The sequence below is a fragment of the Camellia sinensis genome, chromosome 8, assembly GCF_055761805.1.
Source record: "Camellia sinensis isolate YWXY chromosome 8, ASM5576180v1, whole genome shotgun sequence".
NCBI lineage: Eukaryota > Viridiplantae > Streptophyta > Magnoliopsida > Ericales > Theaceae > Camellia > Camellia sinensis.
In genome coordinates, this window is record NC_138968.1 from 148,797,263 (window position 1) to 148,941,441 (window position 144,179).

Sequence of the window (144,179 nt, forward strand, 5' to 3'; positions counted from 1 at the left end):
CGCAAACCGAGGCAATGATATGTGTCTCGAAGTACGTGCACGCGGGCACGCAAACCGAGGCAATGCTAGAATATGATGAAATGATATGGGAATGACAAATGGGCTTATACCAACATGAGAGAGCCTTAGCCACACTCACATCGGATGCCGGTGGCAGAAAATGAAGTGCCTCGAAATGCGTGCACACGGGCACGCAAACCGAGGCGATGCTAAAATGTGATGAAATGACATGGAAATGACAAATGGGCTTATACCAACATGAGAGAGCCTCAGCCACACTCACATCGGATGCCGGTGGCAGAAAATGAAGTGCCTCGAAATGCGTGCACACGGGCACGCAAACCGAGGCGATGCTAAAATGTGATGAAATGACATGGAAATGACAAATGGGCTTATACCAACATGAGAGAGCTTCAGCCACACTCACATCGGATGCCGGTGGCAGAAAATGAAGTGCCTCGAAATGCGTGCACACGGGCACGCAAACCGAGACAATGCTAAAATGTGATGAAATGGCATGGAAATGACAAATGGGCTTATACCAACATGAGAGAGTCTCAGCCACACTCACATCGGATGCCGGTGGCAGAAAATGAAGTGCCTCGAAATGCGTGCACACGGGCACGCAAACCGAGACAATGTTAAAATGTGATGAAATGACATGGAAATGACAAATGGCCTTATACCAACATGAGAGAGCCTCAGCCACACTCACATTGGATGCCGGTGGCAGAAAATGAAATGCCTCGAAATGCGTGCACACGGGCACGCAAACCGAGGCGATGCTAAAATGTGATGAAATAACATGGAAATGACAAATGGGCTTATACCAACATGAGAGAGCCTCAGCCACACTCACATCGGATGCCGGTGGCAGAAAATGAAGTGCCTCGAAATGCGTGCACACGGGCACGCAAACCGAGGCGATGCTAAAATGTGATGAAATGACATGGAAATGACAAATGGGCTTATACCAACATGAGAGAGCCTCAGCCACACTCACATCGGATGCCGGTGGCAGAAAATGAAGTGCCTCGAAATGCGTGCACACGGGCACGCAAACCGAGGCGATGCTAAAATGTGATGAAATGACATGGAAATGACAAATGGGCTTATACCAACATGAGAGAGCCTCAGCCACACTCACATCGGATGCCGGTGGCAGAAAATGAAGTGCCTCGAAATGCGTGCACACGGGCACGCAAACCGAGACAATGCTAAAATGTGATGAAATGACATGGAAATGACAAATGGGCTTATACCAACATGAGAGAGCCTCAGCCACACTCACATCGGATGCCGGTGGCAGAAAATGAAGTGCCTCGAAATGCGTGCACACGGGCACGCAAACCGAGGCGATGCTAAAATGTGATGAAATATGGCAAAAGTGATATGCAAGCATACTAATGGAATTTCAGCACTAAAATATGGGGGAAAATAGTCCCGAAATGAAGCGAAATGACATGAAATGCAAGGAAATGTCCCGAAATGCGACATTAGGCACCCGAAATGGCCTATAGCTATGCCAAACATGTACAATATGGACATGCAATGCAAAGACAGAAGCTATACAGTCCCAAAATATGTACTTTCACAGTTATAAACATGGCCAAACAGCAAGTATAAGTAAGGGAAAAATAGCATGCAAGAATAGGGGCCAAAAGAGGGGTAATGAGGCAAGTGGTATAAGCAAAACTCAAACTGAAAAATTTCCTTCTACAACACTGAAGATGGACCAAAAATATGAACATTTACAGTATATGAAAGACCTCAAATCAGTATACAAACATGCTAAAAATGTGATGCAAAACAAGGCTCAAAAGGTGCTATAACATGAAGTATATAAAATATTCACCAAACAGAAAAAAAGTGTGAATGAAACATGAAGTATAGGCCAAAATAAGGCCACTTTTAGTTCGGACCAAGAGCCAAAAACAGAAGCAAAGAGGGCTATCAATTTATGCAAAAATGGGGCCAAATAGGGGATATAACTACAAGTGACACATGGAAACACCAAACAATGTTGAGCCCTTTTCCAATGTTGAAGAGGGGCTCAAAATAAGCCTTATATCAGTTTATAACATGCTCAAAAACAGATTTCTCATGGGCCAAAGATAGCATGCAAAATCATGACATACAAGATGATCAATGAAGCAAGTATATTATGGAGGGCTCAAACAAGGTTGAGCCCTTAATGAGAAGTGAAGATGAGCTCAAAATATGGCCCTTTTCAGTTAGGGCCGGAGCTTGAAACCAAAAAGAAGTGGGGCTTAGAAATAGATCAAGGAAAAGGGTCAAAAGGTTAAAAGTGTAACTTACCCTTGAAGATTCAAGCTTTTGTTGCTTCTTGGATGGATTTGCAGCTTCTTTTGCCTTCTAGAAACCTTCCTTGCTGCTGGAGGTGAGGTGATGGTGGTAGAGCTTGGTGGTGTAGAAGGAATGAAGGTTAGGGACTTAGGGTTTTTTGAAGAATTGAGAAGGAAGAAGATGGAGTTGGCTATGGAGCTTTGAAGAATAATTTTTCTAACCCTTACAAAGAAGGCCACCAGCTGGTTATAAGGGTTCAAAATGGGGTGTAAAGGTGGGGGAGAAGGAGGGCAAAACTCCCCCACAAAATATCCCCCGGATACAGAAAATATCTGGGGGATATTGCCCCACAGCTGGAAAGGGCACAGTGCAAGGAAGCAGGCCGGCCTCACACTTTTGCTGGAGGTGGCCGGCCGGCCACACCCCCTAGCCGGCCGGCTAGGGGTCAAAAGGGTCAAGGTGATTTTCTGGCCGGCCAGCTACTGGGGAGGTACCTCTATGTGTGTACAACACAACCATGTAGTTGAAATTCCAAGAAAGTGGGCCCAAGGGGTTCAACAATGGCTCGGAAAGAGGGGGTCAAAAGGGTCAATTTGACTTACTGGCCGGCCATGAACTTTTAGGGGCCTCTCATGTGTGTACATCACAGATATGTGGTTCAAAGTTCAAGAAAAAAGGTCCAAGGGGTTCAACATTAGCCCGGAAGAAAGGGGTCAAAAGGGTCAGGTGACCTTAATGGCCGGCCATGAACTTTTACTGGCCTCTCAGATGTGTAGATCACAGATATGTGGTTGAAAGTTGGCAACACTAGCTCCAAGGTATTCAACATTAGCCCGGAAGTGCGAAAAACGGGCGCCGGGAGGCTCCGGAAGAGAGATAACTGGTTGTTGCAACAATTGCTGGCCTCCCACCCGTCAGTGACCTTCCCTGTGATAAAACAGAGGTACCTGCCAAAAATTAACGAAAATCGTTGCAAAACGAATGTTCCGGGGCCAAAACACGCAGTTTGGGGTCCCGAAAATGGGCTGTTAAGCACCGAAAATGGTATTCGACCTCGAAGTGGGTTTCTCAACCCCCAGTGTCCCTCAAAAGGGATGAAATAAGATGTATGCCAAAAATTAGAGCAAACGGAGATGGTTAGACGGTCCCGAACCGAGGCACACGGCCTGACGGCTCCGAAAACCGGGAACCGGACTCCGAAATGGGCAAAATGGCCTACGGCCACCAAATGTAGCCTATGGACATTGAGAGATGGTCTACGGGACCTCTCCCTTCCCTCGGAAAAAGAAACAGAGAAAACCGAGTCTGGTTCGCAAACCGAGACAAGGCACAGAAAAGGGTTCGGAAGTCTGGTGGCGGGGCTCGCAGCCGCGACTCTGAAACTTCTGAACGAGCAAATTATGCAACATCACCTAGCGCTCAATCGGTGACGTCTGAGTCTTAAGGTCGGTCAAAAATGGGGTGTCTACACCAGGCCTCGCTCGAGCGCAAGAAACCTCGCTCGAGCGAAGAAGCCAAATCCTGGGCAGCAACCATTTGTTCTAACTCTCAACCAACCTATTCCAAACTCACTCACCACATCCCAAAACTCAAATACAAAGAATCAAATGATGGAAATGAGACACAGACAACAACATACAACCACAGAACTCAAGTCCGGAATATAGTAAATGACAAGGGAAAACCAGGATCGCTATACTAACTCCATTATCCTATAAAATTTTGAAATTATAACATTGTGTTTGAAAATGTAGGAATAAGTTATTTATAATAAATTATATAGTTTTGCACCTTTGATCTCATATTCTTCAAATATGATGATTGACATCGCAAGATAAAATCTGCCCGTTTATCTTGAAAAATTAGATTTATTGAACCAGTATTGTCTTTGACCACAATGTTAATATTGTATCTAATAAAAAAAAATTAAAAATAAAAACTTGTTAAAAGAAAATATTGTATTTAATAAAAAATTAAAACACTTGTTAAGTATGAATTATTATTGTACATAGCAATTATTTATTTAAAGAAAATTACCTCGTTATAATATCAATATCATTGTGCATGCAGTGACGACAAACAATGTGACCATAATGATATTCAACTTTTTGTTATCAACTTTTGCACAAATAAATCCAAAGGTTTTCAACATCAATTTGTTTGATGTACCCAAATATTCGAAAATATGAAATCTACAAAATATTTGAAAAAACATAAATTAATATCTCGCTATAAACGAATATATATACATATCATTTAACTTTCACTACTTGAGATGATAACAATTCTTATCTTTGGCATAGGTGTAAAATCACGTATGCGAATTCTTTTGGCATTTGATGTTACCAATGATTGTAAAATTGAAAATCTATTTTTTCGATTCCAATATACCAACTTTTGTGGTATAAGATTCATAGCAAGCCTAAATAGACATCAACGTATATAATTGTGAGAATTATGTTGTCATATGTAATTGGTTAATATTATACAATCATAACATACCACACTTGAATATGATTTGTATAACGGAATGAATGATTAGTATATAACTTGTTGTATTTGCATGTAGCGAGACATGGACCTAGAAGTTGATAAAAGATAATTTATCAATATCAATATTTGTATATACATCTATATACTATAAAAGTCAATGAAAAAAAATCTTACCGTAATAATCTTAAATTGTTAATCCAGTGGCAAATAAAATATTATCATTTTCTAGAGTATGATATAGTTGCATGCTATCAGTTGTTGCAAACACGTCCAATAGAGTTAGTCTTACTAATGTGAAACTGCTTTTACAATTAAAAAAAAAGGTTAAATCATTCGTAGAGTATTTCAAATTTGGTAAAAACACAGAATTATGTTATTATATCATACCTTGTATCAAGTAGTAAAATCTCTCTTTTGTAATTATCACGATTTGCAATATCTTGACATTTAGTTACACTAACAACCAAGCCAATCACATCTGCATAATTTAGCATTGACATATTTATTATTTTGATAATTTAAATTTTTTTTATTAGTAATAAACTATGTAAGTATGTAATCTAAATAAGTATTATTTAGTAAAAATAACGTACCTATTAATTGAACATCTTGATGATGAAGTTCACCAATGTTTGATAATTTTTTGATGAAATAACACTGAAATGGTATATTATCATCATGATCAAGTATGTGCACAATTTTTGTATCATCAGTAAAAGATATCTTATAATCATGTGGTACCAACTTGAATTTTTCATCAACCAATGTAATATGAACTTCTCTAAAACAACATATTTTTCCTTCAATGTATAATGTAATCATCATCATCAATAGTGCGTAGTTTATGTGAGTCTACCGAATACAAAAAACATTGATTAAAAATACAATCACCCTATTGAAAAATAAATTAAGTCCAATCACAATCACAAAATATAATCCAATCATCATCAATCAAACAGATTGTAAAAATACAATCACCGTATTGAAAAACAATGAAGTCAATTGGTAATTAAAAAATAAATTTTTTTTTAAAAAAAAAAAAAGAAACATACAAATTAAGTTAATAGATAGTTAAAAGCACAACCTTTTAAAAAAAAAAATACAGTGACTACTTTATGTGGATCTAATAAATATAATTTTTTTGTTTAAAAAAACATAGACTAAAAATACAATCACCGTGTGATTATATTAAAACAACATGAATACAATCTATTTTTTTTTTTCAAAAAACACATATTAAGTGGAATGTAAAAAAAACATAATCATTTGAAAAAATAAAATCATCGTGTGATCACAATGGAGTGTAAAAAAACACAATCACATTTTTCCTCATAAAAAAATAAATGAAGTCACTTGATAATTAAAAAATATAATTATTTTTTTTTAATCAAAAAGCATAGTGTGTTAAAAACCCAATTACAAAGCACAACCTTTTTTTTTTTTTTTTGAAAAATATAGTGAGTTAAAAAACCCAATTACAAAAAATAATCTAATCATTATCCTCAATAGTTCGTACTTTATGTGAACGTAATGAATACAATTTAATTTTTTTTTCCAAAAAACATAGATTGAAGATAAAATATTGAAAAATAAACAAAGTTTTAATCACAATCACAAAATATAATCCAATCATCATCAATAATTAATATTTTATATGAACCTAATGAATATAATCATTCTTAATCAATTTAAAAATATAATAATTGATTTACTCACAGACTTTGAAATGTTTTTCTTCCAAAATTTTGTCCCAAAGCAGTTGTCGCTATACAGACTTTGAAATGTTTGCTACCGCTGAACTCTCTCTCTCTCTCTCTCTCTCCCAACTTTTTTCTAGGTTGTTGCTGTGATAGTAATGGGTAATAATGGGCAATAGGGTTTAGGGTAATACGGAAAGGTCTCTCTCTCGCCCAAATTTTTTTACAGCGAAAAGGCCTCTCTGTCGGTCAAATTTTTTTACGGAAAGGGTTTAGGGTAATACGGGAATTTTTTTTAATTAGAAAATTAAGAAATTAAGATTAGAATAATGGAGGCCCCACAAGGTTTGTAAGTTAAAAAGACCATTTTCCTTATATAATAGATTTAATTTCTCTATTTGCTCTTCTTTTTTTTTTAAGAAGAATTTTATAATACACACCCCGTATCACATTCACATTTAGTCTTTTTATTAGAACTGTTATTATCTCTATTAAAATATGATTTTATTGGTTGTTTGAGTACATATATTATATGCTTGGAAGTAGTAAAGGTATGCATGTTACGTGTTTGATTTATTACTTCAAAGAACTAATTTTTCATGTAGACAAAAAATAAATAAATAAATAAATTTTTATTCATACAAAAAATTTAACAAATATGATGTGACAACATCATTATTGTAAATAAAATTAATGGTGTTTTGTTTTGAAGTAAAAAGTTCATAGTGAGTCATATTATTATGTATAAAAATTGTGTATGAATTTTTTGTTTGTATAATATTATTCAAAAAAATATTGTGATAGTCCATTTTTAAGTGCAAAGAAAAGATAAAAATTGTGACAATTGGTAGGAATGAGGAGACGGAGAAATTGGTGGGTGGTTGCTATGTGTTCAAAAGAGATAATGATGAGTAATAGAAGAGAAATACAGTGAAAGTTTATTGGTATTTAAAAAAATTAAACTGCTGACATCAATAAAATCTGTTAGTTGACTTAACAGTTAACTAATTAAAAGGACAATCTATAATACACCTTTAAACCTCAAGGAGGAATATGTAATTTTCAAAAGATTAAAAGTATTAATATCATCAAAGCAAATCCAGAGGTGAGTGTAATTTATCCATTCCAATAATACCTTTTATCCCGCGTATGCAAAATCATTTTGTATTATTAGCAGAGAAATAAATCAACTTATCCAAAAATAATATTTTTATCATAAAATTTTAAAAATACATTCTCAAAATAAGTTAAATATTAATTCATTCATGATGTTACCTAGCTATAACGTCGTCATTTATGATGTTAGTTTCCTATACTAATGTCGTCCAACGAATTCGGTCGAACACCCAAAAACAAATAAAAACTAACGATTGGTTTGTTTGGGTTAAAAAAATATTTTTCATAATTTTTGATATTTTGTATAATAAAATATGAAAGTGAACATAAAATATTTTTCATGATCAATGAAAAATAAATTTATTTTGACATAGAATATTTTCACTTTTAAAAAGCAAAAAACATTTTTCGAACTAAAATTTTACTAATGTTATCACATCATCCACAACCACTGCCACCATCACCACCGCTATCGTCCTACCACCATACTTCCACCTCCACGTCCATCTCCACCTTCATTTCACCACCACCACTACTAAACATAGAAAAAAAGATTCTAAAAAATATTTTTTGAAAAAAGTTTTATGTTGAAAATGTTTTCCGTCTAAACAAATGGAGTGCTTGGCCTCATTTAGGAACATATTATTTTACTAATTTTTTGATTTTTTAATTAAAATACGATATAAAAAAAATTAGTATATTTGAAATGACTTTTTAATTTTTATAAAAATATGTGCAAAAAGTAAACAGAAAAAGAAATCTTTGATTTTTTTGTATAGATTGTTGACTTTTTAGTTTTTTTTAGTGACTTTTTAATTTTTACGCTAAAACAATGAATTACCAAGCTTGACCTAAGTATGATGTTCGGTTTAATTTTTTAAAATCATTTTTTATTTTTTTATACTATTTTAATTTTTTCATATTTTAGCCCAAAAAAATATATTTTTTTTACATTTCAAATATTTCTAATTCAAATACATTTTAAAGTAAAAATTTTCAAAAATTATTTTTTTATTAAATTAAACCTAAAAAATGTAGGAGTAGTATTTTAAAAATATTTGTACCTATTTACTAGTTGTTTGGGATGAACTAAATAAAGTGCACTTTTTGGTTTTTTATGAAATATATGTTGGGTTTGAAGTGATGTAATAGAGATGTGACGTGAGTTAAATAAGATGATGTAACTTAAATAGGATAGTGACTTTTTAACTTTTTGACTTTTTTAAGTTATGACAAACAAGATCATAGTATGATTTTTTTAAAAGATTTTTATAAGTATTTTTACATTTTAAATGAATCTAACAAAAAAATAAATAAATGAAAAATAGATTTTAAATTTCAAAATCAAGTCCCGATCAATCAGCGATTGTCTTGTCTCCCATTCATAATCTCGCGTAGAGCATCTTCAGTGGGTTTACTAATTCACTAGTGTCATACAACTAGGGCTGTGCACAATACCGTCAAAACCGCACCGAATCGCTCTGACCCACACTGAACTGTGCATTTTTTCAACTCTGACGGGTGGATTGGGCGAGTGGGAGTTGCAGAAGTGGCGGGTCGGCGCGGGTGGCGGTTTGAAAATCCCAACCCACTGAACAAACCGACCCGACCCGCCAAACAATTCTGCAATGCAATCAAACTTCACCCTTCTGCTATGCTATATACACATCCAGCAACCATTAGATTACATCTACCATACTAAATGTAGATATACTCACACACACAGAATAATTTCTCAATTAAACCTAATTGACCCCCAAACATCTCATTTCATTCATCATCGTCTTGCCGCTACTCTCCGTTGTTGTTCCTCTTCCTTACCTTCAGATCGGCGCCTGCCATAGCATTTCTATCACTGCTGTTTTCCTTTCCACCGCTGCCCTCTACTCACCGTCGCTGCTTTCTCCTCACCGCCGCTGCTCTTTGCTCGTCGTTGATACGTGGCTCTTTGCTCTCTCTCTCTCTCTCTCTCTCTATATATATATATATAACTACTCATAGTTCGGTTTATATGTATGCCGTATAAGTCTCTGTTTTTCTTTATATATATATATAACTACACACAGTTTGCTTTGTATGTCTGGGTGTTGATTTCCGACCACACAACCAAACGGGGAACTCAGCTGGTGAGCACCGGCAGAATAGATTAAGCCCAAACACCTGCCAACAAGAATATAAGAATATCGCGGTGGTTCGTCCACCCGGGGGCACTCCGACGATCAAGTCAGTAATCTTATCTCTCACAGATATCAATACAAGTACTTAAACTTCAACAATGAAAGTATAAAAGCATCTCAAATAAAGCATACCTTAGACCCACGAGGGTGCCTTACTTTTATAATGATCAGTGTCCAACTCCCCCTAGAAGTCTTACTTCATTGGACTCTATCCTTTACAAGGATAACATTTATCACAACTCACACTATTCAGATTAAGATGAACTCCCTCAAGAGTCCCATCTCTATCCAAATAGGTAGCTTGATGTCATCTAGGACTCTAGTCATCTATCTAAATATCTTGAATTCTGGTATTATTGCACCATATCTTGGCACCATGGTCTGCCCACGTGGCACCTCGGCTAACAACCTCAGCCATGTGGACTACCTAAAAATATGTCCCCACAACTGCCCCTAGGTTCTATTACCTTGGCAAACTGAGGTGATGGAACCTATACATGTACTTCCCCGACTGAGATCGTGACTCGTTGGCACCAAGAAACAAGGACTCAAATATCCACTCGCCAAGAATCAAGAATCAAGAACCAAGAACCATGAACCATCATGTTCCATTTCATCTAGGTCCAACATCTCGACAGAGATCTCACTGCTAGCAGAGATCATGACTTGCTAGTTCAAGAACATCAAGATCCTAGTATCAACTCATCAGAAATCAAGAATAAACAAGTTCTGCCCCCATTCAAATTCAACATCTCAACCAAGATCAACACCTCAACTGAAATCATCATGTTAACCAAGATCACCATCTTAACCGAGATCGTCATTTCAATCAAGATCATCATCTCTACCGAGATCAATATCTCAACTAAGATCGCACTTCTCAATCAGGATCATCATGAGATTGGAGCGTACCAATTACGTCCTCATCATGTCGCATCAGTTCTGCCCCCACCGTTTGACGTCAGCACGGACACGTCAGGACTCGAAATCGTAACTTTTTGCCATATTTTTGTAATTCCAGCAAAACCATTTCATCTCCCTATTTCGTCTCTCTATGTGTCCCTAGACTCTCTTTCTCTTGGCCTCTACAAACCATCATTGTTGTTCTTGAAGCATTCATTACTATGAAGACTCCCTTTGTGCCCAACATTCAAACTCTACCAGCTAAACCAGACTAACAGCCAAGCAATTCATTAGCTGCTCCACACATCAACCCACCATCTCAATGGCAATGAAAACACCGACATAACAACAATCTTGCAGCTAGAACCAAAAACAAGAAACACCGAGGTCCTAAGCTCCCAGCCTTAGACCATGATAATTTTTCAATCGCCTTATCTATGAGTAACCATCGCCGTAACCAATGATGACATGTCTCGCCGAACTCTTGTCGTAGAAGACCTTCTTGTTGACATCCTTGATGTCATAACTGTGCAATCCACTCCATCTCCTTATAGTCAATCCAACATGCTCATGCCTCTAACAACTTAATATCTCAAAAGAGAAACACATGAATCAAGTGGACCAAGTTACTGCTGCCAAAGCCGAGGCCATTACTAAGGCCGAAAAAACAAGTCAAGATGGCCTACAACAAAGGCTACTATCTTGACTGGATGACAGCCCTCAAAAAGATGTCTGTCCCCGAGGACTCACCCCTCTGCGATATGGGTCAGCTCAATGTCTCTTTCCCTCCATTTCCCAATCAATCTAAAGATGAGGCCGAGGAAGTAGAAGAGGCCGATGACGAGGAGGCCGGAGACAAGGAAGAGGCTGAGGCTGAGGTTGCTGAGAAAGAATCTGAAGCTGCTGCTGGGGCCAAGTCCCCAACTCTAAATGAGCAAGTTCTTGACTTGACTCAAGATGAGGAAAATGAGGTTCAAAAGACCACTTCTGAGGCTGAGATCGAGACTGCCAACAACAACCTAGATGACACACTGCGCGAGATCGGCGCCGAGGTCCAAGATGAAAAATCCACCCAGCTGTCTGCCGAGGCTGACATAATGCCAATTGCCAAGGCAGGGCAAACTGTGGAAAATGCATGAACTTTGGTTTTTCCTCCTTTTTGTACTTATTCTTCTTACTTTTGGACAGTTGTAATCTTTTGTTTGAAAAATGTTAGCTTTATATTTGGCCGATGTACGCCTTTTGTCTTTGTAGATGAACAAGTAATCTCTTATGCCAGACCGAAGTGCCTTTTTGTATCTGAACAAGTTTCTTTTCTGAATGCAAGTCTTATATTTTCTTTCAAGTGTTAAATGTATGCCTTCTTTTCTTCTATGCATGTTTGCTGCTTTCTTTCATGCTTTTCATGCTTCCAAACTTAGAATATTTTTGCATTTTTTCAAAGTGTACCTTAACTGTATAATAACTCTGGGATACAATGCCTCGGATAAATCTTGACTGTTTACCTCGGCTAACCATTTTCATACCTTGGCTAGCACTTTAAAAATAAAAATATTTTTACAAGTGGTATTGTTTTTTTACCTCTATACGCTATCTTCTATTAAGACTTCACCCTTTCCAAATTTTGACAACTTGGTTGGTCACCTTGGGTAACATGTAACTCGGACACTTTATTTATCATTGCATCAGTTGACTCCAACTTGTAAATTTCTCCGAAATTTCAACAAGTGTTAAGCCCATTTCTAAAAATTTCAACAAGTGTCAAACTCTTAAGTTTGTTCATCACTCTAGCTCGCTCCTTGCCCCCTAATGTGAACCTAAGTTCCACGTAAGTTCACATTAAGCATGTGACTATGGTCTTTTGCCGAAGTTAGATTCAAACAAAGGCTTCCCGAGGTGTTTCAACCTTGGTTTCTCTGTTAATGAACTTAGTTCCATTCTGAGTTTGACTCTGCTGATATGGCAAGTCCAGGTTAATTCAACTTAGTTCAACTCCATTATATGCAAGTATAATTCAACTATGCCATATAATGAGTCTAAGTTATTCGTCATGTTTCATTCAAAAATATCGTCAACTTAGTTCAACTCTATTATATGCAAGTATAATTCGACTCTGCCATATAATAAGTCTAAGTTATTCGTCATGTTTCATTCAGAAACATTGCTAGTTCAATTATGTTATATGCAAGTATAATTCGACTCTGTCATATAATAAGTCTAAGTTATTCGTCATGTTAAATTTAGAAACATCACCAACTTAGTTCAACTCTATTATATGCAAGTATAATTCGACTCTGCCATATAATAAGTCTAAGTTATTCGTCATGTTAAATTTAGAAACATCGCCAACTTAGTTCAACTCTATTATATGCAAGTATAATTCGACTCTGCCATATAATAAGTCTAATTTATTCGTCATGTTTTATTCAGAAATATCGCCAACTTAGTTTAACTCTATCATATGCAAGTATAATTCAACTCTGCCATATAATAAGTCTAAGTTATTCGTTATGTTTCATTCAGAAACATCGCCAACTTAGTTCAACTCTATCATATGTAAGTATAATTCAACTCTGTCATATAATAAGTCTAAGTTATTCGTTAAGTTTCATTTAGAAACATCGCTAACTTAGTTCAACTCTATCAACTTAGTTCAACTCTATCATATGTAAGTATAATTCTACTCTACATATAATAAGTTTAAGTTATTCGTCATGTTTCATTCAAAAACATCGGTAACTTAGTTTAACTCTATCATATGCAATTATAATTCGACTCTGTCATATAAAAAGTCTAAGTTATTCGTCATGTTTCATTCCAAAACATCACCAACTTAGTTCAACTCTATCATATGTAAGTATAATTCGACTCTACCATATAATAAGTTTAAGTTATTCGTCATGTTCTATTCAAAAACATGGTCAACTTAGTTCAACTCTATCATATGCAAGTATAATTTAACTCTACCATATGATAAGTCTAAGTTACTCGTCATGTTCACCATGGAAACATTACCATAAGACATTTCGGTCTTATCGCACAATCATGGATTCTAACAATATTTTCACGCTTTTTTACATAGGCTTCAATATCTTTTTGCATGTAGGGTCACCAGAATCCTTATGACATAGCTCTGTGGGCAAAGAGTCTGCCACATGTATAGATCTCGTGTAAAAAGTCTTCAACCTGGGAAGGATGTACACATCACAATAAAGGTCCAGTAAAAGTCCTTCTGTACAGATGGCCTTCTACCGACAGACAGAACCTGGCCGACTTCAGTCTGATCTTGTGTGCTTCTTTTTTGTCTTCTGGGATTTGGGATCTGCTCATTTAGGTTGAGCTCTTGTCTTCTCAGACCTACTCATCTAGGCTGAGATCTTGTCTTCTGGGATCTGGGATCCGGGATCTGGAATTTTGGGATCTGCTCACTTAGGCTGAGCTCTTGTCTTCTCGAACCTAATCATCTACGCCGAGATCTTGTCTTCTAGGATCTAGGATCCGGGATTCGGGATTTGGAATCTGGGATCTGCTCACTTAGGCTAAGCTCTTGTCTTCTTAGAACTAATCATCTAGGCCGAGATCTTGTCTTCTAGGATCTGGAATTCGGGATCTGCTCACTTAGTCTGGGCTCTTGTCTTTTCAGACCTACTTATCTAGGCCGAGATCTTATCTTCTGGGATCTGGAATTCGGGATCTACTCACTTAGGCTGAGCTCTTTTCTTCTCGGACCTAATCATCTAGGCCGAGATCTTGTCTTCTAGGATTTGGGATCTGGGATTCGGGATCTGGGATCAGGGATTCGGGTTTTGGAATTCGAGATCTGCTCACTTAGGTTAAGCTCTTGCCTTCTCGAACTTAATTATCTAGCCCGAGTTCTTGTCTTATAGGATCTGGGATCTAGGATCTGGAATCCGGGATCTACTCATTTCGACTGAGCTCTTGTCTTCTCGGACCTACTCATCTAGGCCGAGATCTTTTTTTCTAGGATCTGGAATCTGGGATCTATTCACTTAGGTTGAGCTCTTGCCTTCTCAGACCTACTCATCTAGGCCGAGATCTTGTCTTCTAGGATTTGGCATCCGGGATCTGAAATTCGAGATCTGCTTACTTAGACTGAACTCTTGTCTTCTCGGATATACTCATCTAGGTCGAGATCTTGTCTCCTAGGATCTGGGATCCGGGATCTGCTTACTTAGGCTGAGGTCTTGTCTTCTCGGACCTATTTATCTAGGCCGAGATCTTGTCTTCTAGGATCTGGGATCCGAGATCTAGAATCTGGGATCTGCTCACTTAGGCTGAGCTATTGTCTTCTTGGATCTAATCATCTAGGCCGAGATCTTGTCTTTTAGGATCTGAAATCCGGGATTCGGGATCTAGAATCTAGGATCTGCTCACTTAGGCTGAGCTCTTATCTTCTCAGATTTAATCATCTAGGCCGAGATCTTGTCTTCTAGGATCTGGGATCCAGGATCTGGAATCCGGGATTTGCTCTCTTCGGCTGAGCTCTTGTCTTCTCGGACCTACTCATCTAGGCCGAGATCTTGTCTTCTAGAATTTAGGATCTGGGATCTGGAATCTGGGATCCGCTCACTTAGGCTGAGCTCTTGCCTTCTTGAACCTACTCATCTAGGCCGAAATCTTGTCTTCTAGGATCTGGGATCCGAGATCTGGGATCCGAGATCTGGAATCCGGGATCTGCTCACTTAGGCTGAGCTCTTGTCTTCTTGGACCTAATCATTTAGGCCCAAATCTTGTCTTCTAGGATCTAGGATCCGGGATCTGCTCATTTAGGCTGAGCTTTTGTCTTCTCAGACCTAATCATTTAGGTCGAGATCTTGTCTTCTAGGATCCGGGATCCGAAATCCGGGATCTGCTCACTTAGGCTGATCCTTCTATACTTGAAAGGCCTCTCTTTGGGAGCGCTCATGCCCCTGTCTTTGCATCCCTTCTGAAAAGAGTCTTCATTCCGTTAATGTCGACACATTCTCCATCTTCGCTAAACAAGACGTTGCCGACATGTTGATCTTGCGCGATGATGGCCATCTATTCTAACTAAGTTCTCATAGATGCTGCCAAATTGTGGGTGTTAATTTCCGACCACACAACCAAATGGTGAACTCAACTGAAGAGCACCGACAGAATATATTAAGCCCAAACACCTGCCAACAAGAATATGAGAATACCACGGTAGTTCGTTCACCCGGGGGCACTCCGACGATCAAGTCAGTAATCTTATCTCTCACAAATATCAATACAAGTACTTAAACTTCAACAATAAAAGTATAAAAGTATCTCAAATAAAGAATGCCTTAAACCCACGAGGGTACCTTACTTTTATAATGATCAGTGTCCAACTTCCCCTAGAAGTCTTACTTTATGGGACTATCCTTTACAAGGATAACATTTATCACAACTCACACTATTCAGATTAAGATGAACTCCCTCAAGAGTCCCATCTATATCCAAATAGGTAGCTTGATGTTATCTAGGACTCTTGTTCTCTATCCAAATATCTTGAATTCCGGTATTATCACACCATATCTTGGCACCATGGTCCGCCCACGCGGCACCTCGGCCACGTGGACTACCTAAAAATATGTCCCCACAGTATGCATGCCATATAATTGCTCCCTGCTCATGTTTTTCATTCATTCTTTTTTTTATTTTTATTTAAAACCCATATTGATAATTTTTATTTATTTATTTTTATTTGTTTGGGATTCACAACTCTTCTCATAATAACATTCTAATAAATTTCCCATACATTCAATAAATCGAGTAATGTTGAGTTTGATTATTAGATTAACTTTTGAATTTTTGATTATTTGTGGACTTTGATGATTAGATTTAACTTTTGAGGACGTTTTTCAGAATTATGTTGGATATTGGATGATGTTATTTTTTTTAGTATTTATTGCCTTGTTAAATTGTTATTGTATAATTTGTTTAGGCTGTTAGATTTTTAGTTTACTACTTTGTTAATGTTTAATGTTATATTAGATGAATATTTTAATTTTGACTATTTTAGTTAATTTATAAATTAGATTTTTTACTCTTTGATTCAAGTTTTGTAATTTCAATTATATTTTTTATAAACCGCCAATCCGCCCGAACCGCCAAGGCAAATCCGCCATTATTTACCAACCGAACCGTCGATTTTTTATAAGAAAAATGACAATTTCTAATAACACTTTTATCAATCCATCACCTACCATACAATTTCTATTATTTTTTTAAACCGTACCGACTCGCACAACACACACCCTTACATACAACAACTGAGCATGTTAATCAATTAATAAATTATTTTGATAAAATAGGCCTCCAATGGATTAGTTAAGCCTTAATTAACTGACATGTTAGTTAGCTTTTAGCTTGAATTATTGCTAACTAGCGAGAGCCATTTAGCAAAGTGGAAAGAGAGAGAATTGAAAAAGAAAAATACAGAAAAGGAAGAGAGAAAGACGCTTCTATGCAATAGCTATAGTAAGGGCTAAAAAAAGGAAGAGAGAGAGAGGTGATCAATCTCCTTCTTGTTCAACCCTAACCCTACCCAAAACCAGCCGCTGTGATCAATCACAGATCCCATATTTGCTTCGCCGCAAAACCCTAACCTAACCCCTCTACCGTTCTCACCGCCCACCTTTTTCTTCATCTTCTACTTCTTTTCTACCGTCACAAAACCTTAATCCAACCGCCACCATTGTCCCGACTCTTTTCTCCCGCTATCCACCTTCCCGTCATGAACCCCCTCCCCCATCACGAACCACCATTCTAGCATTTCTCTGCAAACCCCCTTCTTAACAATTGCTGCTGCATCGCAACCCTAGATCTAGGGTTTGGAAGCAAGAAGAAGAACGATCGTGGGTTGCAGATGTAGAGGTCATCAAAGGGAGCTATGATGGTGGTGGTCGCGAGGCTTTGTGGCGTTAGGGTTTGAACAGGGAGGTAACGAGGAAGGGAGGTAGCGACGGGGAGAGGAGACGGCGACTGTCGCGACAGAAGTGGTGGTAATGGGTGGTTGTTGAGGGTTTAGGGTTAGGGGGAAAAAATGTTGAAGATATGGGCTTTTTAGGAAATTTGGTGGTTGTTGAGGGTTTAGGGTTGGGGGGAAAAAAATGTTGAAGATATGGGCTTTTTAGGAAATTTGTAGTGTGAATTGAGAAAAATACAAAAAAAAATAAAAAATTAAATTGTGTGTAATGTGATGTGAGAAATAGTGCTTGATGAGAGGATTAATGATGTGCAAGTATAATTTGCCAAATTATAAATGTTGTCAAACTATTTCTTAGATTTTGCTATTTAGAACTTTAAGGTGCTGTTTGGTAACACTTACGTTTTCAGTTTTCTGTTTATACTTATAAAAATTTTAAAAACTCAAATAAAAACTTGTTTGGTAAAATTTTTGATTTATAAATCAGTGGTCTCAGTTTATAAATTTGGCCAAAAAATGAAAACACAAAAAATGTGTTTTTGTTTTGAGTTTTTTTTTTTTAACCACCCAACACTAGCCACCGCCCGCCACCATTTTCCACCACCGTCTTCCGCCACCACCACCCACCCCCTACCATCACTTGCCGCCACCACTCACCACCCACCTGCCACCACCACCCGCCACCACCACCACCCACCCCTCGCTACCACCACCACCACCACCACCACCCACCACCCACCTGCCATCTACCCGCCACCACTCGCCACTGCCGCCACCACCACCCGCCACCTACTTGCTACCACCACTCACCACCCACCTACTACCACCAGCCACCTACCACCACCAGCCACCTGCCACCCATCCGCCACCACCACCATCACCCACCACCCACCTGCCACCACCACCCCACCACTACCACCACCACCACTACCACTACCACTACCACTACCACCACCACTCACTCGCTACTGCCTACCACCCGCCATCTACCACCCACCTGCTACCCAACTGCCACCACCACCCACCACCCACCACCACCACCACCACCACTCACTCGTTACCACCCGCCACCATCACCCACCCACCACCACCACCACCACCCATCACCACCCGCCACCCACCTGCCACCACCACCACCACCACCACCACCCACCACCCGCCACCCGCCACCGTCACCCACCCACCATCACCAACCACCACCCACCCGCCACCACCCTGCCATCCGCCACCCACCTGCCACCACCACTCGCCGCCACCACCACCACCACCACCACCACCACCACCACCACCCACCATCGTCACCCACCCACCCACCATCACCGCCCACCATCCACCTGCCACCACCCACCACCACCCGCCATCCGCTACCCATCTGCCACCACTACCCGCCACCACTACCACCACCACCCACCACCCGCCATCCGTTACCCACCTGCCACCACTACTCACCACTCGCCACCGCCACCACCACCCACTCGCTACCACCTACCACCCGCCACCGTCACCTACCCACCCACCCACCCACCGCCACCACCACCACCACCACCACCACCACCCACCGCCACCAGCTACCCACCACCCACCGTCACCACTTTCCACCACCACTTGCCACCACTTGTCATTTCTCACTCTTTTTATATTTTTTATTTTTTTTAAACATTTTGTCAATTACCAAACGCGTTTATAGTTTATGTTTTTTTAAAAATAAACAAAGAATAAACAAAAATTAGTTTATAAAATTTTTGTAAATATAAACTGAAAACGTAAGCGTTACCAAACACACCCTTAGAGTTTTTTTTTTTTAAATTTCCTAGAGTAGTGTATTATATGGTTGAAATTTAATGACAAGTCACATTAATTTTTTAACATTAAATCTCAACCATACAATACGCTCCTTTAAGAAACTTTAGAAAAAAAAATTTTTAGAAGATACTTGGTGATTACTTAGCGATTGGCTTGTCTCCCATTAATCTCGCGTAGAGCTCCTCGAGTGGGTTTACTCACTAATTAGTGTCATACAACAACTGACCCGGTTGATCAAAAAAATACAACAGCTGACCCTGTTAATCAATTAATAAATTGTTTTGATAAAATAGGCCTTCAATGGATTAGTTAAGCCTTAAGTGGCATGTCAGTTAGCTTTTAGCTTGAATTATTGCTAAGAAAAATAATTGAAAGTATTAAAAGTTGTGCTTTAATAGCATCATTAATGATGTGATAATGAGTTATGTCTTGTTTTTTTTTTAACATTTTCAATACATTAATGTTATTAGTGATTTTTTTTAATAATATAAATCAATGTTATTATTGCTAACTAGCCATGGCCAATTAGCAAAGTGGAAAGAGAGAGAAAATTGAAAAAGAAAAACATAAAAAAGGGAGAGAGAAAGAAACTTCTATGCAATAGTTATATTTGGGTGTTTTGAAAAGATGGTAAAAAGTTAATTTTTGACTTTTTATTAAATTTTTTGACTTTTTTTAAAACGTGATTTGAGAAGTTAGTAAAAAATTATTATTATTTTTTATATAATATTTATTTATGATGTCATATCACATTAAAATGACAAAAATAACCGATTAAACTTAAAAAATTTACTTTTTAAGCCGTGTGATTGTTTGAACAATTATGTTATTTCATAGAAAACAATTACATAAATTTACCACTTGTGTTTTTGTCCCTTCCCAAATTAACCTGCTTTTTTATGCCGCCACCTGCGTTTTTGAAATGCCGCAAATCGTTGCTCACTTCCCAAATTGACACATTGTAAGGGCTAAAAAAAAGAAGAGAAAGCGAGAGGTGAAAAGAAAAGTGGGTTCCACATGCATTTTTTTTATTTTTTATTCATATATATATATATATTTAATACACATCTTAACTATCATTAAAGTACACATTCGCTCTCTAATTAATCAGCACTTAACATATATATATATATAAGTCTCACTTTCTTACATTTTTTTATCATATAACTCGTTTTAATTAATAATTTTAACATCATCATTAGAAATGCTTTTAAAAGCTATTGACTGAGCTCATAGAGTTTACTATATATTTCATTTCGATGATTCGAATAAGTTATTTTATAGAATTATTTGTATATAGTCAATAAAAATAATAATTTGATTCGAAAATTGTAACATTTCTATTTTATTACATTTATTTAGAAAAAATTATTTTTAAAATAAACTTATCATTTATGTTTTTAACACCAATACATTAATTATAATTATTAATTTATTTTATTTTTGTTTATAAATAATTATAAAACAAACAATTGTGATTATCAAACCACATTTGTGCGACTTTACAAGTTCAATTCAATACTTTCAAAGGCTTATTTTAAGAAATAAGTTAAAAGTTAATTTTTAATTTTTTATATTTTTCTTAAAAAATTATATAAAGAATGAAAACATGATATAATTTAAAAAATATTAAAAAAAAAAAAATTAATTTTTAGCCATGTTGTGAAAATATCAATCAACCGTGGCCTAACTTGTGATCAATTGTCCCTTTGACGCGTCACTTTAATTGTGATATTTCTTAGCCTTTCCTTCCTGCGTACGTTAGCGCAATTACCTAATAGGCGCGAATAGAGCCCCCCTCCCACACGAGTCAAGAGTCTCTCGTTGCAGTTCCGTCCTTGCGTCCGTTCTTGCAGATTTTCGGATTTATTTTTAAGTTCAATTTTGATAATCTGAACCGTTCATATTTTATAATTTATTCAATATATCAAATCTGTAAAAAATCAAATTGATCAAATATCAGAAAGTATGTGTTCGAAAAACTGTTTATTAAATTATTTAAAAAATAGTTTTTAGTTCAATTTTTTGAACACATACTTTCTGATATCCGATCAATTTGATTTTTTACAGGTATGATATACTGAATAAATCATAAAATATGAACAGTTCAGATTATCAAAATTGAATCTAAAAATAAACCTGAAAACTTGCAAGGACAGGCACAAGGACGGAAGAGGATCCTGATTCCTCCAAAACGCACTACTATTTTCTCTCTTTCTCTCTCTAAATTATTGTTTGGTAAGGTCTCTTTAATATCTCTTTCTTTCTCTTTTCTCGACACTTTCGAGTCTCTAATATAGACTCTTCTCCACATTTCAGCTGTGGAGATTTTCTCGATCACTCTTCTTAGCTGCAATGGATATGGAAATCGACGAGTTTGCTTCACACTACTCTCAAGCTGATAACAAGCTTAAACCCAAAGAGGTGATATTTTGCAACATAAAAATAAAAATTAAAAAGCCCTCTTTTTTTTTTTTTTCCTTAACCTTTTATTCATTGATGAATCGGTGTGTTCACTCCAATGACATGTGATTGATCGACTGACACATTGAAATTTGATTTGATTTGTTGATTGTTTGACTGTGATTGATCGTCTTATCCTTGACTGTTCGAGTTTGTTCGTTTGATTTTACTGCTTGGGCTTTATTGATTAGGTTTTGTTTGGATCATCTGTCTATATATATATATATATATGTATGTATGTATGTGTATCCAATGATTATTTTATAGGTATGTATAGCGTGGAGACACATGATAAATTGCTCAGAATTATTGGGTAAATAATAATTTATTTACACGCAACAGATAGAAGGTGATTACAATTCCCTTGCTTGGAACTTAACAAGAAGCCGACATTTTGTCACAAATGGTATACATAGATTTCTTAGGATGTTAATTGGAGTGAGTTAAAAACAGGTTTAAGTTGAAGGGTTATTCGTATAATTAGTTATGCGGTTTCCAATTCTAAGTTTTGATGATGGCAAACTAATCTCTTTTGCTTTACTATAATTAGTTAAAACTCATGTTTTCATTTTCTCCCCCTTTTCAATGACTGTGGCATAGAATCAGAGCTAACTTTAGGGTTGTAACCATGGTTTTAAATAAAGGTATCAGATCCGTATCGATAATAAAGAGTATTGCTTGATATCAAACAGTATCAGCTGATATATGAGTGAATCAATAGTGTTGGAAGTTCACAATTCTGTTATGTAATGGACGATAGTTAAAGAAACCTGGTTGTAACATTGCATGCTTTGTGAATATACATTTGACCCGTCTCTCTTCAGGATGCTGTGGCCAAGGATTTTGAGAAGTCTACTATTGTAGTGGGATCAACGTCTGGATCTCTAAATTCAGACAATCTCAATGGTTCAAATTCAGATCTGTCATTTCATAATGATAATGATGCCAATGTTGCAGTTGATGAAGGCGACGATCTTTCTTGTTATGATGATAATGACGATTATATGTATGACGACGCCTACTGTGATTACATGATGAGTATGCAAGCCCAATTTGATAATGTGGATTTGCCTCCTGGGGTAGAGGCATCAGTTTCTTGGTTGAAAAATTCTGCTCCAAGTGCAAATGCCCCTGCTTCTACTAGCGCTTCACCCCCCAGTGATGCCGTGGGTCAGCCTTCAGGGGAAGGAATTTCTTCCTTAAAAATTTACGATCCAGCCAATGGCAAAAATGAGGCTGATACCACAAGCAGTTCAACAGTGATTGCAGAATCAAGTTCCGTTGGGAAAGAGCAAGAAGAAAAAGATGATGAATTTCTCAGAAAGTTTCAACTTTTTAAACGGTTTGATACTGTTGATGATTTTTCGGATCATCACTTTAGCCGTCTAGGCATGTCAGGCCAGCAGGTAAGTTTAGTTACGTTAGCCTGCACATGTGTTACATGTTTGCCTTTGTTTGCGTTCATGTATGTGCCTTTTTAATCTTCTATCTGCTGTTTTCCTTGATAGCCACCCAAGAGTTGGACAAAGAAAATTCAGGAAGAATGGAAAATCCTGGAGAAGGACTTACCTGGTGAGTTCTGACTTCTGTTCATTCAGTTATCTGGTGGATGGATTTGAAAATTACATATATACATGTGTACTGGGGTGAACCTTACCCACCAAGTTTGTTTATTTGGAGTGGACTGCAATATGTAGTGCACATATTACAACAGTGTTTCGTCCTTTTCATGATACTGGAGCGAACAATTTAGTTTATATGTTAAATTTTGTTTGCAAGACCAAGTTTTCTTGGCATTCTCTAGGAATTTTATATTTTACCCATCTCTCTCTCTCTCTCACTTATCATTTTTCTTTCACATAGATATGATATATGTAAGAGTTTATGAAGCAAGGATGGATCTTTTGAGGGCCATCATTGTAGGACCAGCAGGCACTCCTTACCATGATGGTCTGTTTGTCTTTGACGTGTTATTCCCTCCTACCTATCCTGATATACCACCGGTATGTACTTGGTAGTTATATTATTGTTTGATTATTATCGTATTTTCCATTGTGAATAATAGAGGTTGCTTCTTTCTCTCAGATGGTTTACTACTATTCTGGTGGCCTTCGACTAAACCCAAACTTGTATGATTGTGGGAAAGTCTGTCTCAGCCTCCTGAACACATGGAGTGGTGACAAGAATGAGATGTGGATGCCAAAGAAATCAACCATGTATCAAGTTCTTGTCTCTATACAAGGTTTGATATTGAATGCAAAGCCCTTTTTTAATGAGCCTGGGTATGCCAATATGTATGGTGGGCCAGAGGGAGAAAAGAGATCAAAGGCTTACAATGAGGATGTGTTTATTCTATCTCTGAAGACAATGATGTATACACTGAGGAGACCCCCAAAGGTATGATTTTTCACATCCTCCTTATCAGCATCCTTCTGTGTTTACAATGTATTTTCCTTGCCTAGATGTTGGATTCATAATTTTTCAAGGTAACGTGGAATTTTTTGCTACATATTTGGCTCTAGAAGATAATAGAAGATAATGATGCACTGTTGAATGAATCTGTGATCATGACTGCAAATGGGCACAACTAACTTGGCTTCTCAGTAGCTGAACCCAAATAGGATGATTACTTATTCTTGCCTAGGCCTGACTTGTGGTGCGTGTTTTGTAAGTTGTATAGTAAGCTGAGAGAAATTAATGGGTTTAAAAAATAAAAAGACACTATTATGGCTCAGCTCTGTTTAAGCTTCATTAATTGTAAAACTGAGATGATGATCATGCACCTGGTGTTATTTATGAGAAGGGGAAAAAAAGCACTACCTCATATTCCAGTAAACTAAGCTCATTTACATTGTCTGAGATTCTGAGGTTTATCAATTACCCCCTTTGGCAAAGGTCTGTGGTTTGGCTGTTAATCAACTTAACTCCATATGCTTCAACCACAACTGATCGGGGCTTCTTTTTAATCTTTCAATTCACTGTTACAATTGTGAGTCACTAAGCAACAAGAATATGTCATGTCATGTTGTGTCCGACACTGATTTGGACACCAACACATCATGAAATTTTTCACACACTTGCTAACACTTGTCGGTTATGAGCACCAACACTTCAAAATAAGTGTTGTAGTAGCGTAAGCAGTATGGACACGGGACACAAGGATTTTGAAAAAATTAGGATACTGTTGTGGTGGGTATATGGCAAATATATATATATATATATATATTTATTTGCTATGTATATGAAAATAAATTTAGGGTGCATAGATATAAGAGACATCAATATATATGAGTCTATTTCTATTTTTTTTTGGGTCTGCTTTCAGCAGTCATATTTGGAGGTCTATTATAATTTGGAAACATGAGAGTTGAATTTAAAAATATATATATAAAACTCATCAATACATAGTGCTAATTTGATTTTAGTGGCTAGATGGGAGTATTTTGCACTCAGTTCATGGCTCACTCTATAGGTTGGAAAGCATGCAACCCTTTGTGGCCAAAATTAGATGGTTGTGGTATCACCATATCCAAGTGAGCATTTCTGTATTCAAAAATATATTCAAACTGGGGAAGTTAGTAATAGAATCGGGGGCTTTCTGATCCACCAGTTTTTCAATTCCAACCATGGGTATACAGCCTTTATATAACCAAGGCCCTTATCCATTCGCTGAGGCAATTCCACATATGAATGCTTATACACGTGGACGAACACACCAAAGCATTTGAATGCGGAAAAATCTAGAAATTTTGCCAATATTCAATATTATAATATATATTTTGCCAATATTCAATATTATATTTTTTTGGAGTCATTATGGGAGAAGGCGTGTCACTCAGCTTCTTTTTGGGCTCATGTGTCTCCCCCATTCAATGGGATACTCCTCTTTCTACTTTCCATTGATTGGGGAGCTGTTTGTCAATAATAGTTTAGGGTGGATTTCTTGTTTGATCTTTTAGTTAGCATTTGTTTTCGTCTTTGTTTGAGGACTTCTTGTCCTCTGTCATTGTTCTTTCTATTCAATAAAATTTCTTTTGTTGCTTCTCAAAAAAATAATATTTATTTGATATTATAATATATCGTTTCTGGTTATCAGATCAATTTGTGTTTTCTTGCAGCATTTTGAGGACTTCGTTACTGGTCATTTTCGTCTTCGCGCACATGACATTCTGTCGGCATGTAAAGCTTACATGGCAGGTGCTGAAGTAGGGTCTGCTGATGAAGAAGTCCAGGATACTGATAAGGCAGAAAAGAACCAAACTAGTGAATTCAAGGCAGCAATAGCTAGAATGATGAATAGTCTAGTTACAAACTTCAGCAAAAATGGATCGAAGGACTGTGAGCAGTTCCGTCTTCAAGGTTGATATCTGGTGAGGCTGATGTTGGGGCTAATGCGTGGCAGGTTGGGCCTTTTAAGTGCCTTTTGGTAGTCAAGTTTTTGATGATACTGCACAGATACCACTATAGAGGAATATCTTTGGGATTCAATATAGGTGTAAATAAGGTAGGGTATTTTAGGGATGAAAACAAATGTTCTAGTCGTATAGTTTATTGCATCTCATCTCTAAATGAAATGAATCTGGCTTTCTTGTTTCTGCTCTCTAATGCCATCCTTCCCATTTAGTAAATGCTTCATTATATCATTGTTGTGTTTTTGAAGCTTAAGTGGGGTTTTGGCAAATTTTATGCTCTTATTATGGGCTAATTTGTATGAATGACACTGATAATATTATGCAACTATTAATGTGTATACCATTAAGTGGCAATCGTCCAACTGAGTGTATGGTGCGGATATCTTTGATCTTTATCTAATTTCACTTTTATATTTATATGTTTATTGCTTTGGTGGAATGCGATGATGATTGTATAATTATGAATATTTCTGGTATTTCCTTTAATGGCTTGTGGAGCTAACATCGTGTGCCGACACGTGTTGTTGAAAATATCATACACCAACTGATTTTTTATTAGATTTTCTTACTGTTAAACACAAAGGCAATGCCTCTCACACGTATTTATTAATGTGGGCTAACTATTATTGACTGGGATAAGAAAATTTGATAAAAAGATACGTTTATATATAGCATTACCCTTGATAGTATTTTGTGTGAGGTTTGCCAGCATATGCTTTGGTGCCACCCCGACACTCTTTTGAGTACCCTGTTTGGTTCCAGCAAAACCTTGGCATGTAGTCCAGGTGCACCCATCCAAGGGTCAACACCTTGATGCCATACACATTTGTGCCATTTAGAGAGCCGAAGACATGCCTAAGAAGTTGTTGGTGCAAGTGGTGCAAGTAAAGGCCCAGGGCATAGTGCAAGATAATCCAAAACATGCCATGAAGCAATCAAGCCACCAAGTAGCAACTTTAGGCCACTTTTTAGAGGGTCAAATGTAATTTTTTTGTCTTGTAAATTTTTATGTAAATACCTTAGTATTAAAGGTATTTTGGGATCAAGAGTTGTAATTTTTCTCTTTTTGTAGAATTTTTAAAAATCTATTATGACTCCTCAAACATAGTGAATGTTTCCTCCTGTCAGTTAGGAAATGGCTTAACAAGCTATATTAAGGAGGGGTACTCAAGTGTTGAATCAGACCACTTGTGCCTTTAATGTACCCCAACCTAGTTTATGGTAAGGCAACTTTTATAGCACTTTTAGTACATTATTCAACTATTGTAATGCATTCTTTTGAGTAATGAAAAGTTTATTTCGCCTTTCAATTGTTGCTTACTTTAATTCTAACTTGTTGATTGCTATTTTGTGCCTTGTCTCCAATTTTGTGGCTCATCAACTTAATTAATATTGTGTTTGCTTGTCTTTGCAAACCTTTTGAGCATTATTGGCGGGTTAGTGAAGAGAGTTAACTAGCACTACACACACATGCATAGCTTGACAAGGCTTTTGTATTGCCGGTGTGTGACACAAGTTTATGAACTGAGCAGACCAAGTACAGTTTTATGACAACATTCCTGCTTTGAACATTGAATTCTTCTTCGGATCTTCTCAAGGATTTTGGAGAATCAGGGTTTATTCACTAGTTTTATCTCGGGTGTCTGGTTTCCCTATCATTTTCTCCTATACAAAAACATTTGTTTGTTTCTCATAGAAAGTTTTGAGGAATTGTTTTTTGCAAAATCTTTGTAGTTTTGGTACGTGCTACGAGGTAGAAATAATTTCGGAAAATCCCATTTCTAAAACTCTCCCTCTCTCTTTCTCTCAGAGGGACTTATTCGTTTGCTGCTTTTTGGCCATCCCTCCTGAGTTTTGATTTTCTTTAAACTGCCGAGGGTCTAAAACTTGAACTGGAATATTATTTTTATTGAAAAAGTACCAGAAGTCCCACAGACGCAGAACATATTGAGGCAGATGGCCTTGACCAAGCCATCGGCAATAGCCATATTGCTATCTGCATATAAACACACATTGGAATATGGCTTTAAGCATAGATGGGTATATTAGGGCTCGGCTTTTAGTTTAGACCTGAGAGGACTGACCAGCTTAAAACCAACTAACTAGTAACTAAGCTGGAACTTCTCAAATGACTTTGAGGAATCCAAGGGCGGCGTCCCTAACCTTATGTGGCGGAGTGGCAGGTGTAAGCTGCTCAAACTCTGCTTTCCATTCGGCTATACACTTCTCCCTTTCTTTTCCTTCCACCGGAATGAATGAGAGAGTCACCCTGTCTGGATCATACATTTTCCTCAGGCCAACTCCAATGACACTGTATGTTACAGATCGCCCTATCTCCACTCTCTGTATCTTCTCTGTTGATTCTGTGACGTAGCCACTCACAGCTGCATAAGGTCATCATCATGTCAGAAATGTGCATCAAATTAGAGTTTATCGCTATGACTAAACACCTGCAGACCAATTGGGCTGTTGTATTTGTATGTGAGAGAGAGAGAGAGAGAGAGAGAGAGAGAGAGAGATTGACCAGAGCCAAGCTTGAAAAGCCTGAGACTACCTGGGTTGCCATCTCCATTGACGTATTCGGCAGCAGCCAGCATTTCGGGGTTGATTTTGCTGATGATCTCATTGTCCCTGCACATTTTCTCTGCCGGGACGTTCAGCACAACCTCTCCTTTCATGCTCTTCATCTTTCTCTTTCCCTCGCCAATTTTTGTTATGGCAATGGTGAGGCAGTTTGTTTTCTGAACAGGGCAGACTTTAAATGGAGGGTTAAGAGATTCTCTCTAGGTGTGATTTTACTTTAAAACTATGGATATGCAACAAAGCTCATACGAAGCTCTCACCTGATTAACCAACCCCACAAACAAACAAAACAGAAAACAGAAAGTGAAACTAAATAAAGCAAAGTGGCTTGTAGGTGAGGATGCTCATAATAACCTTTTTGTGGCCTTGGCTCAAACATATCCATCTCGCTTTTCAATAGACGCAGATCTCTTCAAAAACAAAGACAACAATGGGCTTCATTGATATCAAAGGTTCCTCTGAAAATGTAACACACAAGAAGAGGCTTCATGGTTCATTTACTAATTAACTACTTTTGACCTTGGATTTGTCCAGGATTTGTTGATGGAAAAAAAAAAATGAAAAATGAATGATATTTGTAAATGAAATAAAAACATATTATTTTAGAAGTTTGTGGACTCAAGGTGACAGAAATACCAAATTTTTTCATTTGTCTACAATAATTAAAAGGAGGAGATTGAAAATTGATATGCTCAAATCTGACAATGGTGAGTGGGTGGATCAGACTCATGATCTAAAAGTTTTAATTCAAATTGTTTTCCACTAATTTGTTTAAACCCACTCCCACTATTAGACTTGATCACTGGAATGGGTTTTTTTTTTTGGGTGAATAAGTCATAAATAAAAAACAAGGATACACAACTACTGGAATGGGTTAATTGCTTGTAAACTCACGGCTGCGGATAATGAGGAGATCTGCAGAAGGGTTACTAATAAGGAGATTTGGATGGCTGTCAAGAATTTTAAAGCGTTCAAAACTCTTGGCAATGATGGATTTCAAACAATTTTTTACCATACTTATTGGAACGTTGTTGGTCCTTCGGTATGTGAGTTTATTGAGAATTGCTTTCGTACCAATTATGTCCCTAGAGAGATGAACAAGACATTGATTGCTCTTATCCCTAAGGTTGATAACCTTGAGAATATTAAATAGTTCCGGCCTATTAGTCTTTGTAATGTGACTTGCAAAGTTATTACTAAAATTATTGTGAGCCACATTAGACCTTTTTTAACCAGCATTGTCTGACCCAACCAAAGTAGCTTTGTCCTTGCGCACACTACTAGCAATTACGTCATTATCACCCAAAAAATTATTCACACTTTGGTGGATAAGAAGAAGAAAAAAAGGGAATTGATTTAAAAAATCGACCTTGAGAAGGCTTATGACAATATCTCGTGGAATTTTTTTGCAACAAACTCTTCAGGAATTTAATTTTTATCCTAATCTTATTATACTTGTTATGAGTTGTGTTACCATTGTTCAATCTGCTATCTTGTGGAATGGTGAGGTTCTGGAGGATTTCACTCCAAGGAAGGGTTTGAGGCAAGGAGACCCTTTGTCTCCTTATCTATTTGTACTCTGTATGGAACGGTTATCTAACATGATTTGCCACAAGGCTGCCATTGAAAATTGGAAAGGCATTTCCATGGGAAAAGGGAGCTCGTGTATCACTCATTTGTTTTTTGCCAATAATTTGCTTTTTTTTGCATCGGCGAACCTCACAAGTTGTGAGAATATCATGGAAACTCTTAATGAGTTTAGTGATATCTCTGGCCTCAAAATTAATACTCACAAGTCCAAAATGTTCATCTATCCGAATGTGCACCGAAACTAGGCCCGAAACCTTAGCTCCATGTGTGGTGTTCCTTTAACTATGGATCGAGGAAGTACCCAGGGGTACCTCTTCTTCAAGGTAGAGTTAGTCCCAATCTTCTTAACTCTATCTTGGAGAGAGAATGCAAAAACTACTCACAGGCTAGAAAATTGATACTTTATCATTGGCTGGGAGTGCCACTCTCATCCAATTAGTCATTTTGGCCATTCCAGCTTACACAATGCAAACCATGAATATTCCCATAAGGGTGTGTGATGATATTGATCGTTTGAACAGGAACTTCATTTGGGGTGATACCTTGGAAAAGAGGAAAATAAACCTCATCAAGTGGAATAAGGTTTGTAGGAAAAAGGAGAATGGTGGGCTTGATATCCAAAGAGCTAGAGATCATAACCTAACTTTCTTACCAAACTTGGTTGGAAAATTTTATGTGATGAAGGAGGTTTGTAGATTGATGTCTTGAAAGCCAAGTATTTGAAGCACAATACTATCAACAATTGGCCTAGGAAAAGGAAAGCCTTTCACATTTGGAGACAAATCCTGAATGCTAGAAATGTATTGAGTAATGGGGTGAAATGGACCATCGGAGGTGGCACCAAAGTGAGGATTTAGAAAGATTGGTGGTGTGGGGATAAGTCCTTGGAAGAGACTTTTCCCCACCATGTATTATCCAATTCTGCCATTGTTAATTCACTTTTGAATGAGAATAAAGAGTGGGATGTGAATCTAACTAATGACCAAATTCCGGTGGAAGTAATTCCTGACATTTTGTGCATTCATCCCTTGCGGTCATTGACAAACCTTGTTGGAAGGGATCCCAAGATGGGAGTTTCTCTTCCGCTGCAACTTATGATATTGTTGTGGAAAAAGATCAACACGAGTGTGACTGGAAGTGGATGTGAAAATTGAGAATTCCACAAAAAAGGCTTCTTTTGGGTGGTGCTTAATGGAAAACTTCTTACCAATTGTATGCGTATGAAGAGGAGCCTCACGAATGATTCGAGTTGCATTAGTTGCAACAATATGTAAGACATAAACCATGTGTTGAGAACTTGTCCTAAAGCAGGGGAGTTGTGGTCCTCCATTTTTAGTACACAGTGGTATTTGAGAATGCTAAATATGCCCTTGATGGATTGGATTAGAGTTAATGTTAAGAACAAAACTCACTTTAACCGATTTACTTCGAAAGGGACTATTTTTCTTGTCACTCTTTGGCGAATTTGGATCAACAGAAACAAAGACAAAAATTCCAAAACAAGAACTGCAATATGTTTGAAAGTCCAAAATTTATTTGAGTTTTCTTTAGAAATACATCAAGCTTTTAGTAGATCTATTGTTATACCTAAACAGTCCTTTGTACTAATTCGGTGGATACCTCCTATTGCAGGTTCAATTAAACTGAATTCGGATGGATGCTTGCGAAAGAGATCAGGAGTTGCAGCTTCAAAGGACTTTTTCAAGATGACAAAGGTGCATGGATTAGTGGCCTATTACGACAGACTAAAAACCTGCACCAGTCTCGAAGCATAATTGTGGGCTGTTAACAAGGTACTTACCATGCTACTTCAAAGAGGATTCACCAAAAAGGTGAGACGGATGCGGAGCAAGTAGTCCAATTGCTAAAGGATGCCCAGGTGACAAATTCCCATTCCGGGAATTAGTGGAGGATGCAAGAATCATTCTGGGAGGATGCGAGTGTGAAGATAAACATGTCATGCGAGAAGGAAATAAGTGTGCTGATGCGTTGGCGAAGCATGGAGCAGTACAATCTGAAAATTTACTAGTAGTTAATGAGCCTCCGGCTGAGATTCACAGCCTCTTGGTTGCAGATATGCTAGGTGTTGGAAAGGAGCGGGTTTAGCCCTGCCATCACCCTTTTTTTATTTCTGTTGTATTGAAGAAAAAAAAAAAGGCATATGAGAACTCTGATACCAAGGAGAAAAATGGCCGAGCACAAGCAGCAACTTTGGAAGTTCTATCTAGATGAGGGGACCATAACCAATAATTTTAAGGCAAGATTTCCAACTGAACTCAAAATGTAGATGCCCCAAAAAAAGACGAGAATCCCATTGGGTCATGACTTTTCCTTTAAAAGTACAATGTTCATGCAACTGCTGAAATTTTTTAAAAATTAAAACATTTTAACAACCAAAACAAATGTAATTCAAGCACTGAGCTTCGAATTGAATGCACTAGAAAGAATATACAGTGGTTCTTATGGTTTTGTCATAACAAGGAGTGTTTTATAGCTGTTGACTTTAGAGGAGAGAAAAGAAGAAAACAATACAAAAGGGAATGCTGTTTTCAGGAATCAGATATTGTGAAATGGTAGAGCACCATTTCTTTTGTCTACTCTCCTGTATGCAAAAAGGCTGCATGGATGACGATTCATTGGCTCTCCCATGTGCTAAACACCAACATGAATGATGATTCGTGCTTCACACACAACTGAGCTTCCTGGAAGAGTAATCCGAACTGTGTTTAATTTGAGAACACAAAAAGCGAGGGAAATATATCTCTCATGCTTTCTCTGGTCCTTCAAAGCCTGTTTCACAATGCCGAATTGTAAAAATAGTAATCAGTGATCAAGAAATTAGATGGATTTGGTAAGCATCTGAGCCAAAAGATAGGAGTCTAAGAGTTTACCATACTTTAAAAACCACATTGCTATGCTTTGAAGGTTTTAACGCACTACAAATTGCAAAAACCAAAAGTGCAAAATTGTTTAAAAGGAAATAAGTTGATGGGCATGCATAATTTTTATAATCTTATTACTTGGGAAAAAAAAAGAACATTCATACTATTCACAAACTATTTCTTATTAAGCAATTGACATGGGTGCAGGGTGCCCCATCACAATGCAGAGAACAACACTGTTATTTAACCAGCAAAGAAAGTGAGCATTTAAGCCATTGAATGCTTCCACTGTAATTTCAGTGTATGAGTGACAATCACCAACCACAGCATTTTATAGAGGAAAACGCTTAATTAACCAGCAAACAGAGCAACCATTTTGGCAAAGCATCTCTTCTGTATTTGTCTGTTTTGAGGCACTTTGGCAGCAATTGAACTAAGCATGTGAAAACTTCTACATTTTTAATTGCTACAATTAAGATAAATTTGGGGAGATCTTGTTTGTAGATTACAGTTCGTATTCAAATGGATAACAAAGTAGTGTAATATAAAATTGTTGGAAGGTAACTAATCATCTGAATGAATTCAGTAGAATCGTGCTGTCTTGAAGAACAGTAAGATAATCTTGATAGATTTCCAAAGTAAACGTGAAATGTATAAATGTAACTGTGCTGGTGGAGTAATGCTGGCATTCATCTGGTTTGCTGGTCAAGCATGAGCTAGTTCATCAATCTTCGGGCTTCGATTACAAAAAAAGAAAAGAAAAAAAAGACTAGATTAAAAGAAGCCTGGAATTGGTACTCTTATATGTATTTGTGGTTGATGAATCAGCACCAGGCAGATTGTTATCTAGAGTTTGTATCGTACAAGAACACAGTATGGCGTCGATCAGAATAGGTATGCACAAGAATTTGCCAGAGGGAGAAATTGAATCCCGGAATCCAGTCTACTTTCTGGATTTGGAAAATTTCAGATTTCCCAGGACTAAGTTTCTCTTATTATTTCATCCATGCTAGACATGTTGACCAAACACTCCCCAACAGGGCATGCACTTGAGAAGAAATTTTTTATTAAATGAAAAACAAATTCTGAGATATGAACCAGTTACCAGGATGGAAACAAAGCAAATTCATGGACTGGAGCACTGCGTTTGGTCCAGCTCTGTGCTTAACATATGATGGAGGAGGATATCAATTCTCTGACTCCGCGTTTTTGATCTGCGCCACACAAACAATTTTATCAACCCAAATCATCTAAAGAGAGATTCTAAAAAAATATTATAAGATTGACAACTTCACTGCAGCACGCACCCAATGGAATGGCGCCTGTCCTTTCCTGCTTCCTGCATTGAGAAGGCAAGTGATATTACTTAGCATTGATTATCTAGGTAGAATAACAAATGTGTCTATATGTGATAGGTAATATATATAATATATGTCACAGGGTACATGCAAAGAAAAGATTTGGTTTAAGAACCAAAATGCATGGTCTCATCCCAACAAATGGAATTCAGCAACATAAATAGTTTTTATTGATGAATTCAAGCTTCCTTCTTCGTGAAAAAACTGAAGTATGATGCATCGACTATGCTTGGGTCAGCTGGCATGTTCTATCACATATGTGATAATCCAGAAAAACATAATAGGAAATACAAGACCACTTGGTGCAACTTCCATTTTGTGCATTAGAAACCTAAATTACCTAATATAAAAGGGCAACCTAGAGCATGAGGCTCTCGCTACTGTGGGGTTTGGAAAGGATCAGATGACAGTTGTACACTTCTTGCGGACACTATTTGGAAAAAATAACTTATGAACTTTAAAGTCTGGAAAGTAGTCCTATGCTCTTTGAAATATGTGTGGACAACTAACTCCTAATTATCAAAACACTAATCATAGGGCACCACAGGTTCGTAAGTATGGCAACAGAAGTTTGCAGAATCTTTAGATGGAGTCCTCTCTTTGACACATGACAGGATTGTTTATGGAATTACTCATTTCAAGAGTAAAACAGCTTTCTTTTCAAAGGTAATTGCCTTGAACTTAATCTGAATTGGAATTGGAATCAATTTAGGAATACAAAAATGGCATGGCCCAACCCTACCCAAGCCCAATTAAGTTCCCGTCAAAATCAGGTCAGGCTGACTCATTTCCAAAGGACCGAGGCCCAACCCAAAGCCCTAGGCCCCAGGACTTGGGTCTTCAGGAAAAAATTTCATGAGTTATTAGTGTTTATTTGTGTCACTTAATTCACTTATATTAAGTTCATTAACTGATTCAACTTCATATTTAGTTAATAATTATTTTATAATTTTTTAACATGTTTAAGTTATGATAACTATACATACTTGTATAGTTTAAATTAATTCAGGCAAATTTGTGTGTGATGGTGTGCATGAATCTAAATTCTCAAAATCAAAAATATTTATTTACATGGGGTACTTTTTGTTTTACTATTTCATAATGAATGTATGCAAATATGAACAAATATGACAATTAATAAAACAATCAATAGACACAAGTAAATCAGCATAAAATTAGAAACAAAAAATTAATATTTCCAAATGTGGAAAAAAAAAATCACTTCTTAAGAAATTATTCAAATAGCACTTTTGAAGGAAATCTTCAAAATGCACTTATGAGAGAGGGAGAGAGAGTTCAAAGAGCTGAGAGATATAATTTATTTTGCGGGGGGTTGGGTTTTTACAGCCAAAAAGAGGAATTAAAAAATAACAATTGACTGTTAGTTGGGGGGCCAATACTCGGCCAATTTTTTAATTCCACCTTTATTTTTGAATTTCCAGGGTAGGTTGGGTCTGGAAGGCCCTAGGACCCATCATACAACACTGGGCTTAGGGCCGAGCCATCAGGACAGGTTTCATATGCCTCGGCTCAATCCCCACATGGAAGGTTCGGGCCTGCCCTATGGTGGGCCTGGGCCAAGCTTATGCCTGACAGGTAGAGGGCCATATTTACATCCTCAGAATATAAAATAAAATAAAATAAAAAACATGCAATACCATTGTAGACAGGTAGAGGGATATTTTCATCCTCAGAATCAATAATACATGCAAATATCATTGTAATTTTTCAAGGAAGGTTAAGTAAAAGCAAAGTGTGGATGAAATTACAATTTTATAATTTCTTTCCATAAAGGGATTGTAGCTTTGATTTCCATTTCTAACCTTATGCTATTCTTTCCTTCATTTTTTTTTGGTTTCCTTTTTTAAATAATTGGATGTTATAGGTACCAACCTTCCCCACGGCTTCACAATTCTCTGAAGTTTCAAGTTCCATTTCAGCAAAGAATGCCTCTAAGACAAATGCCATGACCTGAAATTATATCAAAGCAATGATTTGACATCATTATTTTTAAGAGATTGACCAATGAGGAACTTGCAAAAATTGCATCAAACAAAGCAAAACAATTGAAATAGTAATGAGATGCCATTCAAGATCACTCATATACAAATCAATCTTCCCTAAATTCAAATGCTACTATGCTATGTCCATCATCAAAAGTCACTCATCCAAACTGAAATTCCTTAAAAAAATTAAAATTAAAATCATTTTGTGGTAGCAATGCGACGTGCAAAATCTTAGGCTCTGTTTGGTACAGCTTTGGAACGTTAGTTCTAGGGTTTATTCTGCACATGATGTTTGTTTACGAGTTTCAAAAATTAATTCCACACTCACTTTTGAAAACTCGGTCGAAGGTGGGAAAATTTGGGCTAACTGGTTGTCCGGCTGGTTGACCGGAACAGTGCAAAATTATTATTATTTTTTTTTAAAAAAAAAATTTATCTTTTTTTTTTTTATATTTTTTTGCAATTGACACTTTTTAATTTTTACATATTCAACAAAAAATATTTTCCAAATTTTTTAAAATTTTTTATGAGTTTTAATAGAATTTTGAGTTGTGTGTTTGGTTATGAATTTTAAGTTTTTGTATCAAATATCATATGTCACATCAAAAATTCCCCACTCAATTCAAAACTCTTTTCAAAACTCATTCACTAAACAAATTTTCCACACTCAAATCATAATTCCAAAACTCACAAACTCAAAATACAACTTTTATTCTCAAATCATATTTAGAAAACTCTACCAAACACTACCTTAAATTTTTTAGCTAGTACTAAAGTTTGTGTATGATTCAAAAAAATGAACAAAAAAGCCAACACAATAATTTTAACTTCTTCACATTCCTTTACTGCAGTATTATTGATAACTCATCATGAACCACTTTTTAACATGCAAAATATATTTTTTAGTAAATTTCAAAGCTAGCATAAATATAAATTATTGCAACTCTTAAATCAATCAAAATAAACATAGTTTTGATGCCTATCAAATATGTTCCTGAGATCCTTCTAAATAATAACCAGTCAAAACGCCAGATTCAACAATAGCATTGTTGGAAAATTTGCTAAACATATGTTCCAAATGATTCAGATAAAAGATACAGAATCCCAAATTGAACAACAATTCATATACATGTATATAGGTAAGCATGCTTCCTTGAATATGCATGTGATTGCATGAAGTACATGCATGCATAGTGTTCCATTAACCTTGTTCTCAAACTTTTGTGATATTTGCAAATGGATTGATCTATCCTAAGATGGGATTCATCAGAAAAGCCCTAAATAAATTATAAATAAATAAAAGAAGAAAAGAAAAGAAGAAGTCGTCATCCCAGTTACTCCTTAATAAAGATACGAAGCAGGAGATCCAAAGGTTGGACTTCTTGAAGAACCCTGTGAAAAATAATTTGTTTATATTCTTTATGCGCTACAGAAGTCTTCGGGACTTAAAATGTTTATTCGCAAATTGGCAATGCCTCTCAAATCCCTATAACTTATGCAGCAAACCTATATTATCAACTGGCTTAGTGATTCCAAAATCATGCTGTCGGTTGTCGTATTGGACATCTCCAATTTTTTTAAAGACACCCCAATTGCTAAACATTGAGGGTGAATTAGTGATTATAATTTCCGACTTTGTCCTCCAATTACTTAAATATAAAACACGAACACATATTAAGAGATGAAGTTTTTGGTGTTGCCAATGACATGAGGAACAAAATAAAATTCTTGCAAACTATTAGAAACAATGATTTATAAGTTTTCTAGGGTTGACACATGCCATTCTGCTATACAGGGGACGCTTTGCTCCCAGGAGGAAAAAGATGTCCAATTTGGCATAGATATCGTATATCCATGTCCTACCATATAATGTCAATTACAGATGCATCCCATCTCACCCCCAATGGTGTCCATGACCAGTGTAAAATCTTGCTCCAAGTTGAGGGAAAGTGAATTTTCCATTCATAATTATTCATGTACATGTGTGTATTTATGTGCACACCATTGGAGATTTATGGCCATCCTGGTTAATTTTTATAGATAACTAAGGGTTTGTGCATTTTCAATTTGTTAGACTGATTTTTCTCCACTGTTTCCTCGTTTATATGCTTCTTAATTCTTATCATTCCCTTTGTTTCTATCATTTATTCAATTCCAAAGCTTGTGCCAGTATTTTACCATGTTATTAATAATTTGACCCCGAAAGACAAATTCAGAATAAATTCTGGTTTTCAAAGTATTATATCTCTTCAACACCTATAGCTCAAGAAAAGAATCGACTATTTAAGCACCACTGACAAAGACTTACCAAATTCAAAAGCAACAAAATCGTTATTAGATAGAAGCTGACAAAATAGGCATATGTCCAAGAAGTTCCTGTCAATTCCTTGTAACTCTGAAAAGTAAAACTATAAGTTTCAGTGATTCCAAACACAACAGAAATAGATAGATATGCCTTCATTCATTAAACTATTATTAATATAGAACAGTAATGAGGACAAAAAAAGACCTACAAAAAGAAAAAGGGCAACAAGTTATGGCAATGGCAACGGCTTCACATTGTCGTTTCATGTTTTGACAAAATCTTGAGGAACTGCCAACAGGATTTCAGTCTGTGGTTGAACTTCTATATAGCACATACTGTTGTAATATATAACTATATTTCAAAATACAAAACTATATTCGAATTGGGAAACATTTGGTTTTAAATTCTGTGGCCAAATGGTCATCAAGCCTTTTGACTGAACACATACAAGTGACCAACGGTCACTGATCATTGGAAACTCTCGAAAGGGCCAACAGTTTCTTTATCTTCGGACCTTTTGGTTTATTAAAATAAGTGACCATAATAACCATTTACCCATTAGTCATTGTTCTAACATTAACAAATTTAAAATGAAAAAGTTGCATCTTTTCACTAAAAGTCACATCATCCACGATAAGAGGGTAGCGTCTTGTATTGTTCTGTAGATAAAGTATACTTCCTTCAACCGTATACGACACAGAGAAACCAACCATTTTCCAGACAATACACTATCATCTCTTATTTTTCATCAGTCACCTTGCAATTTACATTTCCAGAATTTTTATACCAGTGGTCCAAAATGGTTTCCAATAGAAAGAATTTTTCTATCTCTCATTCACAAAGCAAGATTATTTTTTATTTTTACACTGTTTCCGTGAATCCTCTGAAGTTCAATTTCTAGTGTATTTTCATATGACTTGGGGACAATCAAAGAGTGGTCCAAGATTCATCCACATTTGTGAGTGTGTGCTTGTAGGAAGCTATATAACCTGTTCTACTGGGTCCTGCACTCAGATGGGGGGAAATTTACTTTTAAGGACAGTGGCCACAAGCCTCTGTCGATAAGTCTTTCTGTCGTTCTCATTTAATTTTGTGTCACAGCAGTATCTTGCATATTAAGTACACAACACACACAAACCTAATCCAAGGACAACCTATGTTTTTTATGCAACAGCTATAATATACCCACTGCAATGTCCTTATTATCTAGTGTATGTGACAGACATCCTGTTGCACAGCTCAACTCTACCATGAGCCCAGTCTTTAATAAAATCAAACAGTTTTCTACCACTTCTACTGTTTTTTACATGCAGTACACCATGTCTCACAATTGAGTGTTATGTTTCAACAATCTTAGCTCCTGTTATAAATGAAAGGTTCCATCCTTCAAGAAAGCAAGCACATCCCATCACTGACACAAAATTCACTTTACCTCTAACCAAACTGTGTTGTTAAAAACTTTAAAACACAGAGTTCAATTCAACTCAAACCCATTATTGTTACTTTTCATTCATCTCAATCTGAGGCTATTTTATCACATTCATAAAATGTTACCATAAGTTTTGATGCTGGTTGTCAACTTACAGTCTGAGAAGCACGGATACGGATACGGATACGGATACAGGATACGGGTACAATACGATACGGATACGACGATATAACAAAATTTGAAAAAGTAGGATACGGATATGGCGAGAATACGTCCATAAAAAATATTATTTTTACAATTTTTAGTAATGTAGAATACATAAAAATAAAACTTCAACAGTAATATGTAGCATACATAAAAATAAAACTTCAACAAATTTTAGTAATGTAGCACACATAAAAAATTTACCAGGTTCATTTATTCATCAATAAGTTTATTTATTTATTTATCCAGACCAGACAGAGTTTATAAGTTTACAAAGTTCATTAGTAAGTTTATTTATTTATTTATTAATAAGTTTATTTATTAGTAAATTTTTCACCTTATTTTATTTATTTTATTTTATCATACAGGTAACACCGTAATACATACAAAGTTCATTTTTTTATATTTTTTTTAATTTTATCTTATTTGATTTATTTTATTTTACAGAGTATACATACAAAAAAAAATGTGACTGGAAAGAGAGAGCGAGAGATGATAGATAAAGGGAGAGGGAGAGGGAGAGGGAGAGGGAGAGATCGACCGAGAGGGGAGGAGATGAGATCGAGCGATCTGTCCATCCCCAGACCAGACAGATTGAGCGAGAGAGAGAGAGAGAGAGAGAGAGTGAGATCGAGCGAAAGGGAGAGGGAGATAGAGAGGGAGCAAAAGGAAGAGAGAGAGAGACGAACCTGATCGACGAGCGTCGAGCTGCTGTTCGCGAACCTGATCGACGAACCTGAGCGAGAGACGACGACGAACTCTTCTCCTCCTTTGCTACTGTTGTTCGACATAGGTAGGTTTGGTTGATTGATTGATTGATTTCTTTTTGTTTTATTTTACCTTATTTTGATATTTTATACTTTGACCCCATTTTAAAATTTTGAAATTATTTTTTTGCCTCGCCGTATCCCGAAAAGTATCCCGACCGGATCCCGACCGGATCTTCGCGTATCCCAAATGTATCCGAAATTCAAAAATTAAAAAAAAAAAAAAAGGATGCTTTTTTGCCGTATCTGATATGTATCCCGCCGTATCGGGCGCATATCCGTATCCGGTACGCGTACGGGGGCCATTTCGAAGTATCCATGCTTCGTAGCTTACAGTTAACACATCGTATATGGGCACAATCTCTCTAAAAAGGTAATGTTATTAAAGGTTTCCCACAATTTAACTATTCTACCTCCAAGGTCTACCTAGTGCATGCCTGAGAAATTTCCAAAGCCACTAGGCATGGTCCTCGTATAAAATTTCATAACTCCCTGGTGGTTTGTATGGAATTCCATGTCCTTGAAAACAAACAATAACCCGAAGAAGGCAATATCCGCTGATTATCTGAAATAAATAAGTTTTGAGTAGGTGTTCTGCATAATTAACCGGATTCACATAAACTGAACCTAATTTAACAGCCGACTGGTCAGATACTTGCAAAACCTGATTACTAGTCAGCTCTACCCTAAACAAGGCACCAACATCATTGGTTGTTAATAAGTGTATGGGACATACAAAAAGGCAATGAAAGGCATATTTGTCACTAGCTAACCAAGTAAAGATGATCATAAATGAAAAACCATGACAGTTGATATATTCTTCAGTCATGCACAGAGCAGCGTGAATGCAGAGAAGATATAGGTGATCATGACAGATTAGTGATACCTGCATCCATATATGCCAGTTTCCCATCACTAGTAAATTGAAAAGTGTCACCATCCCATTTGGGTAGTCATTAAAATTGAACAGTACGTAGCTGATCTTGTCAAGAAAATTGAGTCACAAAACTGAGAGTTACCCAGAGATAATGTCTTAGCAAGTGCGATGAACAGGTAAAGTAACAGTGCCAGTTATGGAGATGGAGGTGTTTTCTATATGCAGACTTCTTGTTAACATTCTATAAAATAACAGTCATGCTACGTCCCAACAAAAGCACCCCTTCATAGACTCTAACCGGTAAGAGTCTATTCACTTACTCTGCAGCGCTAAGCTCTTACCAGTCAGAGTCTTTGAAGGGGTGCTTTTGTGGGAGATTTTTGAGGGGATGAATCATTTTCCATAAAATAAATGGCCTGCAGGAATATTACATGTATCCACTATTAGATAAAAGACAACTATTCAGTGAATAACAATGTTTCTTGATGCCATAGGATACTCATTTTTAGCAAGATCTGTTCCTTCAAGATCAGGGTTCCCAGCATTAACTGTACCACCAAAGATCTGGAAACAAAAGAGGGGGAGAAAAAGAAAGTTCAATGTGCTGCAACAGTAACTCAGGTACAATAGAGAATGAAAAATCCACATTAGTTATGTAGATACATTGAGGTGCCCATTAAGTCAAATTATGCAGTCCGCAGACAGATAACCAGTCAACCACATAGAATTAAAGTTGAAAATTACATGAAAACCTTAACTTGACTTGAAATTCAAATTAGGTGAATAAGGATGACCTCCATGTGTTTCGAAATTAAAGGATGTGAAAAAAATTAAACCCAAGTATAACTAAGCACAAATTTAAAATGATAGAGACCATGCCAAATCCATTTCTGTCTCCACACAGAAACCAAGACAACAAAATGGAAGCAGGTGAAGATAGAACCTGTTGTACCTGTAAACCAAGAGAGCAATAGATGCACATGACACAAAATATGGTTCCCAAGTATGGCATTAGACTTGGTATGAGGGTCAAGAATGTGGCAACGAAGGCACGGTAGCGCTGGACATGCATTAATATCCTAATTAATCGTAACATTCTTGCAAGAAGAAGATAACGGATCCTGCAAATGACAAGAAGCAATTAAATAAATATCATCACATCAAGGAAGTGATTGAGAGGCCAACACTCTAGGCAGTAACAGCTAGTACCAAACAAACAATTTTCCAGACACGAGAAGGAATCAAGGAAAACAGCCCAATGCTATGTCATATGTCTATTTTTAACTACATACCTTGGGTTTTCAATGAGGCTCATGCAAGAAGTTCATGCCTCATTTTATTTACTTATTTGTTTATTCATTTATTTGTTTTGGGTGTCTGTCCAGAGTCATGAAGTTTGTTTGAGATGTTGCTGCATCAGTTGTAAATAATGGACAAGTATGGTTATATGCTTCTGGACATGCAAGTTAACATGTATTTATAATATATTCACTTACGCAGTATAAGATTTGAGGTGAAACTTACACCAAAGAAGAAAATTGAATCTTCTTGGAAACCTTGAAAAGTGAGGGGGGGGGGGGGGGGGGGAGAATTAGAAAAAAAAGAATATTCATGAATGTGATTATGCACAAGATTCATAATATGCACACAATTATTTGCAAATCTGATTATGCACCAGATTCATAGTAATCACAAAATTCCACAGTTCATATGTCCTTACCAATGTTTGTCAATATCTTACAATTCGATACTCTTCAAAGGTAAATCGGCACTATCATCAATATGTATCTTAAATTAAATGTATCTTATGATACATATATGATACATGATGCGATATACGACACGTGATACATAATGCAATACATATTTTACTTTAGTACGAAAATTTCTTCAGCCAAATTTTTTTTTTTTTTTTTAAAAAAAACTTATCAAATTATTTTATGTAAATAAATATTGTCAAAAAAATTCATTAACTTAGTAAATAAAAGTATTTTTTGATATGAGAATGGTATTTTTATTTTACTTCTCGAGCTTTTTGACATATCTATTATATTTTATGGTATTAAGTATCTTGCATTATTGATTTATGTCTTGTGAAGACAATATGTATTGATGCATGTATATATTTAATTTAGGGAACTTTGCAGATATTAAGGAGAGGAAAACTAAAACCTTATAACCACTACAAATGGGGCAACTCTAGGCGATGTGGGACACATTCCAACACATCCTCCTGGACCACAACATACAGTAGCCGGACAAACGGCACACCAATCACAAGCCCAACCAAAGCTCTGATACCAAATTGAAAAGCCCAGTTCACATTTCTCCTTAAAACTCAAGTATTTTAAGGAGAGGGAAATTGAAGCCTTATAACCAATACAGATGGAGCAACTCTAGGTGATGTGCGATACATTCCAACAGCTAAGTGAATGTTCATGAATGTGATTATGCACAAGATTCATAATATGCATACAATTATTTGCAAATCTGATTATGCACCAGATTCATAGTAAATTAGTAATCACAAAGTTCCACAGTTCATATGTCCTTACCAGTGTTTGTCAATATCTTACGATTCGATACTCTTCAAAGGTAAATCGATACTATCATCAATACGTATCTTAAATTAAATGTATCTTATGATACATATATGATACATGATGTGATATACCACACGTGATACATAATGCGATACATGTGTTACTTTAGTGCGTAAATTTCTTTAACCAATTTTTTTTTTTTTTTTTTTTTTTTAAATTTATCAAATTATTTTATGTAAATAAATATTGTCAAAAAAATTCATTAACTTAGTAAATAAAAGTATTTTTTGATATGAGAATGGTATTTTTATTTTACTTCTCAAGCTTTTTGACATATCTATTATATTTTATGGTATTAAGTATCTTGCATTATTGATTTATGTCTTGTGAGACAATGTGTATTGATGCACGTATATATTTAATTTAGGGAACTTTGCAGATATTAAGAAGAGGAAAACTAAAACCTTATAATCGGTACAAATGAGGCAACTCTAGGCGATGTGGGACACATTCCAACACATCCTCCTGGACCACAACATACAGTAGCCGGACAAATGGCACACCAATCACAAGCCCAACCAAAACTCTGATACCAAATTGAAAAGCCCAACTCATATTTCTCCTTAAAACCCAAGTACTTTAAGGAGAGGGAAACTGAAGCCTTATAACCAATATAGATGGAGCAACTCTAGGCGATGTGGGATACATTCCAACAGCTAAGTGTGTTGTTCTCACAATATATTTGTTTTTCATAACGATATTAATTTTCTACCCATTATTAAAGGACTTATAGTATCTTACAATACACGATACGATACAATACGTGATTTAGAAAATAAATAAATAAATGAATAAAATACACGATTCGTATCCCGATTTGACAACTATGGTCCTTACCATTCCCCATTTGAAAGAAAAGTCAGTCCATCGGGGTCCAAGAAAGTTGCTGTTTCTCCAATAACTGGAAAAACGGGAGTATTCATTAGATAAATACAGTGCATAACTAACAAAGATTCCCATGCAAGGCACAATAGAAAAATACTGTTAAATTATAAAGGAAATGAAGCATACTTGATGCAATGTTATAGTGTATTTGATGCAAGGGCCAATAAACAGTACTACACTGAAAAACTCAACGAGCAATTGCATAAAGCAAAAGTACAAAAAGGTACGCCCAATTTAGTCCCATTGAATGAGGTCTGGAAGGGATAGATTGGGTAAACCTAACCTTTGGCATAATTTGCATGAAGTGGCTGCCCTTAATGCATGAAGTAAAAAGTACTAAAACAAAAAAAATTCAACAAGCAATTCATAAATAAATGAAAACCTAATGCATATATATAAATAAATAAAACTATGAAAGATTGCTTTCTAATTCCCAGGGAATGACAGCATGGTCTTTCCCATGTTGTTCTCGTGGTAAAAGAAGGCCTATGCAGCATTATATTTTTTGGGTTAAACATGTAAAGAAACTTGAGCATGTAACCCATCTTTGTTGGTACTGGGTGTTTTTAGAATCCTATGCATTATATGCACTTACACAAATATTTTCCATGCAGGTGACTATAGTGCTGCTCTTCTTTACTATGTTATTTATTTTATTTTATTTTAATGTAAATTCATTGAATAAGAGAGCTGGGGCAATTCCCCTTCTCCCAGTCCCAAGAGCAGCAACCAGTAGGCTGTGGAAAAAGCAAAAAGCACCTGCAGTATGAAAACTCAAGAAATAATCAGTCAGTTCATTTCAGAAAATTTTGCACCTCAGCCACAAATTCCTCCATGCCGATCAGTTGATAATTTTTCCTTCCTGTATTACATCTATATGTTTATAATAACATTTTTAAAGCTTCCATTTTTTAAAGTTCTTATGGGTGAGACTGAGATAACCCTGAGATATATTTTAGAGGTGGAAATCAGAAATATCAACTTGAACTGAGATATATTTTCCATTTTAATGTGCGTACTGACATCCATATCATGTTAAACTTAGTTTTGGCCCAGAAACTCAATCAGGAAATGAGGGGCAGAATGTCACGCCGCGGATTTCTAAACCCCATGGACTAAACCTAAAGGCCTTGATTATCTGATAAAAACCCAATTTACACTGTGAAGGTCAACTTGTGGACCAACCAAGGTCAAGGTCTAAACTGTAGGTAAAGGTTCAATGTAGTTGCTGCACAATTTTCCATACAAATTGCACAATTTCAATATGTATGTACTTTTTACATGAAAAGCTGACATATATAAATATATGTAACTATAAAAAAATAAAAATGTAACAAAAAAATGACACATTAATAATGGGATTAAATAGTTGTCAGCACTTACCTATAACCCATGTGATAATGAAATCAAAACGATTTTGACCATCCCTCCAATAGTTCTCAAATCCATACGCATAGATTTTTAGTGCCATTTCTATGACATATAACCAACCTAAGAAACAAAATGCTGATCATCAACTCTTAATAAATAAAACAAAGCCAACGCAACAAAGAAAGGAAAAAAAAATATTAAAACAACAATATGGCAAAAAAAATAAGCCAATGTAAAAATAAAACCATCAAACGCATAATACATTGTTGGGCCATTTTATCAAAGATTAGGATGGGGGAGGTCTTAGGTTCAAGTCTTTTTGTCGGCATTTGGTCCTCATTTGCATTCTTTCTTCTATAGTTTGGATTATTTCTTCTCTCCATGTATGGATGTTTGCATCTTCACATGCAAGATAGTGTTGCGTGTGAGGGAGGGTTGGATAGTTTGTTATAGATAATCCATTTCCTAACAACTGAAGTTTTTGGAAAAATTGGTGACTGAATAATACAAAATTATCTATATTATAATTTATGGTAGTCAAATAAGTTATTTAGGCATAGTGGGTATGACTCCAAGTTATCATACCGGGAGGTGGGGGGGAAAGAGGAGCTAATTTATATATATATATATATGTTAGGATAGTTCTTAGTTTCTATTTTATAGTTCTTCTGTTAATATTTACTTGAGTTGAGGGTACGATGGTCATATCACTATGTTAAGGTTTGTATATATATTTTGGCAAATGTAATCAATAGATTCATTCCAGATATATAAAATTCTCTCTTATCTCTTATCTCTTCTTCTTCCTCCTAAACCTTAACCCTAAATTGCTTAATTATACATTCCAATTTGGTATCAGAGTAGCAATCCATCCTTGTCTAGTGGTTATCAGCCTCTCAAAGTTCTTCTGAGGCGAAAACGACGTACTGACGTCAAGTTTCGAATGATGATGTCAGCATGATGTCATAGTCCGTACGGACGAGTTGCTACCTACTAGATCGCCTCTCTTTCCTGAGGTTAATGGTGATATGTTCAGAATTTTTTGGGACCATCTGTTGTAAGTTCTGTATTTTTGAATGATTTTCGAATTATTTGGTGTCATTTTTTTGTTCTGTGATTCTGTGAGTTATCTGCGATTTCTACCTATTGGATTGCCTTCTATGGGAGCCGAAAATGGTTGCCTCATTATCCTTGATTGTTGTTTTGAGAGTTGGTGGTGCATTTTTTTGGAGTTTATTGTGTCAATTCAGCATTTCCCTGTTCGACAAATAGGAAGTCTTCTCTCTGGATTGATTCTTTAACTTGGAAATCTATTCTTGGACTATTCTTGTTGTTGGGTTTGGTGTTTGGTTATGTGTTGATGTTCCATTGTTAAGAGTTTTTTGGCTTGATTGTTGTTGGGCTATTCTTGTTGCTGTGTTGGTTGCTTCTTTCTGCTCTGTTTAAATTTGTGGTTGCTCTTCCATCTTCCTTTGGTACTATGGTTGAACCAAGACTTGCTTCTCAATCCTCTATAATTAAGGATGATGAAATATCCAAGTCAATTACCACTAAGAAATTAAATGGTTTAAATTATCTAGCTTGGGCTCATGCGGTTAAGATTTTCTTAAGTAGCAGGAAGAAGTCACGGTTTCTTACTGAACTTCCACCTTTTGAGGATGATAAAGGCTACGATGATTGGCTAAGTGAGGATTCCTATGTTATGGGTTGGATTTGGCATAGTCTAGAACCACATGTTGCTACTACCGTGGAATTTTGTGTTCTAAGAAAATTTGGGACTCCCTGGCTAAATCTTTTTTGGATCAGAGTAATGTCTCTCGGGTTTATGAGTTATATAAGTAGATTTTTGATATGCGCCAATCTAGCCGATCACTTCCCGAGTATTATAGTAGTCTCAAGATCTTATGTGATCAGTTATTGCAGCATCAGTCTTTCACTATTGATGTGAATAAATAGAAGTAACATTGGGAAGAATTTATGATGGCTTCCTTACTTTCCGACTTAGATCCTAAATTAAGGGGGTTCAAGGATCAAATTCTTGTCAATGAGACTTTACCATCTGTTGCAAATGCCTATTCTCGGCTGTTACGTTTTCTTTGGGCCAATCCCAACCCCCATCTGGGTCCTCTACATTGGCTTCTTTTGCTTTGGTCTCTAGTAGTAGTGATCGAGGGTCTACTCGCAAGGGTTTTTATGGCTCTTCTAGTTCACGAGGTTCTTATTTTGGTCCCTAGGGTTCTCGTAGAGGTGGTTCCTGTAGTGGTAGTTCTCGTGGAGGCAGTAATAGTGGACCTGGTTCTCGCACACGTGGTGATCACAAGTGTACTCGTTGTGGTTCCCAAGGTCATATTGAACCTTGGCGTTGGTAGAAACATGGCAAACCTGATCATATGCATTAGGTTATGGATGATCCATCCTCACAGTCACCCTTGTTTTCCATCGGTTCTGCTGCTTCTCCAGTTGATTCTCATGAGACTCTCACTACTCAAATTAGTGAGCTTACCGCTCTTGTCCAGTCTCTTCGGCCTAGTTTGCCTTCATCCTCTACTGCTACTATGGCTAGTTCAGGTAATGTTGCATGTGTGGCCCAGTCTACTCAGTCTTGGCTTCTAGACTTTGGTGGTAGTTCCCATGTCTTTGGTAATTCCTCTCTTTTTTATACTCTTCGGCTTGTTGATCATATTATTATACTTGCTGATGACTCTTCTCAACCTGTTAGTGGTCAAGTCCTCTTCATCCCACTTCATCCCTTTCTTCACCATTTGGTCTTTATGTTCCTAAGTTTCCATTTAATTTCCTTTCTGTTAGCCAATTGACTCAAGCTCTCCATTGTTTCATAGCCTTTTCTCCCACTTCATGTGTTTTACAGGACCTCCAGAGTCCCAAAGGATGATTGGTTCGGAACATGAGAAGAATGACTTATACTTTTTGGACACTGAGACTTCTCCTCCTCCATCTATTGTGTTGAGCGCTACTATATCTCCTCTTTAGTGGCATTTTCACTTGGGTCATCCCTCTTCAGCCAAGCTCAAATTAGTTGTTCCTAATTTGAGTCATGTCTCTAAACTTGAGTGTGAAGCCTGTTAACTTGGAAAGCATCACCATAGTTCTTTTCCTCGTCGTAGTGCTAGTCGTGTGTCTGAGTCGTTTGCTCTTGTCCATACAGATATCTGGGGTCCTTCTAGAACTTCCACTGTTAATGGTTTTTTTCTATTTTGTTATTTTTGTGAATGATTACTCATGGATGACTTGGTTATTTTTAATAAAACAGCGCCCTGATTTGCCTTCTATCATTTCTAAGTTTTATAATGAAGTCTTTACTCAATTTGGAAAACGTATTAAGATATTTCGGTCTACTAATGCCTTAGAATATGTGCAGTCTATTGTGATTACCTTTTGTGATGATCGTGGTATTATTCATCAGACTAGTTGTTCTCATCTCCTCAAAATAGTATTGCAAAGTGAAAATACCGTCATTTGTGAGATGCTGCTCGCCACTGATGTTTAATATGCATGCCCCTAAACAGTTTTGGGGTAATGTGGTTCTCACTGCTTGTTTTCTTATTAACCCGCATACCCTCTAGTGTTGTCCACACATCTCCATATGATCAATTATATCCCACATCGTCTCCTTTTCTCTTGTCACCTCGAGTTTTTGGCTGTCTTGCCTTTGTCCATGTTCTTGGCTCCGGTTTGGATAAGTTATCTCCTCGTGCTTGCAAGTGTGTGTTCTTAGGCTACTCTCGTACTCAGAAAGGGTATCGGTATTATCATCCTAAGTCACGTCGATACTTTGTTAGTGCTGATGTTACCTCTTTTCAGTCCACTCCTTTTTTCTCATCCTCTTGGCATCAGTTATCCACTGATCTTCTGTCTTGTCGTGGGGGGAGCCTACCTCCCTCACCCTTACTCTTCCCTATTGTATATCTTCTGTCTTCTCCCTCTTCTTCTATATCTTCTCCCTCTAGTATTGCCTCTACCCCTCATTTGCAGGTTTATTAGAGGTCTCAAGCTCGTCGCATTGTGTCTTATAGCCCGACCAATTCATCTCCTGCGTTTGAGGTTCCTGCCTCCCCTATTCCTTCTGTTGCTATACCCTCTGATGATCGTCCTATTGCTCTTCGCAAAGGTACATGTACTTGCACTCACCATCCTATTGCTAATTTTGTTTCTTATGCTTGTCACTCTCCTGGTCTTCACTCCTTCGCTTGTAGCTTGTCTAGTATTTCCATTCCTCATTCATCTCAGCAAGCTATGTCCATCTCTGGTCAGAAGCATGTCATGGATGAGGAAATGCATGCCCTTCATCAAAATTAGACATGGGAACTTACCTCTCTACCTTTTGCCAAATTTGTTGTGGGTTGTCGTTGGATTTATACTATTATCTTCCTGATGGGACTATTGAGCAACTTAAGGCTCACTTGGTAGCCAAAAGCTACACACAAACCTATGGTGTCGATTACCCGAAGACTTTCTCTCCTGTGGCTCATCTTAACTCCGTTCGGATCCTTCTCTCTGTTGCCGTTAGTAAGTCTTGGCCTTTATATCAACTTGATATCAAGAATGCCTTTCTTCATAGGGATCTCCACGAGGAGGTCTATATGGCTCAGCCCCCCTGGCTATGTTGTTTCCGGTCATGAGCATCTTGTTTGTCAATTGCAGAAGGCTTTGTATGGTCTCAAGTAGTCCCCTCGTGCCTGGTTTGATCATTTCAGTGCCGTTGTGATTGTCTATGGTTTTAGCCGTTCCACCTTTGATCACTCTGTCTTTGTTCACCACTCGTTTACTGGGAGTATTGTTCGTATTGTCCGTATTGTCTATGTCGATGACATCATCATTTCTGAGAGTGATTCCACTGGTATTGTTGATTTGAAGCGGTATTTGGGACAACAATATCACACCAAAGACTTGGGTCATTTTCGGTATTTTCTTGGCATTGAAGTTGCTCGCTCTTCTCAGGGCATATTTCTCTCCCAATGGAAATATGTTGTTGATCTTCTCACTGAGACTGACCTCTTAGGCACTCATCCTAGTGATACTCCCGTGGATTTTAGTGTAAAACTTGATGGTAACACCAGAGACTTGTTTCCTAATATTGGTCGTTATCGTCGGTTGGTTGGAAAGTTAATTTATCTCACTATCACTCATCCCAATATTACGTGTGCCGTAAGAGTGGTTAGTCAGTTTATGCATGCTCTCCGCCAACCTCATTTTGCTGTTGTGTCGTATCTTGCGGTACTAGAAGCATGCCCCCGGTCGGGGTTTGCTCTATCGCCCCTCTTCCTTATTATCTGTAATCGGTTTCAATGATACTGATTGGGCTAGTAATAAGACTAATTACCATTCCACCTCCAGCCATTATTCCTTTGTTGGTGATAATCTTGTTACTTGGCGTAGCAAGAAACAGACTGTTGTTGAGGCCGAGTATCGTGCCATGACTCATACTGCTTCTGAGATGCTCTGGGTTCAATGCATGTCTTGTGATAATCAGGTGGCTATCTTCATTGCCAACAATGCCATGTTTCATGAACGAACCAAATATATCAAAGTTGATTGCCATTTCATTCGTGATCTCTTATTCCGCAAGCAAATTGTGACTCTTTACATTCATTCTGAAGATCAATTGAGTGATATTCTTACTAAGCTTTTGGCTCGATCTTCGTTTCATCGTTTATCTGCCAAACTGGGCATGTTTGATCTCTATACTCCAGCTTGAGGGGAAATGTTAGGATAGTTCTTAGTTTCTATTTTATAGTTCTTCTATTAATATTTACTTAAGTAGAGGGTACGATGGTCATATCACTATATTAGGGTTTGTATATATATTTTGGCTAATGTAATTTATAGATTCATTCCAGATATATAAAATTCTCTCTCTTTTCTCTTATCTCTTCTTATTCCTCCGAAACCCTAACCCTAAATTGCTTCATTATACATTCCAATTATATATACATATCAGTATCCACCCTTTTACTTTACATGACAATAATTTTCACACCAACAAGACTATCATTATCACCATCCATAGTGAGTTAGACTCAAAGTTACATAATTCCTCCAGAATTTTATCTAGGTTTCAATGTCCATCTACCTTGTCAATTTTAAATCATTATCATAACTTGGTGAATTACAAGTGTGACCTTTATTAGGGGAATTTCACATCAATGGGAAGGGGAAAAAATAGTTATACATTTATGGAGGTGCAAGTGAGTCCGTGCTCTAGTGCAAGTAAAAACCGTGACCTAAAACACAACTCTAACTTGCACCTCCATGAATTTATAATTATTTTCTTCCTTGTACTAATTTGCAGTTCCCCCAACTTCATTCATCAACATGTAATATATATATATATATATATTTAATATTTTCCCCTCCTAGTGGGTGTCAAAATCAAGCTTATAAATAACCAATGCATTTCCAAATATTGCGATTCATGCATAAAATTTTATACTCCAACGATGTCATTTCATTGGTTCCTTTGGATTTGGTAGTTGCAGATTGCAATTTTAAAAAACCTTGACGTCTAGGATTAGGAAATTGATAGATTCAACACCATTTCTTTTATTTCCAACAAGAAGGAAGAAATATGTAAATAGCAGGGTAGCACTAAAGGGCATGAGTCATTCGTACATGCCATTTCTGTGCATACTTATGCATTAAGAAAATAGATCATTGGTAGAGTGAATGTCTTAAAAGGTTAGAGAGTAAAGCACTTACCAAAAACAAACTCTACCTTTTGCCAAATCTTTTGAGCAGAATTATTCTCTATATCAAGCTGCAACACAGGCAACATAGAATATTAGCATACTTCACTATAAAGAAATCAAGACCATGTAAGAATTCAAAAAACTACAAAGCTCTCCATTAATAGTGCGTGCTCAACTTAGCTGGACTCGACTGACCTCAATTCCAACCACTTATAATTATCGACATTCATTTGTCTGGTCTAACTAATCAGCGCTATAAAGAATCATACTAATTACTTGAAATTGCAAGGGTGTACAAGCTTCTGCCAAGAGGGAGGTGAATAGGCCACTCTCAAACAAATTAATTGACCAGGATATGGAGGAAATAAATTCTATCAACAGACACAAGGCTACTAAACTTGACTAGGTGTTGTCCTAGTTACAGTGGTAAGACACTCACGGACATGGACACAATATAAACACACTGACACGAAAATGTTCAAAAGATGTGAGACATGACACGTGGAGGACACATGCAAAATGTATAGTTTTATATATTTACTTCATAATATACATGAATATTCCAATAAAAGAATAAAAAAAATACAACATAACACTAATTTCTGAAATTTAAAGGACTACAGATTAATTTTCATAAATATACATGGTTTGTAATGTGTTCCATGTATATCAAAGCGATGGACAATTTGAATGTGTATCTGACATGTGACCGTAAGTGTCCGACATGGACACACCACCTTTTTAAAAGTATTTGGGCTGCTTAGTCCATGACGGGTTGGCTGAAAAGGTTTCAGCATATTAACATGGGCTAAATCCATTTGATAAACATAAACTAGCTACCTGAAACACTTAACTCACGAGCAATGTTGTCAGGGGGATAATTTAACTTGTTTCCTCGGGCAAAAACCTTTATGTATGTCCTCAGACACTTATTTTCAAGATCCGCTTGGTTTTGATCAATGAGAAGATTGGCCGATTGATTAGAAGTCTTTGCTGTTGGGTTCCTTATCTTATTATAAGTTTTCCATTTAGTTTTCTTCTTTTATTTTTTTATTCTGGAGGAAAAAATGCAGCTGAGAACAAGAAAGAGAACACAACCAACAAACATTTATCAACAACACTGAATATTTTTTATGTATTTCAAACATTCAGAATTGAAGAAGTAAATTATCTCAGTATAACAATACAAGAGCTTGATAAAATGGCATCTAATTAAAGTTGAGGAAATGCAAGTATATCCATGTACTTAATATGAACACAGTATTCTCAAAGTGAACTACAGGTTAGCTTGAATTTGTAAAATTCAAGTATTCTGAATAAAAAAATTTAAATGGTCATCAAATTACAATACTAAATCTCCCATTCTATGTATTTAACACATACCGTTGTTTCAACAATAACAGCAGCCAGATTCAAGATGAGAATGAAGACTACTAAGTATTCAAACTTGGGACTTCGAACAAAGGCATTTAGATTTTCAGATAAAGGCGAATGGTAGACTGTTGGAAATTTTTCGAAACAAGATGGCTGCAAACAAAAAACACATTGTCAAAGATGCAAAGTAAAAGCTATTTTTAATTACTAAAATTGTATAATGTGTTGTTTATATTTCAGATCTAGTTGAATGCAACTTACTGAATCCTCCTTTTGAAATTGTAGTGCGATGGCATTGCAAAGGTCATCAAATTCATCCAAATTAATCTACATACATTTAAATAATCATAAAAAGCAATAGAGAAGAAAAGTAATCCAAATGACTAACAGTTAATATTAAAATAACTACATATTTTTTTGAGCGGCTAAATTAATTAATAAGCAGGTAAATTGTCCACCAGAAAAAACAAAGAAAATGAGAGATCAACATTTAAAGGTACTGACAAATCTATAAGCACAATCTCAAAACAAACAAAATGCCAAAGTTGTTGGCAGAAAATTTGCACAGGTCATACAATCTACTTACCTAGATTCAGCAGAGAGAAAGTATTTCTTGGACAAATAAGAAAAGTAACTCACTTCAAGTACCCAATAAAATTCAGAGTAAACTCCTACAAGCTCCAATATTTTTTCCTTTCTTATTGGTCCAAATGAGGGTGCATGGAGAAAGATGTCAAATGAGCTTTTCATTTGCACCCAAGCCTTTTCCTTAGAAGCCCAAAAAATCTCCTTACAGTGGTTACGACCAAAAGTAGCGTGTTCACCTGCTTCTTTGCGCGAGAGAAATGCATGAATATCTAAGTCACCATCTCTACAAAACAAAAGTTTTACATTTAGCAACATGACCTTTTGTTTTTAGTAAGAGGTCGTGATCTGGGCCTGGCATGATGATAGTTCTATCCACCTGGCCTCATGGCATGGGTTTGAATAACGAGAATTAGCCTGTGTAAGTGAGAACCTTGTGCACTAGGTACAATCATTTTCTTTTTTAGTAGGTTCAGTATGAGCATCTAGTGTAGAAGATAAATCCAATGTGAGGAAACAAGGTGTAGAAGGGATCTTCTGACGTCAAACTTCATAAGGCAATGATTCCAACAAGATGCAAAGTTGAAAATGAATAGACTCATGAAGGACCTCCCATTTGTATCTGGTATCCACAGATACTATTGTAATCATATCTCCAATATATTTACTCGAAGGTAGCAGCTGGAACAATCCCTTCTCCTTGATCCTATCATGGAGTGGAATAATGCTTGAATAGAACAAACATAGTGAATAAGAGATGGCCACGTATATCTATATACAAAGACACAGGTATACTTTCTACATCAAATCAGTTAGGAGAAAAAAAATGGGGGTGATTTGTTAAATAGCTTGATATACATTATTGGGCCCATTTCCTAATAGCTTAGGCTTTTGGGGAAATTGGTGACTTAACATGGTATTAGAGTGTGAGAATAAAATTCACATAATATATAAATAGGAAACAATATTCACATAATATATATACTAATATTATTCTCACATAGAGCTCTGGTTGAGAGAGGACTTGGGTTTAAGTCTCTCTGTTGGTATTTGGTATTCTGTCCTCGTTTGGTTGTTTTCTTCTCTGTTTGTCTCTCCATGTGAAAAATGGGTTGAATGTGAGGAAGAGTGTTAGATAGCTTGATATACATTGTTGGGCCCATTTCCTAATAGCTTAGGCTTTTGGGAAAATTGGTGACTTGATTTTACGCACATATCGAAAGGATTAGAGGCTTATTACCCCTCATATACATTGTTGGGCCCATTTCCTAATAGTTTAGGCTTTTGGGAAAATTGGTGACTTAGCATGATTTTGCAAAATGAACATATCCAAAGGATTAGAGACTTATTACCCCTCTATTGTCATGCATATCTATGGATTCAGGTTGAGGCAGCCACCTATGCATTTCAACTGATATCTAAATACGCGTAGGCTGGTGAAGGCCTTTCATAAAATATCTCTGCTCCATTAACTGGTTAAAGGAGAACCAACCAACATGGTGGTAACCTACATCAATCTCCATATTAAAAATATGCCTAAGATCTTGTTACTAATATCCGGAGTGGATAAATTCACTGGCAGTAGGTAACCAGTCTCATTAAGGTTTCTAACAGTTACAAGGACCTCCCTCGTGATTTCTGAAATTACAGACCTCTGCAGTCACAGTTTTCAGTTAACGGGTATTAACAGACAATGTAATTTTACACTTCTTCCCTCATACAAAATTATAATTCTACCACGATTAGATGTCACCATTCTTCCACCTCTTTCTTTATCATTGTGACCAAACACTTCCAAACAATCACCAAACACCAGTCCAACACCTCCCCTGCTACAACCATCAATAAACAATCCACCATCTATGTGCCCATTATTATCAACACAACCCATTCCATCTCTTCATAAATATATACACACAGACACAGTTGAGCCAAACAACCACTTCAGAGTGGCCCACCACAATAATCCTCTCTACCTCCACCTCCGTCCCCTGTCCATCAGCAGCAACACCTCTGACTCTGTATATACACACACACAAGTGAACATTATATGTATACATATATGATTAAACCCAGACCAATACCATTGCTTTTCATCCATCATTGGCATCCAAACATCCACTCCATTAGGTTTCGCTGCTGCCATCTTCTTCAGTTCTTCTAGTTCGTCACTGCCACCATATTTTCTTTTTGTTACCAAGACATTTCAACACAAATTCAAGGAATATGATCAGTCCTGATCCACAATGCAAGGACATTTCTCGCCACCGGAGTGATTGAGGAACCAGCAATGCATCCCAAGGGAGCAGCAACCAAAATCTTCCCAAAGCCATGTAATGATTGAATTGAAACCCAAAATTCAGAACCAAAAGCGAAAAAGACAAACAAATTAAAAATAAAAGAGAAAGAACCTCTGCCATGGTTATGCAAGTACTGCCAACCAACAATTAAATTTATTTTTTGGAAAGAAACAAACTCCACCTGTTTGGCTCTGTTTGTCTCCACATGCAAGACAGAGCTGCACGTGAGGGAGGATGTTAAATAGCTTGATATACGTTGTTTGGCCCATTTCCTAACAGAGTTTTTGGGGAAATTGGTGACTTAACAAATAGAGCACTTTCACAAACCATTACTATCTATGAGAATCAAGTCGTGTATTCTTTTGATGTCACACGTAATTGTAAGTTTAGAGAGAAAAAGGTTAGGGTATGATTGTGATATCATTCCCTTTTTTTATTAATGAAGATTAATAATTACAAGGAAGCCCTAAGGCATAAAATAATTACAATAGAATAATAACTCAACCAATAATATATTATTCTAACACTCCTCCTCAAGCTGGTGAGAAGATATCTCTCATGCCCAACTTGCCTAGAATGTCATGTAATGGCTTACTCCCAACTTCTTTGGTGAGGATGTCAGCGAGTTGTTCACCAGACTACACAAATGGAATATACATATTGTGCCGCTAGTGAGTTTCTCCTTAATGAAGCGGCAATCAATCTCAACATGCTTTCTCTTGTCATGTTGAACTGGATTGTAAGCGATCTTGATGGTGGCCTTATTATTATTGTATAACCGCATGGAGTCCGTCTGATCAATACCTAAATCACTCAACAATAACTTGATCCATAAGAGCTCACACACCTCTTGTAACATAACTCTAAACTTAGCTTCTGCACTTGATTTGGCAACCACATTCTGTTTCTTACTCCTCCAAGTAACTAGGTTGCCTCTAACAAAGATCTAATACCCTAAAGTCGATGTCCTATCAGTTACTGATCTAGTCCAGTTAGCATTTATATAGACTTCCACACGAAAATGATTATGCTTTGAAAAATAAAGATCCTTACCAAGAGCAGACCTCAAGTATTTCAAAATTCTTATGACAGCCTCGAAGTGAATCTGATGAGGAGCATGCATAAACTGACTAACCACATTGATAGTAACAGCAATATCAGGACGAGAGAGAGATAGGTAGATGAGCTTATCCACTAAAGGCTAATAGCTCCCTCTATCAATAGTTGCTCCTCCTTCACCATTCCCAGTTTCTGATTAGGTTCCAGTGGAGGGTCACAAGCCTTGCAGCCAAGCATCCCAGTTTCCTTCAATAGATCAGGCACATACTTCCTCTGTGAGATAAATATCTCATCCTTAGAGCGAGCAACTTCAATTTCCAGAAAATACTTCAAGCTCCCCCAAGTCTTTGATTTCAAATTCACTTGCTAAATATTTCTTCAACAGAGGTATTTCTTCACTATCATCAACTGTAAGAACTATGTCATCCACATAAACAATGAGCGCTGTAGTCTTACCACGTGAGGAATGTTTCACAAACAAGGTGTGATCTGTTTGACTCTATTTGAAGCCATATTTAAGCATAGTCTGAGTGAATCTCTCAAACTAAACCCTTGGAGACTGTTTGAGACCACATAACGATTTCCGAAACCAACATACTTTACCCCCTGTCTGATGAGGCTCAAAACCATAAGGAATATCCATATATACCTCTTCTTCGAGGTCACCATAGAGAAAGGCATTATTTACATCAAATTGATGAAGTGGTCAATCTAGATTAGCTGCTAGAGAGAGAAATACTTCAACTGAATTCATCTAAGCCATGGGTTCAAAGGTCTCCAAATAGTCAACGCTATATGTCTGAGTGAACCCTTTTGCCACAAGTCTAGCCTTGTAAAGCTCAATAGACCTATATGCTTTGTGTTTCACAGTATATACCCATTTGCATTCCACAGGTCGTTTGCCCTTAGGTAACTCAGTCAATTCTCAAGTGTCATTCTTCCTAAGTGCTTTCATTTCCTCAATCATGGCAAGTTTCCACTCAAAGATAGCAAGAGCATCCTAAAAATGATTAGAAATGCTAACATAGGAAATATTTGACACAAAAGCTCTATATGAGGACGACAAATGAGAGTAGAACACAAAATTTGAAATAGGATGTTGAGTACACGATCTCACACCTTTTCTCTTGGCAATAAGAACATTAAGATCAATAGAAGTATCAAGATCAGTGGATCCAAGAGATTCAAAGTTACCTGGACTCTCATCAAAAGCAGAAGATGGCAGTAGGGGAGCAGAAGTGGTCTCTTGTAACTAGTTAACTGTTTGTCTGTCTTTGTCCCTGACATAAACTTGCCCTTCCCTATCCTTGGTTACATTGGGTTCTGTAGTTCCAGTAAGAAGTGGTGGTGCAAGAACTGGTTCCACCATAGGAATCACAAGAATCACTTCACACCAAGGTTCCCTCTGAAGGGAGGACTGCGACACCGGAGAGGACAAGAAATAAGACTGGGACTCAAAACATGTGACATCTATGGATACAAACCACTTACGAGAAAGAAGGTGAACACTTTCATCCTTTTTGAGTAGGAGACTGCCCAAGGAAAACACATTTGAGAGAGAGAGGGTCCAACTTACCACGAGTAAGAGAGTGATTGTGAACAAAACAAACATAGCCAAATATTTTAGGAAGAATAGAAAACAAGAACTCGGAACCTAGGAGGACTTAAAGGGGAGCCTGTTTTTACAAGACCTGAATAGGAAGACGATTAACAAGATGGGCAGCAGTGAGAACGTCGGCCTAGTAGGACCGAGGCACACTCATAGAAAAACACATGCACCGAGCCATGTCAAGAAGATGACGATTCTTGCGTTCCGCTACCGCATTTTGTTGATGGGTATTGGTGCAAGAGCTCTGATGGATAATGCCATGGGCAGAAAAATATTGCCCTAACCCTGAATCTATTTATTCTCCCCCATTATCAGAACAAAAGATTTTGATAGAGGCCCCAAACTGAGTACAAATCATCTTATGAAAATTGTGGAACACAGAGAAAACCTCACTCTTGTCTTTCATGAGATACACCCAAGTAGTACGAGAAAAATCATCAATAAATGTAACAAACCATCGATGACCTTTCACAGACATAACACGAGATGAACCCCAGACATCAAAATGTAGTAATGAAAAAGGAACTAAACTTTTATTAAAACTGGGAGCAAAAGAAGCTCTGTGTTGTTTTCCAAGTTGACAAGACTCACAAAGAAACTCAGACACATTATTGTCTGCAAAAACAGATGGAAATAAATGCTTAAGTAATAGAAAGAAAGATGCCCAAGACGCCAATGCCACAGCCATAAATCCTCTTTGATATTTGAACTCGTGGAGGAAGAATGAGCAAGCTTGTCAAGTTGATCTAGGAAGTAGAGACTATTTTCTGTACTACCACTGCCAATCGTCCTCCTTGTGACAAGATCCTGAAAAAGACGATGATCAAGAAAAAAAGTCACACTACAATTCAAATCCTTTGTAAGACAACTCAAGGATATCAGGTTAACAGAAAAATTGGGAACATGGAGAACAGAAGATAGAGGGATGGTAGGAGTGACATTGACTAAACTTTTCTTAGAAATAGAAGAAACAATACCATCTGCAATCCTAACTTTGTCCTGACCTGAAGAGGGCTTATAGGCAGAGAAAAGATCAGAGAACCCACATATATGATCTGAGACACCAAAATCAATAATCCAGGACAAAGACTTATGAGAAAGGAAAACACGAGGAGAATAGGCTAAGTTATTTGATCGGGCAAATGACAAGGAAGATGTACTGAGAGCAATAGAATACCGACGGTCCAACAAGTGATGCAGAACATCCTCAAGCTCATGAGTAGTCATGCCAGAAAGACCATCAGAAGCCTGGCCAACGGAAACAGAAGTAGAATCAAGTTTATCAACGACACTAGATTGATGAGCCCGTGGATGAGAGCCACGTCCTCTAGACTGGCCGACTGACCTCCTCTAGAACCAGACCGATCACCTCCATCCCCGGATGGAGTCCCATGAAGCTTCCAACACGTCTCACGAGTATGCCCCGACTTGAGACAATAATCGCAGAATACAGACTCCTTGGCAGCAAACGGAGAGATGGGAGTCAGACTGAGGCCATCTCTAGGGGCAGACAGTAATGCTGAGCGGGCAGCAAACGGAGAGATGGGAATCAGACTGAGGCCATCTCTAGGGGCAAACAGTAATGCTGAGCAGTCAGTAGAGACAGGTGACATCATAGCGGACTAGTGACTCTCCTCATTCTATACATAGGCAAATGCCTCCTAAAGTGAAGGAAGAGTATCCATACCTAGAACTCGACTCCGAACCGAATTATACTCTACATTGAGACCTGCCAAAAACTTGAAGACCCATTCCTGTGCAATGAACTTCCTGTACCCGATGGAATCAGCAATACAAACAAGCTTATAGTCCTGCAAGTGATCAAAGCGTTTCCAGCTGTTGATGAGGAAGGTGAATTACTGGAGAACAGTCTGCTCCCCCTGAACAGAACTCTCAATAGAATGGTGCAACTTAAATGCCTGTGAGAAATTCCCTTTGCGACAATAGGTGGCAGCCACAACATCCCAAATATCCTAGGCAGTCTCCATAGACAAGTAACTCACTAATTTTTGGAATCAGCGAATGAATAAGCTAACTCATGATCAAAGAGTTGATAACCTCCTATTGGTCATAACCTTGGCCAGTGGTGCTGGGTGCCTGTATCCTGCCATCAACATACCCCATCTTCCCTTTACTCTTCAAAAATATAGTCAAACTCTGCGACCATACTAGATAGTTCTAACCATTACATAAAGAGGTGGTGATTTTAAGACTAGTGTTGGGATTATAAGTCATAATAGTAGGTATAATGGAACTCTCACTTCGAGGTGTCTAAGAAGTAGTGGACACTGGTGGAATTTGCCATAGATACTGTACTAGCAAACCCTTAACAAAACTAGTGCAAATCACAAATCCGGAAGGTGGAGGAATACAAGCACAATAGTAACTAGAAAAACATAAAAAATTAAGACTCCAGGTTTTTTTTTTTTTTTTTTTTTTTAAGATTTAGGTCAAAGTTGTTTAACCAAACATTACAGACGGCAGAGTGTGTTTAAGGAACAAACATTACAAACGGTAGAGAGTGTGGGTGGTGTAGTCGGTTATTACACTAGGCTAACAGAGGCTGACCGACAGAGGCAAAAGGCTAAGGAAAAGCTCTTGACAGGGGCCAAGGAGGCCAGAGGGGCTACCGACAGGCCCCTAGAAGGGCCAAGAGACTGTCGTCCAAGCCTAACAGGCTGTTGGGGAGCCCAGGAGGAGATCCAAGACCTAGGCAAGGAGTTCAGAGCTTTAGGTCGACTATAGGTGGCTGGGTGAGGGGCCGATTAGACTGTGGGAGAGAAAAGACTGCTAACAAGTGCAAAAGGGACTGCTAGCTAGGGTTTTGGCTCTGACACCATGTAACTTTAGAGAGAAAAAGGTTATGGTATGATTGTGATATCATCCCCTTTTTATATTAATGAAGATTAATAATTACAAAAAAGCCCTAAGACATAATAATTACAACAAAATAATAACCCAACTAATAATATATTATTCTAATAGTAATTAGGAGGATCAATTTGAGAAGTAGAAATGAAGGATGAGAAAAAGAAGGAAAAAGGATACAAATATGATCATGGAGGTTTAGAAACACAATTCAGCCATCTTAGGACTAACTAGTGGAATGCTTTCAACGTGCACCATAAAAGGCATATAGTAGAGAGTGTCCCTAAAAGTGGCATGAAAAATAAAGGAAAGATGAAGTCAATAAGAAGATTGTCCCTTTGGTGTATTAATAAGATACCATAACGCATTCTATTAAATATCTACGCACACAAATGCTATATATAACACCAAACACAAGTGCTATATAAGTATTAAACTTTTCTTTTATAAGCAAAAAATTATTCTAACAGGCACCAAGTAGTGCACAACCCATATACAAAAGAAAACTATATCAACTATACACCAAAAACCTCTTCAAAGGTCTCTACAAAATCCAGATATAAGTTCAAAGATGAGCTAACCACCTGCAAAAATCAACTATACAAGAAAGACAACAAAAGGCTTTTAATTTTAAAAATGAGGCATCTCAATACCATCAAATGATCTTCTATTCCGTTCTCCCAAAAGTAACCACAAAATAGAGAATGGAGCCAGGACCCAAGCCACCTAGCCATCACTCAAAAGAAAAGAGAAGCTCCTTCGCCTTCTCCAATAACACCCAACCCAAGTAACCCCAAACAAAAGGAGAACCAAAGGAAGACAAAAGAAAAGTCGTATGTCAACAATTCTTTTATATTTTAAAATCAAAAGGATTTAGAACAAAAAATAAATGACCAAAAATTCATTGCAACCAAAGCTTACATAAGGAAAAAGATACCTTGAAGTCATGACTGTCATCCAGCTCATCGAAAATTAACTCAAAATCTTCTCGTGATATTCTGGGCAATGTTCTGCATATATTATAATGAAAGTTACACCTCAATATCAAACAGATCAAGTCACAAAGTAGTAATACTTGTTGTACAGCTATGAAAGATGTATTTGAACAAGAACATTAACCAGGTAAGGAGTCAACCTGATGTGCGATGTAGAGGGGGAAAAAAAGAAGAGGGAGGAAACACAGAGACCACAACCTTAATCAACTGAAAATTTCATTTATCTAACTTTGAATAATACAATGCACTCTCAACTCTTCGGGGGTCTTCTCATGCAAATCTTTGTTTGATAAGCTCATTGATGTGTCCTACGTTCCTTCATTTCCATTTCATAAGAAAATTTGGAAGGCCTTTGTTCCTCATAAGGTGAAGTTCTTCATGTGGTCCTTGGCTCAAGGAAGAAATATGACCAATGATCTATTCCAAAGGAGAAGACCTAATCACTTTTGTTGTCCACAATGGTGTATAACGTATAAGAAATGCAGAGTCGGCAAACCATTTATTTCTTCACTGCCCCGTGGCTATTTCTCTATGGCAGCGTCTTTTTAGGCTTTGCAATTTACAGTGAGCAGCCCCAAAAGAATGCTCGCATATGCTGTTAATTAATTTTGGTGGCTTTGGTGTAAATAGAAGAGCCAAGTCACCGTGGTCCTGCACTGTTTTCGCCATCTTCTGGACTATTTGGTTCGAGTGGAATGCTCACATTTTTTAGGATAAGAGAACGGATGAAGTTTCATTGTGGGAGAAGGCGTGTCATTTAATTTAGCTTCGTTTTGGGCTTATTTGTCTTCCCCATTCATAGGGATTCCACTCTTTTTGTTTTCTTTTGAATGGGGAGCAGTTTGTCAGTCTTAGTCTTAGGGATGTTTTTTTTCTGTTCTGTTAGTTTGGTTTCATCTCTGTTTGAGGACATCTTGTCTTCCCTTTGTTATTGCTTTTTTCCTTATTAATAAAATTTCTTTGGTTGCTTCTCAGAAATAATAATAATAATAATACAATGCACTCTTATTTATAGGTTAATACCCTAATTAAAATAGGAAACTAAAATCCTAATATTAATAGGAAATGTAATTGTATTAGGAAAGAAATATCAAAATATCATAAATAAATATTTATTTAGATTAATAATAGTAATCATCTATCAAGCACATTTATTTGACCAAAAAGTCTTCTTCACATGTAATGAACCCTTGGGTTTACTCAATGCTTCCAAAGTAAATAATTGCCCTCTAAACCAGTCAAGAGTTGCACTACCAATTCTCCTCCACTGAAACGAAGTCAACTTTGGAGAGTTAAGAACACTTTTTAAAAATCCCATTTGAAGAAGGAACACGCCGAATCAACAAATATTTTTTTTTCCAATTTAACGGCTCTGGAATCGGGTGTACTTTGTTAAGCCATCAATGAATAAGTGTTGGCATGTCCAGCATGGATGACATCACGGTCCCAAATCCATGTGCATCCCAAGAGTATGACACAGTTTGTGAGATAGAACCTCACACAATACTGTCTCTATTAGCTAGCCAATTGCATGTCATGAGGCACAACTTTTATCGACCCTAAGCATGGTATTATTTTTCCAGGCCGCATGATAAGGCTCGGGATGTGGCCCAACTTTCAAACCAGTTTCTTTACAGCTTCTGCGGAAACAACATTAGTGAGCACACTTGATCAACACAGTTTACTCTCATATGAATTTTTTTTAATTTCTTTGGAGCTTCTCGAGTTCCTTTATACCTTGTCTATTAGCACCAAAGAAATGATGAATAATGGCCAATCACATCATCAAGGAGATCGCCATTGAATCCGGGATCAACTACTTACACGTCAATCCTTGGATTCTTTTGTATCTACGGTGCCATCATGTTCAACTACAATTGACTTACTAGGCACATTAATTTTATTAGAAGGGCCATCCCGAGCATGATGTCCAAACCCTTGACAATAAAACATTTGGAATTAATATTAACTTCATACGAAGAATGAGAAGGAGCATGAATAGAATGGGGAGACCTGTCCAGGAGTTTGCCACCACTGGGATCCACAAGAGTCTTTTCACTCCTTGCCAGGGTGTCCACTGGAGTGCGTATGGGAGTCTTCCTCATGGTAAAGTCTTCTAGCAGCCAATCCACAAGAGACTTACGACTTTAATCCCTGGTGATAGATACATAGAGATCACTACATCCTAATTCTATGGGAACTTGGACTTGGTAGCTAAATTGTAGGGACTTGGTAGCTAAATTGTAGAACCCTCTGTATTATTCACTTGCTTCCTTGCATCAACTGAGTAAACTGCAAGTGGGCTCATTGCTTGTAGCTAGATGGAATGAAGTAAGGATTCACTATGATTTTCATATCTTCCCATGTTGCATGATGCTTCTAATGACATTTAGCCCCCCAAATTCTAGTTGTGCCTTTTAATTTTGCTTCAACTAAAAGTAATTTCCTTTCATTGGCCATTTGGTACCAACAAAAGCAACTCTCCAAACAATGTAGCCAATCAAAGAATATCTGCGAGTCGTGATCCGCATTAAAGTCAGGAATTTCTAGCTTGGCACTCTAGTCTACATCAATTAATCGAGGATCCTCTGATATTCATTGATGATCGTATCCAAAACTTAAGGTGGAGAAACACCACGTGTCCATAGCTTAGACACATGAAACGTATTACAAGTTTGAATAAAATAACTTAGGATCTAATGATAAAAGAAAAGCAATGAATATTTATAAATCGTAATCCATCCTCTTTCAAACTTTAGCAACTTGTGTGATGTATAATTTTATTAATTTTGAATGAAAATTCATATATATGACATAATAAATATGCAAAACCATATATTTTGCATGTGTCCTCCACAATCCTCCACATTTTTCTACAATTTGCAAATTGTCGTGTCACATATTTGTGTCTATGCTTCTTAGGTTCTCATAGACAAGAAGACAACACACTACAAGATCAACCTGATGCGTCAACAAGCACTATGCTGAACCAACCTGTTAATGGACAGCTCCAGTATGATTTAGATCATGTTACCCCAACCAATTAAGTCCTGGGTGGATTGGCAAGTTTGGGTGGCAACACTTGCACTAAGCCTCTAATTCATATATCCAGTTAGCAACAGAATCCCATGGCAAGAAATTAGAAAATACCAAAAATAAAAATTAGAAGGAAAGAGATACTAGACTTATAACATAGCAACATATGATCAATACCTGTATTTATTGAGCTCTTCAAACAGACGGATACATTGCTCTTTGTTAAGATATCCACAATTCTGTTAACACAAAATAGAACACTTCATATATGCAACCCAAAAACACACAAATGCAACCCAAACAAAAAATAAAGAAAACTATTGAACTGTCAAGCTTAAAGAAACTATCAGCATTTCTAATTTACAAGAGTAAAAAAATGCTAAGCAGGAAGTTATAGTTCTAATCAATGACACAAGTATACTTTAATGGGATCCATAAGTCACTTGAATACATGCACAAAAATGAATGATAGATAGACTTCAACTTCAAAAACCAGTTAATACTATCGATTTGAGGATATTTTATGTATCCAACATCTTGGTGTACAGTGTTTTAAAAGGCGCGCTTAGGCGCACAACAAGACACAGCCTTGCGCTTCAAACAGGCCAAGCCAAGGCGCTAAGGCGAGGGCTTTTTCGAGGCGTGAGGCGCGGGCTTCATGGGCTTTACCTATTTTTCTACTCCAACTGTTGATTAAGTGCTTTTTTTTGTGGGCATACCCATAGGGAATCAAAACTCTTCAATATAAAATGACCAAAAGTGGTCAAAAGAGAGCAAAAACTGATTAAAAAAAAAACTAGGTGCAGGAGATTAAAAAAAGCAATCAGAAAGTGAGAAGACGACACGACTTTGGCTTCTTCTTCAAGTTTTTCTCTTCTTCTTCGATCGGTTCTCTTGGTTGGGTTATCTCTCAGCCTCTATTTTTTCTTCCTTTAATTTTCTTATTTTCTTTTCTTGTTTTCTTCTTCTCTTCTTCGATGGGTTCTCTTCGTGGGTCTGCCTTCGTTTTTTCTTCCTTAATTTTTCTTCTCTTCTTCTTTTCTTATTTTATTCTCATCTTTTTTTCTTCTCCTGCTTCTTTGCTGGGTCATCTTTCTGTTTTTTCTTCTCTATTAGCTTGTGAAACTTGCTTTATGATTTTTGGAATTCTATATATATATTTATTATGTTGAAAAGTTTGCCTATTTTATAATTTTTCTTTTCTTCTACTACTTGCACCTCACTTTGGTGAGGCGCGCGCCTTGCCTCGTGCCTCGTGCTTAGGCTATAGGAGACCTCATCGCCTTGGTGCACCTAGAGCCTTCTAAAACACTAGGTGTACCGTGACACTTCAACTGATCTCTCAGAATGTAAAGCTGTTATTTATTGACCTAAGGAAAAAGTCCTAGAGTAATTGACTAGATTGAAATTCCTTGTTGATTTAGTGATCAACAAGGAATTTCAATCTAAACTCACTAAATCAACAAGGAATTTCAATCTAGTCAATTACTCTAGGACTTTAGTGAGCTGAAAACCCTATATAAGATTCAAAACCCAGTCCTGCATTAGCAGTCTTTGCTTCTTTTCTAGTAGTAAGGATGCAAAGGGTGGAGGGGGCTATTTATTAGAGAATTTAATAAACAAAAATAGGGCTATAGTTTCCTACAATGGTAATTTTTTATTAGAAAATTTGATAAACTATAGCCTTATTTATTAGAGAACTTGATAAACTAGAATAGGGCTATAGTTTCCTATAATGGTAATTAGAGTATCACGGTAGTCACTTTGTGCATATTATGCGAAAATAGAAACACTATGTTTAATCTACCCTTTCCAGCACACTCAATTATCAGGGACTGAAACTGAGAAATAGCTTTTTTTTCTGCCAAGTTTTGTGATAAGCCTTTTCACTCAGTATAGTTTGAACTCCATCCTTCCATCATCGGTTTTTTTAGATGATGGTCCCATTTAGATGTTTATAATTAGCAATTCTTCTAGTACTTTTTGATACAGTCATAGATCTGATACCACATGACATTTTCTTCTTCGCTGGCCTTTTATCAATACTTTTATATTTAAATATACTAAAAGTAAAAAGATTGCATCATGATTTTTTTTATTTTTTTTTAACTTTTCTTCTCCACTTCAATATTTTATATTATATTAAATATTTTGTTCACAATGTAATGGCCGAAAGGGACTCAATCCCTCATCAATTAAGAGGAATAAGGTGTTCTTGTCTGAGGCACATGCAAATCCCTCATACAATGTAAAGCTGTATTGGCTAGTACATCAAGCATATTGGGATACTGCTTGTTCAATACAATACACATATCTGTGAATGTCCTTAAGAAACCAAAGAACAGAATTAGGTCTCAACAAGAAATGTATTATATTTGACATCAATAATTCACTTAGTTGTAATGGAAAGTTCTCATCCACCTCATAATTAAGACCTTTAATGATGAATTGCTGACTTTTCCACGTAGGATCAAGCAATCTTTTTCCTTAATTTAAACAGTATATCTCATGATGGTAAAGTTCCTTGGAGAAATGTGCAGTAATAATAAGAGAAGATTGTCTAAACTTTAAAACCACATCGTCTGTCTTTAATATCCTAACCCCTTTTATAAAGGTGATAATGCAGTAAACATAGATTTGAGAATCATACTTACATTTTTATCAATGAGATTGAAGACTTTCCCTAATATTCTTTTCCTCGTACGGTCCTTTTCAGACACTTGTTTTGCAAGCTATGACAAACAGCAGATGTAAGATGCGCTTCCAAGTATGTTGAGATTCAAAGATCAATCAATGAGAATAAGCAAGCACTTCCGCATTAAGTAAACATTTATTCACATCCAAGAAAAATAAAAAAGATGAAAGCTAGAAGTAAATTCATACATACAAAAGTAACGTAAAGATGAAATAAATCTGTACCTGACTTTTGAAGCTGTCATATACAACAGCAAGGATCAAGTTGGTGACAAAGTAAACGCCCAATAGCACATAAAGAACAAAATATAGGCAATACCAACGTGAAGCCCTGCAAAGGACAAGATAATTATGGAAATCTCAGTATGTGGATGTTAAAAACTACAAAGATAATTTTAGGCAAAATGTTGGAAATATAAAATTGGGAGAATATAAAGAAAGAACAAAGTGTCATAATTTTCAGAAAACTTAAGAAATTTTTTTTAAAAAAAAAAAAAAAAAAAAAAAAACATTCATAAACCATATATATATATATATAAAAAAAAAAAGACCTCTAAAAAGTGCACCCTAGCATATTAGGAACATAGAAGAAAACACAAAATCATTTAAACAGCCCCCATTCTACCAGAAAAAGAGGAAAGAACATCAGACCAGTAGTTACAAGTACAAAATCATCAAAGAGGTTAAGTGTTAATTAAAAATCTCCAAGCAAACCAGCATTATTCAAAATCTTCCACCAAAGCATAAGAAAAATTTCTCAGAATGCCCACAAAACCAAAAATATATATAAATTATTTATATACATATATATAAGACGCATGTAAAAAGTAATATCAAATAGATAAATCTCGACCACTGATTCTTAGTAAATTATTATGACTCGAATTTTATTATTGTAGATTTGATATGGTATTTCATTTAATTGATGCATGTCCCTTGTGGAAAAAGACATACATCTAGGTTGATTTAGCTTACCCTCTTAGTTGATATACATACATCAATTACTTTTTACATGCATCTTACTTCACTCAAGCTTGCACTTTACGTTGTGCCTTGTGCTTAGGCTCTGGAAGACCTTAGGGCGTTGGTGCATCTTTAGCCTTTAGCAACTATGTCCTATGTCCTTTGTCTATCTCATGAATTTATAGGGATTAACCTCTACTGAATAACAGATCAAAGAGAAACCATCATATACAACTCAGTCTTATAAGTTCCATATAATATAAGCATAGTTCCGATTCCATAACTTTTGAACTTAAAATAAAATTGCAGAACATCTTGAAGTTGAGGTGAATAAGTTATGCAGAAGTTACCCACCCAAAAAAAAAAGTTATGCGGAAGCAGCTCATGGAGTGCCTGTGAATAAGTCACAAACCAGGTGATCTAGGACAAATGCCATTAATACACCTACTAGCATGAGCCAAATTAATATATGCAGATGAAAATTAAGTTTTTGGGGCTGATTTTAATTTGTTTTTAAAGGCTGTGTTAGGTTTTATTTCTTGGCAATCCCGTTTGACAAAACTCCTTTGAGTTGTAATTTTATTCGCACTTTTACTTCAGTGAGGCTATGAGTGTTTAGATGCGAATCCAACCCGAATTGTGCCTTTCAGAGAAGTTTATGATGCTAAAGCTTTCAAGATTGCCACTTCGCTGATTATGACGGGGATCGAGCTGCCCGGTCAGCTCGCGGGGGTCTAGGGGGCAGCGCCCCTTGGCGGGTCCGGGGCAGCGCCACGGCGGGGTCGAGGGGCAGCGCCCCCGAAGCAAAATGCAAAAATGCATTCCAAGTTGCCTGTCCGCTCGAGCGGACATACCTGCGCTCGAGCGGAGAATCCCTGGTTCTAGCAGTTTTGGTCGCCTGCAAAAATACTGAGATGTGTGATTTCGCGCTTGAGCGGGCTTTCTGACGCTCGAGCGGACCTCTGTTATATCACGCGCAGATTTTACTGAAGACGCTCGAGCGGGCTGTTGGGCGCTCGAGCGGAGATCGCGGGACAGATTCTATAAATTCGCATGTTGGGTCAGATTTTAGAATTACTACTCCAGATCTTCTTTTTGTTTTCTAGGGTTTATATCTGGGGATACTTTGGGAGTTTTCTTTGATATTTTTATTGAGTATTCAACTCATGATCTAAAGAGAGTACATCAAAGGTTTGTTTGTTATACACAAAAGAGAGAGTTATTCTTCAGTTGTGGATTCTGAAGAATTCGAGCCTGAAGCTTTGGTGGAATCCGGAGTGGCTCATCAGAAAGACAATTCCGTGGTGAAGATGGGGTTGGAAGAGGCACATAGAGGTTGGTTCAATTAGGCGTTGTGGATTCGCTAGGTAATTGAGAGTATACCTGTGTAATTCCTTTAATTCTTCTTAGTGGATTGTTCTTGTGGCTGTTGCCCGTGGTTTTTTGATCACAGTTGGAGGTGTCCAATTGTGGTTTTTTCCACGTTAAATCACTGTGTCTCTTTGTCTTGATTGTTTGATTGGGATTGTTATATTCTGCTTAAAATTGATACATAATCACAAATCAACATCTAGGGGATTTCTAGATTTTTCAGGCTGGATGGGCATAAAATATGGAGATATTGGGTTTTCAAAGGGTGCATCAAAAGGATATAGTTTTGAGAATAAAGAGACGAGATTTGGAGTTGTTCTGGGACTGTTCCAGAGGCTGTGAATGGTACCCTGTGAACAATAACTAGGAACTGTTATGTGTGGTTTTGTACGTAGTAGGGTGCTAGGGTTGAGACCGTGGTGCTAAATTGTTGGATAGGGTCTAGTACAGATTTAGTTTTGTGGTTTAGAGGTTTAAAGTGCAGAAAAAATAATGAAGAAAGGAGAATAAAAAAGTAGTTTTAGGAATCATTCTTAAAGGCCTTAGGCATTACAACAAAGGTTTTATTGATTGCATCAAACAATCTCAAAGAAGCATTTTTGTTATAATTAAAACTATTCTACATCGTATTAGAGGCATCAAATTGCTCTATATAACTTTAGAAACATTCTACACCAGCTAGGAGTCTAGGGCTAGGACTTTTAACAAGGAATTACTAAAACATTAGACTTATAAAGCCTATCGAAGACCAAATAAGACTCGTAATAAAACCCAATTAGATAACGTGACCCATATGGTTGGCCCACAGGTGATCCCTATAGCCCATGTCCGGAAATTTTGCAAATCACAGAAATATCCCTGAGATGTATAGATCATGTAGGTTTCTAACTAGATTAATACCTACTCTAAATGATCATAATATAAGACAACTAAGCCTATAAACTTAATTATACATGTTTCCGATAGATCCCAACTGAGTTCAGCTAGAGATTAATGAATTTCCAAACTTGAGTGTTTCCTTAATTTTGTTTTCCCTTGCTCTTCTTGTGGACTGCATCACCAGGCATAAGTGTAACTTGTCTCTAATACAGAAAGTTAATTAGTAAAGCAATTGGAATCAAATAAGCAGACAACAGAATGTTTAGTAACCTCTTTGACGTACATGAAACTTTTTCCATGAAGAACTCTACCAAAATGCATGTTTTAAAAGAACAGTGAAATTAATAACAATAAAGAGAATTAAAAAATGTACATAAAAATTGGAGGAAAAAAAAAACCCACGGCTTGACCCTAGTAACAAATCAAACCTAACTTCTTAATTGTTTCAACTTAAACCCTCAACTTTTAAAATAGTATCAATTCTGACCATCTGTTAGTTATAACTAACGGAATAGGGGAAATTTAGACAATTTAAACACTTTTTGTCGGTGGTGCCGGATGGCAAGCTGGGGAAGTGGATGAGTAGCTGTGGATGGAGAAAAAGGGTGAAGGGATGACAGTGGATTGGGGAAGATGTGGGGTGGCGATGGACGATGGTAAGGGTGGGAGGTGGCTATCTGTGTCAACAGTAATGAAGAAAAAAAAAAGTTGTTAAATTTTCTAAATTGCCCCTTCTCCGAATACAAGCAAAAGGTTAGAATTGATATCATTTTAAAAGTTGAGGGCTTAAATTGAAACAATTAAAAAGTTAGGGTTTGATCTGTTACCGAGGTCAAACCTTGGGGGGTTTTTTTTTTTTTGGTAATTTCCCAGAAAATTTGTTAACCCCACTTACTTGTATGCAGGAATCCAGACATCAGGATTGTTAGATGTGGTGAACAAAACAAACATTTGATACAATGTTGTGCCGAAAGAAGTAAAAACTGTCTTCCCCTGTTCGGTATCTTCAAACATGACATACGCTACCCAACTGGAGAACAGAAGAAATAAAAACCCAAGAGCCTGCACTAGAAGTAAATTAGACAGCACTAAGCAGAAATGATAGATATCACATAATCTAAATGGCACAAACTTTACCATAAATTACCATAAAAATTAACATAAATAAAACCACATTCTTCCACCAATCTATCAAACTGGAAAACAACATTCAGTTGCACTTGCAATGTTACAAAATAGTAGTACATCAGAAAAATGACCAAATGGATAAAGACGATAGAACAAAATACGAACCACAACATTGAAGTATGTGCTAAGCATTCCAGCCAAGATGAGGATGCTCTCCCGTAATTCCCTGGGGTCGAGAGAAAAGAGGAAAAAAGGACAATAAATCAAAGGTCAAAAGTGTATAAACCAAGAAAAACCACCAAGAAAGAAAGAAACTCAAGATACATAAGTCACTGTCATAATCAACTGCAACAAAATCAAATGTGATTTTGTGAGTTATAATGCCTTCAAAAAATAATAATTCGAATTAAGCAATGTTCCAAGAAGGTAATGGATTATTAACCATCTTGCTCACACTAAAGCATAAAAATAATTACCCATCATATTCTTTTGGAATTTATATTTTCCTATTGGGAAGAAGATAGAAAGTTAGGAGGATGAAGCAGTTTTCAATAGCACCAACAACTTACTCTCAAATAACTTCTAAAAAGAAAGTCACTCATAGATCAAACAAAAAATAAAAGTTTGCGGGTGATGAATGATACTTGAAACGTGCCAATAAACAGTACTTTACATGTTTTATCTTTTTATTTCCTTTTTTTTATTTTTTTAATTATTTTAATATAAGGAATGAGAATTCTAACAGAGAAAAAAGAGAAGTGTACAACGGAGCTGAGAATTTTACATGCATCTTTGGTTTCTTATTCCAAAATTTATTTTCCCCCAAAAAAAAAAGTAAAGAAAAGAAAAAGAGAAGAAAAAGACTGGCAAATCATGAAAATTAGAAAATAAAATGGCATTGGGCACATGCCAATAAGTAGAACTTCAGACATTTTGATCTGTTCTTTCTTTTCTCTTTATTTCTTTTTTATTTATTTAGGGAGTACAGATTCTAACAAAGTGAGAACAAGAGGTACAAAAAGGGTGAGTGCCATATTTTTATCGTCATATATGTTGTTCTGCCCACGCTTTAACAATAATTTTGTATGAGATTTGGTTCTCTTTATTAGAGAGAGAGAGAGAGAGAGAGAGAGAGAGAGAGAGGAGGGGGGGTTCTGAAAAGAAAAGAAAAAAACAATTCTAGATTTAAATACTATTGAGAAAGACCACACCAGTATATTGCCTGGTACAAGTTATTTACCTGTCAAACATTGCACCAGTAACCCTCAAATAACGAATGAGAAGATGGGAATGGTAAATTTCTATCAAAGAACTTTAAGATGATACAATTCTAATGACCTCAAAGGATGTCAAATCACATGCTATCTCATGCCACTTTCAAAAGGTTGAGGCGATCTGCTAATATTTTCACAAGCATTCTAGCAGACCTTCCACTTAATCAACTTCATTTAAATAGATACTCTCAGAATTTTGATTACATATCATGGGAAATCTCACCCAAAAAATAAAAATTACAATTAAAATAAAAAAATTATGCTTTCTTTTTTCCCCTTCAACTTTCAATGGTTTTATTATATCAAATGATGGAGTTTCTAATGATGAGAAACAACAGAGGGTGTAAAACTGTCACCAAGATGAAAGAGCAGATGGTATATGGTAGCTTAAAATTGTCATGACACAAGTTAAAAGACAGATAGAATCAGAATATATGTTCCTAAACTTAACATAGAAGATTAAACTAAAAAAAATGCATCAATGACTTCAGATTATATTTACAGAATGTGTTCTATTCACTCCATACCTAACATTGAGAATGAAAAAAACAACCCGGATGTAAGGTGCAATCCTAAGTGGAAGAGAATAGAAGGCCACTGGAGATAGATATAAAGCATAAACTATTAAATCAGCAACCAAGATTAACAGGAAAATGACCTGAAGAAACAACAAGACAACCCATCAGTAAGTAGACAACAATTTTACAAAAAATAAAAATAATGAAAATTGGAAGCAGTATACATGAAGGGGAAATATTAAGAAGTTCAACCAATCAATCAATATTGTAAACAAAGGACCAAGTACACTAAATCAAGAATGAACTAGAATAATACAAATGCAATTTTCAAAAGAGGAAATGCACCATGTGGTCTTAAATAGATGGAAGAGATGCCAGTTTGATTAATTATCATTTACATACTTAGCTTTGCTAATTTGCAAATAAAATGCCCAGGCTATTGATTGTATTGTGACCTTAATTTGTAGAACACACAATTCATACATAAAGCTTTCACCGGCATCAGCTTAGCAAGCTTTCCCACTCCAGGCCATCAAGTAATTGTATAATATAGTAAGGCCTGGCTGGACTGGCTGATTATTAGACCCATTCCTCGTGTTTGACATCTAGGTACTTAAGTAAGGGAGGAATCTTGTTATTGTTTAATTTGATCTTCTCATGGCATACCCTCTTCCACACATTACCGGTGGATGCTACAGATATATTAGATCACCACTAGTCCCACCCAATGTTACCAGAAAACGCCAACACCCTAGCGAATTCTGCATTGGTATGCACGTTCCGAAACATGGTATACTTCCGTTCCAAAACGATAAATTTAGTCATCTGAAGCGATCCCAAAAGTTTTTTCCAATATATTTCCTTAAATGTTACCTTAGGAGGAAAAAAATCAAATATATAAACCAAAATCTAAGGTGAGCTAAGTTTTGACAAGACAAAAATTTTTAAAAAATGGGTCATAATTTTCATAGAAATGATTTGCTACATGAAATATATATACATATATATATTATTGGATACCTAATAGTTAAAAGAAAATTATTCTAGAAATACCTTAAATTCTTAAATGTAATATATATAAGTCTACTCATATCGTACCACATTTTAGAGCACGTGGCGTATCTTATTCCCGTTCTATGTACCGGAACAATCTACGTTCTAAGTAACATAGGTCCCAACAACTTAAGTTGTTAGGTAATGAGTCCAACAATGTATATCAAGCTATCTAATACCCTAGCTTCTTAAATTCAGTCATTTTTTGCTTCTTTGTATCCTTACTCGTACATTTTCAATTTCACATTACAGAATTTTGAATTCATAATTACTGACAAGCTAAGTGGAACTGACACTTGTAGGAAGGATATTTCAAGAGTAGTCATATGCTGCGTATTTCAAGATAAGGCTCCCACTAAATTAGAAGCAAAAAGGTCATACCCAGAACATAAGGCTCCCACTCATAACAAGGTCTGGGAAAGGTGGTAGGTAGTCATCTTCATGCATAGTCATTTTAGGTTCATCAAGTTATAACAAGAATGGTGTGTGGAACTTGCTCAATATCTACTATCAATCCATCCGTCTCATAGTTTTATCTGAATTAGCTTTAATGCAGAGGTCATGAAATTTAAATTGTGCATGCAAACACACTAATTCATGTCAGGAAAATCAGTATCTCATTATATACTATAGCCTTTGTTGTTATCCTGGAGAACCTCTTGTTTTAAGAATTTAACAATCCGTTTAAGAAAGAAGTAAAAGTATGCAGGTAAAGGGTTCAAATAATGACTTCGTAAGCGAAGTGTTGGAACCACTTACCTTTAATTGATTAAGATGACTTTTCCAGTAGAAATGAAATCCTTCATAAGAAATGGGAAAGAAGGTATGTATCATGAGAATGATAAGAGTTACACCCTGCACGAGATGTAAAAAATCACATAATCATAACAACAATAACAACAACAATAATAATACTAACAACAACAACCATAACAATAATGACGACAACCATGCTGCTACTGCTACTGCTGCTGCTGATGATGATGATGATGAAATCAGGATGTGCAAATCTAGTTATCTAAGCTGAGAATTTTTGATAATTAGTTCTAGAAATCTTGCTATCATGATATTACATAATTCTGGATTATTTCAATCCACAAACTTCACATATTTCTGAATGACCTTGTAATTCAGCCACTAGTGCAACTATACACAAATTGACATTTTATTATTTAATTACGTAATACAGCTGGGATTGTTTAACAACTCCGCCGGTCCCAAGCCCGGGCAAAAAGGAGGGTTGTGTGTTAGGTAACCAACAGCCAATACGTAAAAAAGAAGCTCAGATCCCTTATGACAATGAATCCCACTTTGAATCGATTAAATACTAGGCCGTTCCCCTCAAGTGACGCGTTGCGCCTGCCTCCGGGTGTTTCGAAAAGTGAGTAAGGGGTGCCACATCGAAGCCTAAGTGCGATGAAAAATGGGTAAAGGTTTCCGCATTTTCTGAACAAGCGCGAGTAAAAAAGTTAGTCCAAGACTATAGGTTTAGGGTAGCCACATGGAATATAGAAACTTTAACTAGTAAGACTATGAGATTGGTAGATGTTATGATTAGGAAGAGAGTTAGTATAGCATGCATACAAGAAACTAAGTGGACGGATGAGAAAGACATGAAAATTGAGGATACAGGGTTCAAACGGTATTATAGTGGCAAAGATAGACACAGGAATGGGGTAGAAATAATAGTTTCCAAGGTTCTTGTGGAAAATGTAGTGGCGGTCATTAGGAAATGTAATATGATTATGTTAGTTAAACTAGTTATTAGAGGGAACATAGTGAACGTTATTAGGGCATACGCCCCCCAAGTAGGATTAGATGATCAAACTAAGAAAGATTTTTGGGAGCAAATGGATAAGTTCTTATAGGAGATACCCATAGGAGAGAACCTAATTATAGGTGGAGATTTCAACAGCCATGCAGGAATAAATAAACTAGGCTATGAGATGGTGCACGGTGGATATGGTTTTGGTGATAGAAATGAGGTTGGAGAGAGTATTTTAGATTTTGCGTTGGCTTCTGACCTAGTAGTTGCCAATACTATGTATAAGAAAAGGGAGGAGCATTTGATAACCATTAAGAGTGGGTCAGTTAAAAGCCAAATAAATTACATTTTAGTAAGGAAAGTGGACCGTCTAAAATGCAGTGACTGTAAGGTGATTCCTGAAGAGAGCTTGACGTCTCAACATAGGATTTTGGTACTAGATTTATATTTTAAAAAGCAATACCAAGTTAGGAAGGATAGTGGGCGTCGTAAGACGAGATGGTGGTACCTAAAATGTGATAAACTAGAAATATTTAAGAACAGAATGGATAAGGAAGGTACTTGGGACTTGGAAGATAATGCTAACAATATGTTGAACTCAATAGCCAATTGTATGAGGAGAATCTCAAGGAAGGTTTTTGAAGAGTCGAAAGGAAAGGGACCCGACTCTAGGGAAACTTAGTGGTGGAAGGAAGAGGTTCAAACTGTAGTTAAGGCGAAAAAAGAGTGCTTTAAAAAGTGACAGAATGATGGAACTGAGAAAAACCTGAAGAGCTATAAATTGGCTAATAAGGAGGTCAAGAAAGCAGTGAGAAAGGCTAAGTTGAAAGCTTATGATGACCTATACACTAACTTACATAGTAATGAGGGAGAGAAGAGAGTATACAAACTTGCTAAGATAAGGGAGAGAAAAATAAGATATTTTAATCAAGTTAAGTGCATCAAGAGTGAGGATTCTAAGCTATTAGTAAAGGATGAAGAGATTAAGGAGAGGTAAAAGAACTATTTCGAAAAATTGTTAAATGAGGAACATGGAAGTACGTTAATAAAAGAGAAAATAGCCAGTAATAAAGAAAACCAAGACTAAAGGTTCTATCGCAAGATTAGGAACTTTGAAGTGGAGATTGCACTTAATAAGATGAAATCGAATAAGACTTTAGGACCCAATGATATCTCTATTGAAGCTTGGAAGTGTTTGGGTAAGAAGGAGGTTGCTTGGTTGACCAGGTTGCTTAGCAAGATTTTGTTGATGAGGAACATGCCAGACAAGTAGAGAAAGAATATTTTAGTGTCAATCTATAAGAAAAAAGGAGACGTCCAGAATTACAACAACTATAGAGGAATCAAGCTAATGTGTCGTGTAATGAAAGTGTGGAAAAGGGTGATGAAACATTGATTACGAAATATAACAGAAGTGTCAGAGAATCAATTTGAATTTATACCTAGCAGGTCATTAATGGAAGCAATCTATCTTTTAAGGAGAGTAATAGAAAAGTATAGAAAAAATAAAAGAGACATTCATATGGTGTTTATCGATCTTGAAAAAGCATATAATAGAGTATCTCAGGATATAATCTGGTGGGTGTTAGAGAAGAAATGGGTGACAAAAGATTACATTGATGTAATTAGGGACATGTATGAAGGGGTGGTGACCACTATTAGATCGCATGTTGGAGAGGCAATGAATTTCCAATTACTATAGGGTTACACCAAGGATCTACCTTAAAGTCCTTATTTTTTTGCTTTAGTTATGGATGAGTTGACGAGAAATATTCAAGATGATGTGCCATGATATATGTTTTTTGTAGATGATATTGTGTTAGTGGATGAGACTAGAGAAGGAGTTAACACAAAGTTGGAGATTTGGAGAGAACCACTTGAATCTAAAGGATTTCAGATAAGCAGAACTAAGACAGAATACATGGAGTGTAAATTTAGTAATAAAAACAATGAAAACAGAAGATAAGTGAAGATTAAGAACTAAGAACTATCTAAAAGTGAACATTTTCGTTATTTAGGGCCGATTATCACAACAACGGGAGAGATTGATACGGATGTGGTCCGTAGAATTAGGACGGGGTGACTTAAGTAGAGAAGTGCGTATGGGGTACTATACGATAAACGAGTACCCACTAGACTAAAAGAAAAGTTCTATAGAACAGCTATTAGACCATCAATGTTGTATGGGACGGAGTGTTGGGCAACCAAGAAACAATATGTAGATGAGTGTTGCTGAGATGAGGATGCTAAGGTGGATGTATGGCAAGACTAGAAAAGGCAAAATTAGAAATGAGTATATTCGGGAATAGATAAGAGCAACACCGATAGAAGATAAGTTGAGAGAGAATAAATTGAGATGGTTTGGTCATATTCAACGAAAACCAACAGAGGCAATAGTGAAAAGATGCGATGCAATGACGGTAAGTAGAAGTGTTAGGGAATGAGGTAGACCTATATCGACGTTGGCTAGCGTAGTAAATAGAGATATGAATCTACTTAATTTGACTAATGAAGTGGCCTTTAATAGAGCCGTGTAGAGAAGAAAAATTTATGTAGCGGACCCCATTTGATGGGACTTAAGGCTTGGCTTGATTTGGTATTATATAAGCGTTATATATAGAGGTGGGTGCCATGGCGTGTCATGTCATGTTATTATGGGTTTCATGTCAGAATTCCCTCAACACTAACCCTACTCGTTTATTTTTTGTCTTATTATGTCATATCCTCTTAGGTTTGTGTTAGGTTTTTATCGCATTAACATGTCATGGAAAAAATTTACACCCATAGTTAAAAATACCAACTCTATGGAGACATAAATTTTTTTTATCACACAAGTTAAAGTTCATGAAACTAATCTCCACTAGATAAATTATTCATAAAAATATTTAATTTCAACTCAATTCCATTTCCTCAATTTCAAAAACTAACGCCTATTTTTATTTGTTTTTTGTTTACAAAATTGACTCCAAAATAATAAACAAAAATATCATATTATCTCAAATAGAAAACATAAACGCTATATTGACCTCAAAATCCTGTTTTATGTTTTGTTTTATTCAACTAGATGGGGTTTACATATGGGTTTCAAACATGTCATAGCACCCCTTAATGAAAATAACATTAAAATGTGTAACTAATTCTCCATGAAATGGGTTATGTCAAATTTGAATTATGTTGGTTTGATACTAACCCAACTTGTTTATTTTAGTGTTATAGCTTTGTGTCACTTTTGGGTTCTTTGTCAAGAACTAGCCGACCTTAACTTTGTGCCGGTTTGTATCGTATTAACGTGTCGTGTTCAAAATTCCCACTCTAAATTATATAGGTTATATATACTAAGTTCATATTGAAAATGCCATCTTTCTTTATTTCTCCTAGTCCATCTTGAGATGACAAAATTTCGAGTCTTCCAAGCCCCTAAAAGAATGACCCATCCAACCATATCAACAAGATATATCACCAAACGGATGCTAAAGGAATGGAAGACTATCATTAATGAATCCTTGTAATATTTCTTCATGTAATAATTAGCAGGGGCAAGAGAGTGGTTGGGATGGGGCGTAGATTTAGTTCACGATCTTGACATCTCAAAGGTAATCCAATGCACAAGACTCCAACCACTATGGGATCTGGGAAGGACAAACCATCTCCACATATCAAGGAATCAATAAAACTAAAATAATGTTGATAATGTATAGTAACAAAACAAGACAACGAACAAATACATCTTTGTTAGTCTGTGTCAAATGGACTCTTCTACATGTATGAAGCTAAGTAACCAATTTGATGAGCAGGCACGGGATCGGGAGCAAAAGAGCGAGAGCATTTTTTGAGAAAATACTTAGAGAGCAGGAATGCCTTCAAAGCGCACATATTTGTATTTTAAAATACATACTACCTCTGTCCCAAATTCTTTGTCTAGCACAGGAAACAAGAACTTAAAAATAATGTATTTTTGTGCCAAACTTCCAATTTTTTTTAAAAAAATTCAGTACAAGATTATTTTTAAGTTCTTGTTTTTTGTATCGGACAAACAATTTACAATGGAGGGAGTATATATTTACATCAATATATTTTAGTTAGATTTCTTATATTTTTTATCCATCAATTGTTTGTAACCAAATAAAAAAGCTACTGGCCTATGTTACATACCCCTATGGTTTAAGGTCATTTCCAAAACTCAAAAATAAAATTAACATAAACAATGAGAAATGTACCATCATATTTAACTCTATCCAAATTGCTTTCATGACAAAACTTCTTCACAAGCTACAAATTACTTAAAAATTATACACTTAGGAGGAGTTTCAGAAAAATCTCAGTGATTTGATTGCCCATCAAAAGACGTCAAGAATAGAAGTCACGCAAACAATTATTTTTTTACAGTGATTTCAAGTTCAGAAACATTTAAATGTGTCCCGTTAACGCAGTCTTTAACAGTCATAACACTAGCATTGCTTATGTACCTTTAGTTAGAAGTCATGCCACCTAATAGTTAGAATCTCCATCCATTAATTGTTAAAATGAACTTTTACCTCATAAACAAGAGACTCTGAACCAGTTAAATATGGCAACTGTCCAAGAAAGTAGTACTCTCTATTACTGCAAGAATATGCAGAATACTCAGCACACCACAACGGCTTCTGCAATGATTAAACAAACCAAGTATAGGTCCCTATGACAATATATAGAAGGTAAGAAATAAAACACAGTGGTAACATAAACTATACTAACCTCAAGGAAATTTAGAACAATCAAGGCAAAGAAATTAAGGGCCCAAAGTAAATCAAATTGAACAAATATGAAGTAAAACTTTGTTGCAATTTCATAGCTTGACTGATCAAGAATTTGCTCAGGAAGACCAACACCATCTTCAGCCTGAAAATTGCATTTTTAATCAATCCAAAGGAATAACAATTCCTCAAGTAAAAAAGGAAACAAAAAAAACTCTCAATATACAAGAAGTCACCATGTGTATTTAGCAAATAGTTTTAGGACAACAGATCTATCCCTAAAGTTATTTGTAAACAATATTACTAGGATTCTAGTATGAGGAACAAAAATAAAGATGTAGCATGCCACGTTCTGTAAAAAGGCCATAAGCCAGGAAAAACCTCGTAAAAATCAAACCAAACTAGACCTTGTATCCCACTCAAGTGCAGTTGACTGCATGAATCCTCTTTCACCATTTTGCTATGTCAAGGGTGTATGCTCAGTTAAACAATTAAATACATTCATATCTTTTTTTACTATCGCATCCCATGTCAACTTGAGATTTCTGACAATCATAGGGACCTCCCATGCCACTAAAGTTACACTGCCCTCCCCAGTCAGAGTTGCCAGCCAAGCAGTGTTAACAGTAGTGTTGAAATGATGTAAATACCCTTAAAACATAAAACATAATAGTATTAAAAACAAATAAATATGTGAAAAGGCTATAATGCCCTTGCCTTAACCAACCCAAGCCCCCATAATCCACAAAAATCACATAAAAAATTTCCACCATTAACCAACCCAATCCCTCACAATCCACCTCTCATTTTCAATCGCCCGAATGAATTAGATATATGTCAACCCATTGCAAATTGTTACCTTCCCAATACTAAATACATCCAAAATACACAAGCCCCTCATTCCCCTTACTAACATCACTTGTTGAAACGAAACTTTGAAAGAATAAAGAGCAGCAGACAATGAAACGTGACTAAAAGCAAAGGAGTTATGTGGGTGTCATGGCCTGAACTGTTTCTTTGAACAATGACAGATTCCTGGAGCTTTGCTAATTAATTTTTATTACTCTCTCTGTCCCAAAATAATAGTCCCTTTTGGAAAATCTAACTTTTTTTGGTAGTACAATTATTGCATTTAAAAAAAAATTGATTTTCCAAAATTACCTTTTTGATAGTACATTTTTTGAGAATATCAATGTCATAATTGTACTTTTTATATTGTTTATTAATTTAAAAGAAGGACAAAATAAAAAATTTATATTATTTTTGTACTTGATTTTGATTTTTTAAGAGGGACTAATATTTTGAGACAATGAAAAATGGAATAAGAGACTAATATTTTGGGACAGAGGAAGTAATCATCTAGGGATTTTCAAGCCCTTTAAAAATATATCATCTCATTATGGAATCTACAAACCCCCATCACCAACGTCATCATCTCCAAGATCAGCTTCTTGTTGGGTATGATCAAGAACCATAGCAGGTGTAAACTTTTTTTCTCTCTCTCTAACCTATGTGTGTGTATAATTAGATCCCACTGCCATGTCTGCTTCTTGCCCAAACTACCACCACGAAGACCCCTCGTGACAGCGATTACCAGACACAACAACACTGTCCAATGCCGCATACCTCCACCTTTTTGGCTTTTACACCCTTCCAATATTTAATTTGATTTGATGGAACCAAAATTAAGAAGTCAATTTCATTAGGGACAGAAAATCCCAAATTGGGATACAAGAGCTAAAGTTGAAAAGATTACAATCTCAAAATGTCATAAACTGATTTATAGACTCAAAGACTCAACTAACACATATGTTATGCTGGTAAAAGATAACAACAACTCTAAATCTTAGCACATCACAATAGTGCAATTAAACTACCCGAGCATGTGTATATGTATGTTTTCTGCATGCACTATTTTGTTATAGTAAAGTATGACTTATAGTCTGGGTGAACTCTGTGATTAATTAAGAAACCGACAATGCTACGTACCTCAAATTTTGTGACTTAAAAGTGGCTCAAATAGTCAAAACGACTTTATTTTAAGTACAAAATAACATAAAAATGGCCAAAACGACGTCGTTTTGATCATTTGAACTACGAAACATTTTCCTTAATAACTTATCGAGTTTCCAATTCTTATATTATATTTATACACACAATGACGGCATAAAATAGATAGTAAAGATACCGATCGTAAGCAACAAACACTTTGAAACAGAAACAAAGAAGAATAGAGAGAGAGAGAGAGAGACCAGATCAACAAGAGCAGCGGCCTTCTGGTAAGGTGAGCCATGAGCGATGGCGTCTGATCTTCGAGGGAAGTGCGATGACCGATCTCTCCTCCCACCACCACTGCTTTCTCCCCCAAGAAAAGCTTCTTTATCCATCTTCTTCTTCTTCAGATGTGGGAAAGGTCGAGCACACACAATTGAGAGTGAATTTAGAGATCAGAACTAGAGAGAGAGAGAGAGAGAGAGAGAAGATTGGTTGCGGAGAAAGGAGGGAGTGCTTGATATTTCAACATTTGGAGGCAGGAGAGAGAGAGAGAGAGAGAGAGAGAGTGGTGTCACACCACAGTTGCTTTTGCGAGTATTGTGAATGACGAGATTGTCAAAAAAACGAGAAACGGTGGTTGGGGTTGAGGCGGTGGGGCAGTGGGGTATTATACTGAATAGTACGGGATAATGATATGCGTGTCGGCAATGCATATGTGAGGTGCAAAATACGATTTTTTGAACTCGAGGGTATATTACAAAGTTTTTTTTTTTTTTTTATATATTTTTTTACATGTATGCTTAAAATGGTTTGATAACTTGATTTAATACTTAAAATTAAATGTATTAAATGATAATTAATTAAATTTATTTGATATTTATAATTAAGGATGAATTATATTAATGGTCATTATAGTTTAGGTCATGTATCACTTGGACTCTCTTTTTAATTGTAATGTATTTGACCTTGAATTTTGAATTTTATTTCAAATAAGGACAATTGAAAATGTCATTATTCAATTTCAAAGACAAAGTATTAATTTTATAAAATACAAACTAATTTGATAAAAATAAATGCCAAACAAATATTTTTGAATTTTTAAAAGTTATTTGTACCTACTAAAGATAAAATCTATGAAGCATAAATACGGACACAGGACACGATAATTTTCAAAAAATGAGGACACAGACACGGCAGAGACAAGGCGAAAATTTTTTTTTATAGATATTTTTATGTATTGTGTAAATTCATATTACATTCATCTTAAATCAAAATTAACAAACACTAACTTAGTAACATTAATTTAAGTTTCAAGTAAATCCAATTTCTTACACGTCTTCATCATCATTAGCATCACTATCTTTTTCTCCATTTGCACCTCCAAGATAAGGTAAAAAGTTATTTTTAAATATATTTATTATTTTTATCTTAGGTATTATTTTTATTAATAATATTTTTAATGTATTTATATAATTTTTTTATTATTTTTAATTGATATATATATATATTATAAATAAAAATATATAACAAATAAGGAATAATAAAATATGTTAAAATAAATATAAAAAAATAAAAATTGAATGATTTATTTTATAAATTTTATTAGATTTTTTTATTATTATATTATTTATTATATGTTAAAAACTAAGACTGTATTGGGTTAGTCAATGTTTGGTGATCAAAGCCAAATGGCTTCTAAAAAAGAGAGAGAGAGAGAGAGAGAGAGAGAGAGAGCAACGAAGGTCAGCGTCCGAGAAGATCGAAGGCGAGAGAGCAAATCAAAGCAGATCTAGATCTCTCTCTCTCCCCTCTTTACGATTCCTACAACTAAGATATGGACACGCGTGTCTCTCATTTACGATTCTTGCAACCAAGATATGGATGCGCGTGTCTTTACTGTGTCCCTTACAAAAAGTTCATTAAATTAAAGGGACACGTTATTTGGCATATCCTGTACATGTCCCCGGCGTGTCCGCGTGTAGAACACCGCCATGACACCGATTTTGGAGTGTCCATGCTTCATAGGATAAAATTATGTAAAATTAATAATTTTTTTAGGCATTTATTTATTTATTTTACCCAAAAAAAATTTATTATGTGTTTTGATAATGATTATGTAATTGGTGATTGTTTTATTTTTATTAAATTAGTCTCTATTTTTTCAAAAGTCAAATATGGCGATAACTTTGATATCATTATTAAACCAATCTATTAAATCAAAAAATTCAAAACTAAAAACATTTTATATATTAAATATATCGATTATATATTAAAACCCTAACAATCACCCATTACATGATCATCATCCAAACACATAATAAAAATTAATTTGGTAAAATAAATAAATAAATAAAAGATTTATAAATTTTATATAATTTTATCTTTGGTAGGTAGAAATTATTTTTTAAAATTCTAAAATATTTTTTTGGCATTTACTTTTGTCAAGTTAGTTTATATTTTTATCAAATTGGCGACTTTGCCCTTGAAATTGAGTAATGGTATCTTCAATTGTTCTTATTTGGAACAAAATTCAAAATTCAATGTCAAATGTATCACAATTGAAAAGTTAGGAACCAAAATGACATGAGCCCTAAACTATGGCAACCGTTAGTGTAATTCACCCTATAATTACTGTCATTTAAGAATTTAAGTACTTTTTAAAATATAAGTTAAAATTTAAATAAAATTCAAGTCATATAAAACTTACTTAATTCTAACTGCATTTATAAATACTAAAAATAAATGTCGATATATATTATTATAAACTCACTGCTATCACCACCACCATCATGCCACCGCTACTGCCACCATTACTACTATCACCACCATTACTGCTACCACCATAACCATCACTACCACACCGCCACCATCCCGCCACCAATGTCACCACTACCTTCATCAGCATTTGTCATTGTTGCCATAAGCACTATCATCATTTTACTACTACTATCATCACTACTGCTACCACCATTACTACTATCACCACCATTACTGCTACCACCATAACCATCACTACCACACCGCCACCATCCCGCCACCGATGTCACCACTACCTTCATCAGCATTTGTCATTGTTGCCATAAGCACTATCATCATTTTACTACTACTATCATCACTACTGCTACCGCCACAACCACCATCAACACTACCACTATCACCATCATCACCACCATCACAATAAAAAAAAATTAAAATATATACAATTTAAAATTAATAAATTTTAAATTTGATTTTATACATATCAAACAATTTATTTTCAGTTCCGCGCTTAAATTTTTATTAAATAGTTTTTTAGCTTAAAATATTCAACGTTTAGATTTCAATAATTAATTTTCAATTTTCAGTTTTCAATTTCAATTTTCAATTTTCAATTTTTAATTTTATCAAACACCACCTTAGGGTATATATTAAAAAAATATTTAACCAGTATAATTAACTTCATTTATATAAAAAGTAGCAAAAATTTAAAAGTTATTTAAATTATAATAAATATTTTTTACAATACAACCAAATATCATTTTTACTTTCTCTCTGTTTTACTATTTTATCTTCTATTTTTTTTAATATCTTTTAACATTTGTCCAAATATAATATGTTTACATTACACTATTTCAAATGATTGGCTTAAAATTTTTCATCACTATAAATAACTTAAGTTTTTGATGTATCTTATCAAAATATATGTATTTGGTTGACTTTTTAAAATATTTTTTTAATTTTATAAATTAGTTTGGTGGGGAAAAAAATCAAACACTAATTATTTTCATATGATTTTTTCTTCTCTAAAACAAAAATAATTTTAAAAATTTTAAAAATATTTTTATATTTAATTTCATCAAATTAATTTTCAATTTTTAAAAATAAATTCAAAAATAAGTTTTAAAAATATAACCAAACAAAAATATTTTACAACTAGATTTCTTTGCATCAATACCATAAAGGTTGGCAAGGCCCGCACCATCCTAGAACCGTTAAAAATAATATTGCACTGCATGATTTTTTTTTTTGTATAAATTTTTTCATCACACTACATAGTGATTTAAGTTATCTACGACACTAAAGATGGGTATTTTTGTCTACACAAATCAAATTATGAGAAATGTTATGCACTCCAAGGGAGCTTCTATATACACACACCTAATCTCTTCTTTGCACATCCTTTTCACTACACACACCCAAAAAATTAATTCCTAATTAATTTCCTCACTACACACACGGTGCGTTCCAAATGTACCCTCATACACACACACACACATACACACACACACCCGACCCCAAATACACACACCTATTGAATCTGAAGCACATCTTCAACCTTGAAACATTCCATCACATAGAAGCTGAAGCACCTATTGAAACTGAAGCACATCTTCAGATTTTCATTGAAGCATTCCATCTCATTACCGTGTGCAACCCAGGTGTGCATCCCGTTGAAGCATTCCATCCACGAAGCTACATCCCGTTGAAGCATTCCATCAGATTTTTAATCCTCATTAGGTGAGTTTACTTTTGAATCATCATTCCTATTCAATCCTCATTTTCATCTGTAATGTAGAGTTTTTCACTTGGAATGTAGAGTTTTTGATTTGGAACCGTCGTTCGGAACTGTTTAACCGAAATATAGCAATGTGTTCGGACGTAGGAATCTGAAAAAATTCAATATGTTCATCAGTAGATTTCCAAAAATATTACATTGTTTCGATAGTCAACTTCCGAAAAAATTGAATTTGGACAACAGTCAACCTCCGAAATTATGTTTTTCTTTCGTATTTCAACTTTTGAACGGAATATGTACTTTCAATTGTGAACTTCCGAACAGTTTTTTTTTTCCCCCTTCTTAATTAATACACTTAATTAAAGCACTTATTATAATTTAAAACACTTATTATAATTTACACACACTTATTATAATTTTACACACACTCTCATTAATTTTACACACACTCTCCTTATTTACACCACTCTCTTTATTTACACACACACTCATTACACACTTATTAATTTTTGCAGATAATATGGATTCTAAACATCAACAACGTGTCCCACCTACTGCTTCAAATAGACGACGTCGTGAATTGGATGTAGACCATGAACAGGGACGAGGGCGTGGGCGAGGACGAGGTCAAGATTGTGGTCGAGGTCATGATCCAGTTTCGGTAGAATATGATATTCCCAATGCCAGTCAAAGTCGGGGCCGAAGCCAAAGACGAGTTGAAGGTTATGATATGCCTGACATTGCTGTGGAGGATACCTCCCTACCTGATTCTCCTCCTGTCCAGGAAGAGTACCTTACTCATGCTTTTCCAGGTGGACCGACTGATCCGTCAATACTGCGGAGTTTCAATAGTCATGTGGCTGCAGCTATTTGGCACAGGGAGGTAAACATTCCTCAGTAAAAGTGAAATTAATTTGTATATGAGTTTTTTTTTTTTTGTGTGAGTGTTGTATGGTAGTGTGTAATGAGATATCATTTGTGTTGTAGGAACGAGGGCCCCTAAAGTGTCATAATCACTCTTCCAAGATCCTTGCATGGCCATGGTGGTTAGTAGAGAACAACACCAGATTCAAAGCCATTATTGAGCAGTCTGGACTATCACAGTTAGCTCGTTGCACTTATCGGTTCGTCAACAAGCTTCTAATCTCCAGTTTTGTTGAGAGATGGCAACCTAAGACAAACACATTTCACATGACAGTTGGTGAGATGACCTTGACCCTGGATGATGTTGGCACTATTCTTGGCCTTCCCATTGTAGGCAAATCAGTCAGCATAGCAGATGTGACAGATCATCATGGAGTTACATTACTCGTTTATGGCTTGGGGATTACTGAACGTGCAGCTCATGAAGAGGTTTCTTCTGCTGGTGGCAATTCAGTCAGGCTTGAATGGTTGCGAAGTCAGTTTGCTGGTGTCACAGATTCAGACCCTGAAGAGGCTATACAGTGCGCTGCTAGAGCTTATTTGTTGTTTCTGTTGGGATGTACACTCTTCAGTGACAAGAGTGCCGGCAGGGTTCTCGTTGTTTACCTTGGCTTATTGATGGATTTGGGATCCATACATACTTACGCCTGGGGTGCTGCTGCATTAGCATTTTTATACAGACAGTTGGGGTATGCTAGCCGGTCTGGGGTTAAGCAGATGGGTGGTTATATGACTCTTTTGGAGGCGTGGATTTATGAGCACTTCCGAGCATTCCGACCTCATCAGAACATGGGCTACAATGAAGACATGCCACATGTGTACCATTGGGCATCTAGGAGAGAGGCGGGTTCCTCCATTGAGCATTTGAAATCTTTTCGAGCCGAGCTTGACAGTCTGGTAGCTACTGATGTAAGTTTACTCATCCTGCGATAATTTTAACAGTTCCATTTATTTTACCCTTTATGTACTTTAATTCAAAAACACTTTACGTTTATAGGTTATTTGGGATCCATACCACAGCTGTAGAGACCGGTATCCATGTAACCCGGTTACGTTCTACCATGGATGCTTAAAGTGCTTAGACGTTGTTGAACCCTATCATCCAGATAGAGTTTTGAGGCAGTTTGGCAGGGTTCAAACCATCCTAGATGCACCGCTAGCTCCCAGTCATGGTGCGCGAGGCAACATATCTGCACGATATACAGTCATGTACAGATACTTGGATAGGATCTGGGAGGCTTGGGATAACCACGTGTTATCTGAGCAACGGAGGAGTACACCAGTTCATCAACCTTGGCAATGTGTACCGGGTTACATGGATTGGTATAAGAATATCACGCACCTATATGTCGAGCACACTGATGAACCGCGTATCCATGACCATCAGGATTTCAGCGAACATGCGGATGTAATCTATTATCCTCTCTTATGCATATGTAACTTACTTTTTTTTCTGATATGTTCCTTAAAATGTGATATTCTTTTCAAATGCAGCGTATTGCACATGCACTGTAGATTTCACATCCTATTATTGACGCTGGTTATTAGAAGGGGATTCGACATCCTTGTCGACTTTACCAGGCTATCGAGAGTATGACGCATGTCCTTGAAGGTCAGCACATTGACGAAGCTGGACCTAGTTCTGCTGGAGGTCGTTTTCCATCTTCGACATTGACATACAGTCGTAGGCCTAGGCGTAGGCATACAGCTAATTCGTGACATGTTATTTTGTTAGTTGATGAAATTTTTTTGGTGTTTTTTGTAAGATGACATTGTTGTAATGGTAACAGTGGTTAATATTTTCTTATTAGAATGGAATGGCAACAATGGTATTGTAATGACATTGTAATGACATTTTATTATTAGAATGGAATGGTAACAATGGTCGTTGATTTTCTAAATGATATTTTCTTACTACAATGGAATGGTAACAATGGTCGATAACATTCAATCCACATTGCAAAACATAACATATCAACATCAAAAACACATCCATTAATTTCTTCCATAATTCTAACATTGTCAAATGCATACATGTGTCATGCGACATCAACCACATCAAAAGTCTCTCGAGTAGCTACATTATCATGAATAATGTCCTTGAAATGTTGAATGCGACGCACATATGCATCATCCCAGTCGACAGCGCAAGGGTGACGGTATTTTCTCTAATTAGTGGCAATAGGAGGAACTGGATGGCCTGGCTGCAACAAAACCTGCACCAAATATCAATTGACTTAGTGGTCATACCTCATAACTTCTTGTACATGCACAAACCCAATTGATAAGTTTCTGTTATACCTGGACGAAATGATTTCCATTGACAAACCCAATGGCAATCTCACGTCTATCAAGTTGAGGTACTGGCACTGTTCTAAGAGGTAAAAAGGTGAGACATTGCTGTAAAGACAACTGGTATAACACAAGATTGTAGCACGATGCAACAAGATACCCCATGTCTGGCATAGTCATCCAATGTGAGTATCTAGGACTGTCTTCAAAGTATGACAATATGCTTGTCAATTCTGCAAACCTTTCATAGGACCCATAAAGTGTAATGTATTCCTCTTTGTGTATGTGCAGCTCACCCAATAGGTCACACCTAACCTGAGCCCAATCATCTTCTGTATGACCAATTGAAGCAGCTATAGCCCTGAAACCACAATTCCCATCTGCAGCTACATCCTTCCAGCTCTCTGTACCACCCTGTTTCGATGGCGTACATTGTAAATGGTTTTAAGTGTGCTTACATTGAGGGCATCTCGCTGTTTCAAGGTTACTAGGATTTCTTTTGGCCGAACCATGCTCTTTGATATATCCATTAACAATGCTTTCTCATCCTTTGATAGCCTCCCCGCATATGAATGTCCTCGAGGTGCTCCGCAGGTGGATGATTATGCAATCCGCATACTACAGTCAATGTCCATTCATCATGTGTGGTAAACCTGTGAGCCCTCATATCAAAAGGACAACCACACTTCTTCGTACCGGTTATTCTTGATGTATTGTTGCCATCATGTTTTAACTTCTTTGTTGCTCTATATTGGCCACTTCTCTCAGAAGCAAGATACATCCTGGGTCTTTTTTTCCCTCCACCATAGTCTGATGTTTTGATTACAATGACCAAACCATTTCTCTTTCCAACTTCACGTACCCAGTTTAGCAATTCATCTTTACTTTTGAATACCTACAAAGTTAAATAAATATTATCAAACATTTACATTTCGTGAGCAATTCGAAACATAATCGTTATAATTTCGTAGACTGAACCTGTTCAGTTGTGAATTGAGTGGTGTAATCTAACACAAAATCCGCGCAAACCTGACTTCCTTGAGTTGACATATATTCTTGCATGTTTTGTATAACATTACAAATTTTTAATGGCATTATAAAGATTAATTTGCAATTTGAAATCGTAAATTTGGTATGCAGTTTGTAAATTTGGAATATAAAATGAAAAAAAAAAATTTACTTCATTCGGAAGTATTTGTCCGATTTTTTTTTCAAATTTCGGAAGTTGAATGTTGTAAAAGTTAACTTTGTTCGGACAACAAATTCCGAATTTAAATACATTGTTCGGACAACAACTTCCGAAATTTATTACTTTGTTCGGACATCAACTTCCGAAAATAAATAATTATTTCGATAGTACATTTCCGAACCAAATAACACAATTCGGCTTTGGTTATCCGAACGACGCTGGGAAGAAAAAAAATAAAATAAACTCACATTTCCTTTGCTCTGCTTCACATGAACACTTATTTGCTGATGTTCAGAAGGCAAATCCTCCATAACAATGATGTTTTCCCTACGAATGACGAAGGTTGATGAATGAGTGCATTGAGAAGCTGCAGTGCATTTGCAATACGAAAATGCCAAAGTCCTTTGGTTTCATTTCTAGCTCAATGAACTTGGAAGAAGCTATGAATGACATTGCATCCACAAGCTACACACACGATGCAACAGATGTGAACTCTGAGGTGTGCATTGAGATGTTTTCAATTAACAATGGTGTCTAAAATAGTAATTTCACTTAGGGATAAAATTGTAATAAAATTAAATATCATTAAGTGTGTGTATTGAGGGGATTAGGTGTATGTATATAGAAGCTTCCGTACTCCAAGGGTGATTCTACTTACACCACTCTTTTATCTTCTTACATCCTCCATATAAGATGGGAAATTCTATTTCCACCACCCTAATAAACTCAGGGCAAATCATTTCTCAATACACATCTCTATTAATTTAATTATTAAGTAATTATCTCAATCCACATCCTTAAAATTGCAAATAAATCCTTCACTTATATGTACACACACTTTACCCTCAAAATACACACACTTTAATTTATCCCAATTTACAATTCTACTTCCACCCATTTTCGTGAAGACCAAAGTGACCCCAATTTACATTTTTACTTCAAACAGGAGGGAAGAAAAAGAAGTTCAAACAGAAAACCAAAAAAAAAAAATCTGCACTTTCCTCACCTCCATTGAAAATTTCAAGAGCTCCATTGAATATCTACTAAACACTATCGATATATTAATTAATACACTAATTAACAAACCTAGCATTCCGATTTTATAAATGCTAAAAACTGTTTCCATTTCCCGCCTCAAAGCTTCAAGCCAACAGCACCGACCCCAACAACCATTCTCTCTCTCTCTCTCTCTCTCTCTCTCTCTCCCTCTCTCTAAATATCTATCTCCGCCTTTACAGAGCCGAAATAAGTAAAATAATTCGGCCAATAAAAAACGAAAAAAATAAAAAATTCGGCATTTATGGACCGAAAATATTAATTTTGTTCGGAACTCTAAGACCGAAATAAATTAAAAATCATAATCCTAATAACGAACTATTCATATTATTTCGGTATTTGATAACCGAATTAATTTAACAAATCCGGCACTGCGTTTCTGACTAAAAAACGCAAAAAAAAAAAAAAAAAATACTCCACGATTTTACCTTTTCAATACTGATTTTGCTGTCACTATTCCTTGAGTTTGAACTGCCGTAGGTTTGTAACTCTTCCATATCAAAATTAAATAAAAATTGTTGAACTAATAATTAAACGATGTTAATAATTGAGTAGAAACTTAAAGATTAAAGTAATAGAGGAGATGTTTTGTTTGCAAATAACAAAGAAGAGTACAAAGTGTGTAAGAAGCAAAGTGATTACAAAAGAAAAATTAGGGTTTAATTTTTTTGTTTCAAAAAGTGTATATTGAGAAATTTATATTTCTAAAAGATGTGTGTAAAGAATTTGTATATATAATATTAGGAGTGTTGATCAATAACTATTATAATAATTTTTAATTAGGATTAATTGTCATTAATCTAATTTTTCATTAAGTGTGTTGACTGAGTTTATTAGGGTGTTGGAAATAGAATTTCCCATATAAGATTGTTTTTTTCTTCCAATTTTATCCATATGTGAAATTACTTAAAGGGACAAAACACTAAATTAAATGTATTTGATTTATCTCCTTACACTCCCCTAACCTTTCAATTCCTGCCTCTTTTTTTCCTTTCTCAACTTTTCTTTTCTCTTACACATCTCTTTTGAAAAACTAATAATCATAGTGTTCTGATCATCAAAAAAAGCAATGGATGAAAAAACGGTGGTAAAAAATCATCAAAAAAGTGAAATGGTGAATTTTTTTTTTAGTTTGGTTGGTTTTTGTTTCGATTTTTTGGGTTGGTGTGCGACTTTTGTTCGGCGTTTCAAAATTGAACAAAATAACATAGTCCGACATCACAGTGCTGAAAAAAAAAATATAAGTCTAGTATCAAATTGCCGAATAAAATATAAATTTCCGCTAAAATGAAGCCTGATTTTTAAAATTTGTTCGGCTACTCATTGCCATGTATTTTCAATATAATTGTTTTTTTTTGCTTGGAAGGATTATACTTATACTCATTACAACAACGCAAGCACTGCATTAGTAGTGGACTCCAGTCATGAATTCATTACAGACGATGTTTGTTAAGTTTTTTTATGAATACAATTTTTTCTTATTTCTAATTTGTATTGAGTTTTATTAATAATTTGACATACAAATGTATTTATTATGTTTAGATTTTTAGTAGTCGTCAAGCATTAATTAAATGGGATTCTGACGTTGGAAGGAAGACTAGATTTGTCATTATTACAAAGACATTAGATGCAGGATGTAATGGCAAAAAACCAAGACTTACCTTTGCTTGTGAAAGAAATGGTTATTATAGAGACAACAGGAAGATCAAGGGGGAACGATTGAGGTTGATAGGTTCTAAAAGTGTGGATGTCAATTTTTATTAAGGGGGGAAAAATTACCTACAAATGATGAGTGGATGTTGCATGTCTTATGTGGAGTGCACAACCATCCATCTGCTGAACATCTTGAAGGGCACTCATTTGCTAGCAGATTATCTAAGGAGGAAACATCCTTATTAGTTGACATGTCGAAGAGTATGGTGCGACCAAAAGAGATATTGGTTACATTGAAACAACGGGATGCCTTTAATGCGACAACAATGAAGGCAATCTACAATGCACGTCATCAACATCGAGTAGTACAGAGGGTGGGAAGATCACAAATGCAACAACTATTGGGGCAATTGTTGATTCAAAATTATATTGAGTGGCATCGATGTGATGATGGAGAGATGGTGACTGACTTGTTCTGGGCACACCCAGTTAGTTTGGAGTTGTTACGTGCATTTTCACATGTGTTGATTATGGATTGCACATACAAGACTAATAGGTATCGACTCCATTTCTTAGAGATTGTTAGGGTAACATTAACGGACTTGACTTTTTTCAGTTGCTTTTGCTTATCTTGGTCATGAACAGGAGGACAACTATACATGGGCTTTAGGCGTATTGCATACTGTTATGGAGAATACTGCTTTTCCAAAAGTCATTATTACAGATAGGGAGTTGGCTTTGATGAAAAGCATAGCAAAAGTTCTACTTATGGCCAGTAATCTTTTATGTAGATGGCATATTAGCAAGAATGTTCTGATGAAGTTCAATAAGGTTTTTGAGACGAAAGATAAATGGGATAAGTTCATGCATAGTTGGAGTGCTTTGGTATTGGTTAGAACAGAAACAGAATTCAATGAACAATTTTCCACTATAAAGACTGAATTTAGTATGTATCCTGAAGCTATTAAGTATGTTACTACCAATTGATTAGAGCCATACAAGGAAAAATTTGTTGCAGCTTGGACAGATAGTAATATGCATTTCAGAAATACTACTACAAACAGGTAAAATATGGTCCAAACACAATAATGTGTCCAAACACTATACATGTGATTTCTTTCAATACAATAATGTTATTGTGCACATGAGAATTTTTAAATTCAACCACATTTATTAGACGCTCTACTTAATTTTGGTACAAAAATGACAGGCCAGGTCTCTTCTTGGTCACTAGTTCATATTTTTGAACCCCAACTATACTATGTTTGATTGGGTGATACATGCACCACCCCACTAGACACACATAATAGGCTAGGCCAAGCAGAAGCCAATGTGGGTTGCTTTCAAGAGTCGCTAGTGTGACGTAAAACAAGGTTTGAGCAAGGAGAGGGAGCACACTAGCCACTTCATGGAACATATGCTTTGAACGAGGAACCCCAATCATATTATGTATGACAGTTTTGTTTAACTATTAAAAATACATGTTTTTATATGTTGTTTACTGAAATGAAAACATCAATAACTAGATAAATAGTATGTGTAGACGCGCCCGGAGAGCTCCCCAGAAAATCTCGTTTTGTTCTCTAGCTACTACAATTCGGACTTAATGTCACGGTTCTTAATCTAATCTCGCAAAGTGCGATGCAAGACCGATAAATCACCAAAGAGTCTAAATCCGGCAAATCGTTTTGGAAAATTGATTTTTAAGAAAGAAGTGCCAAACATAGACTGCTTTGCCAGATATAGAATCGTTACCTAAATATTTTAGTTTAGGGGAATTTAAGAAATCCTGACTCGTGCCTAAGGCCACATGTCCATCATCACCAAAGTTGCCTCAGCTCGGGAACTTGGGTATGAGAGGGAAAGGTCATGCAATGAGCACCCTTGCTCGTCCGATCAAAGATCGGCCTGTACTAAACATGATATCTTGTTTTTGAAAACACACGCGTTCTTATTCCAGTTATTAGCTAGATTTACTATGTGATGCGCACAACACACAAGTATAGACTAGATCGCCTAATTTGGAACAAAGCATTGCATATTTATTGTTTGAAAACTGGTTTGAAGGTTACTACTTGCAAGTAGGCTAAATTGAGGATTCAATGAATTGTTCCAATTCAAGTAATCCAACCTTCACCCACAGGCATTCAGGCAGTTATATCACATAAGCAATTAGCCTCATGGCAAGCACGCTGTCATGTTAACACTTACACGCATGCAAGATGCTAAAGCATAAACACTCACAGTGTACTCCGAGTCAAAACAAAGAACTAGTTAATAATCAATGCATGATCCTAATTCATGTCAAAATGGCTAATGCAACACAGGCGAAATGCAACTAGAATAGGCTCGGCTATTCTAAGATGGCATATGAGATGCAACAATTCGATATATGTATTCAAGTAGGGACTGAAATACAATGCAGTTAGTATAATGCGCCGAGTCTGGTGCATGCAATACAGATGAATGGATGCAAACATGCGAGCATAAGGATACTCAATTAAATATACCCTAAAACTAACCATTGTAAGCGGTTAAGTAAAAAGGAGAAAGAAATGGGGGTTGAAAGACATGCATCACACACACGCACGCTTATTATAACAATTGGCCCTCTGACAGAGGGTCTGAAAGAATAATACATATCAACTAATTAACTAACTAACAAGCTAATTAATTATTACACAATCAAATGAATAACTAGCTACAACTAATTATTACAACACTTAAATAATTAACAAATTAATTAAACTACAAAAAACAGTAAAGAGGCCTCAGGAAGAGGAACAAATGCATGCTTGGTCGGCTTCGCTCGGAAATCTGTTGCCATGCCTCATGTTGCCTCTGTTTGCACTGCTCTGTACCTCTGCAAAGTGTGAAAATTCCCAACACACTTCTGATTCACCCCATGGGCATTGTGGGAGGCCATCGGCCAAATGGTGAAGCCATCAGCCAAGAAACGAGGGCCATCGACCAAAAATATGTCTATCGGCCAAACACCTCTAGCCGATCGACACATCAAATAGCCGACCAGCCATCTTTTCCTATAAAATGCTCTTTTACTGCAGTAGAGGACAAACAGAGCATAGCAATACATTTGCAAGACAATGTTTGCAACTACACCCCTTATCATGTTTAAGACTCAAAGGTGTGTAGTTCTCGACCCTCGGGCCACCAATCAAGCATTTCAATGCATGATGGCCAAAGGAGCCAAGTGTGCAATTCAATATCAAATGGAATGCACAAAAACACATAAGGGGCCCCAACCTCTATCATGCTTGATCAAGAGGCAAGGGATGCACACATAATACAATGCAAACATGCAAGCATGATGCGAACAACTCAAGCATGCAACAAGTATACAATTAGATCATGCAATGCAACTAATGTGCAATAGGCCTACTACCTAAACATGTGAAGAAACATGGTATGCAACAATATGCAAAATGAAGCAAGCATGCAACAACATGCAAAGATGGACTTAAACTAAAGTGGACAACTCTTAAACGTACCTAAATCAGTGGCCAAAAATGCTAGGAAATGATAGACAAAAGCACATACAAAAATGTACATGTGATGGCCTATCACCTAGGCATGAGAGGGCAACTTTCAAGAACACTCAAAAAGGGACAAATATGGACATGTGACAAACATGATAAGCTCTGAAATCATGCATGGAAAGGTGTCAAACCAACCAAACAAAGCAAACAAATTATGCAAAAATGCTTAAAACTTGAAACTAGCCAAGGGACTCAAACCATGGCCATGAGAATCAAACCCTAAAGGGCCAAAGGCACTCAAAACAGTCCCAAGGCAAGTCAAGACAAGACCAAAAATATGCTCGAAACTAGCCAACACAAGCTATAACACAACACCAAAAATATGAGGCATGCAAGGCTATAAAAGGGTGTTACACTACACCTATCAAAACCAAACATGGCATGAATTATTCAATGAAAAATAGAGTTATGGCATGGTAAAACAAGACCAAAAACCCACTTAGATGGCATCCAAAAGACCTAAGTATGAAGGCATACACAATGGTCCATTCATGAGACATAAAACATCAACTCTTTAAAGCATCAAAGGAGTGATAGGTGCAAGTGTATGAGCATGAAATATGGACTAAAATATCATAACAAACGATGCCAAATCATTGAAATGAGCCAAGTAATGCATGTTAGTGACTTGGACACTTGAAGCTAACAACCTAGGATGCCTTAGGGCTATACAAAACATGGCATATATGATCAAAACAACACAAAACAGAGCTTAAGCATGGTAAAACAAGGCTAAAAGCTCATTTGAGTTGAGCCAAAATGTGCAAGCATGATGGTCTATACACAAGATGCATATTAAGGCAATAGAGAGGATTACAAGACAAGTACATGGTGCATGCAAGAAGCCATTAAACCAACCTTAGGCAGAGGTAAAACATGGCAAAATAACACCAAATACTTGCTGAAATGGAGCTAAAACAAGCTAAGCAAACATGCTACCAATATAAGTCATTTATACTAGCATACAAGACAATAAGGAGAGGGGATGACCCTCTCCTATTTAAGACTTCAAGATCACCTTTCCACCACTGAAAATCCTCTGGATTTCAGTGGTAGAAAGGTCATGCAAAGACAAGAACAAATGCCAAAAGAGATGGCTCCAAACAAGGCCTAAGGGGGGGTAAACAACCCCAAACCAAAAATTGATCTTAAACAAAGATCTAAAGCATAAAAAATCAGAATTTTTATCAGTTATGAGTTAAGCTTAAAACAATAAGCAAGTATGTCTAAAAGCTAAAACAAGAATAGGGATTTAAAAGCAAGGAACTCACCTTTGAAGACCACCTTCAAGAACAATGCTCCAGCAGCTTTCTCTGATCAAAACCACTCCAAGAACACTAAAATCAACCTCAAGGGACCTCAATTCCAAGAGGATGGTGTTCTAGTGTGTGTTTGTGTACAATAGTAAGACAAAATGACACTTTTGAATACAAAATAAGAACAAACAAGAGAATATAGATACAAAACTATATGTATCACTCAACCTTAAATTTTCTCAACCTCTGAGAAGGGAGGAGGAGCTCCCTTTTTATAGAATTCAATTCCAAAGCTTCTTGGAGAAGCTAAGCCAAAGGGGCAAATCCCTCCATACACGTGTATGGAGGGGGTGGCATGCTAGTTATGACAGTTGGCATAAAATATCTGCAAAAAGCAGATGAACAGGGTTCGGCCATAAAATATGGCCGATCGACCAACATAAGGGCCGATCGACCAAAAAAAGTGTCGATCAGCTAACACTTTTAGCTGATGGCAAGAAAACCAGGCCGATGACATCATACCTTAGCCGATGGGTTGAGGGGATGGCCAACAAGCCATCATCTTCCCTCAGAAGTAAAAACACAAGTGTTTGGTCCACAACCAAGCACAAAATAGACAAGTTGAGAGATCCTAAGACAAGGCGCATAGCCGAGACCTCCGAGAACTCAAAACGAACACGAGCATGGATAATCATCGAGTGTTCAAACGATGACGTCTAAGTCTTGAGGACGGTAAAAAATGGGGTGTCTACAGTATGTCGTGATGGTGCCTTCGCATATACTAGCTAATCAACAATGATTCTCTTGTTTTTACAAGGGTCCTTGCAACTTCGTAGAGTAAAAAAATATACATGAGCTATCATGAAATCACCAGCTTCTATTAGGTCGTGGTATATTCCTCACGGAAAACCTCATGCCTTTCATTTTGGTCTCTTCGAATGGAGAATTAAACAAAAAAAAATCAATTTTGAAGAAGTTAATACACCATTATTCTCATACAAGATTCTGGTCCAATGTGATTGACTACACTTTAGGTGATTTCCATGTTGGTTAATGAGACAATGTCCCCTCCGCTCCGACACTTCTAATGTTTGTGTCATGTGTGTCATGCTCCTGGAGTTGCTTCTTATGGTTGCCCAAGTGGAGACGCTATCTCTAGGGGCTTACGTTTTTCTGGCAAATATGGACTCCCTTTAAAGGAGATTTATAAAAAATAAAAAAGTTCTAATTAATGGCTATTTGATTCCCCATTGTATTGTGACTACAAAATACAAAAACCACAGCCCTTGAACCAATTGATTCAATTAAAGGCTCCATTGTAGTGAGTTTGTGAACTTACGAAAACCAAAACAAAACCTTACCTATTCTATTACATAAATCCTACACATAACTCTGACTCTGTTTGACATGAAGTTTTGTGAGTATGTGTAGCCTATGAAAAGAAAAACAAAATGCCACTTGGCACAATTCTAGAAAATTTGAATAACATTTTGAAATTTTTCACGAAACTATCATTAGGCTAAACAAAATCCCGTAAGGTATGGTACGGCCATAGAGCGTGGTACCCTTCTACTACAAAATGTGTGTATGGACTAATTACGTTTCCTTTCGCTAGATTTTCTCAGCAACCAAACAATTAACAAGCAAAAGAGAATTGTTAACGAGAGTAATTTGAAACTACAGTTGTACTTGTAACTTGACAGCATATGCAACTTAAAAATTACTCAAAACGAAATCAAATTGAACTAATCCCAAGCAATAACGAACTAGAATACCTCAGAATCAATGTATTTCGTTTCACTTTTTTTTAAAAAATTGAGTTTTTTTTTTGTTTTTAATAAATATCTTAAAAAACTCTGCTGGAATTTTCGATTCATTTTTAAAAATTGTGTTTCGTTTCACTTTTTTTTTTTTTTAATAAATATTTTTAAAAACTCTCCTTGTATATGTAGAACTCTACTGGAATTTTCAATTCACTTGACAAGTAATGTATTTTTGTTTTGTTTCTCCAGATATTGGAGACAATGGATATGTCGTGGGGAAGTAAAAGATGATACTTGAGGAAAACGTTTGGTAGAGTAGCGAGAATGGAAGCAGGTTGCGAATTGCTTCTGACATATTCTCAATTTTATACCCAACCAATATATTTATGAAAACCAAGAACCCACAAAACTGTAACCCATAAATTCAATTTTTTTCCACAACTATTGATAACCTTCTATGACAGCTCTTTACCCACAGAACCCTAACCCTTTCCACTTAACTATCACTCTAAAAAAAAAAAAGAAAAAAAAAAGAGACAGTGGGCAAAACAGAGGACCAAAAATCTGATAAATCATAGAACCAAAATCTGAACTTCAACATTCAAAACTAGCACCCAAAATCACAAACCCAATTAAATTCCAAGATCAAAACCACCAAAGCTATGCTGGGAATGTGTTATTCTTTGTCTATTCACAAAAAATGATGACATAGATGATATAGATATATAGATAGATACACATATCTATGTCTATCAATATAGAGAGAGAATGAAGAGTTTTCTCACTTACCTTTGGCAAATGAGAAGAGTGAGTTCAATCATCCACGCCGTCCGAACGCCTCCACGCCTGTGTTGTCTACTCTTCTTCCCTACGTCGTTCTCTCTGCGTCGTTCTTTTTTCCCTCCAAAAGTAAGGGTGTAAAGAGATGAGTTTTGAAGAGTTTTTTTATCATAGGGTTTGTTTTGGTACTATATTAGGTGTAATGAGAATTCAATTTTTTTTTTTAAGTGGTGTAATGAGATGGAGGATGTAAGGAGGTAAAAGAGTGGTGTAAGTAGAATCACCGTACTCTAAATATTCTACCAAATTTCTTACATAGGGTGTGTATAGACATCCCATTTTTGACCGTCCTCAAGACTTGGACGTCACTGTTTGAACACACGGTGATTATCCATGTTTGTGTTCGTTCAGAGTTCCCGGAGGTCTCGGCCCGCGCGCCTTGCCTCAGGATCTCCGAATTTGACCGTTTAGTGTCTGGTTTTGCACCGAACACTTGTGTTTTGCCTTGAAAAGGCAGGGAATGCCTTATGAGGCATCCCCACTCACCACCGGCAGTGGCTGGAAGCCACCGGATGAGCTTTCTCTTCCATCGGCACTTTTGTTTGCCGGTCGGCACACTTTATTGCCGGTCGGCATAATATATTGCCGGTCGGCACTATTTTTTGCCGGAATAGCATTTTTGGGCAGCCGACCACTGTTCATCCACTTTATGGAGATATTTTGTGCCAGCTATGATAGTTGGCACCAACTCTCCCCCCCTCCATATGTATGGAGGGATTTCCCTCTAGCCAAGCTTGTTGAATAAGCTTTGCAAGAGGGATCCTTATAAGAGAGGGGCTTTTCTCTTGGTTCTAGGTTAGAAGAACAGAAGCAAAAACCAGCCTTTGGAGATATAGATACATATTATATCTATACCTCTCTCCCTCTCCCTTCTTGTGTGTGTTTCTTGGCTCAAAAGGTGTGTTTTACCTTACTTTTGCACCATTACACACACCATTACACCTTACTCCGAGATTGAGGGACTTGGAGGAGTTGTTTCTTGAGTTTTGGACTGGTTTTGATCCAAAGAAGGAGGCTAGACCATTTGTTCTTCAAGGGTTCTTCAAGGGTGAGCATCTTCCTTTTTATTCCCCAAACTTGCATTGGTTTTCTACCTACTTTGTTTATTGTTTTAGCTCTTATGTATAACATAAAAAAGGCTCATATTTCCCTGCTCTAAGACTTTCATTAAGGTCACTTTGTGGTTTGAGTGCAAATTCACCCTCATAGGCCTTGTTTGGTCTATTTTGGTGCCTCTTTGATAAGGTTTTGTTCACTTCAGCATTTTGATCTTTTCATCACTAAAAATCAGTGTATTTTAGTGTCAAAAAGGATGGTTTGAAGTCTTGCATAGGGGAGGGACACCCCTCTCCCTTCATGGTTTGTTTACTTGCTTTTTTGGGCTCAAAAGGGTAGCATGTGTGCTTGATGTCTCTTAGCTTCATTTCATCATTTTTTTAGGCATCTTAGGTCATATATAACCTCTGTTTTTGGTCGGATTTGGGCCTCTTTGTATGCTTGTAACACTTGCTTTGTATTGCTCCATCTTGCTTAGAAATGCATCCCATGGTTAGGCCATGATTCTTGTGAGAGTTGGTTTAGTTCCATGGAGTTCTTAGTGTTGTCTTTCCATGCTTAAGGTTTATTGGTTATCCATTTAGCCATGCGTGACATGTTTGTTAGGGTTGCTTTGTATTTTGGCTTAAAAGCTTTGAGCATGATGGCCTCTAACATGTATGTTTGTGATTACTCTCATGATTTAACATCATCTAAGGATCATTTTTTTAGTCCAAGAATCATGCTTATATGTGTGCATGCATGGCCTCCTTCATGCCTTGAGGGTGTGTCCTCTTATGCCTAAGAATGAGCCTTAGTGCATATGCTTCATGGGTGATACTTTAGCTGCCATATTAGGAGTCCTTGGGGTCCTATTTTGCATGCACAAATTCTGTTTTTGCTTTGCTTTAATCATGCCATGAGTAGTCATGTTAATGAGGGTGAAATGTTTCCTTTTTGTGCCTTAACTTTGGGATCATAAGTTTGCTTGTTCACATGAGTTGATTGTCCATCATTTTGAGCACTTTTGGCCACTGTTTTGAGAAGGGTGAGGGCCTGCCCCTTTGCCATTTTAAGCCCTCTTGCATGCTTGCTCCATGTTTGTTGCATAGTTGTTCCATTAATCTTTGTAGCACATCAATCCCATGGTCAATTTCCCCCATGTTTGCATCATGTTTGTATCTTGTACGCTTGGTATTATACATTTTGTCATGTTGGTTACATAATGCTTGTTGTGCTTTACATCTTGGTGGCATGATACATTTGAGGCTTGTGAGCATTACATGCATTGCATTTACTTGGTTTGGGGTGTCAAACCAAGTGTGGGAATCAAGGACCATTCATACTTCAAGTGATGTAATGTGCCTTGATTCCCGGTCGTCGGGACCTTTGACTCCAACTTGATAAGGCCCCGATTTTCATGTTATTTGTTGCATACATCTTCATATCAAATGGTAAATTCGATCCTTTGACCCGCCATGTACCATTGATGGGTCAAGGATCGAAAGTCACGCTTCTTTGAGTTCAAAATATGATAAGAAGTATGACCATGCTCACATGTGTCTAAAAACTCCGTGTCATGCACTGTCTGTTCTCTGTTTGCTGTCAAATTGTCTTCTGCAGGAAGTTTCTGCCGACCGGCAGAATTTAGTGCCGACCGGCACTATCTGGAGTGCCGATGAATCCAATAAAGTGCCGATGGTAATTGTGAAGTGCCGGTGGCAATTCTGTCTGGCCGGTGGTGCTCTGCAGGATGCAAGGAGCTTGCTCCAGTACTTTGGCAATTTTCAGAAAGGCAAGGCAGTGCAAACAGAGGCGACAGGAGTATAGTATGGGTTTTCCGGGCAGGACGGATTCGAGCATGCATCATCTGCGCGCCCCGAGGCAGAGGCTGTGGCCACCCTCTTCATTCTTTTGCTTCCTTTCTTTTAATTAATTAGGAAATTTTGTAATAATTTTATTTATTCATTATTTTGGGACTGTAATATTAATTCGAACCCTCTGAGTGAGGGTAAACATGTAATAAGTGTGGGTGAGTGTGTGTATGTCTTCCAATCCCCATTTCTTTCTTCCCTTTTATTTACCAGCTTATGATGGTAGATTAGGGCATTTTTTGAAATTAGCATACCTTATGATATGCATGCGTGCATTCATGCATCTGCTAAGATGCATCGGGCTCGGTACGTCATACTAACCGCATTCGTATTTTCAAATTCCAAAATTGAATACATGAATCAGTTGATTGCATATCGTATGCCATATCTAGGTTAACCGAGCCTAACTAGAATTGCACCTTGTATGTGTTGCATTAGGCAAAATAACATGAACTAGGACACGCACATTTGCTAACTAGTTTATTGTTTTGGCACGGAGTACAATGTAAGTGTAGAAATTTAATGTATAAAGAGAAATAGAGAATTGTATTATTGATTGATTTATATTGATTGATCTTCTATCTATTACAAATGGTTCCTTATATAGATGTAGGTGTAGTGGATGGTGTGTAGTGGATGGTGATAGTGGTGTAGTGGGTTAGGTTTAGTGGAGTAGGTGTGTAGTGGATGGTGATAGTGGTGTAGTGGGTTAGGTTTAGTGGAGTAGGTGAGGTGGTAGTGGTGTAGTGGGTTAGGTTTAGTGGAGTAGGTGAGGTGGTAAATTCTAACAGCCCCCCGCAAACTCAAGGAGGATAGAAACTAACCAACTGGAGTTTGGAGAGAGTAACAAAACAAGAAAATACATAAAAATAAAAGAGGATAGGAGACACTGTATGGTCGTGTCAGACCGTTGGTGAAGACACTGGATGGTGGTGTCAGACCGATGTAGAAGACAGTTTATGGGGTCATGTCGGACCGTTGTAGAAGACAGTTTACGGGGTCATGTCGGACCGTTGTAGAAGACAATTTATGGGGTCATGTCGGACCGTTGTAGCAGACAATGTTGTGACAGTTGTTGTGACAGTTTACGGAGTCGTGCTGGACCCTTGTAGAAACTAACCGGAATCAATGTCGGGACAGTTTACAGAGTCTTGTCGGACCCATGAAGGAGCTAACCGGAATCAATGTCGGGACAGTTTACAGAGTCTTGTCGGACCCTTGTAGAAACTAACCGGAATCTATGTCGGGACAGTTTACAGAGTCTTGTCGGACCCTTAAAAAGTCGCACCCTCAAAAGGTGTGCCCAATTTATCAAAAGGCGTGCCATCAAAAGGCGAGCCCAAGTCATAAAAAGATGTGCCGGACATGATGGCGAGGCACGTGAGTGCCTTGGCTGGCGCGCCCGTTTGTCGTCTGGCGTCAAGTGGCGCGCGATACGCGTGGCTGCCTTGGCTATTTAACCAAGGTTGATGCTGAGGCTGAGGCAGAGGCAGAGACAAAACTTGCTACAAAACCTCTGAAAAAACTCTGCGGTTGCTGAGAGAGAAACTCTGTAAGACGCTGTAATACTCTGTTGCCCAGAAAATGGCTTCGTCTTCCCGTGGACTGCTCACCCTCTTTCCCGACCTCAACGAGTCAACAGGAGAGAGAACTGGTGCGGTGGCACTGGAACCTCAACCAAGCGCCCCGGAGTTTGCTCCGTTGAACTTTCCGATGCGGTCGGTGGAGCAAAGGATGGCAGTGCAGTCAGATGTGGAGGCCAATGAGTATACCTTGAAGTCATGTGTGGAAACCATGACGGCGGTCACAAATTTGTCGAACCGGCTGCAGAGTAGGACAAATGAGGTGCAGCAGTTAAACGCCCAACTGGCTCTGCTCCAACGCATGTATAAGGATGCGCGAGCAGAGATAAGTGTGCTGAAAGCAGAAAATAAGGAGCTGAAGCGGAAGGCCACCGTGATGTTCCGATTTGGAGGGCCGCCATATGCTGCAGTGGAGGAGCAGGGAGTAGTGATCATGCCCAGTGGAGTGGGAAACACGGAGGCAACACCGGCAAGGGCCGCCCAGGATGGAGGCAAAAAGAAGAGACCGGCGGCAGAGTAGGTCGGTGGGTGGCCGTCTGCAGAAAAGAAAACAAAGCTGTTGTTGTGGATTTTTGTTGTTGTTGTTGTTTTTTTTTTTTTTTGTGTAAAATGTGGATCGGGGTTGATCCCGATATGAATAAAATGAGTGTATTGTGCAAATTTCTAAATTGGTGGCAATTGTTTTTTTTTTTATTATTTTTTATTTTTATAATAAAGTGAAAAAAAAAATAAAAATAAAAGAAAGAAATAATAATAATATATTTAAAATAATAATAATAATAATAATATGTTTAAAAAGTGGGGCGGTGGAAAATGATGATTTTGGGTGTGAATAAAATATTTGATGTGTCTATGGAGGTGGAGTACCCACGTGAAATATCTTGAGGCATGTGGGGTGATTATGGGTTGGAAAGTAGACATAGTGATGGGTGTCACGCATTTTTCAGATATATATATATATATATATATATATTGTTAAACAAAAACAAATTGTGTGGATGTTGATAGATTAATAAAATATGAGAGAGTTGGTGGAATAAAGTAAGGGGAATGATGGATAAAGTAAAGTGGGTCTGATGATGGAGAGAAAGGGACCAGCAGGATATAAAAAAAAATAAAGTGAGGGGAACTTCAACAAATTTAGAGGCAGAGGCCAGTGAGTTTGTGAACTCAGTTCATATAGACGAGGATGATCCAGTTGATGAATACAGTTACGAAGAGCAGCTGCAACATCAACATCAACATCAACAGCAACAGTAACAACGGCAGCAACAGGAAAGTCCAGAAACTGACACAGTGTTGGAGGAAACTCCTGCGGAGGATTCAGCTGATTTTCTTCAAAATGTGGTGGAAGTTGTGCCAGACTCTTCACATTCTGTTGAGGAACCTGTCGGAGATCCTCCAAAATTTACTTATGCATCTATACTGCGAGCTCCTAAAGGGCAATCTGTTCCACCAGTGGTTCCTCGTCCATCTTTTACTAAGAGCATCCCACCTCCTTCAGAGTGGCATCATGTACAGCCTGTTGCTCAGCAGTCAAAGAGCGTGCCTGAGTCTAGTTTCGAGGCACTAGAGGAAAATCCATCATTAGAAGAAGGTGAATGTTGAATTGGGTTTAGTGGCAGTGGAGTCAAGGTATGTGTAGAGGTCCGGCGGGCGGCCAAGGCGAGGCTGCCGCCCGCCGGTGAAGCAGAATGACTAGGTTCTTAACCTTGCTCTGACACCATGTAGAAATTTAATGTATAAAGAGAAATAGAGAATTGTATTATTGATTGATTTATATTGATTGATCTTCTATCTATTACAAATGGTTCCTTATATAGATGTAGGTGTAGTGGATGGTGTGTAGTGGATGGTGATAGTGGTGTAGTGGGTTAGGTTTAGTGGAGTAGGTGTGTAGTGGATGGTGATAGTGGTGTAGTGGGTTAGGTTTAGTGGAGTAGGTGAGGTGGTAGTGGTGTAGTGGGTTAGGTTTAGTGGAGTAGGTGAGGTGGTAAATTCTAACAGTAAGTGGTTATGCTTTAGCATCCAACATGCGTGTGAATGTTGCCATAATAGTATGCCTGCCATGCGGCTAAGTGTTTACATGAGATAAATTGCTTGAATGCCTGTGGGTGGAGGTCAAATTGCTTAAATTGGGATGATGCGTTAAAACTATATTTGTTTTAAGCCCACTAGATAGTGGCAAAACCGTCTTTTCCGAAAAAAACACTTGAGGGTGGCAAGATCTGTATTTTAGCCTACTTATGAGTAGCAAACCATTTTCAAAACGAACATGGAATGTTTTGTTCCAATTTGGGCAATTTGGTCTATACTTGTTTGCTGAGCGCATAACATAGTAATTATAGGCTAATAATTAGGATAAGAACACATAAAGTTTTCAAAAACGGATATCACGGTTAGTAGAGGCCGGTCTTCGGACCGGGCGAGAGGGGGTGCTCATAGCTGACCTTCCCCGATCGTACCCAAGCTCCCGAGCCGAGACAACTCCGGTGATGACGGACATGTGGCTTTCGGCACCGAGTCAGGGTTTCCTAAATTCCCCCATTTTAAAATATTTAGGTGGCGACTCTGTATCTGGCAAAGCAGTCCATGTTTGGCACTACTTTTTTTCAAAAATCTGTTTCTCAAAATGATTTGCCAGATTTGGACTCTTTGGTTCAGATTAAGAACCGCGACAATAAAAATCGAGAGTCCGAACTGTAGCAACGAGGTCCCCCTCCGCGGGCGCGTCTACAGTGTGACTCACACAAATTCATATGTCTGTAGGTCCCACACCCATGTGAGAGGTTTGGTAGAATATTTGAAATCCCTAACATAACTCTAAAATTATATAGCTTTCCAAAAATACCATACTTAATTTCCACTTTTATTCTACATTTTCCATGCAAGTGAGAAGTTGAAGTCATTTATTATTTTCTTGGGTCCATGTTAACAAGACTCTATTACAAAAATGGGAAAGGCTATGATACACCCCTAACATGACGGGTACCATATACATTTTATAATTATTAAAAAAAATGACATAATTTCATATTTTCAGAGTCATAACTTAAAAAAATAAAATGTCATAACTAAACACAAAAACTTCATAACTAAACATCTCAAAATAATATCATATCATAACTAAAAAAGAAAATTGATTATAATTAAATAAAAAAATAGCACAACTAAAGGTGCATACGGTATGGGGTGTGTATAATAGAATTCTCCTACAAATATGCTTGAGAGATCTATCTCTAAAAACTATCCCTAATGATTTGTCTAACAAGTATCAAAATTTGATTTGTCAAATATTTCATCATGTGAGGTATAATCTCAATGTTATATCATTAGGGGTCATTTATGGGTAACAAACAATGATAGAAGACTCTAATTTTGGAGCTCTAATGATGTGGCAAGAGAAAAAATCCAAAAAAAAAAACAAAAATAAAAATATAAGCACACACATGACATCCTATGTGGGCCCTACTCTTTGTCATATCATTAGAACTCTCTTTAGAACTTCAAAATTAGAGCTCTCAATCTTTATTTAAGAGACGTAGTATATTATGGGGGTGTTTGGGATGATGGTTTTAGGCTAAAATAGTTAATAAAGACACAAAAAAAAAAAAATCAAAATAATCAATAAGACAAAATGTTATATTTTACACATTAATCAATTATTTTTTCTCTCACAACCATATATTCAACTACAAAAAAAATTCATAAATCATTTTAAACACAATTTTTTTCGTCTCATAAAATAATTAAAAAACCAACTAATACAACCAAATTCCCAAATGAGCCCTATAAATATACAATGAGCTTAGCATCCCTAAAAATATTAGTAATAAAATTATACAATATTCACGCCTTGTTTGGGAATAAGTGTTTTTACTGTTTTTTTTTTTTTTTGGGTTAAAATATGAAATGAAAAAATTAATATATTTGTGATGATTTTTTAATTTTTTATGCAAAAAATGAAGTGAAGGGGAATGAATCTTTGAATTTTTTTTGTTGTTGACTTTTTTACGTTTTTTATTTATTTTTTGATTTTTAGCCTTTTTTGGTAACATCCCAAAAGGGTGAGTGTGACACTATTATCCTATGAAACTCACTTTTTTTTTAAAAAAAAATTCTTATAAATTTTTTAGAATATTTAACATTTTTGGGTATGCCATGATTAACTAAATATTTTTTTTTTTTTTTAAGAAATTAGTTTGTTTGGATACATACCTCACTTTGATCCTAGTCTAAAAGATCAATTGGATAGATCATTGAAGTACAGCCAGTAATGGCCTACGAGTCTCCAATCCACTTTGACAACTACAGAGAAGTTGCTTTGATTTTTTGATGTATGTTTTATTTTAAATTTCTAATATAAATTTAGCAAAATTAATTAAATAAAGAGTAAATTATATTGACCTTACTCGAAGTTTAAAAAAAATAAAATAAACTTATAAATTTAACATAATTACATTTTAATTCTCATAGGACCTAATATATTTTTCATTATAGAATTATTAGTCACATTCAAGAAAAATAATGTTATCATCTTTTTTACACTATAATATATATGTTATGTTATTTATCTTTATGTCTTTATTATTTACATTCCCTTTACCCTTATCAAAAGGGAGATCAACATAATTATTCAGAAACTGTAACTTATAATATTTTTTAAAAAATTCAAGAGAAATCTGTATAATTTACCTTTTACCAGTTATCCAAATGGTTAACCCGTAAATTTTTCAACACCACCTTATAATTTAGCTAAAAAGACAATTCAACCAATCACCAAGCAATTTTGTTCAAATGCTCCAATGCCATGAACCACAACGATCACATTAATTCTCTACATTTAAGGGCAGGTCGAACAATGATTGTCTGATTAACTAAGAAATAATGCACACGGGTAATGCTAGAGACACCAAATTTTCTACCAAACAAATGACCAAATGTCTCACATGGGTGTGGGGTCCGCAATTTTGTGGACCCCACACCCATGTGAGACATTTGGTCATTTATTTGGTAGAAAATTTGGGACCTCTAGCATTTTCCTAATGCACACCGCACCATTAATATGCTGAATAAAGGACTCAAAAGCATGTCAATAGATATGTGTGTGTAGAGAGGGAGAGAGTTCATGTTATTGATAAGGGGAACTGAGAAATTTTTGTATGTTATTTTCCACCAATCACAAATACATATGTCCTCTATTATCTTTCAAACACCCAACATAAATATAATGGATCATGCTATCAAATTCAAGCATAATATAAGAATGTACCACATGATATCTACCCTAACACCCAAAAATTCCTCGGGGAACAAGAAACAGATAACAGCAAACATTTTCGCTCATTCCCTTTTTATCTCATTTGTATAATTAACGGAATCAACATCAAGAAAATTAAGTTCAAAACAATTAACTGTATTTGGGAAGAAAGAGCACCAAAAATCTCACAATTATACAACACTATTCTTTACTGACACTATGCCTTACTGAGAAAAAAACAATACAGAAGAAGGCTGTACCCTTTAAAACCGTGGGGGGACGACAAACACAAATAACCAGTAAATTCCCTATCTAACCGTCAATTGTAAGTATGAAAAATTGACTAATTACAACAATAAGGGACAAAGCTGAAGCCAGCGATTGGAAAACTAGTTGACATCATCCACTCCCTCAATGAAATGCAGGTGAAATGAATAGGCAGCTGCCTCTGTAACATACACATGAAACTCTATAATTTAAGCCATTCAACTTCTACATCGTTTGTTATATGCCTCAAGTCAACTCAAAACCTGCAAAATACAACACACTCATTAATATCACGAGGAAGTTCCATATTTGGGTAAAAATCAAACTGCTGGAAAAGAACTCGGTCATCATGTTCATTTAAAATGGTTAAAAGTCTATACTCAATGATACCACGGAAGCACGCATTACAAGCTTGACTAGTTAATGTGGAAATAGAGTGAGTCTAGATAGAAAGAGGATTATTATATCAATATGCAAGTAAAATTGGAGAATTACAGAAAAACACTAACGCTATGTTTGGTTAGAGGATTTGGGAAGAGATTTAGAATGGGAAAGAGAAAAGATAGGTGAAATGTGAATAAAATATACTTACATTTCACATAATTTCACACATTTTTCCTTTTCCTTTCCCTTTCCCTTTCCCATTCCCGTTCCCATTCCCATTCCCATTCCAAATCCCACAACCAAACACAGCATAAGTGTATGTGAAGCGGGGTTTCAAAACAAGGGAGGAAAATGTAACTTCAGAAAGCTCACGGAGGTTCCTGTATCTGTCAGATACCTCAGAGGAGGTCTGTGTAATTAGCCTAAAATAACATAATATTTGGAGTGAAATAGCCAACATTAAAATGACTAAGGGCTATATAGACATTTCCCTCACAGTATGATAAGATGGAACTGCACTTAAGTTGACAAGATTGGTTGATGCATGGGCAGCAGAAGGCCAGCAGACATACCACCTATTGATTAAAACACAAGAAGCCAATCGAAAATTCTCGGAATCCCCTTCCAAACTTGCCAAAAGAGAGCAAAGAGGGATCCATGTAATCCTTGGGGGGCTCCAAACCTTTGAATGCATTGATACAACAGAGATTCAGGAACTTAGAACGCTGCCACCCAGAAATTGATTTTGTGGTGAGTGGAGGATAAAAAAAGCTTGTATATTTTTAGGAACAAGCTGCTGGATTTTTTAGAAGGTAATTGATTATATTCTTTAGATCTAGTCACCCAAGGGGCCACTGGAGGTTTGCCTGGTCAATAATTTTAGGCGTTTAGGATTAGTCGAGATGTGCGTAAGCTGGTCTGGATGCCCAGTTATCAAAAAAATAAAAAAAAGAGATGCAAATATTTTCTAAATTCTCCATCATTGAAGGTTTCTCCATCTTTGTAATTTTTATTTATCAATTTTTTTTTTATAACTAGGTGTCCGGGCCAACTTGCACGCATCTCAATTAATCTCAGGATCCTAAAGTTAATGAAACAATAACTACATCTTTTGCTTAACATTCAACAAATAATTTATGTTGTGGGTTAGTTTCATGAAGGATGGAGGACCTTGAGGCTATGTTTGGTGGGAAAAGTGGTTTGTACTATGTTTTGAGAAGGGAAGAAAAAATATTTTAGGTGCAAGATTGTCCTTTAATTAAGTCGAATGATTATTATTGTTAGCTTAGGCTATAAACATATATGTGCTCTGTCTTTTGTAAGCTTCCTTAGCCTTAGGGTAAAAGGATGGCTAGTTAGAAGCAAGTTGTTGTTGAGATAGTTTCTTAGTTTCTTCTAAAACACTTGCCTTTGAGGTGTGTGTTTGTAAGCAACTTGTCAGCTACTTATCACTGTGGTAGTTGCAAGGAAGACACATGTCATCAAGTGACTGCATAAACACCCACGCATAACTCACTCAGTCATTGGAAGGTTGCATGTCAGCCATATGTAAGCATGTCAGACACAAGCCATCAGGTAGCTGCATAAAAGCCATGTGTCATTGCTCATCATACAAAGGTTGCATGAAAATCAAGTGTCACTAGCATGTTTTAGAGTGGTTCATGTTAGCCACTTGTCATCTTATGGTTATTTTGTAGTTTTTTCCATTCTTGGTACCTCACTATGAAATAACCGCCTTGGTGACTTGTATAGGGGTTGTGATCCCTTCACAAGAAGGTTTTAGGAGAACTAAAAATTTGATATTTTGGTATTTGGTTGTAGCATTATTTTGCTGATTCTTAGGGCATGGGTTTTAGTGGTGCAAGTGGTTTGGTGAGGTTTGGTCGGGCTTGAAAATTTAGCACCAAACCAAACCTCTCCGGTTTTATTAGTTGAGGAATAGAAATTGACCACATATTTGTTTGTTTGAGGAAAACATAACTTAGATTGATAATGATATCATACCCCTTATATATTAATTAACCCAAGAAGATTACAAGGAAGGAATCAAACCTATATTCTAAATAAGGAAACAAATCCTAACTTATATTCTAACACTCCCTTTTAAGTTGGTGCAAAGATATCTCTCATGCCCAGCTTGCCAAGAATCTCATGAAAAGGTTTACCCCCAACTTCCTTAGTGAGAATATCTGCAAGTTGTTCACCAGACTTCACAAATGGAGTACATGTTGTGCCGCTAGTGAGCTTTTCTTTGATGAAGTGACGATCAATCTCAACATGATTTGTTTTGTCATTTTGAATCGGATTGTGAGCTATGTTGATGGCAACCTTATTATCTCAATATAGCCGCATGGAGTCTATTGGCCAATTCCTAGATCACTTAATAACAACTTGATCTATAGGAGCTCACACACACTTTGTACCATAGCTCCAAACTCAGCTTCTGCACTAGACCTTCTTACTTCTCCAAGTAACCAAATTGCCTCCAACAAAGGCACAATACCCTGAAGTGGACCTCCTACCAATTACTGATCCTGCCCAATTAGCATCTATATAAGCTTTCACACTTAGATGATCATATTTGAAAAAATAAAGACCTTTTCTAGGGGAAGATTTCGAGTATCTCAAGATTCTCATAACTGCATCCAAGTGTATTTCACGAGCAGCATGCATAAATTGGCTAACCACACTAACGGCAATAACAATATCATGACGAGAATGGGATAAGTAAATAAGCTTTACCCACTAGTCTTTGATAACTCCCCCTATCCATAGCTGCTCTCTCACTATTATCACTAGGTTCCTAGTTAGGCTCCTGTGGTGTGGCATAGGCTTTGCTTCCAAACGTCCCTATTTCCTTCAACCGGTCAAGAACTATGTTACATGGACTCCTCAATATAAATTAAATACTTGGTCGGACACTCGACACTTGGACAAGAGTATAGGATATGTGTCGAATAATTTTAATCGGACACTTCTTATATAATTGTGTTTAACACTATTATTATATGAACATATTGTTGTATAATTGCTATAAATGCTATAAATACCTTTTTGACACTATAAATTACTTATAGCACCATTTTATCTCACATACTTGATTAAAAATATAAAAATATGACATTTTTTTGCCAAGGCCACGTATCCTTAAATTTGTAACATAGGTCAAATACATACCCACACCTGACACCCATACCCGAGTCCATGTAACATAGGTCAAGAACATATTTTCTTTGACAAATGAAAATTTCATCTATGGACCTAACCACTTCAATCCCCATAAAGTATTTCAAGTTCCCCAAGCCATTGATTTCAAACTCACTTGCCAAATACTTCTTCAGTAGAGGGATTTTCTCAACATCGTTTCCTGTAAACACTATGTCAGTCACATATACAATGAGAGCGGTAGTCTTCCCATAAGAAGAATGTTTAACAAACAAAGTATGATCAGTCTGACTCTGTTTGAAGCCATATTTCACTATCACCTGAGTGAACCTCTCAAACCAAGCCCTAGGGGATTGTTTGAGGCCATATAATGACTTTCGAAGTCGACACACATTACCCTTAGTTTGAAGAGTTTCAAAACCATGAGGAATGTCCATATACACCTCCTCTTTTAGGTCACCATGCAAGAAAGCATTATTCACATTAAACTAGTGAAGTGGCCAATCCAGATTAGCTACCAGAGAGAGAAGTACTCTGAGTGAATTCATCTTTGCAACTGAAGCAAATGTCTCTTGATAGTTCACCCCATAGGTCTGAGTAAAACCCTTTGCCACAAGTCGAGCCTTATATCACTCAATTGAACCATCTGCCTTGTGCTTCATAATATACACCCATTTGCATCCCACAGTTCATTTGCCCCTAGGTAATTCAGTCAAATCCCAAGTGTCATTCTTACAAAATGCTTTCATTTCCTCTACCATGGCAAGTTTCCACTCAAAGATAGCAAGAGCATCCTGAAAATGATTAGGTATACTAACAGAGGAAATTTTTGACACAAAGGCTCTATATAAGGAAAACAAATGAGAATAGGACACAAAGTTAGAGATAAGATCATAAGTACATGATCTCATACCCTTTCGTTTGGCAATAGGTATATCAAGGTCAATAGGCTCAGGAATAGTAATATCAGTAAACTCAAAGGGAACACGAGGGTTACCTGGACTCTCATCAGAACAAGGAGACAACAGTGGATGATTAGAACTGGTCTCTTGCACCCAAGTAACTTTCTGCCTTTCTTTGTCCCTGACATATAGACTTGTCCTTCCCTACCCTTGATTACATGAGATTCTGAATTGGTAGTACCATTTGGTTGCTCCTAAATAGTCTGCACACCTTGTAATGGTTTAGGAGCAATAGGAACAGGAACAATAAGAATCCTTTCATACCAAGGCTCTCCCTGAAGAGATGACTGTGACACCAAGTAGGACTGGGACTCGAAGAAAGTGACATCCATGGAGACAAACCACTTATGAGATGGAGGGTGATAACACTTATATCCTTTTTGAGTTGGCGAGTACCCCAAGAAGACACACTTGAGAGAGCGATGATCCAACTTACCCCGAGTAGGAGAATGATTATGGACAAAACAGACATAGCCAAAGATTTTAGGAGAAATGAAAAACAGAGACTCGGAACCAAAGAGGACCTGAAGAGGAGCTTGTTTCTACAACACTTAAGTAGGAAAACGATTAATAAGATATGTAGCAGTGAGAACAGCGTCGCCCCAGTAGGACCGAGGCACGCCCATAGAGAAACACATACAGCGAGCCATATCAAGAAGGTGATGATTCTTGCGCTCGGCAACCCCATTTTGCTGAGGGGTATTGGTGCAAGAGGTTTGATGGATAATGCCATGTGTGGAAAAATAACTCGCTAACCTAGAATCAAGGTATTCACCTTCGTTATCAGAACGCAATATTTTAACAACTGCACCAAATTGAATACCAATCATGTTATGAAAATTTTGGAATACCGAAAAAATCTCACTCTTTTCTTTCAAAAGATACACCCAAGTAGTATGAGAAAAATCATCGATAAATGTTCAAAGACACAACATGAGATGGACCCCAAACATCCGAATGTATTAAGGAAAAATGTACTAAACTTTTATTAAGATTAGGAGCAAAAGAAGCTCTGTGGTGTTTGCTAAGTTGACAGGACTCACAATGAACGTCGGAAACATAATTGTTGGTAAAAACAGAGGGAAAAAACTGCCTAAGTAATAAAAAAGACGGATGCCCAAGAAGCTTCGATGCCACAGCCACCAGTCCTCCTTGGTGGATGGCAATTAGACGGAATGATGAGCTAACTTGTCTAATGCAGGATATAGAGACCATGTTCCATTTTACCACTACTAGTCGCCTTCCTTGTGATAAGGTCCTGAAACAAACAATGATCCAAAAAAAGGTCACGCTACAGTTTAAATCCCGAGTAAGACAACTCAATGACAAAAGATTAATAGAGAAATTTGGAACATGTAAAACAGATGACAAAGGTATAGAAGGAGTAGCACGAATTAAACCTTTCCCAAAAACAGAAGAAATAGTATCATCTGTAATTGTAACTTTGTCTTGACCAGAAATAGATTTATAGTTTGAGAAAAGATCAGACGACTCAGACATATGATCTAAGGATCCAGAATCAATAATCCATGGTAAAGACTTATGGGACAGAAAAGCACTAGGAGAAGAGGCTAAGTTACTTGAGTAAGCAAACGAAGAAGAAGGTGCACCTATAGGAGTAGTGGAAAACTGGCGGTCAAATAAGCGCAAGACATCCTCAAGTTCAAAAGTAGACATGTCGGACATAGCATCAGAAGACTAAACACTCAGAGCACCCGGAGCAGAGTCATGTGAGTCAACTGCACTAGACTGATAAGCACGGGAATTAGGGCCACGTTCTCTCGACTGGCTTGATCGACCTCCTCTATTACCAAACTGATCACCATGCCCCTTAGAGGGGGCACCATGCAACTTCCAACATATCTCACAGGTATGTCTCGGCCGGCAATAGTAATCACAGAACAAATTATCCTTGTTTGAAGGATGAAAAGAATGAAGTGACAAACCAGCCCTATCCTGAGAAGGTGCAGAAGTAATGCTAAATAGTCTGTAGAAGTCAGTGGCAACATAGCAGAACGACGACTCTCTTTATTCTGGACATGAGCAAAGGCCTCCTGAAGAGATGGAAGAACATCCATGCCAAGGACATGACTTCAGACCGGATCAAACTCCATATTGAGGCTTTTTAGGAACTTGAAGACCCTCTATTGTGCGAGAAACTTCCGGTAATCAGCTGAATCAATGTGCAGACAGGCTTGCAATCCATGAGGTGATCTAGGTGTTTCCAACCATTAGTCAGAAAAGTGTAATACTGAAGAACTGTCTGCCTCCCCCTGAATTGAACACTCAATCGATCGGCGCACCTCAAATGACTGAGAAAAGTTTTCCTTCCGGGAATATGTAGTAGCTACTACCTCCCAAACATCCTAAGCAGTCTCCATGGACAAGTACACTTCACACCAATCTCAGGGACCATGGAATGAATAAGCCACCCCATGGATCAAAGAGCTGGTAATCTCCCATTGATCATAGCCAAGATCAGTAATATCTGGTGCTTGAATCCTCCCATCAACATATCTCATCTTCCCTCATATTCTTCAGAAAAAGTGTCAGACACTGAGACCATGCAAGGTAATTCTGACCATTAAAAAGAGAGATGGTGAATTTAAGCCTAGGATTGTGGTTTTCGGATACAGTAGTCATAATGGGACACTCCCCTTTAGATGATTGACTATTAGTGATAGATTCACTAGTAAATTCAGCCATCATAGTATGCTACTATCTAAACAACCACTTGTAACAATCACTGCTACGGGTAAAGGGAAGAAGCAGTAACTGGAAACAGAGACAATATCACCGACATAGCATTAAGGGAGCACTACAATCAGGCTAAGTCAAGTAATAGAGCCATATACCCCAAGAAATAAAAGAAGAGGAATCTTACAAGTCAATCAAAACAGCCCAAAGAAATCTTAAACAACCAAAAAAATAAAACCAACAATGGAGAGAACAAGCCAAACAAATATGATCAGAACATGGAACAAATTTTTCGACTCCCTGTTAATTTGAGAAACTGTTGGCAGTGCCCTAGGAGGCTGGAGAGAGAACCGACAGAGCTTGGGGCTGTCGACAATGCCCTAGAAGGCTAGAGAGAGGGCCGACAGAGCTTGGGTGGCTGTCGGCTGGCCCTAGAAAGCCAAAGAGAGGGCCGATAGGGCTTGGGTGGCTGTCGGTTGGCCCTAGAAAGCCTAAGGTAGTGTCGAAATAGGGTCTAGCAGTCACAGAAGTGTATGGGTGATGATGGGTGGTTGCCGGAGAGAAGGGTGAGAATGTGGTGGGGTTGTGGTAGTGCCGACAGGTGGTCTAGGGGCCTACTGGCTCTGATACCATGTTTGTTTGAGGAAAACAAAACTTAGGGTTGATAATGATATCACACCCCCTATATATTAATCAACCTCAGAAGATTACAAGGAAGGAATCAAACATACATTCTAAATACATACATTCTTAATAAGGAAACAAATCCTAACATATATTCTAACAATATTACGGTCTGGTTGTGTCAATTAAGTGAAAATGAGGGATTTATGGGAGGCTTTCAGAGTTCTATAAAAATCTATATAACCTCATATTGGGAATAATAGAGAGAGATGATGGAAGATGCTCTATAGATGTCTCTCCTAAATTTTATAGCAGAACACTGTAGCATTGATCATTTATCTTCTTTTCTTTTTTTTCCAGGCGGTAAGCTAAACATCAACTTGTGGATGTCGGGGCATTATTTTCTTGAAATTGCAGAAATCGGTCCTCAAACCTGATTTTTGAATAATTTCATCTTTGATCAAAGTCTTATTTGGGTTCACATTGTGGGTAGGTGCTACCACCAGCCGACTACATTATGGTGCACTAAGCAGGTTGTGGAATCTTCCTGCACTTCACAGCTAAAGGGTACCATCAGCTTATTAACTAAAAAGTTGTTCCAAAGACATAGCTTTAGTGGTTAGACTAAGTCTACACATATAAGGCATTGGGTAGTACTTTATAAATATATCAAAGCCTGCTATTAGCATTGCATCATGGGTTAATTTCAATCTATTAAGAGAAGTCATTTTCCCAAAAACAAACTAGCCAAACTTAAGTCATTTGATTAAGGGAACCAAAATTAGTCAATCTCCATTTCCTGTGGTTAATTAATACACTTCATAATTTGTCAAACTTTAAAATTACATAATTAATTCCCTTGGGCTTTAAAAGATGACATTGAACAATAATAATTTCATAAAGAATAAGAAAGAAATTTGCAATAATAAATGAAAAGCATTTTCCATTTGAAGTTTGATGCTAGAGGTACAAAGAGGGAACTAAAAAGTCTACTAGCAGTACCAACAAAATTCCATGTAACGAACAAAAATAATAGTTAGTAATTATTGAAATAAATAATCAACATAAAAACACAGTGACCATTATGTCAATATCATAATCAGGAAACATAATTTCACCCACTGGCCTTTTTTTGTTGTTGTTGTTAATGTGTGAACTGGCACAAAATAATATAAAAACAAATAAGTAATAAGTGAAAAAAAAAAAAAAAAAAAAAAAAAAGGTGATCAAGAATTACCTCAACTCACAAGTCAACTTTGGATTTTTTTCCTGTGACAATCTGGAATATCTTCAGGCCCCTACTGAATGCATCATTGAATAGAATCCTCGTCTGCATTGACTGGAACCCAGGCATCCATGATAGTATGGCCACAGGAACCATGACAATCACTCCAAACATTATATCATATATCCGAGCTACAGAAACAACAATCTTCCAAATCATGGTGTTTTGCAGAAAGGGACGAAGTACTTGGGCTATTAAGATGAAGCCCCACCCAGTAGGAACGAATGCCAAAAGACTCGTGAAAAGATCCACAAATTTGAAATGGGTGAACTTGAGCAAGGCAATGATCACAAGAACAGCAAGAATAATAAGAAGGAACTGAACCAGCCGATAGTAGATGTGTTCTTTTGCAGCGTATTTGTCTCGAGCATAAGCTATAATTACATAAATGCCAACAGCAACGACCACATAGATCCAAGAGAGCAAGTAAACAGCAACACTTTTGCTCCCAGCAGCAATACCTAACTGGTATACAACCCCATACTGGAAAAAGAAAAACCTGAGGTCTAGGATTATTTCTAATATCTTTCCCCAAAGGCCCGTTGTCCTCAGATGATCCTGCTCCTCATACCACCATTTTACCCAGCTCTGTTCAGCTTTTGCAAATACACCACCATCGTACCAAATCCAATTCATGAAGTCATCGAAATCGTAAACGGTCTTCAACCAATCAAAACCTGAAGGATTGAAAACAAAAGGAGCCATGATCCATGACATCACCAAAAACCAACTTGTGATGGTCAATGCTATGTAAACAAAAGTGCCAGTAGCTACGGGGCTGTATGAAGCATACACTATGAGTATCAGCCCAAGCTCAATTGCCTTCACAAAATGGCTACGAGCATAAAGCCTATAATTCTCAGCAAAATTCTTATGCTGTACGACAAAACCACGCCCAGTTGCCCGGTATTTTGCACCACCGTGAAGAATAGTTCTACCAAAGTAGTGGGCACGAGTTCCCATGGAGAATGTATAGAATACAGATGAAAGCTGAAGCTGCATTGTTATGAAATCCCAGATGGCTCGAAGGAATCCATGCTCCAAAGAATTTTCCACAATCATCGGTAGGGCAGTGAATATACCAAGTTGGATGATGAACTGCTGGTTCAAGATTGTTCCAAGTGCTTTGTTGTTATTGGTATTGTTTGCCACTGCAGAACCCTCAAGTCCACTAAGTGCTAGATAAAGTCGGCCCCACAGAAAAGCATAGACAGTCAGGATTACCATCTGTGTGTTGAAAAAGAAACCTACAGTAGTGTAGAAGAACGACAGCATCCGGAAGAAGTCCAGCCTGTGCCCCAACCTGTAGACATCTCTACTTAGGACTTGTTCACCATTTCCGCTAGAAACCTTGGCTTCAAACATGGATATTTGATTCAATCCCACATCCCTTCCCTTACCAACTTGGATGTACTCATGGTGAGTGACATTGCCACCTCGCAACGTGCAATTGAAACCGGCAAAAATGTCTTCACTGATATTAATTACCCTGGAAGCTTTGCTTATCCCTCCCCGAGTCAAGAACCAGAATCTATCAAAGACATCGGGGTGTCCATAATGCATTCGAATTTTCAAAGGGTTTGCCAAGACACGCTGTCCCAATGTGACAAAACTCGTTTCTTGAGCCGACATAAACCATGCCAGTGATGAAACAGAACCAGTAAAAATGTGTTCTCGAACTCCCAAGATAGTAGGCTTCCGGATACCATAGTATTTCCTATACTCCTCCAACAGATTCCGCATCTTGAGCGCTTCCTCAAAATAATTATCTTGGTTCATGTCAATTGTCTGAACCGCATCACCACGAGTGAAGATTAGGGCATGGTTCTGATTCTCTGGCTTTCCCTCTCCAAGCTTTAAGGGGCCAGGCAACTTGACTCGGTAGATCTCCACTTCCTTCTGCAACTGTTGATCATACTTCACAAGAACAGAGTAATACTCCTTTTCGTCCCTCCCCGAGGAAACCTCATCAACATAGGCCACTCGAAGAGCTTCATTATTTCTCATCAGATACAAAATTTCCTCAGCATTGGGGTCTTTTTTTGCCTTTTGAGCCCCATATATCTGGCAGGCAACCACGTAAGTGTATTTCATTAACACAGTCCCATATTCATGACCTTTGAACAACAGACTCACTGAACTATCTGCTCTACTCAAACTCCTCATAGATGGTGACCTTTCTGAGCTCAAACCATCAATGCTACCGCTTTGCCTCATTGAAGCAAGTTCCCGTGACCCTTCCCTGATGTCCATCTCTGATGCCGAATCAAGAAAAGCCAGCATTGTAAGAGCCCGATAGTAATACATCATTCCCCTCACAGTGCGGGAGAGGGTCTGGCCTCTGTATGACGCCCAAAGCCTAAGATCTCTTAGCTTGTTTGTCCATATTTCACCATCATTTTCCATTCCTTCACGGCGCATCCGCTCCAAGAAATTCTTCCACTCATCTGCATAGATAGTCTGCAAGTAATATAAAGTGGAGATTCCGTCTTCATTGTCAGTTCGGAGTTGTTCCTTATTATATACCACTTCTTCATTGTAGTAAGGGGTCAATACACTAAAAGCCATCATTTTCTCAACCTGAGGAGCATGGGGCATGTTCATAAAGAGAGAGTTGCTGAAAAATGCAATTCGGCGTCTTGCCTCGAGATTTGTAGGGATATTGTGCATTGAGTCCCCAGATATAAGAATTGTGTGCAAGCGCCGAGCTTGGCGGTAAAATGTCTCATTACTGGCTTTGGGCAACTCAATGGCATTCTCAAAAAGCAAACCCCCGCTAGAAATTGGCCTACGAGAAGCCAACCCATCCTCTCTAAGTTGATCAATGCGCCTCTTCTCTTTATAAAAGTCTCTGATGGCAACCTCATAAAGGGCCTGTAGAATATTCACCACCTTGTTAATGTCTTTCTTAGGCTTTATCAACAGCTCAAGAAGAGTTATCAACTTAGCATGAATCTTGGGAAGTGCGGTCATTTTGAATGTCTTTGTGAACTTCTCAATCTGAATTGACTGATCAATTTCTTGAAACAAAACCGTGATAATGGAGTGTTCCTCAGTGTTGCATTTAACAATAGCAAGCAGCAAGTGCCTGACACTGTCATAGGCTTCAATAATGGCGCAATGCCTGTACTCATTCTTGCACAATTTATGCCAAAGCCGCTTGTCAGGTGCATCTACTAACTCTTTGGCCTGGCTGAGAGCGAGCAGCAACTCATTGCAGAGGAGTAAACAAGGCCAGCGGATAACCCTGACGTTCCAGGTATTTTGAGGCAGCTCTAACAGTTCAACCTCACGGTCACTGATAATATCTTCTTCTCTGAATATTGTAATCATCTCATTCCATATCAAGGCAAACTTGTTAGCCTCCACCTGGTTCGATTCGAGCTTCTTGAAGGGTCGGCCAAACCCATACCTCAGCTTCAATCGGTAAATAGCATCGTTGAACTTGTTCTTCAGTGTTCCCCTAGTATTTAAAAGCTGCTCCTGAGGCATGAGATTAAACTGAATTGCACTAGCAAAGAACTGGAATCTCAACCTCAACTGCTGCACGTTTCGTATCTCACCCAAATGAGCAAACAAACCAACAGCTGCTCCGACCAACGAGGAGTAGATTGAATACCAAATCTGCAAATCCATGAGGTAAATTAAGACCACGGGAAGCCACAATAACACAACTGCAAACCTATTGCTGCTACCGAAAAACTCATGCCACTCATATTTCACATCCTTAAGATTCAAGAGGACTTTTGTCGGAGCAATCATGGGTTTGACCTGTAGGAAGTAAGTGAAGCAAAATTTTGTAGCAAGTACCACTACCCAGAACAAAGAATATTTTATATTGTCCACAAGACCTTCCCTTAGGCCACGACCCACAAAAGTTCGGCTTTGAAACCACCATGACAATAAGTAAAAAATCCTCCAATTTGTATTCTCAATGAAATTCCGAATCCAGGGTATAATAAAGAGAGCCAGTGCCAGAACCTCTGGTGCGATGAAAACCAATGCAACCTCCAGAAAATTTATCACCCGTGTATTCGCCTCCCTGGACCACCCTCTATCATGGTTCTTCTGGGTCCAAATTCTACCATAGAAAACCCCGAAAACAATGATCCACCCAGCTGCAACAACACTCTTCAACATCATTCTCACCCCAAGAAACAGAGTCTCTCTTGAAACCAAACTGTACTGCATCCCGGCATCAAGAAGCGACTGAAGAAATCTCAACCCACTCCAAGTAAAGAACACAGTCAGAACTAGAACCTGAACATCACGACTCTGCAACGCTATCCACGGATACCCCTTCTCCTCCCAAGCAACAATAATAGAAGCCTGAAGAAACATTATCAACATAATCCAGAGCTTATCAAAGCTCCTAAGCAAGTTCCAAAAAGACCTCTGCTCTACAAAACCAGTCTTACCCACATGTTTGCCCTTACTTGTGGTCACAAAAAAGTTACTACCCACATCAATTGGCCATTTCAACTTCTGAAAACACCTCCTACTCCAAAAATACTCATTTATATCATCGTAATTCCGCCACGCAGAATGCGGGGCAGTCCCATTTCTACTATTTTCCACCTCGGCACGAATCGTATCGTAAATGGGTTTCACAACCTTGTTCAAAAAGGCGTTTTCGCCAGAAATCGAGGGGAGAACAGGGCGACCCGTGTTCTCATCAATGTAATCCTCAAGAATTTTATTGAGTTCCATAGCCATATGATGAAAAATATAGCAAATGCATTCAGGTACAAAGCGGAGATTAGCAGACTCACCCCAAATCAGGAGATAGAGAGCGACGTAGAGCAATTCACGTCGATTATCGGAGTCTCGGCGAGTACTCTCAGAGATCCAGACGTTGGATTTGCGGCCGATGTAGGAGCACCAGGAGGTGTAGTTCTTGAGGAGTTTCCGGCGGAAGCGGCGGAGCACGGCGGCGTCGAGAGAATCGATGTTGTCCGGCGGCAGCGAGAGCTGCATCTGGGAGTTGGCAAGGTGGAGGACGAGGTGTTCGCGCTGGTTCCGCACGTTGTCGTGCTGAAAGCCGAAGAAGGCGCCGAGCCAGTCGAGGAGGTCCATGTGATCGTGCCATGGGGTGAAGGGAGGCTTGCGGAGGTCCCCAACGGCGCGTAGGGCTGCGGCGGCGGCGCGTACTTCGGGGAATCGGAGAGAGGGGTGGTCGGCGAGGAGGTTGTGGATGGGGATTATGTTGTAGGGTTCGTCTGATGGGTCGGGCTTGGCATGGGGCCGGTTTGAACCGTAGGGTGGACCGGGGTTTTGGGGTTGGACCGGCGGAGTACGCTGCCGGAGACTCATGGCATCGTAGATCTGTAGAAAAGTGGTGGTGATGGTGTGATTGGTGTGTGTGAGGGTTTCAAGAGAGAGAAAGAAGAGAGAGAGAGAGAGAGGTATGCACTCGAGAGAGAGTGGATGAGTAAGGAGACTGAAGAGGTGCAACGTGCAGCCTGGGAAAGATTGAACTGGGCGGGCTAAAGTGTAACGGTTATCTTCCCTGTATCTCTTTCGTTAATGACAACTTGACAAATACATTGAAATTTTGTCCAAAAAAAATTAATTTAAAATGTAGAGACTCCAATGGTGTATTATAAAATGGGAATTATTTGAGATTAATAATTTTTTTTATAACCTGATTTATAATAATGCTATATTAATAAGTGGTGTTAATTTTTAATTTATGACACATCTAACGATACTCAAACCTTGGCAAATGACATGTCAAACAAAATTTAAAAAGTTGACTCACATTCAAATATTCTCTCAAAACTCTCATCATATACATTTTGTCTTGCTACTTTATTAGGGAGATTGTAGGAAAAATAAATTGTGTAAATGTAACATTACCGTAAAATTTATATATAGATAGTTTATTAATTTTCTTTTTTTATTTATAAAATTGTGCGTGAAAATTTTGATTTTATTTCTCTTTCTTTTATAATTTTAAGAAAAATACTAGAGGTATTAACAATCTTGCTAACATACTCACAAGTTGATGTGAATTCCACGTCAAGTAATGATTGATTTTATCAAAACTTATGAGTATGTTAGAAATATTGTTAATAAATATATAACTATCCCTAGCATTGTTATAATTTTAATGTATATCTATTCTCTCATTATTGAATTTTTCAAAAAGTTTTCCAATATTTAGTATAAGAATAATGTTTGAGAGCTCGAATTTGGCCCCCCCTAATCCCCCTAATCTCCAAAACGACGTCGTTTTGGGGATTTTTTTTTTTTTTTCTTCTTCTATGTTCGACTCTGCAACAGCTCGGAGGGAGAGAGAGAAGAAGAGGGGAAGAGAGAAGAGATCGTCGCCCAGCACGTCGCCGCCGATCGCCTAGCCCGTCGCCGCCGTCGCCCAGCTTCGATTGTCGCACAGCTCCGATCGTCACAGCAGCTCCGCCGTCGCCTCCGGCCCCGCCTTTGCCTCCTCCCACTGTTATGGCCCCCTTCAGTCCACTTCTCCTCCTGCTCCTCCTTCCTCCTCCTCCCTTCTCTTTTCTTTCTCTGCTTCTGAAAAAAAAAATTAAAATTAGGGAGATTCGGGGAAGCTCGAAAACGAGCTCCCTAGCCCGGTCGTTAGTGTAATACCCGAAAGTTTACAAAGTTCAAAATTGGTGACGAAAAGCTTCGCATGCCATGATTGATTTGAAGAGTTGAGGTAGTCTCTAATTTTCAATTACAGGTCATCATGCTTTGTGTTTTGATAATAACTTGTTTTGGGGAACATGGTTCAAAGTAGTTTTTTTAAATTTTTTGACTTTTTTAGATTACATCTCTTTTCTTCTTCTTTTTTTGTACATTTTTTTAAAAATAAAATTAAAAAATAAAAAATTCAATTTTTAACCCACTTCTCAAAATAAGCCAATATTATGCACTGTTTTTTAAAATTTTAGTGTATAGATTAATTGTAAAAAAATATTCAATTGATTTAATAATTGTAATTACAAAATTTTACCATATTTATATTTAAAGAAATAAATAACAAATATAATTTTTGAAAACAACCATTCACAAATATAATTATAAAATTATGTGGCTACAATTATTGATTATATGAGAATATATCATCAATATTAAACTTGTGTCCAGGGAGTTGAACTCATACCCTAACACAAAATAATAGTATTATCCAACCATTAAGCAAAAGGGAAATGCTAGAGCAATAATGATTGAGACTTTTTTTTTTTTTTTGACCCCGCAATTCTTTTTAGATCTCAATCATTGATGGTGTGAGTCCCACACATACATCAATGCTAAGATCCAAAAAGAGTTGTGGGGTCCTTAAAAAAAGGGGGTCCCAAGCATTTTCAATGTCAGAGATACCAAATTTCCTATCAAATAAATGACCAAATGTCTCACATGAGTACGTGGTTCACAAAAGTGTGGGATCTACATCCATGTGAGACATTTGATAATTTATTTGATAAAAAATTTAGAACCTATAATATTTTCCTAAGCGAAAGGGTAATGCTAGAGCCCTAGTTGAGAAGTAATTAAATAAATGTCAAATGCAACCCCTAATATAAGCATTACTCAAATTAATTAAGAAAATGTCCACGCCTGAGCTCTTTTGCATTAATTCCTCAAATTCTCTAATTAAAATTTGGTAATTATGAATAAAAAAATAAAACAAAAGTATGAGTTATTAGCTTTTGATAAAAGTTTAGTTTAGGGGGGCCACCAAAAAGTAAGAATATTGGCAAGATTTAAAACCAAATCACAGCCCGTCTTTTGGGGGTAAGCAAATTAAAGAAAGTACTATAATATATGCTTCCTATGGACCCTCGTGTCCATAACCAAGGAATGGGCACAAAATTGGTAGCTCTTACTTGAAAGTCAAAAACAGCACATTTTTAAGTTGATAATACTTTCAAATTTGAAGGAAGCTCCCTCATTTTATGCACTAATATGCTAAACTTTGAACCTTTGACTTGGACATCCGAATGACACTTCCTTGGATTTGCCTTTTTCATATGGATTCTTTTAAATTTCAAAAATTATAATGGCCTCCCTTATCATCTCATCTAAAAGAATAAATTATATTTTGCCTTTTTTTATTTTATCAATTTTTTATGAAAAATTCTATTTCCACACACGTACTTATCTCAGTACACATTATTTCTTAGCGCGCACACTTATAAATTTTATTAGATATTATTTGTCTCATTTCACACATCACATATTCTAAGTATAACCCTTAACTCAAATATTGTACACACATTTTCCACCCAAACACACCCACACAACCACCGAATTTCGACAATTAGCTTCCGGTGAATCAAACCATGGATCTCTTTATCTCTCTCACAAGGACGGATATGCTTCACCAAGCATAGCACCACTTTCTAAGTTTCCAACAAAGAGCAATGTGACAATGCAAACTGCATAGCTTCCACCATTATTACCCGTCCACCACTTATTTCTGAAATGGATCTAACATAGTTATTGAAAGAGGCCGCAAACAATTCGTTTTGAAGATTGTTTTTCGAAAATAATAATAATTTCAATAGCTGATTATCTTCCTCTCTACTATTTTTCATTGGATTCGTAACCGAAACAAATTAAATTGATTCTAAAGAGAGAGAGAAAGGAAGAAAAAAAAAGGGTTTGTTTGTTGTTGTTGGTGGTAGAAAGAGAGAGGAGAGAAGAGATGAGATGTGTTAGTTAGGGTTTTGATATCCATCATGGTTGAGAGGGTAATTTTTGGTGAAAATTGGGCCGAGCTATGAGATGGACTTTATGGCCCAAAGTATGACGGACAGGGTAAAAAGGGCCGAGAGGTTACTCCGGCCCGAGAGAGATAAATTACTTCGGTCAAAAGAGATGAAGTTACTTCGGCTTAAGAATTGTAAAGCTACTTCGGTTTGGATAACTTGGAGTTAGTCCGGTCTCCGAGTTAGTCCGGTCATGGCGTATTCTGGATAGATCGGTTAAGACCTTGCTACTCGGTAGCTCGGTCCCAACATATCATGGTTCAGGCAAGGGAGAACCAAGCTGAGGAGTAAATGGAAGGGCCGAACTAGGGATAGTTCGGCCTACCTCGGGGCTCAGCTTAGCCAGTTTACTTCGGTTAAATGGTAGTTCGGCCGTAGTAAAAACCATCCCACTTGGTTTTAAGCAGTGGGGGGGTGTAAAAGGATAATCATTATCCTTTAGGAGTATGAATCCTAGGAGGACTCTGCATGGAGAAATAAAAGTCCTACTAGGATTGGGCCACTCGAAACCTATAAAAGCTTACAAGCATCACCTTGGAGGAGGTAACATAACACAACATACAATTTTGCTTCCTGAATACATTGAGCTTTGTCTATTTGTCAAGTTTTCTGACTTAGGCATCGGAGAGGTTTCCAGCACACACCTGCCGGCTAGCTCACGTTTGTGTTTTCAAGTGACAAAGCGACGTCGTACGGAGAAGCGTGGACTTAGTCAACAGGATTATACGAGGAGAATTATTTCTTCCCCGTACAATTGGCGCCGTCTGTGGGAAAGAACAGACAGACCAAAACCTCTTGATTAAAGCTTCTCCCCTTTACATTCAATGGCACACATTGAAGAATTGCCGCAGTCCGCCGTCGATGGACTAACTCCAGAAGGGGGCGCAAGGCGTGAAGGATTACCTTCTGTCCCTCCCATGGCAGACTTGGAGCCCCAAAGACATACCTCCAGGAGGGATGCTAGGGGGAGACAGACTCACAACCCCCGTCAATCCCATTCTCAAAGTCCCGACAGGCAAAGACGGAGGATTGACCCTCAAGCTCTGGAAGATCGCGTGAAAGAGCAAGATGAATTGATAAAGAAGATGGCGGCGGACATGGAGGCCTTGAAACGCCAGATGAAGAAAAAAGAAGTGGCGACAGGAGAGGGGCGCAAAAACAAGACGCCCCCTCGCCACTCAGAAAATCATAGTAGGAATACTACACCCTCGCAAGGAGAGAGCAGAAGCCTCAGGACAGGCGACACTCAATCCTGGTCTTCCAGAACTCGTCACTCCAGGTCTGAGAGGACGAGATCTGAAAGGTCATACACTGAAGGAAGCACATATTGGCCCTCGCATTCGCACCAAACCAGATCTAAACAGACGGAATTACCCAGATCATCCGACTTACGAACCGTGCTCGAAGAGAAAGCACGATGCAAGGAGGATGCCAGGGCAAGGGATCCACATAGAGTTTCAGCCTTGTAGCGGTTGGCTCCTCGGACGCATGGAAGCGTCGACGTTGGAATGCCAATACCGCGCCCTGCCTATGAACCGACGGACAAGGCATTAGCAAGGCTGCAGACTTCACTGTTTATTCCAGCGATCGAAAACGCGCCCCTACCATCAGGCTTCCTTTAGCCGAAATTCACTACATATGAAGGGAAGACGGATCCCTACTCACACTTAAGCCATTTTCGCCAAGTCATGGCTGTATACAGGCGAAACGAGGCCTTAATGTGCATACTCTTCCCATCAAGTCTTGGCGACCTCGGCTTGACTTGGTTCGAGAAACTTCCTGAAGGCAGCATAGCCTCTTGGGCGCAATTGGCAGAAGCATTCGTAACAAGGTTCAGAACGAACACTAAAACCCCGGTGGAGATCGACCAGCTTCTCTCCATCGACATGGGTGAGAAAGAGACCCTCAGATCTTACAACAGTCACTACTGGGAGACATTCAATCAGATAGGGGACTGCCTCACCAATCTCGCCATTGCACAATATAAAAGAGGCCTTCCAGTTGGGAACAGACTGAGGGACTCGATTACCATGACGCCACCCTCACTATGGAAGCCCTGATAGAAAGAGTGCATCAGCACATCAAGGTAGAAGAGGATGGCGCACGTGCCAAAGCAAAATCTAGTGCGACCGCAATACCAGAAAAGAAAACCTCAGCCAAGGTCAACACGGTAGACCGAAGTAACAGAAACGGACGTGGCAGACGAGATAACGGAGAAGACCTCGATAAGAGATGGTTGAGAATCCATACTACCATAACCACGGTGTTCAAGAAACCGATATATCGGATTCTAAGTGAGATAAGGGATGAGCCTTTCGTCAAATGGCCAGCCAAGCTAGGAGAAACTCAGAAGGACTATGACGAGAGATCACGGTGCACCTTCCACAAAGAAAAAGGGCACCGCACTGAGAATTGCACACCATTGAGACAACACTTGGAGGAATTGGTGGCAACAGGCCACTTGGATAAGTACATCGAAGGAGGATCGCAACCAGCCCCCCAGGATCACAATAACCCCAACAGAATGCCAATTGACGCCCCGCCTCAAGGCGTTATCAATGTAATACATGGAGTCTTTGAACCTGAGCGTGTATGCGAGCTCAGGGGATCAATCAAGAAGGCAGAGCACTTTAGAGAGGTGTTAAGTGTCCAACCTGCCATCAAGAAGGGAAAGACAGAGGCAGCAAACGTCATGTCTTTTTCGGATAAGGACCTGGATCGAATATACTATCCTCACAATGATGCTCTGGTCGTCACTCTCCGAGTCAAGGACTTTGACGTCAAGCGGATTCTGATTGACCAGGGTAGTTCATGTGAGATCATGTACTACGACACATTTAAACAACTGAAGCTACAAGACAAAGACTTGGCGCCTGCAGTTTCTCCCCTAATTGGATTTAACTCCATGCCAGAGTGGCCCGTCGGCAAGATAATTCTTCCAGTCAGAGCAGGAAACGTAACAAAACAAGTGGAGTTCTGGGTATTGAAGGTCCCCTCTACTTACAACATTATCTTGGGCAGAACGTGGCTGCATTCCATGTGATCGGTGGCATTATCCTACCACCAAGTGATGCGGTTCCCCAACGACGCTGGAATAATTGAAGAAGTCTATGGAGATCAGATCATGTCAAAGCAATGCTTCGCCACGGTGAATGACAGCCGCGCTGCCAAAGGTTACGTTCATTCGGTGGAAGAACCCGAAAGTAATGAGCTATTCGCAGACGTCGGCAAAGCAGCGGATCAGAAAGCAGTGGAGGACTTGGTAGAGGTAAAAATAGATGAAAAGAACCCGGATAAGTTCTTTTTGCTCGGTTCGTCGTTATCCAGCACTGAGAGGTTAGAGGTCTTGGAATTCTTAACCTCTAACATCGAAGTGTTTGCCTGGACACCCTACGACATGCCAGGCATTGATCCAAACTTCATCTGTCATCAACTCAATGTCCACCCATCCGCCAGACCAGTCATTCAGCGCACTCGCAGATCGACACTTCACCATGCCGAAATAGTGGCAGAAGAAGTAGGTAACCTGCTGGAGGCAGGAGCAATTAGAGAAGTGCACTACCCAAGATGGATCTCCAACACAATCGTAGTGCCAAAAAAGAGTGGTAAATGGCGTGTCTGCGTCAACTACAAAATAGTCAACAAGGCGTGCCCAAAAGATAGCTTTCCTCTACCAAGGATAGATCAACTGGTAGACCTGACGGCGGGGCACAATCGACTTAGCTTTTTGGATGCATACAGAGGCTACCACCAAATCGCCATGCATGAACCAGACCAGGAGGTCACATCCTTTACAACACCAAGAGGATTATACTGCTACAAGGTCATGCCCTTTGGCTTAAAGAACGCAGGGGCGACATTCCAACGGATGGTCACCAAGATGTTTGAACCATTGTTAGGCAGAACAATGGAGGCTTACATCGACGACATGGTGGTCAAAAGCAAGGATGAGAATGACCATCTCAAGGACTTGGGAGAAATGTTTAAAGTCTTGAAGAAACACAAGTTGCGCCTCAATGCGTCCAAGTGCGCATTCGGAGTAGGATCTGGCAAATTCTTGGGCTTCCTTGTGACCAACCGGGGTAAAGAAACAGACCTCTCCCAGATCAAAGCAATCCAGGAGTTGGAGAGACCAAACTCAGTCAAAGAAGTGCAGCATCTCACCGGCATGGCGGCTGCACTCAATCGGTTCATAAGCAGATCGTCAGACAGACTACGACCATTCTTTCAAGCTTTAAAGGCCAAGTTTGAGTAGGATGAAGAATGCGACCAAGCTCTGGAAAGCTTGAAGGAATATATGTCTTCCCCACCACTGCTTGTCACCCCAGTACCTGGTGAAGAACTCTTCTTGTACCTGGCAGTATCTCAGCACGCAGTTAGCGCAGTGTTGGTTCGTGCAGAAGGAATCCAACACCTGCCCATCTATTATGTCAGCAAGACATTGCTGGGAGCCGAAACGAGGTATTTGCCACTGGAAAAACTAGCATTAGCCTTAATGATGGCCTCAAGGAAATTGGCACACTACTTTCATGCCCACACCATAGTTGTCCTTACAGTTTTTCCACTAAAAGCTTTGTTCGAGAGGGCGAACTTTTCTGGGCGAATCTTGAAGTGGGCAGTAGAGTTGGGACAATTCGACATCAAGTTCCAACCCAGAACAGCAGTAAAAGCCCAATCCTTGGCAGACTTCGTCGCAGAGTTTACTCCTGGTAGTCATCATATCTGCCCAGTCAACCTAACTGACACAACCGAACTAGGGATGGAAGTTGACGCCGGAATAGCGCAACCCCTAGCAGAAAGCACTCAGTCAGACTCCAAGACAGACCAGACTAAAAACAGCAAGGAAGAAGCAAACCAAGCAAACCAAGACTCACCAACAGTCCAATCAGATGGCGAGGGGCAGACAGTAAGTATGGACCTTGAAGAAAACACCATTCTTGACCCCATGACATCATCTGACCCCTCCACTTGCTGGAAGTTGTTCGTTGGAGAGATGTGGAAGCTCTTTGTGGATGGAGCATCCAACCGGCATGGCGCAGGACTTGGCATAGTCCTCATCTCTCCAGACGGACTGATTATAGAGCAAGCAATCAACCTTGGCTTTCCAGCATCAAACAACGAAGCGGAGTATGAAGCGCTTCTCGCAGGACTCAAATCAGCATACTACATGAAGGCCGCCGAACTAATGGTCTACAGCGACTCGTAGTTGGTGGTAAACCAAATTTCTGGCGACTATGAAGCAAAGGATGACAGAATGGCCAAGTACTAAGAATTGGTCAGAACAGAGATCAAGAAGTTTGATGTAGTAAGAATAGAACAAATTGGCAGGGAGGAAAACAGCAGAGCAGACGAACTAGCAGGCTTTGCCTCAATGGCAGATGCATCCATCCCTCATCCATTGCTCATCGACTACTTACCAAGACCAAGCATAAAAGACCCCAAAGCAAAAGAGGTATGTTGCGCAGAATTAGGCCCCTCTTGGATGGATCCCATCATCCTGTTTCTAAAAAACAGCATCCTACCAGAAGAGAAAAAAGAAGCCAACAGAATAAGAGCGAAGTCGCAGCGATTTTGGCTATCTCCATCATTGGCATTATACAAGAAGTCATTCTCAGGGCCTTACCTAAAATGCGTTCATCCCAGCAAAGTGGAAGCATTCTTGTTCGAAATACACGAAGGGGTGTGCGGAAGCCATCAAGGGGGAAGATCGCTAGCTTACAGGGCCATTTCACAAGGATATTGGTGGCCATATATGCAGGCAGACTCAGAGAAATATGTGAAGAAGTGTGAGAAATGCCAAAAATTCGCGCACCAAATACATCAACCAGCAAGAGAACTCCTACCATTAACTAGCCCATGGCCTTTCGCAATGTGGGGCTTGGACATAGTAGGACCACTTCCAACAGTACCCGGCAACAGGAAGTTCTTTCTCGCAGCAACAGACTACTTCACAAAGTGGGTGGAAGCAGAAGCATTGGCATCAATCAAAGAAAAAGATGTGAAGAAGTTCGTTTGGCAGAATATCATCACTCGGTTTGGCATACCAAAAGCCCTAATCTCAGACAATGGTACTCAGTTCGACGGCAGAATCTTCAGAAGCTTTTGTGAAGAGTACAAGATAGAGTTCTACAATTCTACACCGGCATATCCTCAAGCAAATGGGCAAGCAGAAGCATCAAATAAAGTCGTCTTGGATGGACTTAAGAAAAGACTAGAGAAGGCAAAAGGCAAGTGGGCGGACGAACTTCCTCATGTTTTATGGGCTTACCGCACCACACCTCGACGATCAACAGGAGAAACACCATTCTCCTTAGCCTATGGAATAGAAGCAGTAATCCCACTGGAAGTTGGCCTCCCCACAATTCGAAGCGAAAATTTTGATCCAGACTTAAATGAAGAAGCTATAACATTAGAACTCGACCTTGCGGAAGAAAGAAGAGAAAGGCCACTAGTTCACATTGCTTCATACCAACGAGAAATAATTAGAAAATACAACAGAAAGGTGCATCCAAGACAATTCAAGATCGGCGATTGGGTACTGCGCAAAGTAATGGGAAACACCTTGGTACCAGGAGATGGCAAGTTAGGGCCAAACTGGGAAGGTCCTTACAAAGTGGTTGGGCTAGCAGGCAAAGGGGCATACCACCTAGAAGACAAGGACGACAAAGCAATCCCTAGGCCATGGAACACGACCAATCTCAAGTTGTTTTATTTTTAACTTTTTTTCTTGCAAACATGTAATTTCTTTTTTTTTCTCAATAAAAATCAATTCTTTTTTAGCATGAGTTGTTCTTTGTAAAAGTTAGTTTTAGTAAAAATAGGAATATTCCAAGTTAGCTGGAAAAAACTAACTTAGAGGTTGGCTGGAATAAACCAACTCTTAGCACTCTTCAGCCGAAGTATGGGGATGGCTGAAGAGCGGTTGGCTGGAATAAACCAACACCCTTCCTAAGCCCAGGATAAGGATCCAGGCTGCAGGACGTTTGGTCGGAATAACCAAACATTGTTCTAAGTTAGCTGGAAAAAACTAACTTAGAGGTTGGCTGGAATAAACCAACACCCTTCCTAAGCCCAGGATAAGGATCTAGGCTGCAGGACGTTTGGTCGGAATAACCAAACATTGTTCTAAGTTAGCTGGAAAAAACTAACTTAGAAGTTGGCTGAAATAAACCAACTCCTGTACACTTCAGCCGAAGTATGAGTATGGCCGAAGTGGTTGGCTGGAATAAACCAACACCATTCCTGAGCACAGGATAAGGATCCAGGCTGCAGGACGTTTGGTCGGAATAACCAAACAATATTCTAAGTTAACTGGAAAAAACTAGCTTAGAGGTTGGCTGGAATAAACCAACTCTTAGTACTCTTCAGCCGAAGTATGAGTATGGCTGAAGAGTGGTTGGCTAAACCAACTCTTAATACTCTTCAGCCGAAGTATGAGTAATGGCTGAAGAGTGGTTGGCTGGAATAAACCAACTCTTAGTACCCTTCAGCCGAAGTAAGGGTATGGCTGAAGAGTGGTTGGCTGGAATAAACCAACTCTTAGTACTCTTCAGCCGAAGTAAGGGTATGGCTGAAGAGTGGTTGGCTGGAATAAACCAACTTTTTGTACTCTTCAGCCGATGTATGGGAATGGCTGAAGAGTGGTTAGTTGGATTAAACCAACTCTTTGTACTCTTCAGCCGAAGTATGGGTAAGGCTGAAGAGTGGCTGGCTGGATTAAACCAACTCTTTGTACTCTTCAGCCGAAGTATGGGTATGGCTGAAGAATGGTTGGCTGGAATAAACCAACTCTTTGTACTCTTCAGCCGAAGTGACTTATGTCGGCCAAAGAGTGGTTGGCTGAATTAAACAAACTCTGAGTACTCCTCAGCCGAAGTAATAATGTCGGCTAAGGAGTGGTTGGCTGGTAAGCATAGTTAGTTTAATCATTTAAAACCGGAATGGCAGTTGGAGGAACAATAGAAGACATTACAAGTGCAAGCACACATCAAAACCGGAATAAGAGTCCAACAAAATTTTCATTCATTAAAAAGCAAGTACAGAGGGGCCTAGCCCGGTTACAAGGAAAAGGTAACAAAAAAGAAAAAAAATCAAGAAAAAAGATCTTCAATTTTGGCATCAAAGGCAGCATCAGCATCAGAACGAAGACCGGTTTCAGGAGGGAGCTCGCTCTCGGTTGCCAGGGTGGTTTCGGTTGGAACCATGGTTTCACCTGGTAGTTCAATAGTCAGGTCTTCCACCGTAGGCTCCAACCGAACTGACGGGTCCGCACTAACAACCGGAGTATCTTCAGAAATAGAATCTTCATCAGAATCTGAGTCTTCAAGAAACTGCTCTTGCATGGCATTAGCATACTCCACAAGGGAGCTCGGTATGAAGTAGGCTGGAGGGTTGAAAATCTCGGTCTGTGGATCGTGACCGAGCTTCTCAATAGCCGCCCTCCAGCTGCACTTGAAGAACAGCTCCTTGGCAGCATTGCATTGCTTGGCATAAGCATCCTCTGCCTTCTTGAAGCCTTGTTTGCTGGCTTCTTTTGCGCTCTCCTTCACTTGGGATATTTCGGCATCTTTCTTTCTTTCGAGCTTCACCAGCTCGCGCAGGTACTTGTCCTTCAGAGCTATGGCAGTCTTCTGCCTTTCTGCTTCGGCCGAACTAACCAGTCCGGTCAGCCTGCTGTTCTCAGCTTGTAGCTCGGCCATTTGCTTCTTGATGTCTTCTACCTCGGTCGACTTCACTTCGGCTTCTGCCACAGCTTGCCTTGTAGTTTTTCTGAGTTCCAGCACTTTCTTGTGAGTGTTGTAGTTTTTTTGAATTGCCTGGAAAAACAAAGACTTCCCATGAGCCGAAGTAAAAGTTTAAAAAACTAGACAGAAAAATAGACAGAGCTACATACCAGGATCATGGACTTTGTGGCAGACCGGATGGACTTTAGTTCGGTGTTTAACTGCTTCTGGTGGTGCTCCATATCCTTGGGGAGGCACACACTCTTGGCTAGGCTAAAGGCCAACTGGTGATCTTTTTCGGCGACAACCGAATCAGCATCTAGGATATCTCGGTCGTTGAAGCTAAGCTTTGGTGCCCAGCTGGTGATAGTTCGGTCGGCAGGCTGCGGTTGGGGGCTCGGTGGTAGAATCGGTGGAACAGCAGTCTCATCTTCTACCAAACATGGTTCAAACTCGGTGGTTCGGGCGCGTTTGGTTTGGCGCGACGAAGATGGCTATTGTGAGGGGAGGGCCACAACGGCAGGCTGCATTTGGCTTGGTAACAGTACTTCGGGCCTGCTTGTCTCGGTCAGAAGCGCCCTTAGTCTGTTCTTCTTGGCCATTTCCTCTTCAGTGGTTAATGGAATTAATCTTATTTGTGGTAAGGTTGGGTCCGGCTCTGGGGCATCTTCGAGAAGAAAGTCAGTTACTCTGGTTTTATGGCGACCACTGTATTGGTAGGTCGGCTCGAATTTCAATAATTTGGCCCAACAACGTTCAGGATATCGTAGTGCGGCTCGCAAAATTGCAAGGTTTGGATAGCTGTATAAGGAATGAAGGTGGGCAGAATCTGCGAAAGAAGAAACTGTTAGTTCGGTTGATAGACTAACAAACCAAAATAAAAAAATACAAGGAAGAAGACCGAAGTCAAATTACCAGGCTCTCCTTTTTTCCAATTTATAGGTCGACCAGGAATTGGGGCTTGAAAATCCTCAAAGTTCCCAGAGACCCAGAAAAAATCATCGTCATTTACATCTTTGTCCGGTGTATATTTAATTATCTTCTCTCGGCGGCGGCGTATTTTAAGGTAATAAACTCACCCATCATCTTTTGAGCCAATGGAATATTGATGGAAGATTTCGGCCAGGCCAAGGTTTAGTCTGGCTTGACGGTTCAGTTCGGCAATCCCCATAATGATGCGGTAGGAGTTAGTAGATAGTTGGGTTGGGCATAGCCTGGTTTGCCTAAGGAATTCACAAATCAATGGCTGGACTGGAAACCGTAGTCCGGTTTCTATGATGGATAAAAGGGTGAAGGGGACGAAGCCTTCATTGTCCTAGGGAATGACGTCTTTTTCGGCCAGGACCAGATGGACATCGTCAAGTATTTGGTAGTCTTTCCTGAATTCGGCTAGGCCGCCCGGAGTATTTACTAAGTATCTATACTTCCCCATCTATCGTATAATTTAAGAATAAGTTATTTCGGTGCAAATATTGTGCTCAGTAGCTCGGTTGAGCGCACGCAGGAGTGCCTGGGCAACCTAAGTCTGCAAAGTAGAAAACACGGGTTAAGCACAGATCATTGGACCGTGCTACAAATTAAAAGCGAGGTTAAAAAGTCCTACTTCGGCTTTATGGACGGGTTCTATCTCGGTTTAGCGAAATGCTTGGTAGCTCGGTTTGAGCAAGGTTCTTATTAGCCAAATCTTGGCGGCATCTCGGCATACTGGCTTTGGAAACAATTTTGTTAGACCGGTTCATAGTCTAGGTGTAACAACTCTCATACTGTTTACCGATTAATGACTGATTGATTACCGATAACCATCGATTATCGTTAAACTGAATTGATTATGACTGATAACTGATTAAAAATACTGAACTGACTGACTAAAAACTGGAACTGAATTGACTGAGTATGTATGTTTGAATTGTATTCTATCTGTTGATTGTTTATTTGATCTGTTCGTATTTTAGTGTTTAAACTGCTAATTGAAGGCCTTATCGGCGGCCGAATCCGGAATTGATTAATGTTTTATGATCATCGTAATTAATGTGATTTTATGGTATATTTATCTAGAAACTGATTAGGTATGATTAAAGTAGATTAAATAAGCTAATTAAAGAGCTAGGCTTAATTACCAACCTTGCCCTTGAGTGGGCCACTACCTCTACACTTTTGAGTTCATTATACTTGAGCCAAAAACGTTTTCCTCAGCCTTCTTCCTTGCCTTGCCGACTAGAGAGAGACTAGAGGAGAGAATTGAGTTCATTTGTTGAATTGGCTTGAATTGCTTGGTGAATTGCTTGCTAATTGAAGTGTGGATTGCTAAATTGAACCTCTAGACTTGCATTCAAGGAACTTAGGTATGAATTTCACCTTCTCATTCTTGTGTTTGAACTAATTCTTGCATGGTCCATGTTAAATTGTAGAGCTAAATCATGTTTTAGTTCATACATGTTGATATAGAGCATAATTCATGCTTGCATGTGTTCTTGGTTGAATTTGGAGTT

At 37.6% G+C, this 144,179-nt stretch overlaps 5 protein-coding genes and 1 non-coding gene across 16 annotated transcripts; 2 read left to right on the plus strand and 4 right to left on the minus strand.

Moving 5' to 3' along the window:
- The first annotated feature begins 21,210 nt into the window (after positions 1–21,210).
- LOC114281913 (putative ubiquitin-conjugating enzyme E2 38) lies at positions 21,211–26,659 on the plus strand. Of its 2 annotated transcripts, XM_028224503.2 has the most exons (7): positions 21,211–21,668; positions 21,750–21,854; positions 22,718–23,299; positions 23,402–23,465; positions 23,757–23,896; positions 23,979–24,290; positions 26,012–26,659. In XM_028224503.2, exons 2-7 carry the CDS (start codon positions 21,786–21,788, stop codon positions 26,255–26,257), a joined length of 1,413 nt encoding a protein of 470 aa, XP_028080304.2. In that variant the 5' UTR covers positions 21,211–21,668; positions 21,750–21,785; the 3' UTR covers positions 26,258–26,659. The 2 variants fall into 2 exon arrangements, with proteins under 2 accessions (XP_028080304.2, XP_082739912.1); XM_082883786.1 differs by having other exon boundaries at positions 21,668–21,854.
- A 1,533-nt stretch (positions 26,660–28,192) lies between these two features.
- LOC114281884 (uncharacterized) lies at positions 28,193–31,500 on the minus strand. The gene is made up of 2 exons (XM_028224477.2): positions 28,860–31,500; positions 28,193–28,689 (listed from the first exon to the last, which is right to left on the minus strand). Exons 1-2 carry the CDS (start codon positions 28,990–28,992, stop codon positions 28,430–28,432), a joined length of 393 nt encoding a protein of 130 aa, XP_028080278.2. The 5' UTR covers positions 28,993–31,500; the 3' UTR covers positions 28,193–28,429.
- A 1,381-nt stretch (positions 31,501–32,881) lies between these two features.
- Positions 32,882–86,784, minus strand: LOC114300073 (two pore calcium channel protein 1A). 10 transcript variants are annotated; one of them, XR_014338418.1, is made up of 25 exons: positions 86,329–86,784; positions 84,078–84,221; positions 83,879–83,986; positions 78,338–78,433; positions 76,535–76,665; positions 74,899–74,959; positions 74,501–74,667; positions 70,618–70,723; positions 70,353–70,430; positions 67,876–67,937; positions 64,605–64,677; positions 55,508–55,573; positions 55,256–55,399; positions 53,883–53,940; positions 47,178–47,285; positions 45,747–45,810; positions 43,259–43,427; positions 42,806–42,870; positions 42,316–42,406; positions 39,033–39,119; positions 36,612–36,689; positions 34,668–34,699; positions 34,466–34,574; positions 33,375–33,414; positions 32,882–33,268 (listed from the first exon to the last, which is right to left on the minus strand). XR_014338418.1 is itself a non-coding variant. In XM_082883787.1 (24 exons), exons 1-23 carry the CDS (start codon positions 86,461–86,463, stop codon positions 34,487–34,489), a joined length of 2,211 nt encoding a protein of 736 aa, XP_082739913.1. In that variant the 5' UTR covers positions 86,464–86,784; the 3' UTR covers positions 32,882–33,268; positions 34,466–34,486. The 10 variants fall into 10 exon arrangements, 5 of the variants coding, with proteins under 5 accessions (XP_082739913.1, XP_082739917.1, XP_082739915.1 ...); XR_014338417.1 differs by having other exon boundaries at positions 33,370–33,414; XR_014338421.1 differs by having other exon boundaries at positions 33,370–33,414; positions 83,879–83,945; positions 86,329–86,679.
- An 11,147-nt stretch (positions 86,785–97,931) lies between these two features.
- Positions 97,932–98,667, plus strand: LOC145798175 (uncharacterized). Its single transcript, XM_082885661.1, has 2 exons — positions 97,932–98,267; positions 98,326–98,667. Exons 1-2 carry the CDS (start codon positions 97,932–97,934, stop codon positions 98,665–98,667), a joined length of 678 nt encoding a protein of 225 aa, XP_082741787.1.
- Positions 98,668–114,912: 16,245 nt separating this feature from the next.
- On the minus strand, positions 114,913–129,749 carry LOC114300072 (callose synthase 12). The gene is made up of 2 exons (XM_028244925.2): positions 124,185–129,749; positions 114,913–115,378 (listed from the first exon to the last, which is right to left on the minus strand). The coding sequence occupies exon 1, from the start codon at positions 129,543–129,545 to the stop codon at positions 124,191–124,193; it is 5,355 nt and encodes a 1,784-aa protein (XP_028100726.2). The 5' UTR covers positions 129,546–129,749; the 3' UTR covers positions 114,913–115,378; positions 124,185–124,190.
- Positions 126,473–126,553, minus strand: LOC114300078 (small nucleolar RNA J33). The gene has a single exon (XR_003642538.2). It is a non-coding gene; the product is annotated as a small nucleolar RNA J33 (small nucleolar RNA).
- Positions 129,750–144,179: the final 14,430 nt, after the last annotated feature.

What these genes read in the sequence shown, in the direction of transcription:
- LOC114281913 (XM_028224503.2), top strand. Translation starts at nt 21,786, where the DNA reads ATGGATATGGAAATCGACGAGTTTGCTTCACACTACTCTCAAGCTGAT. An exon ending in ACAAGCTTAAACCCAAAGAG is followed by an intron (nt 21,855 to 22,717) that starts GTGATATTTTGC and finishes GTCTCTCTTCAG; the next exon opens with GATGCTGTGGCCAAGGATTT. An exon ending in CCTATCCTGATATACCACCG is followed by an intron (nt 23,897 to 23,978) that starts GTATGTACTTGG and finishes TCTTTCTCTCAG; the next exon opens with ATGGTTTACTACTATTCTGG.
- LOC145798175 (XM_082885661.1), top strand. Translation starts at nt 97,932, where the DNA reads ATGTCGAAGAGTATGGTGCGACCAAAAGAGATATTGGTTACATTGAAA. An exon ending in ATTTCTTAGAGATTGTTAGG is followed by an intron (nt 98,268 to 98,325) that starts GTAACATTAACG and finishes GGTCATGAACAG; the next exon opens with GAGGACAACTATACATGGGC.
- LOC114300072 (XM_028244925.2), bottom strand. Translation starts at nt 129,545, where the DNA reads ATGAGTCTCCGGCAGCGTACTCCGCCGGTCCAACCCCAAAACCCCGGT.
- LOC114300073 (XM_082883787.1), bottom strand. Translation starts at nt 86,463, where the DNA reads ATGGATAAAGAAGCTTTTCTTGGGGGAGAAAGCAGTGGTGGTGGGAGG. An exon ending in AATTTCAAAAGGAGGATTCA is followed by an intron (nt 55,400 to 55,507) that starts GTAAGTTGCATT and finishes TTTTGTTTGCAG; the next exon opens with CCATCTTGTTTCGAAAAATT. An exon ending in CATTATCACATGGGTTATAG is followed by an intron (nt 45,811 to 47,177) that starts GTAAGTGCTGAC and finishes CCGTTTTTCCAG; the next exon opens with TTATTGGAGAAACAGCAACT.
- LOC114281884 (XM_028224477.2), bottom strand. Translation starts at nt 28,992, where the DNA reads ATGAAGAGCATGAAAGGAGAGGTTGTGCTGAACGTCCCGGCAGAGAAA. An exon ending in CAATGGAGATGGCAACCCAG is followed by an intron (nt 28,690 to 28,859) that starts GTAGTCTCAGGC and finishes GACCTTATGCAG; the next exon opens with CTGTGAGTGGCTACGTCACA.